The 121896-nt window shown below is 45.6% G+C and overlaps 4 protein-coding genes and 1 pseudogene across 9 annotated transcripts; 1 reads left to right on the forward strand and 4 right to left on the reverse strand.

The window, feature by feature from the left end:
- Positions 1-28484: 28484 nt before the first annotated feature.
- SHCBP1 (SHC binding and spindle associated 1) lies at positions 28485-51170 on the reverse strand. The gene is made up of 13 exons (XM_033127101.1): positions 51056-51170; positions 47781-47948; positions 47522-47637; positions 45924-46132; positions 41705-41797; positions 38481-38714; positions 38221-38389; positions 37803-37923; positions 35306-35437; positions 34536-34654; positions 31615-31701; positions 31113-31254; positions 28485-29655 (listed from the first exon to the last, which is right to left on the reverse strand). The coding sequence occupies exons 1-13, from the start codon at positions 51162-51164 to the stop codon at positions 29330-29332; spliced, it is 2025 nt and encodes a 674-aa protein (XP_032982992.1). The 5' UTR covers positions 51165-51170; the 3' UTR covers positions 28485-29329.
- Positions 51171-52137: 967 nt separating this feature from the next.
- On the reverse strand, positions 52138-76840 carry VPS35 (VPS35 retromer complex component). Its single transcript, XM_033128297.1, has 17 exons — positions 76695-76840; positions 71300-71398; positions 70005-70101; positions 69189-69312; positions 68502-68684; positions 66966-67179; positions 65601-65684; positions 65061-65170; positions 63614-63710; positions 63359-63507; positions 61756-61963; positions 61293-61448; positions 59365-59487; positions 57306-57485; positions 56596-56835; positions 53752-53895; positions 52138-53104 (listed from the first exon to the last, which is right to left on the reverse strand). Exons 1-17 carry the CDS (start codon positions 76695-76697, stop codon positions 52925-52927), a joined length of 2391 nt encoding a protein of 796 aa, XP_032984188.1. The 5' UTR covers positions 76698-76840; the 3' UTR covers positions 52138-52924.
- Positions 53927-56578, reverse strand: LOC117034876 (tigger transposable element-derived protein 1-like; annotated as a pseudogene).
- Positions 76841-77262: 422 nt separating the features above from the next.
- On the forward strand, positions 77263-81821 carry ORC6 (origin recognition complex subunit 6). Of its 2 annotated transcripts, none has more exons than XM_033128298.1 (7): positions 77263-77359; positions 78214-78343; positions 79524-79687; positions 79837-79974; positions 80342-80454; positions 80743-80811; positions 81320-81821. In XM_033128298.1, exons 1-7 carry the CDS (start codon positions 77295-77297, stop codon positions 81445-81447), a joined length of 807 nt encoding a protein of 268 aa, XP_032984189.1. In that variant the 5' UTR covers positions 77263-77294; the 3' UTR covers positions 81448-81821. The 2 variants fall into 2 exon arrangements, with proteins under 2 accessions (XP_032984189.1, XP_032984190.1); XM_033128299.1 differs by having other exon boundaries at positions 79885-79974.
- Positions 81822-84416: 2595 nt separating this feature from the next.
- On the reverse strand, positions 84417-120660 carry MYLK3 (myosin light chain kinase 3). Of its 5 annotated transcripts, none has more exons than XM_033128363.1 (14): positions 120213-120660; positions 111177-111691; positions 105513-105603; positions 104302-104701; positions 100528-100955; positions 98221-98326; positions 97816-97909; positions 97271-97380; positions 96459-96600; positions 92062-92132; positions 90779-90907; positions 89753-89905; positions 88704-88836; positions 84417-87767 (listed from the first exon to the last, which is right to left on the reverse strand). In XM_033128363.1, the coding sequence occupies exons 2-14, from the start codon at positions 111663-111665 to the stop codon at positions 87708-87710; spliced, it is 2406 nt and encodes an 801-aa protein (XP_032984254.1). In that variant the 5' UTR covers positions 111666-111691; positions 120213-120660; the 3' UTR covers positions 84417-87707. The 5 variants fall into 5 exon arrangements, with proteins under 5 accessions (XP_032984254.1, XP_032984253.1, XP_032984255.1 ...); XM_033128362.1 differs by having other exon boundaries at positions 120209-120660; XM_033128364.1 differs by lacking the exon at positions 120213-120660 and adding an exon at positions 116995-117324.
- Between the last annotated feature and the right edge of the window lie 1236 nt (positions 120661-121896).

Raw genomic sequence — 121896 nt, forward strand, 5'->3', positions numbered from 1 at the left:
CCAATGACTTCAGTTGAAAACACGGCCTGGAAGGAAAGAAATCACGGAGGGAAGGCTGAGCGACCTCGCGGGGCCTGGGCAGGTTCAGAGGCTGCCTTCAGGGTGGGGAGAAAAACAGGGACACGGAGAGGTCCGTGAGCATCACCCTCAGCCAGACGAGACCACGAAAAGCATCAATGCAACAAGGTGCTTGGAGAGGCCTGGCCCTGGCTCACCACGGGGGATACAAGAGAATACACAGTCACGCCTTCAGAGAACTCGGTCTCAGGAAAACCAGGACTCCTTCCTGCTTGCTCAGCCACCAGGGAGGGGTTCATTCAAGGTCATGTCGCCTTCAGGGCTAAATTGTGACATTCAAACAGCAAGAGCCTAAGGAGTGCAGAGGTCACTGTAGGCTGGAATGGTCGCGGAGGGCTCCCTGGAGGAGGTGGAATAGCACTGAGTCCCAGCCCTCACAGGCCCGGGGGATGAAAATGCGGCAGGGGCTGGTGTGTCAGAGAACACAACTGAAATCTTACTCATGGTGAGTTTTTTCCAACCTACGCACAAACTTTTTGTATTATTTTCCAAGATATTTTATAACTTCTATACATAGACAAGGTCTAAAACAAGAACTTACATTTCCCAATTAATAGGACTAAAATCATGTACTTTTGATAGTTCCGTCATTCTTCCATAAACACTCCTAGCGATGTGGAGCTGGGAGACACAGGACACCCCCACTGCCGTACTTTAACTGGCCCCAAAAGGTGGGTGTGGTTTGAAAACCAAAGAAGTAGGAGGAGAGAGGGGTTTTTCCAGAAGTAACTGAGTGAGCTCCCTACGGAACTCACAGGAACCTTAGAGAAAAGGTCTGGAAGCAGCAAATCTGATCAATGAAGAAACTGCTGGGGGGACGGTGGACCCCAGCAGTGCAGCTGTGTCACTTTGCAGCTCTTTCCCTGCTTCCTCTGCACGCTCAGAGATTCTCCAGAAGCGGGTCGCTCAGTGTGACCACAGCACAGGGCCCCTCAGACCTTTTCCATCATCAGGTCCTCACAACAGCCCACGAGGAGCACGGTACATTCGCCCGTCTCTACGCGGAGGAAAATGAGGCTGAGCTTACATGGGAGGGTCCGTCCCAGGTGACACAGCCGGGAAGGCACCGGACCCCTGACATTCTTATCCTGCAGCCATCTTGCCACCGTCCCTGGGGAGGCCTCCTTCCCACTTTAGTCACAATCGGGGTACACAGTGAATTCAAAGGCCTGGCTGGTACAACAATCCTTTTACGCAAGGTTTTCCCATGACCGCAGTGATATTACCTTGCCTTTTTTTTCATATTCCATTTTCCCCCAAAGCTGTACCATTAACTAAGGAGTATGTTCTGACTTATCCAATAAAATGTTTAACCTTCTTAATGTTTTATTGATTCTTAAAGCTTTGGTTTCGCCAGAAGGCCCGATTGCTACATTAACAAGCTCATTGATATTCTTTTAACAAACGCTCTACAACCTGAAATGCAGTGTGGGACACATGGGGCTCCCCGCAATCCATTAATCAGTGGGCCCATTGAGGCTCCACCCTACGCACATGGCAGGAACACGGGTGCATGAGAACTGAGGTATCCACACAGGTCCTCACTGGGCTGGAGAATCGAAGGCCAGACGGTGGGGCGGGGCTACCAGAGCATGGAGTAAGGGCCCCCTTTGGGGAAAGGCAAGGGCAGGAGGAAACCTTTCTCCGGGCTGCTCCCTCTAACCCCTTGCAACCTGCGTGATCCTTACAGAGTCAAACTGGACTCCAGAAGGGCAACCGGGCAGCAATGGACAGATGCAGGCAGAACTGAGCCCCAAGTCCTTTCTTCAGTGAGGCAGGCAGCCCACATCCCCGCCCCGCGGCCTCTGCTCGCTCCTCATCTTTCACGCTTGCCCATCTCTAAAACCGATGCCGCAGCCGTGCCCAGTCCTGAGAGAGCCCCGTTTGATTAGTTCGGGGTTTGGAACTCTGAAAGCTCCCCGGGTGAGTCTAACGTGTAGCTGAGATGGAGAAACACTGACTTAACGAGGCTCTCAGAATCAGGAGAGGCACAAAAACTGCAGATTGTAAGAGACGCGGCGCAGAGAATTAGAACTGCAACGTACCTAACATAGAAGTCCCAGAAGGAGAGACAAAAGTAAAGAGAAAGCAGGGAAAATACTTTTTAAAAATGATGAGAAATTCTATGAATAAAATAAATATTCGGGACCTCAGGTTGATGTATTGAAAGAGCTCAGAAGGGACAGGTTTGTAAAATTTCACACACACAAATATTATGTTGATACTTGGGAACAATGAGGACAAAGAGCAAACTTTAGGAGTTGGAATGTGAGCAGAGACCCACACATGGACAGAACTGAAGGACAGCCACCTCCCAGCAGCTCTCAAGCACAATATATTCACGCGTCCACAATGGGGAAGGAAAAACTCTGAACGCAGAATTTCATATTCAGGGCGAGATCACGTGCCTGCAGCCCCAGCAGGCCTCAGGGGCTACGCCCCACGAAGCCTCTCTGGAACACTCGGGGTCAGTCCAGGTTCATGGCTGAAGCACCGGAAGGCAGAGCTGGACGCACAGGGGATGTGTGACATGTGTGACGTGTGTGACAAGTGCCAGGGAGAGACAGGAGGAGCCAGCGGCACTGCCGACGGGCCCTTTGCTTCAGGCTCCATCCAATATGACAGCAGTGCTGTTACTGATTGTGACTTTCTGGAAATGTCCGCTATTTCGCTCATTGCAGGTTTTTTGCATTCATTTTGAGGATTTTAATATCGCATTAAATAGTCTTTGCAGAGTTTCCTGACACTCCTTTAAATTGTGCACCGTGGCGAATGCCTCACCCACCTCACCCTCGTCCCAGTCCAGCTGCATCAAAGCTACCAGACCTCCAAGGACAGGGAGATTTGCAAATCTGCCTCTGCTCATCAGTGCCTGCAGCCCAGGGACCACGCAGGGTCCTGCTGCTTCTCCGTGGGGAAATCGGAAACCCAGGCCAGCACCTGCTGGGCGGCCCCACCCCTGGTCGGCCCAGAATGTGGGCTCGCAGAGCAACCACGGGGACGATTGAAATTCTGCTCAGAACTCTGTGGTTGGAGTTGGCTCCTGCTGCGAGAGGGGACTACGGCAGATGGCATAAGATATTACAGTAATTTTACTGACAAAGCACTAAGAGTATCACAGAAGAAGTTCAAAATCAATTCATCTGCCTCCCAGCAGAAGAGTCTAATGGACAGTGAAGCACAATCTTGACAACAAACTTGCTCCAAAAGGAGGAGGAAATAACCAGGCTACCCTGAATGTGTCGCTGTGACACTCCTTTGTTTCTGTTCCCCTGATAAGGACTTAAAATCCCATTTGTATGGAAATAAATGAAGCTCTGAAGTTATCTTCCCGCGCTGGCGCTGGCGTGGCACCGCGGGAGGTCTGCACAGAGTCCTCTCTCCCTAAATGGGATATTAGGCGCAGCTCTTATTATTCAAGAAGAAAACACACTCTTGTTCCAACCACTACGATGGCGGCTCTTTCAGGGGCTGGATTCATTAAGGTTCTTTGATGGCAAACAGAGAAAACCGACTCTGAGCAATTCAATATCCTTCCAGTAAGTTCCTTTTCTATTTGAATTAACGAACCACGTGTAATAGGATGGGGTGGTGCGTTGGATGGACGGGGAGGGCTGGTGGAGGTGGCAGGTGACAGCTGACAACTTTGTCAGAATTCATTCATTCCAAGAGGGCCCTGGTTTACATTCTGGCATTACTGCAGTCCGGACTCAGAGTCCCCAGAATCCAAATGTCCACGTTTGGGTCACGTGCCCACACCGCACTGACAATCCAAGCCTGTCCTCAATGAACAAGGAAAGATTCGAAGGTGCTGCGGTCAAGAGAAGGGGGAGTGGGTGACGGGTGAGCGAGGACCACAGAGAAGCCTGGTCCTCGCAGACACCGAGGCCGCACTTTTAAGCCCACTGCACTAGTGACGTTTCCTGAGCACGTTCCAGCGCCGTGTAAACAGCCGGGACAATGCACTCGCCACAGTGCCTGACTCCCCTGAGCAGAGCATCATCTCCACCTTCATCACCGTCACCATTGTTACCTGCTAATGTTCATTATTTGGAATATCTGGCCAAACCCTCGTGAAAGTGCGCGTTCGCTGTGGGACAGGGAGGCCATCTTGCAATGGCTAATTTTTTTCTCAGCAGAAGAAATGAAGATGTGGATTACCTGGGTTATTGTCACCGGCATCCGGAGAGCCCGGCCTCCTGCTGGAGCCCCACCTGTCACGGTCTGCACCATCTCAGCCAGGGCCCAGGTACCCAGGAGGCACAGTGGGCAGAATGCCCAGGGCCCACAATCCTTTTAGGAGGACACAAGAATGTTTTTAAAACCAGAAGAAATGCACTTTTAAGTTTTAGAAAATGGACAATATTATGTACCAATGTAGTTGTAAAACATAATCACACGAATCCCTCCCCACCGTGGAATTTGCGTGCTCCGTGGAGGAGAACAGTAAAATTCTCTTTGCTTTCCTAGCAGGACCTTCCTCCATGCCACACGAGACCTCGCTAAATCATTCCTCAGACCTCGCCCAGGATGAGGGCCAAAAATGTTCACAAATCCTGCACTCTTTACTCAATACACATCGTTTAGTACATACTACACACGCTGCAAACTGCTGGGTCCCAGACTGTCATAGCCTTGCGCTCACGGGGATTAAAGTCTCATCGAAAGATGTGTAATCAATGTGCTTATCTTACTAGGCCATAATTAGCGAGTTCACAGGGGCACATGCATCCGTATCTAAGGTTTTTCGATGATGTCGGTCATAGCCCACACCCTGGACTTCACACTCACACACACGTACACACGTCCAGATGTGTTGTCTCCTCTGCCCTTCCCAAGTGTCCATCTTAATGCCCCCATTAAATCTTTCTGTAAAAATCCTCATTCAAACAGGCCTAGAATATGGCCTCTCATTGGGACTTCACAAGTACAGAGGAAAGGATGGGTAGATGGATGAATGAATGGATAAAACACTGAATATAGACAAAGAGTAGATGAATGGAGAGAACACATAATGTGGGATGAAAGAGATATGGATAAAGAGATGGATGAATGGATGGACGGATGGGGGAAGGAAGGAAGGAAGGAAGGAAGGAAGGAAGGAAGGAAGGAAGGAAGGACAGAAAAGGGAAAAGAATAGACGATAGATGGAACAATGCATAGAATGATAAGTGTATGGAAGTTTGACTACAGGGACGAATAACTAGATGGAGAGAAGGAGGAAGGATTGGACTGAGGGCACGGGGAATGGAGGAATATGTGCACAGATATGTTACTAAAAAATTATACAGAACTGCAGGAAAGAATGGATGTAGAGGGTTAATGGATGGATGGTATAGAATAGGTGGATGGATGGATGGGTGGGTGGGTGGATATAGTGATTAGTGACATGCTGATAAATAAATGGAGAGTTTGATGGGCCAGGCCTGGGCAAGTCCACGGAAGGCAAGAAAAAGTCACACGGCCACTGTGCTGCACTGAGTCCCACAGGCCCCAGCACGTAGCAGCTGCGCGACACTGGGCATATTCCTTCATCCCCACATCAGTCCCATGAAGTAAGTACTATTACCAGCCCCACTGTAAAGATGAGGAAGCTGAGACACAATGAAGTTAGAAAAGCACTTACTATATGCAGGCAGTGTTTTAAGTGCTCAGAAACATTATTCACTTACTATTTCCTGCTGTGGTAGATTGCAGACCTGGCCACAGTCCTTCACTCCTCCCTGCCTCGGTGCCTTGGCAATGTCACTTTGCAGCAACTCCCATCAGAAGGTGGACTTATTTCCCCACCTCCTGAAGCTGGGCTGACTTGTGATAGACAGGCCAACAGCATGTGGCAGACGGGTTGTTGAGACTGGTTCTGAGGCCTCCAGGGACAATGCGGGTTTCGTATCTGGGACCCTGATGCCGCCCTGAGAGCAAACCCAACGTAGCCTGCTAGAGGATGAGGGACCACGTGGCACAGCACTCGGGTCACCCTAGACAACAGCTCACCAGCTTCCAGACATGCGAGTGAAGCCATTAAGACCACCCAGTCCCCAGATGACCCTCACCTGAACAGATACCTGAGCAAGCCCAGCGGAGATCAGCCAGGCCTGGCCCTGACCCTCACAACGGCCCAGTTGACCCCTAGCCTCGTAAGCAGGTCTCCTGGTTGCTGTTTTAAGCCCCTGAGTTTGGGTTGGTTTGGCGGATATGACAGGGACTCATAAAGACCACACAAGTCTGAAAGAGACACATCTTCAGAGAGACCAAGATAAAGATATAGGGACACAAAGAAGGAAGGCTTTCTTCTCAACAGGGGGACCACTGGGGTCTCTGGAAGGAGTGGTGTTGGGGTCAGGCCTTGAGAAAAGTAGAGCAGAGTTCCTGCCAAGGAGGTGACATCTACAGGGCACCCACCCACCCCCAGTGACACAGGAGCTGAAGTGTAAGCCCCAAAAATCCACCCAAGAGACTCAGACGCATGGACAAGTCAGGCTGCCTCCAAGCCGAAGGCACCAAGCAAGACTCAGGAAGGCATCGAGCTGGTCGGGACAAGCAGCACCATAGCTCCACTTGGGGGGCCTTGGGGCCAGACTGCTGGATGCCAAGCCACACCCCAAAATGCCAGGCCAGGAGCCACCCTCGACCTCCCTGCCCCCTATGCGCCTTTATTATTCCTTCAGCATTCCCAAAAGCTCCTGTTAAGAGCCATGCATCTCCAGAGGCGGGGAAATGTTCAAAACCATGTTCAATATCAAAATGAGGCAGGAGAAGCCATGATTAATTCAACAAGGAAGCAACTGGCTTTGGAGATGAGATGCAGTCAGCAGCAGTTACTGCAGTGAGCAGCTCCAGTACAGCACGCGCCAGCCCGGGGGTTGCCACTCACAGAGAAGCAAGGCAAACCAACCGTCAGGCAGACAGCTGCAGCGGGGACCAGACACCATCTCCAAGATGGCTTGGATCAAAAAGGCACACATGTTCATACTTTAAGTGTCAAGCCACTTTACCACGTTTGCCACAAAAAAAGGCTGCCCTCTGCCTCTTAACCATATACCCCCAACTCCCAGAGGCAACTAATTTCAACTCTTTTTGCTGATTCGTTCAGTGTTACTTGCATAGCTCTGTAATATCAAGGAGCAATGGAAGTGTGGTTTTAGTTTAACACATTGTCTGTTTTCTTCCCTATGTGGTACAAAAAACAGCCCTCTTTTGCAGCTCCCCCCAGCCCCACCCTACCTCACTTTCCTTCCTGCCATCTTTCCATCATAAGTCTTCTTGGAGACATCTCTGACTTGCTCCAGACTGGAGCCCTCATAGCTGATACACAGTTGTCACCCTGAGAACAGCCTTCACAGCTCTCGAGTTAGACCCGTTTTCTATATCCTAGGTTTTTCCTCTCTCTTTTGACCTATACCCTAGTTTTGCTGGAGCCCATCTCCCAGTAACTTTGTGACCAAAAGCACATGAGACTCGAATGTCTAAAACACCTTATTCAGCCCTTACATTTACCTGATAGCTTAGCTGGATATAGAACTCTAGGTTGGGAATCGTGTTCCTCCCAATTTTCAAAGACATTGAATTACCGTCACTGGCTTCTGGTATTACTGTTGAAAGTTCAAAACCATTCTGTTTCCTGATCCTTTATAAATTACTTTTTTTTTTCTTTCAGGAAGCTTTCAGGATCTTCGTTTTGTCCTTAGCATAAGAAAATTGCATTTAAAAATAAATAAATAAATAAATAAATAAATAAATAAGGAAGCTATAAAAGAGTCAAAGAAAGTGTTCTTGAAAATTAAAAATCAGAGAACATGAACGAATATAGAAGTGTGGGATGACAAAAGTGAAAAAATCTACTGCACAATGGAACAGATAAGGAGGGGATGCATCTGGTTGTGCTGACCCTTTTCCTATTAGAAGCCTTCCTCAGAGGTCGCGGAGCCAGAGCTGTCGGCTCTATTTAAGGTCAGGGCACTAACGTGTGATTAGAAGCTCAGTCACATGTGGACTTACACCCCATGGGCTTCATCAGAAAGAAGGCCTCGGGAAGATTCCTGCAAACCTCGGCCCACAGAGTACAGGCCTGGGAGGAAGCTGAGTGGGAGGAACAAGCTGGTAGGCAAACGTCTAAAACACGCCCATTTTGAGCAGTGCCCCACTGCAGTCTGTAGTTCCTGCTGCGCCCCAGGCCAAGGAACTCTGCTTTCTCTTCTCTGAGAAGAAACCTTCTCCCTCCCACCTGCTGTGGGACAGCCAATCACCACCAACATGGACTGGAAGAGGATTTGAGGTTCCAGCTGCTTCTAAAATACATTTTCTGCTTTTTCAAGGCTCACCTTTACCTCCACCTCCAGAGGGACCCGAAAGTCACAATTCCTTGAGTCTTTTAGTGGCTCTTCAGTATAAATCAAGTGCTTCTCAGCAGCCCAGAGACAAATGACCCCTAATGCAGCAGTAGGAAAAACCAAATCAGTTACCACTTGCCCGTGCTTTTCAACTTCCAAAATTCATGTTTTTGTTTTATTTCCCTTTCTCTTTGTTTTTCTGAATTCTTACCTTTTTAAAAATCTTACTTTTTGTTTCCTCTCAAAACTTCACTAACATGCCAATGAGTGTATGTGTTCAATCAGCCCTCTTGACCTAGAACCAAAGCTGACTTTCAACCACCTAAGAAAGCTCAGCCCTAAAGTAAGAAGGAGAAGCAGAGAACACTCTACTCCCCTCTTAGTCCCCTGAGACCAAGCAAGTGTCCTGCCTGTGAGAATACGAAAGGAGAGGAAAGGTCACACAGCCTGTCAGTCTGTGCTATGGTGACCATGTTAGCTATTGCTTGGGCCTGTGCTGCCCCATCCCCTACCTGTGGGCGGGCATATGACCCGGGGCCTAACCAATCAGAGTATCTCATTACCCAGTGCAGTAATTGGCCCAGGAGTGAACTCTGATTCAACCAGGACCAATCAGAGTCCTTCCCTGGGACTAATAAATGGTGCTGGGAGACCAACTGCAGTAGAAAGGGAACTTCTCAGAGGGAAGGATATTAACTTGGAGCTGCCAGGGGCTTTTCCACCGTGCAGAAAATACCTGTCTAAAATGAGAAAAAATAAAACCAATTAAGGATGAGAGCAAAAGAGTCACCGACAATATGGATAGCATGCAAAGGGAGCAGGAAGAGGAAGAGAAGGGAATTTCTGGAATAAGATAGAAGGAATTTTGTGACACAAACATGCAGACTCATAACTGATGTTTGCAGGCGGGTAGCAGAAGTGCCAAGTGGGCTGAAGACAGTAGAGCCTCAGAGCTCCAAATAACTGGCTCACGAGGATGTCAGCAGCAAGGAGACATGAGAAGCCCAAGAAGGTGGAGTTTTCAGAGGAGCCACAGAACCAAAAAAGAACAAAGAACAGAAAAATCTGAGCACTGCTGGAGGTGTCTTTTATGCCAGCATCTTTCAATCACCTAGAAATCTCCATGACCAAAACTAATCCTCCCAAATCCATCATGTGTCCATTTTGAGCCTAATTCAATCTTTCTCAAGAAAGGATATGAGCAATGGTGAGTGTCACCTCCTGACTGTGCTGACACTGTAAATGAAGTGTCCCCTCGGTGCAGTACAACCCTTCACACACACACACACCCTCATGCATGCATGTGTGTGCACACACACAGAGAAACGAGCGTTCCTACCATGGAAGGATACACTAATATTCAATATCACCAACTTTGCCTGTTGCCAGGGTAACTGGCAGTATTAAATCCTGCTGCTAAAATTTCAAGAGCAGATGACATGAAGTATTTCGTATAAGGAGAAAGAGCTTTCTCTCACTAAAACATGACTGTGTCTCAGATGACATGGGTGTTTATATCACAGTGCGGTCAGGCACATGTAGCTATGTCACTCTGTCCCTCCTATTCTCCACCCCAGTGTGCGTGACTTGCAGAAGAAAGTGGGAAGCTGGATGGCAAAACAGGGATGGGCTCCACAAGAAGCCTCTGTCCTGATGTGGGCTCAAGCCACTTTATTCCCAAATGGAGTGGGGAGAGAGTTCATTTCTACTCGTACAAGCTCAGGCACGTGCTATTCCCTATGATAGGCTGTTTCCTGAGCCACATTAGTCATCGTAGCGTGTCTGCATGGAAGGGACCACACATGGTTCGGAACCCTTTGTTTTGCAGGTGCAGATTGAGAGGGGTCACAGTTGGATATTTCTGGAGGAGAGGGTTTGGCCAATGGAGGTGCCCCTCCCCCCAGAAAGGCCTGAGCTAGGTCAGGATTGGGCTACCTGATTCTTCCCCATCCAGGGGCTTTCTGCTGATATCCTGATGCTGTTTTCAGAGACCATCTTCCTTCCAGGGCCAGGGCTATGTGTTCCACACGTGAAAATGACCCAGCCCTCGAACACTGGGCATTGCTGTGACCACTACAGCGCAGGGCACCAGTTGCCCTCAAGGGTCTTAGCAAACGCAGAAAAGAAACCTGGTCATTTGGCATTCAATTGTCACATTCAGGACCAGAAGAACCTTATTCAGTAAGTCAAGTTTCACGATTATTGCTTTAATCACATCTATAATGAGCTTTCTAGGAAAGGCAGAGGTTTTTAAATGAGAATGTACTCATCCAAATAATTCCAAGCTCCTTAAGGGAAGTCGTGAATTTAAAGTGCATGGTAATGTTTTATTCAAGGGGCGGTCCCCATGCAGGCACAGAGCCCCCACAGAAGCTGCCCTCCTCCAGTGTTGTGGGACGGAGGAAAGAGGGACAGTGAAAATTTCATCCAGCAGTGGATGAAAATTCTCCACCAGTAAAATACACAATGAATGAATGAATGAATGGAAAATGAATTAATGAAGAGAGAATGAATGAATGAATGAAGAGAGAATGAATGAATGAAGAGAGAATGAATGAATGAAGAGAGACATTTAATCAACTGTAAAAGCTGCTGCCTGCTGCCTCCACGCCCAGGGATCTCTCCATTATCACTAAAATAATAATGAGAAACTGGGAGAGGCAGGAAAGGCATAGAGGACAGGCATATGTGAAGCCAAGTGTTGAAGATGACAGGAGGTGACAGCCAGCTGCCCTCAGACCCCAGAAGTGGGAGGTCGGCCTTGGGGGCTCCTCTCCCAGGAAAGCAAAGTCAGCTACCTGTGGTCATGGTCTACCAGGAAGGGGCGTGACCAAGGACAGTGACAAAGAAGGCAACCCCGAGCTGCATGAGCCTCAGGATTAGCTGGCCTCGTTCCCGCTTGGGAAAGAACAAAGGGAAGGCCCTGACTTCCAGGAAAGGCATGTCAGGTTTGACAGGACCAGTGACCGCCACCAGGGCGTCACTGGGACAGTGAGGGGAGCACCCTGTACAGCCTGCCTTAGCACACTCAGCATCGAGGCCCAGCCTCGGCGGCTGGCCACAACTCTCCTGATGTCTGGGTTGACGTTCTTTCTAGGAAGCACCCGAATTCCAGAAGCCTTCTTTCTCTATGTCATGAACTCACAGGTTCAGACAGAGCCTGGTTTATCATCCTGCACAAAATGATACCAGATAATAAAAAAGACAGGCCCAGCCACGTGCCTGACTTTTTCATGCATGCTTCTGTGATTGCACTCATTTTTCTCCGAGTTTCCACGCTCCCTAGAATTCCCCTCCCCACAAGTCTTCATCCACCTAGCTCCTGCTCACCCCTCGTTTCTTCAGAGAGACCACCTGACCGCCCGGTCCTCACTATATCAGATGCCCCACGTGTGCTGTTTCGCCTTCATTTATTCCTTCTTTCCTTTGTTCAAATTCCTTCTTTCCTTCGTTATTGATCAGACGCTGGGAAGAGCTGTAGAGCTGGGCATCGAGATTCAGCCATAATGAAGAAACAAAGCCTATGCCTTCTGGGAGCTTGCCGTCCAGAAGGGGAGTAGCACGGACAGCACGGAGGACCTATTTTATTACAGTATTTGATATATAAACGTTCTGAAGGAAAAGTTCGTTCGTTGAGCAGTGAGTTAACAATACACAGCGAACCTGAGGTGAGGCCACTGGAGTTGAAACACTACAAAAAAGGGCACACGTGTTTTTGTCCCAGCCCCACCCCCTCTGTCAAGGAGTGGGACCCTGTGCACCCCTCGCAGTGCAGGGTGCGGGCCCAGGGTGCAGGACTCAGGGGGTTGGTGGGGGGCCAGCAAGGGAGGGCCCTGCAGCCACCCGGCCTCCCAGGAGGGAGAAGGGACTCGGATCCCCAGCTCTCTTCCCCCCCACACGGTCCCACAATTCGTTTCTCATAATTAATCCATTTGACAAGTGAGAAAACTATTTTCAAAGTAAACAAAATCAATCAAGATGGCGCTACCTTCTCCCACTAACGTCCTCCATCCATCACGGATGAGCGCTTCGCACAGAAAGGCTGGGGGAGCCGACAGCACGCGGGCTTACACTCGACTGCTCTCCCAAGTCTGTAATAGCAGGGCGGTGGGATGGATTCGTCATTAGAAAGAGAGTTACGAGTACTTTATGTGCCTCAAAGGAGGGGAAAAAAATCAATGTAAAACTATATAATTGTGAGAAGGGTGAGAGAGTAGAAGGGGGTAAATTCCTCATGGATTCACACACACACAAAAAAAAAACGCGATAAAAAAGGGCCAAACACATTCATTTCAGGCCTCACTTAACGCTGTACTTGGTGGGGCCGGTGGCCGCATTAATCCGTCAGACGCCAGGTACGTGAGGGGGGCCTGCAAGTGCCTGCTCACCAGTCTCTAAGGGCAGGAGCTGAAGTGTTTGCTGCAATCCAAAACTCACAAGGGCAAGTGGGACATAGAGGGAACAGGCAACAGCAAGGGAAGCCCCCCAAGGAAACAAGACAAAGCAGCCAGAAACTTCCAAACAGCAGCCAGGCGCTTGCCTGCACGGTACCTCTGAGCAGTTTTCCTGAGCAAACTAAGAGCAGAGGTGGGCTCACTGGATTGACTATAATAAAAAACACACAGTGACAGGTATTGGCGAGGATGTGGAGAAGCCGAAACCCTCACACATCACTGGTGGGATGTAAAACAGTATAGCTCCTGTGGCAAACAGTAGGGTGGTTCCTCAAAAGGCCGGACAAAGGGATACACCTGACCCTCTATTTCCACTTCTAGGTATATTCCCAGGAGAACTGAAAATAAACGTGGGATATCATCCAGCCATAAAAGCACCGAAGTACTGCCACCCACTATCGCATGGGTGACCCTTGAAAACATGCTGGTGAAAGAAGCAGATGCACAGGACCACGTGTCATGTGATCCCATTGCCATGAAAGCCCACGAGAGGCAAATCCACACACACGAAGTAGATCGGCCATTGCCAGGCTGGGGACGCAGGCCTAGACAGTGACCTCTATGGCGCACAGGTTTCTCTTGGGGGTGGTGGACATTATGGGATTAAACAGTGCTGATGGTTGCACAACAGTGAGAATACACTAAAAACCATTGAATTGTATGCGTTAAAAGAGTGAATTTTATATGTGAATTAGATCACAATAAAAAGGAAAAAAAAGACAGAATGTATATTGTAGGGGCGGTTAACCTACTCGATGGACTCATTTTCTCATCATCTTAAATATAAACAATGCAGTAATCACCAATAAGATATCTATTTAGTAAAGCAAGTCCAATTTAGTAACACTTTGAAGCAGATCGTTTAAATGGACTTGAAAGTGACAAAGATGTATTACTTTTGGGACATCCTGTAATACTGTTTTATAAATTCCATCTGGCTTCCAATAACTGTCCGTGTTAGGAAGCTTGTGGGCAGAACTGCATCCCCCCAAATTCTCATGTTGGAGTACTAAGCCCCAGTACCTCAGAACGGACTGTATTTGGAGATCGGGCCTTTAATAAAGACGTGGTGAGGTAAACTGAGGTCATTCGGTGGGCCCTGACCCAATCTGACTGGTGTCCTTGTAAGAAGAGGCGACTAGGACACAGACACGCACCGAGGGACGACCACGTGGACACGAGAAGAGGTCTAGCCAAGGAGGAAAACCAACCCTGCCGACACCTCCACCACAGACTTCCAGCCTCCAGAGCTGTGAGAAAATAAACATCTGTGGTTTAAGCACCCAGTCTGTGGTCTTTTGTTACGGCAGCCCGAGCAAACTAATACAGGAAGTGTTAAAGTACGAAATTCAGTATCAGACTCTCTAAATTATAATCATATGCAGAAACGTATGACAGTGAACTAGCAAAGAGTGAACTAAGCACTACAGGGCTTTTTATTCTATTTCCCTAGAGTTCATACCACATTTATCTCCAAGGGTGCCCCCTGCACACACAAAGGTAAAGCAGTACAGCTGTGCTGGCCGCCCCCTCCCTCTCCTCACGGAGGCAGTGGTCTTGGTGGGGTTGGTTAGGACTAGCTGGATGGCGGGGGCAGGAGGGCAGACTATCTGTTTTAAAAGCAGCTTGCAAAGTCTACTGACGCATGGAAGGTAAACATTTGAAAGCGGGCTGCCCAGACAAACCCTGGAGCTGTGCACCCCCTTTGATGCAGCAGCTCTAGTTATTGGAATTTACTCTAAGGCAACCCCCGACCCCTGGAGAACATCTGGCAAATGTCTAAGGCACTTCTGGTTATCACAGCTGGGGAGACACTGCTGGCATCTATGAGAAGAGGTCAGGCTGCTGCTAAATACCCCCCACCCCCTGCCCAGGACAGCTGCCCACAGGAAGTCCCAAAGCCCAAGCGTCACCAGTGCCAAGGTCGAGAAGCCCTGTGTAAGGAACAGTCAGACGAGCACACAGGGATGCACAGGCAGTGTGTTCACCATTACGGTTTTATGTAAGAGTGAAAATCTGTACACAGCCTAACTGCCATCAAGAGTAGCTGAATAAACAAGGGTTCCTCCATGCACTGAAATACAGAACCACCAATAAAAACTATGGTGTCGACCATGGAGACACTGCTTTAGCGTAGGACACGTGAGCTTCCTAAGCGACGTTATCATAATTGCCGACCAGTCCAAATGACACTACATACCTGACCACTTAGGTCACCTGTCTGTAGTGGCAAAGCGGACCTGCTTTCGGTCCCAGGTTTAATCACGACCTGCAGCTCCCAGATCAGTGCCTGGCACGTAGTAGGTGCTCGGTAAGTCTTGGGTAGAAGACTATCCATGAGCAACCCTTAAAATTCAAGTTTTTAAGAGGGAGTTCTGTACAATGAAACTATTTCCGTTTCGAAAAACATTTTCCTTATGTCGCTCATATTTCAATACCGAAGACTGCTAACTGGACACATTAGGTGCTTTGGTTGAACTGCCGTAGTTGTCTGAAAGGTCTAAATCCACTTAGCTCTTTGACAAAGGACTTATCCAAAGGTATCCAAACCTACTCGGGAAATTCAGACACCCACAACCGCGGGTGTTGGGGGCCACTGCTGACTCAGGTATCAAGGCTCTGTTGACATGTGGGTACAACAGGCGATTTAGTATCTACCAGTAATTCTCCTGCTACTGACATTATGAGTGTGTGTCATTAGGGGGAAGAAACAGCCCCGTCTGTCTATGAGCAAAAGGTTAATGGCAGAACAATCCACTAGCCTGCTATTCCCAAACCACTGGAAAGCTGCTACTCTCCTACGGGCTCTTAAAAACAACACAATGACAAAAATCATTTTCTCTGACTCTCACCTTGGGAACAAAAGAGTAAACCCAGGAACGATTTTTCATTTGACACCAGAGTTCCCCGTACATTGCTTTAGCGTCTCTGCTTTCCTATCTTGGGAGTAATTAAACAACGAATTTCTCCCAGACTTGAGTCCGGACTGGCCCGCCGTACGGTCTGCCTGGAAGGACTCAGGTGAGCAGACCCTGTGACGTGTGGAGTCTCAGCCCAGCTCCTCTAGGGACTGGCACATCTCACACGTGCGACTTCACTCATCCCTGGCACGGCGGGAGTGGGGGCTGTGCCAGACGACGGGACCGGCTGCCTCTCAGCTCCCACAGGCCAGACACGGCCAGTGCCACACCTTCCAGGTTTCTAGAAGACAATGGATATTCTGATTTTTATGTGACCTCCTATGGTTTCTTCCCCTTTGTCACTAATTAGGTATTTTTAAAACACTGAAGGCCAAACACAGCACATCTGTGGGCCACCAGTTTGAGGGGCTCGCCTTGAGTCTGACGTTGACTTCAGTCTTTCTACTCCTGGAAGCCACCTGAACAGAGGGACACATCAGTATTCTAGGACCCTGTGGGCTTGAATTTGTTTTTCTTCTTTATCTTATGAGTTTCTAACACAATCTGGGGGGAAAGGCCCCCCTTAAGGCTAAGAGCTTGTCTTCTCCAGATCACATCTGCTTCCGGAAGTCACATGCATTACACCCCGAAATCAATTTTCTCCTCTAGTCAACTGGATAATAGAATGACAGGCCCAATTCAGGATCCCCTTCCCCAACATGACCCTGGGTTCCAACAAAGGCGGGGCAGCCACCTCGAATCGGCTAGCGTGGGAAACGCATGGCGTCCCCTCAGGGGCCCAAGAGCCTGGCACCGAGGAATGACACACTGGTCTGACGGCCACTGCAGATGCTGGCTGCTACCTCCTTCCCCATCCAAAGCTTCCTGTGTCACGCAGAGAACACCTCCTGTCCCCACCCAGGGGACACTCGGGCACTAGGGAGCAAACACAAACCTCCGTCTAAACTGGAGGGATCCGATGGGTGGTGACACACAGCGCATGGAGACGGTTCCATTCCCCGGAGCAAGGTGGAATGCAGACCCACCACATGTGTCGCCAAGAGGCTGTTTCTACTTTCTAACTTGAGGCATCTGACAATGAGGCAGAAAATGTTCTGCGAGGTGGTGAGCACCCCACCACCAGAGGCATTCAAGCATCAAATGTCAGTGCAGGTCTGACAGCATGCCTGAACGAGAGGCTGGGCCTCATGGCCACCCAGCCACGACTTTCCACTACAAAGCATAGTACTTGAGGGACATAAAGTCGTGTGCCTAGGCCATCTTTCTTTTAAACCTCCCAAAAACTCTGAGAAAAGTTTTATACCGTTTTTATAAAGGAAAAGAAAGGTTAATTTACCAGGGAGGACGGAAGCCTTCTTAGAGAAGGTGAACTTCCAGCTGAGACCAGAAGTCTGGACACCAGGAAGGAGCGTGAGGGACACAGCCTGGGGACAGTTAACTGACCCACACCCACCTTTGCCAAAGGGTTCCTGTGAGATCCCACCAAGTCCCAAAGCCCCGCTGCACGGATGTTATTCCAGAGAATCAACTCCTGACGGCCTGGAAAGACTTCAGAGCAGAATGAAAAGGGTGAGGGGCAAAGCTGGGCAGCGAGAGGGCAGAGGGCAGGCGCTGGCAGCCTGGAAACCGAGGACAGCCCATTAGCCCCCTCCCCACGAGTCCAGTTACTTCACACACATGCAGCACTGGCCCGGCCCCTACAGGCTTTCCAGTTTGCGTGGCTTTGCCTCAAAGTGTGGGGACTGGCTCGGAGAGGGAGGCGACAGGCGAGAGGTGAGGAAGGCCTAGACCAGTGGACAGAAGATGGGACCAGGACAGGTGGGGGGCCAGGACGGTAGGCGAGGCCCGCCGGGGAGGGGGACTCGGTTCTCGTTGCTAACACTGCGTCCCTGTTGCGTTTACACATCTAGTTTGCCCTCCGTGTGGCTGGCTGATCCACTGGCATCTCCATCAACAGTAGAGGTTTGGAGCTGGGGACTCGGCTCCGGTTTCTGTATCAAGATTCTAGGTGAAGTTGCGCACACAGATGTAACCAGCAAGAAAGAGGGTACCGAGGAGAGGGGGGCCACTGCGTGCAGGCAGCAGAAACAGCTTCTGCATCCTTGAAGTTCCTGCCACAGCTTCTTCCAGGCAAGTCCTTTCTGTTTGTTGACTGAGGCAAAGCTATCTGAGAGGACAGAGCCGAGCAGCCCTGAAGCCCCAGGAGCAGAAAGCTGCATGAATTAAGCACTGCCCTTGCAATGAGCCACCTCCCGTCATGTTTGCTCCTCACTCTGCTCGGGAACCAAGTTCTTGGGAGTTGGGCTGGGGAGTTGGGCTGGATAGCAACCCGCAGATGTATCTCTAGGAAGGCCTTCCCGAGATCACAGGAAAGGGGCCCACAGGAGTCCAGTTTTACAGAGGAACATTAGATGGTTGGGCCAGGCAACTGGGCAGGACCAGGAATGACAAAGGCCCCAGAAGCGAGTAGAGAAGCGATTCCTCCTTCCTGACCCTGGGCCTGGGGACGGGCCTGGGGACATCCCTGCCGAGCCCTCCACAGTGGAAGCACCCGTGACGTTTTTCTGCATGAGGCATCACGTGCCTTTGTACACAGTAAAAGCACTCATTATTTTACATCATTCATTTTACCTTGTTGCAATTTAATTTCTTTCTTCCTGATGTCGGTCCAGGTGTCTCCTTGAAGTCAAATACTTTAAATTAGGCCCTACACCACAATTTCATCTAAAGTAACATCCTTGACAGGATTTTGCAATGTAGCTTTATTTTTTAAAAATAATGTTTAAAAGACTGCAAAGAAAAAAAAAATCCACGTTGTTAACCTAAGTTTGCACCACGGGGCCAGAAAAGGAAAATAACAATGACCACCCCCCAGGTCCCCATCTGATGAGAAATTGTTCCTCGTAGCAAAATCAGGGTGCTTTAGCAGGTGCCCTTAAGCCCCCACCTGCAGACACGCACTCCGGATCGGGGGAGGGGGCTGTGTGGGCGCTCGTGGACTGCTCCTTCAAGAAAGTGTCAGCAGGTGAGGACGGAGCCCACACTGCCCTCCCCTCCTGTCTTCTTCCCAAATCCGTGCAGACAATGGGAAGAGCAATTATAGAGCAATTACTCCAGGGATGAGTTTGGGACCCTGCTCAAAGTTCAGTGCAATATTCAAGCAACTCATTAGTGATTGCCGAGTGAACACCAACCAACCAAACTGAAACTCAGAGACACTCTTGGAAAATTTAAAAATACATCTCTTGAGAATGAGGGATTTCAAAAACTCTTTGGAGTCGGGAAGCTGCCGGCACCCCACGCACCACAGCCATGGCCCACGACAAAAGGATGATGCCCACGGTGAAAGGATTACCACCACCTTGCATCTGGGCTGCCTGGCGGTGCATGGAGAGCGGCTTCCGGCTTCCGGTGGACCAGAGCCAGGAGGCTTAATGAGTTCATGTTTTCAAAAGCTTCTGAGTGCTTTGATGGGAGCAGCCTTTCATCTCCCCAAATAGTCTGTCCTCCTGCCCCCGCCATCCAGCTTGTCCTAACCAACCCCACCCAGACCACCGCCGCGAGGGGAGGGAGGGAGGGAGGCGGGCGGCCAGCACGGGACTGACCCACAGGCTCCCGGGTCTCTGATCCCTTCTTGCTTCGCCTCGCGCACCTTGGCTCACGTTGCCCAAACAGCAGCAGCAGCAGCACGCGGGCCCTGCTTCTGTGCTCTGTGCCATCTGAGGAAGCAGACAAACCCTTCTGCTGGAAAATGAATGCAAATAGATTCCAATCAACAGGAAGAGCTCAATTAGAGTCGAGTTCAGCAGCCCTCAAAGGTGTTGCTATTTTCTCCCTGGCTCACCCCACAGCCCTTTCAGGGGTCTCTGACCTTGAGCCCCTCCAGGCAGCTCCGTAACCAGAGCAGCAAACTTCCCTCCCGACTGCTCCTTCGGACGTCTTCTATCAGCCAGAAAAGAAGAGGCTCCTTGGTGCTGAGCATGGTTGAGTTCAGAGCCACATTTCTCTTTTATCCCCACAGAACTCCGTCAAGGGCAGGGTAGAACAGGGCACAGTGAAGACAGGTGCGTGGGTCTGGAGGGCTCTGGGTCAAAACAGCCCCCAGGTAATCACGACCCCCTGCAGAAAGGCAGCTGCTCTGCAAGCTGCAAGGGACAGCCCAAGTGGCTTCAGGTAATGAGGGGTCAGAGTCTGACAGTCGGAGAGGTGAGGCGGGGCAGGAAACATGGCCGGAAGCCAGGCAACGGTTTCTGGGTTCAGATCTTGGCATCCGCTACTCATCAGCTGTGCAATGTTGGGGACATTCCTTAACAATCCTGCACATAGGTACTGCTGTTACCTCCAGTTTGCAAAGGAGACAATGCTCGCGTTCTCCAAGCCTTAACGGGGAAAACAGGTACATGAGTAAGCACTAGATAGATGTTGGCCGGGGTATGACGCTTCCTGCGACTACGAGTGTCTCTGACGAGCTGGGAAAAGGGAACAGGATGCAGAAAGAGAGCTAGTGGCCGAATTCTAGGAAAAGGCGCATTCAGCCTCCCCTGGGAGTCTGACAAAGCACGTTTCTGTGGGACCTCTCAGAGTCTTTCAAATCTTAAAAGCATGTTTCACTTTGAGAAACACTGAGTTAAAGAAACTTACTTTTTTTTTTTTTTTGCTACAAAGAATACCTGTAAACATCAAGATAGAGGAATGCTGAGGATCAAATTTGCACAACTAGCTCATCATTCTGCTCTCCCCACAGAGAAAATACTCCCATACACACTCCCCCAGGCGCAGCCGGGCCACGCGAGCGGGCCCTGGACAGTGGTGGCTGGGGGTCTGCCCCACTCACTACTGGAAGTGGACTTCCTGTGCCTCCCCCGCTCCGTCCAGGTGGAATGTTCCAGGCTGGAGACCATTGTTCACTCGTCTCCTAGTTTGCTTTTGGACTCAGTCAATTTCAGGGTCTCGTTTTGTTTTTGTTTTTTAATACCTAGCCACATCTCTCCTCTTTTTAATAAAAAGAAAAAAAAAAGGGAACTTAGAAATTGGGCCGAGACAATAGGGTTGTTCATTCCATCAGCTTCACCTTTGCAATCTTTTCAAAAAAGATAAATTGGGGGGAAAAATTAAAATAAGATAAATTGGTTCAGTCTGTTGACTCTCCTAATATCTGCAGCCCCCACGGTGAGCCTTCCTTTTTATTTACAAAATCTAAATCAGGAAAGTGCCTCCCCAGGAAGGAACTGTTTAGTATAGGGGAGCAGGGCAGAGTCACCCCAATGCAAGGCCCTCACCAGCAGAGGTGAGCTCCAGGCCCCGGTTTCTTGTGCAAAGACAGGCCTTAGAGGCTGCCAGCTCCTCCCGCTCCCTCCTAAGTACCCCACCAAAGGTACCCAAGTACCCATTCTTCCATCAGATACACCTTGGTATGCCTAGGTTCTCCCACCCAACGTCACGGGAGAAATTCGCCCACGCCGTGGTCTGTAACAGCCGGTCTGTGAATGCACCTCGGTGACACATCTGTTCTTCTGCTGGCCGACACTTGGGTCCGCAGCCTGGGCCCAGGAGGGACAAGGCTGCTATGTCCACAGCTGGGCGGGGCTACGGTGAGATGGAGTAGAGAGGCAACTATTAGTGGGAGCACACCTCGAGTACCCCGCTCCACACACACTGCAATCACTGCCCGAACGTCTGCAGGGTGACCGCTCCGCCCAGGCTGGAAGGGCTTCTGGGGACAGGGACCTCGCAGGGCTACCACCGGGAAGGTTCTGGGCACACTGGTCACCGACCACCGTCTACAGCGCTCTCTCCCCTCCTCTGTACACCCGACTGATCACTCACCCAATGTGACACAGCAGAGAGGGGAAACTAGGAGTTGCCCCACCTGCAGAAGTTCTGCTGAAAGCAGGAACGAGGTCTTTCTTCCATGCCCTTCGTGCTCTCACAATGCCCAGCGGAATTCCCTGTACAGAGTGCCTTCTAGAGAAGACACTGGGGGGAGACTCAGACATTTGTGGAAAACACTTAGCTAAGACTCTCAGACAGCAGGAACCCTTCTGAAATGAGCCCCAAGCATGTCAGCAAAGCTGTGTATTTCCCCTTTCTCAAATGAGAAAACATTCCGGTGGGCTATCCACGTGCTCACTGTCACATGGGTAGCTGGTGGTGGAGGTCAGGAAAAAGGCATTTTCACACAACTCCACATAGTGGGAGTTGTGGACTTGTTGCAAACATGGCCACCAGGCAGTAGGAGAACAGCTGGGAAAGCAATCAAGGATTAGCAGAAGGGTTTCTGGGCTTGAGCATGAATCAGACCCCATCACTTCTCACAGAACACGAAGCAAGTCCAGGAAGTGATGCGGGCACAGCCCCCACCCGGACGCTCTGAGCGGAGTAAGTGTAAAAGGTACATTCCGACTGCCGACCTTCCCTTACAGCGGTGGGTAACGCGAGCTGCACATCGTAACCTCCTGGGGTCTTTCTAAAGGTTAACTTTGCCTGAACTGACTGCCTCAATCTCTTCCTTCAGAATCTTAGGGGTGGGGTGCTAAGCACAGGGTTGTTTTGTTTTAAGTGCACCTAGTAATTCTGATGTGCAGCCAAGGACAAAGAAACGCTAATGCTCTAGGCTTGTGTCACTGTATGCACCTGGCGTAGAAAGGAAACAAGGGGCAGAAATAATGTCCCGACATGTCTGGTCCCTAGCAATGGCTGGGGTGGGAGACTCAGACCCACATGCATTCACAACCGACCCCATGAGGACAGACCTGAAATAATTCCACCTCCACACGGTCCTTAGAATCTCTAGAAGCAACAGTGCCAGACAACAGGAGGTATTCACACATTTCCATGGTCTGCAAACTCCTCTCATCTGAGAGCTTCGCATACGCCTGCCATTTTCCAGGTCCTTGATGTCTTCAAATGTCAGCTGCAGAAAGACACCCACTTTCTTCCTAGCACATACACAAAAAGATACCTGCCAACCAACATTTCAATCTCGAGGGGAAAAAAAATTGAGCTTTTCTGCTGTCAATATTTGCTTTAACAGTCTCGAATCTTCCCATACGACATTATGCAGCTAACTCCATGACGTGAGCACTCGTCTAATGTCACCAGTCCGTTTCAGCCTCCCGTCCAGAAAAGCTTTCAGGGCCAGTGTTCTACAGAGCAGCCTTCCTCTCTCTCCCACCGCAGCAGCGTACCGATTAGTCATTCCATTGCGCTGAGCCAAGCAGAACCCTCCTCTGTCAATCGCTGAATTGTCAATTACAGTCTGGATTTCTGACTTTTACAGTGATTAAAATAAGAATTACAGCCGTTGGTTCTGCTTTCCAAATTAAGGGGCAACAGCGATGTAATATGGAATTACAGAGACGTGGCTTAACCAAATGGTTATTTAAAAGAACAGAAAATTGGATTTAGAGGAAAACTCTGAGAGCCAGACAATGTGACTCTTTAAAAACAAGTATGAAATCTGCCAGCCTTTCTAAGCCCCGGAAGATTGAAAGACCCCAGGGAACCATACACTCTAACCCACTATCAATACTCTTGAAAAGCCAAGTGTTCCTTTCCTCCAGCACTGGAGAGGATTTGTCTCACTAGCAAATTTTAGATATAAACACCAAGTCCAAAATAATTCTCCAATGACTCTGAGCATTTTACCAATGACAACAGATCTGAAATGCATTTTAGAAGCAATAACAGGGAATGAAAGAGATTTCGCGTGCCGTAAAGCTCAACGTTACTGAGATCGTGTTACACTGTCTGTTCATCTTCCTTGCAGCTCATCTGCTACCTCGCAAGCACTCAAGAAAAGTGCAGGAGAACTTTATTAACATACCGGAAGCAGCATCCAATCAAAGCCGGCGGGCCTACCACCTTCAGGAAGTTTCCAAGACAGCTAACATAACACGGTATGTGAGTTCCTAAAAACCTTCACGGAAAAGATCCCCAGCTCTCACCTAGAGAGCCATCTCTAGCTCAGGGGCCAGCTACAAATTGGACTTAACTTTGCAAGAACATTCACAACTAATGGCAATGTGTTATGCTTCCCATGAAAATAATGCACGGATCCTAATTAGTTTTTAATTGCTTGCTAAATTGGTCTGATTTTATTCAAAATGGGCTTCCAAGAGCTGCACACCAAGATTCCCATATTTCAGCAAGAAGCTGTCAGCCCACCTGGCCTGAACTCTGGAAACGTACATGCATGATGAGCTCGCACATGCGTCTTAGTAAAGTAGGATTTTGTTTGCCAACCAGCCTTGACCTCACTCCTCTTTATTTACACGTCCCCAAAATGTAAAGATTTCAACAGAAATGAGCAAGAGAAACATGGGAGTTTGGCCTGGTTAGCAATGAGCTGATAGAGCGCCCCACTTCCTTTGGAAATGGTTCCAACCTGGAGGATTCAAGACATCCATTGGTAGTCAAGATTGAGTCACAAGTATCAGGTTTACCTTCATACCTTAAGTAACTAGAAAACTGGACAAAGCATACAAGACACTGGGGCACCACAGGACTGTGCTACCTGAGAAGGGAAAGAGGAATGGGGAGACCTGTCTCCCGGCCTCAGGACACAGAAGAGGTGCTCGGTTTCGGTGACTCACCAAGGAAAGGAAACAGAAACCAGGGTTTGGATGCTAAGGCACCCAGCATTTGCAGGGCAGGGTACTGGAGGAGGGAGCTGCAGAGGGCTCCAAAAACCTGCCGTGGGACCCCTGGAGCACTGGTTGAGTACTCAGCTGCATACATGTGAGAAAAAAACTACCAGCATGAGTGAAAAGGCCTCATAATACATGGGCCACCAGGTAGACTCTAAAAAAGAAAAAGAAAAAAAAAGTTGAGGAGGGTGGGAAATTAGCCCTAAATGAAAGCTACTCTGGACCTGCCCCAACAAAGCTTAAGAGCAAACACTGAGAGGATCCGGCTGATTGCAAATAACTGCATTCCAGACAAAGAACGAATGCTACTTAAAGGGATAACAAAATCCACAACACGCAGCATCCAATCAGATATAAGCAGACAGCAAAGAAACATGTTACCCATGAGCAACAGAAAAATTAATCAATAGAAACAGAACCAAAAACACAGATGACAAAGCTAAAGATACGAGAACAGCTGTTATAAATATACTCTGTGTTCACAAAAGTAGGAGACAATAGGACCATGATAAAGAAAGGAAGATATTAGAGTCCCCCCCCCAAAAAAAAACCATCTTGGGATAAAAAATGCAATATCTGAAGTGAAAAATTCACTGCATGTGATTAACAGCAGTTTAAACAGTACAAAACCTAAGCAAACTTAAAGACATAGCAGTAGAAAGTATCCAAAATGAAACAAAATAGGACAAAATGAAACAAAATGGGACATCATCATCCATGTAGGAAGGAGAGATGAGAGGGAGGAGGAAAGCATCTGAAGAAATAAACTCACACAGCTGAAAAAAAACTCCATGCAGAATAAACATAAAGAAATCCACACAAAAATACAGGATAATGAAATTGCTGACAACCAGTGATAGAATCTTAAAAGTAACCTAGAGAAAAAGATACATGATAGCAGTCTACTTGTCAGAAACTATGGAAGCCAAATGACAATTTTCAAAAACCCTGAATTCAAAAGAAGACGGGAAAACAGAAAAAAAGAGTCCTCTGATAAGACATAAAATCACAAACCATAAAAGAAAACGCTGATAAAGTGGACTTACTCAAAATTTGAACTTCTGCTCCTCAAAAGTTACCATTAAGAAAATGAAAAGCCATGCCTCACACAGAAGGAAAATATTTGTATTTGATTAAAAACTTGTATCCAGAATTAAAAAACCAAAACTTACAGTAAGACAATGTGACGGGGGGAAAACGATTAAGGAGCAATAGATTTGAATAGACATTTCCGCAAAGACAGAAATGGCAGACAAGCGCGTGAAAAGATGCTGACCGTCATTCAGCAAGGGAAATGGAAATGAAACCACGAGCTATCACTGCACGCCTGTGACAATACTCAAAATTTAAAAGACTGACAATATCAAGTGCAGACAAAAATGCAGAGCAACTGGAACTCTCATGCACTGATGGGAGAAGAGCAACGGGACAGCGCCACTTTGGGAAACAGTCTGGAACTTTCTAATAAAGTAAAACGTGCACTTACTCATAGCTATTTACCCCCCACAGAAATGAAAACATGTTCACACAAAGGCTCTTACCCAAATATTCTTACCAACTCTATCCACGATAACCAAACACTATGAACAGCCCACGTGGACCATCAACTGATGAATGGACAGACCAACACTCCACACAACGGAAAACCACCCAGGGATAAAACGGAACAAACGACTGACACAGGAAACCACATAGGTGTGTTTCGGAGCATCATGCTAAGCTCCAGCTACATATGAGTCGTTCTTTTTATAGGTCTGGCTGCGAAACAATCCTTCTGGTCAGATCGGACTCGACAGCCAGTGATTTCGATCCCTGTAGCAGAAGACTTGTATTTAGCTGGAGAATACTAGCCAGGAGTAGTTTAAGGCAGAGCGTCAACATGCGGCAAACGTGGGGATTCAGTCTGATTCCAGAACGGATACCTCAATAAACAGTATGGAGAGAACGTGCTCAGCATTCAGAGAAAAGCAGTTCTGTATCACACCGCACACAAAACCAAATGACAGATGGATCAGAAATGTAAATTTAAACAAGATTAGAAAAGTACTAGAAGAAAATATAAACTATTTTTATAATCCTGTGATAGGCAAACCCTATGTAAACAAGTCACAAGACCTAGAAGAGCAGATCTGACCACAATTGAAACTTAAAACTTAAAACAAAATATCATAAACAAAGCTCAGACAGCCAGAGAATATTTTGTGTATGTGTATGTATGTACTTACCAGTGTATACACTTATAATGTACATATATACTTTTGTGTGTATACACTTTTAAGAGTAAAGGATAAAAGCCTCACCGTACAAAACCCCTCTAAATCAATAAAGCCAAACTACCCCATAGAACAACAGGTGAAAGATATGAACCAGGAATTTTCAGGAAAACAGATAAATGAAAATATAGTTAATGATGTAATATCAAATCAAATAGTAATCAAATAAACACAAATCAAAATGTTTTTTCATTCATCAGATAAGCATTTTTTTTTTTAATTAAAAATAGTTGTTCTCGGACTATGACGAACTGTCACCCCCACACCAATTAGGAGTAAACTTGTGCCTTTTCTCAGCCTGGCATCAGCTCCCAGAATTCAGATCTGTAGCCCTCAGCCGTCTTGATCCAATAATCTAATCATAGAAAACCTTCGAGAAATCAGCGTTGCACTTTGTAATGATGTGCAATTTGTACGTTATTGTATGTGTAGCAATTTGTAATAATGAAAAACTGGAAGGAAACCTGAGTTCCTGTGAATGCAGGGAACAGATTACGACTCGACCATCTCCACAGACATGGTTTCACCTCCACGACAAGCAGCTCTCCACCTCCTTCCAGTAAGAGCACGCTTCTCCTCTAGAGACCTCCTCAGCCTCCGCCACCCTTCTCCAGGACAATGGAACTGACTCCATGGGGACACAGGACGCCTTCCACAGGGGTGCAGTCACGGCTCCCAGGGAAGCCCAAACACAGGCCGGGCCAAGCAGATGCTAGAAAGTCTCTCTCCCTCCTTCTGGGTCCACAGAAACTGAAACTGCTGAGGACTACCTGCTGCCACATGGAGAAATACAAGCTGAGGACGAAGCCAACACCAGGAAAGGCAGAGCTAAAAGGATGGACCCACCCAACCGCCCCAAATCAGCTCTGGTCTTCAGGCTTCTGAGTTCCAGAGCAACCCTCAACAGCCCGAGTCAGGTTAACATTTACAAATGAGAGAATTCTGACAAATGGAGTTACACACACACACACACACACGTATATACCGGGGGTGCCAATAAAGTGTATACAAGTGGACACTTTGATCAACGTTGCTCAAGCAGCAGTTCGCCGTAAGCAGAAGTGCCTGGATGCTGATAGGAACCACTTTGAGCACCTCTTGTCATTGCAGAATCAAGCGTGACTTGCTTTCATCTTTTGTTATCTGTATACATTGAGTATTACAATTTTAATAGTTTTCCTTTCTTAAAATGTGTATACTTTTTTGGCACCATATATATATAAATTTATAAATCTTTTGAAGTCTTGTATGTTTAAGTGAGAGCTTTCTTTTCCCGGTTCCGTCTTTATTTGAGGCTGTTTAGAATTATCCCCGTCACTTTCTTATGTATTTTCATTCATTCACCTATGTGCTTATTCTCTTGACACTCAGCAAGTTGTAAGAGAATACACAAACTCCAAACTCCAAGATAAAGTGGAAATTCAATTGGAAAGCCAATTTCATTTTTTTAAGTTAAGTAATGGTTTTTAAGTTAATATTTAGCTCAAGTTGATGCAGAATTAATTAGCATTACTTTTGCAACAGGATTTAAAAGAGTACAAGAAAAATGCTGTTCAATTGTCAAACAAAAAAAAAAACTAGCATGGGCACCTTTAGTAGCATCTGAAAAGTAAAAATTATAATTCATTCAAATACAAAAAACAAACAACCACACTGAGGAAAAAATTTATAATACTCTTCCTGAAACACTAAAAAGTCATCAAAATATCACGTGTACTTCAAAGGACCACATATGCTACCTTGGCACAATGGTCCATAATGCATTTGGAAAAATATAACAAGATTCGATTTATTTTATCACCATAATTTTAATCAGTAGGCATATTAATGTCACATATACCTTCTTTTAATATAAATATCTTTAAAAGCTGTGTTTTATATATGACATCAAGAGTACAGAGCTGATACAGTTTGTATAGTTGTCATTTTGCCTGTAAGAAATTTGATCAGAATACTGTTATGGTAAAAAAGCACCTGCTTTTAATCACTCACATTCAGCAACAGTGAAAACGGCCAACATACACACCGGCTCATTTGTGTTTCAAACCTGCTGTGCCATCTATTACTGTTTTGCTGATTACATAACTCAACATAAAAAGGCATCCCACTCAGATTCTCGATAATAAGTCTGATTAGGTAGGTAATGTCCCAACCAGAAAAGCTTTTATTTTAAGACAAGGATTATGCAAACACAACGTGGATGCCAGACTGGCTGTAACTGGGTAAAAAGACAACCATGAAAACACTGCGTGTTTGACACCGACTGCATCAGTGCGTGCTCCTCTTGCATTCCCCGACTTTCTTCCTCCTCTCTGAAGTGCTAAAGTGTATTTACACTATAAGGTTACTAATAGGCTTCATAGGAGAGAACTATGTATTTAAAGAAGCAAGACGTTCTAGATAAGAAGTCTCCAAGCATTTTCTACTTCATGCGTTTCTATCACCGTTTGATAATGAGGGAGTGTGCTCTGTGTGCCTGCAGACAGAAAGAAATCCACATTCACTCAAACGCCCTGCAATCTACCAAATATCAAAGGAGACAGGAAGCGACTACGACAGCAGCGGTGATCGACGGGGCAGCACCTGCGAAACCCAGCATTTTGCCGTCTACTGACATCACAATGGTCAGAAAAGAAATGTGCCAAAACTCCCTTTCCCATTCCACTTGAACTGGTTCCCCACAATTGAAACAAACATCTCCTGGGACATTAAGTTGTCGTCGGCTTGCGTGATCCCCAGCTCACTCAACCTTTTCTTCCTGAGCTGGCCTTTCTGTGTGGAGGCAGTCAGTAGTTCATGTACAATCTCACAATTGCCTTCGACCTGTTCGCAAAGGTCAGACCTCGCGCACAGCCCCATTTTACCAGTTGCACATTGGATCAGCTCGTCTAAATCCACTCTGTCAGCAGCATCTGCCTCTCCACTTGTCTGAATTTTAAGTGCTTTATTTTCTGGAGAAACAAACAAAGGTAAAGATACAAACTAAGCCAACTAAAACATACATTTCTACAGTCTATTAGCGCTTGCAAGTTTTTCCTGCCCAGGACTCCAGCTGTCATCTCACTGGATTTGACACACTGTTGTTACTCTTCATACTGAGGTTTCCTGACCCTCATACACCTTTACCAATTTTGAATTCTTTTCTCTTTTTATCCAAGAATCTTACTCACTCAATCTGTCCTGGACATTTACCATCTGCTGAGAACAGTGTTAGGAGCTAGATGCAAAGATTAATAAGACAGTGCTACTTTTCCTAAGGAACTCCCAATCTAGCTACTTACAAGTGAGCACTTGTGATAGGCAGAATTCCAGAGGGTTCTCACAATGCCTGCTTCCTGGAGTTACTTCCATAATTGGTAAATAACAAAAGGATTTTACAGATGTCATTAAGGTTACTAATCAGTTGACCTCAGGAGATAACTCAGGTGTACGTAACCTAATCTTACGAGCCCTTTAAAAGCAGGGTTTTCTCTGGCTAGATAAAGAAAGGAAAGCATGAGAGACTGAAAGCATGAGACAGTTGAAGCATAAGCGAGATGTGCCTTGAGGGAGATTCTCTGGGTCATGGGGCAGGCAAGGAGCTGAGAGCGACCCCCATGCAACAGCCAGCATACAAACGGAGACTTCAGTCCTACAACCTCCAGAAAAAGGATCCTGCCAGCACCAGGAATGAGCTCAGAAGAAGATACTCCCGGCAGAACTTTCAGGTAAGAGCCCTGGTCAGCTGACACCTCAGCATCACCCCTGGAGGCCCTAAGCACACAGCCCAGCCCAGCCCCCCTGTGCTTCAGATCTACAGAACCGCGAGGAGAAAAGGCAGTGGCAGGGATACAACTGGGGCAGACCCTGAAACGTCTCCTCACCCATGTCAATGCCCTATGACCGAGATGTCACAGCGATCTGGTACAAGGCTTGAAATTCATGGGATTTCCCTTTCTCAGCTTTGCTACCAAGAAGGACAGCTGAGAGAGGCATGGACTTCTACCAACAGAAAGCAGAGGCAAACTCCGCAGTCGCTTCAGTAAATGCAGCCTTCCACCTGGCACACCCGTGGCTCTGCCTCCATCCTTAACAGATGCCAGCAGGAGGCAGCATGGCTATCACACAGCCACCCTCATCCTGCCAACTAACAGAAAGCCCAGCTCAATCAGACGGAAACTGCAGGATCACAGAAACCACACATCAAGGTTCTGAATGAGGAGCTGAGCCAGTTGCCCTTGACGGTTGCTTTCACCCCGAGATGCTCTAATGTCACAGCTTTACCAAGCTCCGTACTCCCACGCCCAGGCCTATGGCAGTTATCTTCTGCAAGGCGGGGAAGAAAGCTCTGATCCTTACTCAGCGTTTCATGCTGAAATAAAGTAAATTAGATCTGGTTTTTGGTAAAAAACTACTAAGTATAGCGTACCTTCAGTTCCATCTTGGGTGTTTTCTTGCAGATCAGAGAAAATTGTAGGTTTCACCAAGACGACTCCGTAGCCTTCGTTATTGTGTATGACATTGTTCACCATAGATATTTCTGGAATGTCATAGTGCTCATCTAAGAAATCCTGCGACATTGAAAACAAATGTTTTAAGGAACTGCCACATTCAACACTGCCTGCTTTGAAAATCTCACTTTGTTTCAGGCTATTCTAAAAATAAAGGAGAAAGCTATGCTTATGAATATGTGGTAGCAGTCTGAGCTGAGTGACACTGCATGCCGGTCATTTCTGCAGGTCTATAGACAGCAAAGCATCCTCACGAGAGACTTTCAATCACCCATTAGTCATATTAAAATTTACATACCATTTCTGCATTTCAAAAGCAGAAAACAACAGATCCCAACATGGGAATTTACTCAAACATAATTATTTCGTAGGTGACAGCCTTCCAGCCTGTGGAAAGGGGGAGTCAGAGCAGGTGCTCACCTTAATGAGGATACCCTCCTTGCAGTGATGGATCCCACTGTCACTCAGGGTGCACTTACTCCCAGGATATATTTCTACACCAGCACCCTGTAAGTTACAATTTAAGGTGATGAGAGTCGGTTTTAAAAAGGCAGGACTGTAAGAGAAGGTATATTACAACCACTTCTGAGACTTTAACACATTACAAACGTAAAGTGCAAATATAAGGTGTTTTATAGAAAGTTTTACCAGGTATTTCTAATAAACACTGCCATTCGCTCCATTTCCTACAAGTTGTCTATCATTTATCACTTTCAGAAAGTGTGCGTGTCAGCACGCACACGCGTGCACACACAACACTTGATTACTGTTCCTCTTTCATTCTGGATAAATAAGTTCTCTGATTCTTTCTATCTACCTACCTACGTACAAATGTGTGATCATATCAAATGATGCAGAAAAAACATCTGACAAAAGTCAACACACGTTCATTATAAAAATTCTCACAAAACAGAAGCAGAGGACAACTTCCTCAGCTTGATACAGAGGAAGCACAGGAGCCTACAGTTAGCCCTCTATTTGCCGGCACAGTACTGAACACACCCCCTCACATACAGGACGAGGCTGATGTCCGCCCTCACTACTCTTACTGAACATCGTGCTGGAAGTCAGTGCTGCGAGGCCAGGAAAGGAAACAAAAGGCATGCAGATACGAAAGGAAGAGATACAACAGTCCCTATTTGCAGATAACATGGCTGTCAACATAGAAAATCCCAAGGAATTTACAAAAACACTCCTAGAAGAAGAAGTTTCACCAAGGTCACAGTGTATAAGACAAACATACAGATATCATTTCTATCCCTATATACTAACAATAAATACACAGAAATCAGAAGTAAAAATACAGTATCACAATCACTCCAAAACATGAAATATTAAGGTACAAATCTATGAAAGCACATACAAGACTTATATGCCGAAAACTATACAGTGCTGATGAAAGAACTCAAAGATTGAAATAAATGGAGAGCTACACCATGTTCACATGCTTGGATGACCCCACATAAAAAAATGATGTCCATTCTCCCCAAATTGATATACAGTGGAATTCCTATCAAAATCTCAGCAAGATTTTTTGTAGACATAGACAAGATTTTTCTAAATTTATATTGAAAGGCAAAGGAACTAGAACAGCTGAAACAGTTCTGAAAAAAGATGAATAAAGTGGGAGGAATCAACTCTACCAGATTTCAAGACTCACTACACAGCTGCAGGCACTGGTGGAGGGACAGGTACACGGATCACAGGAACAGAACAGAGAAGCCAGAAACAGACCCACAAACAGACTTATATGACTTTCGACAAGGTGCAAAGCCAATTTATTGAAGGAAGAAAAGCCGTTTCAAGAAATAGTGCAGTCACAATTGGACATCCATAGGCAAACAAATGAACCTTAACTTAAAACTCACATTTTATGCCAAAATTAACTCAAAAAATGAAAATGACTCACTGACTTAAATGTAGCTGTAAAATTTTTAGGAAAAAAAAAAATCTTTGAGCTCTAGGGCCTGGCAACAAGTTCTTAACACCAAAAGTACAACCCATAAAAGGAAAAATTAATCAATTGGACTCCCATCAAAATTTAAACCTTTCCTCTGTAAAAGCCCAAGTGAAGATGAGAAGACCAACTACAAATTATCTGTAAACTACATACCCAGCAAAGAACTAGTATCTAGAATATATAAAGAACTCTCAAAACTCTACAGCCAAAAAGAACAAAAAAGAATCCAATTAGAAAATAGTCAAAAGTCATGAATAGACATTGCACTAAAGAGAAGATAAGGAGGGCAAATAAGCATATGAAAAAATGTTCAACATCATTAACCATTAGGGAAATGCAATTTAAAACCTCACACCTATCAGAAAGACTAAAATAAAAAAAATAAGTGAAAATACCAAATGCTGGTGAGAATACAGAGAAACTGGGTCACCCACGTACGGCTGGTAGGAATGTAAAATGGTACAACTACTCTGGAAAACAGTTTGGTAATTTCTTAAAAAAAAAGTAAACACGCAACTACCCTATGGCTCACTCTTGGACATTTACCCCGGACAAGTGAAACAGATGTCCACACCCAAAACTGTACACACCTGTTTATAGCAGCTTTATTTACAACAGCCCAAACCTGGAAACAATGCAGATGCCCTCACCGGGTGACTCGTTAAACTGGGGAACAGCCATACGCCAGAAGACTACTCAGCAAGAAAAGGGAACAACAACCAGTTGGTACATGTATGGCCTGGATGAAGCTCCAGAAAAGTGTGCTGAGCGAAAAGGCCAATCCCAAAAGGTTCTATACTGTCTGGTTCCACTTCTATAACATTCTTGAAATGATGAAATAATAGATTCGGGTTTGCCGGTGATGAAGGAGAAGGAGAGGCAGGTGGATGAAAGGGCAGCATGAGGGACCTTGTCGTGATGGAGATTCAACGGGACTGAACAGGGTTATCCTCGGTGACAGCCTGCTACAGTGTTGCAAGATGTTACAATTAGCGGGAAGGGGTAAAGGATACACATACAGGAGTCTCCTCATTAATTCTTACAACAGCACGTGAGCCTACTATTACCTCAGAATAAGAAGTCTAATTCAAAGGCAACTGAGCTTCAACTGCTACAAAATCATTCACCAAGTTACAGCTTTCAGGGTCTAAATGTCTCTTAAAGTTATCATGGAGAAACTGTAAGATTTGCTATGTTTCTTCCTAATCTGTTTTGAAAATGCTAAGTAAGAGCCCTGCACAATTAAGTCTGGCTGACCAGCCTGGGACTTTGAAGAAAAAGAGTAGGAGTGTGCATTTACGTCTTGGCGCCATACATTATTCGCTTGTTTAGAACTTAAACCTAACCCCCCTCCCTCCCCAAAAGGCTGAGATTTTCACACCTTGGCACCGTATAAATCCGAGGTCTTCATTAAGAATTCTGCTGACGTCCGCACCGTGACGCCGGTGGTCTCGCACTGGAGCACACAGTTTTCCAGCGTTGTCTTGCCGCGGTGAATGACTAAGGTGAAAACACAGTCACATGCTTTAAGAAGTAACACGTGCTCTCCAGTATGAGAAATGCCTAGAGGTGCCATTAGATGGTCTAAGCATCTCTCGATAGCTACGTGAACTTTGTTACTGCAATTGCAAATTCATAATATATAAAACAATGACTATTTCGAATTATTTTCTAAAATCTAAAAGCAGTGCTCTTAAAAAAGAATGACTTGACCTCAGAAATGCAAAATCAAGTTCAAAAGCACTTTTCACTACAAAAGATAAAGCAGCAGAAAGTCACTTTCCTGAGCATGTTGGTGGCAGGAAAGAAAGGAGGCCCAATTCAAGAAACGGGGCGTGACATAGGACAACACTTACGTCTAAGCTAAATCGCATACGAAGAACGCAGATCACGAAACTGCAATGCTTTAAAACAAAAAATCATCACACAGAAACCAATATTAAACTAACCAATTCTGAAGAACTGGCTGAACTATTTTTCACCTCAGAAGAAGCTTCCTGCTAAGTCGCTGTGCTATGTACATACATAACTAACTAATCAGCCTTCCACACACTCGAGAGTGGTATTTTATTAAACTGTATCTTCCAGGGAAAGTAAAGTTTTCCTTCGAAGCCTGGAACAAATAATAACACGAAATACCCAGAAACTTACTTAAGATTCCTTCTACAGCATCATGCTGCACAAATTTTATGCTGGAGATTTTAATATCCGCACCCGTGCAGTCCACGAACGTGTCCCCCCGGCCCCTCTTTTCTATCACAACATCGTCTGGCAGGCCGTATCCTGAGGAAGAGACGAGAGCATTTAGGACGAGTGGGGCAAACGTCGACACACAACAGGCTATGACAGATTTGTCTGTTTCAAATGACTCCAAAGGATATTTGAAACCACTTGGCATTTAAACAAAATCTAATTATCTCCCTACATATTTTGTTTCATTTAAACCAGGGTACACGACTTCTAATAATAACTCCTCCTCAATTTGCCCCCTACCAGGGATACTACCCGCTAACCATCTCAGACCAGCTCAGCACTAAATTCACTTACAAATCTGCTATAAAAAAATGAATAATCCTAGGTAATCACAGCTGGGTAAAGGGCTTTAAAGCATTTAACACTTGTAAGTTTTTTTTCCAACTCTTAAGATTCTGATATAAATTAGGTTTCCAAAAGCCAAAACAGTTTAAAATTACCTAATTTTAATATTCTCCTAAACAGACTGACTTAAAATCTGACAAACTGACTTAAAATAGGCCTACCTTGTTAACCAGTAAGAAACACTGGATCTCTACAAATCTCTATTAAAATAACAACACAGGCCGGAGCCCTGATTGTGCGTAGAGAAAACTGGTGTATCAGAAACTAGAGAAGTAGGCTGACTTTCACCATAAAACGGAAGCACACAGACAAAGCCGTAGGAAACGGCTCTCACTGTGGAAAGAGGACTGCAGAACCGGAAGCCTAACGACATCAACAGCAGAGCGCTGTTTTCCTCCTCTCGCAGAGTCCAGACTGGCCTCCGGGGGCACCAGAGAGCACAGGACGCCCCCCACCTGAGATCCACCAGCAGGGACTTTTGGGTGACTGGATCACCAGCAATTTTTTTTTTCTGATTCTTTTTGTGTCTGCCTATACTTTGCACATTTTTTATATTCAGCATTGTTTGTTATCATCAGAAAAATAAAAGACAGTATAAATTGCCAGATTGAGAAAAAATAGATTATTACATAAACAAGTTATGTATTCTTAATTTAAACTATAAAACCAGCACTCCGTGAATAGGTCTAAACCAGAAGGGAAAACCCTACTACATGTACTGCCAGCACCCTGCACATCGTAGGTGCTCAGTGCATATTCGCAGTTCTCGCCGATGCCCAGTAAGTGCTCGCTGCAGAGCGGATCGGCTGGGAGACAAGCTCTGACCTCACTCGTGAACGAGTAGTGCTCCATTATTCACACTAGAGATATACCCGATTCGCCAGTCTCAGAAACGCCGTTAGTAAATTTCATCGTTTTTATACTCAACTATCAGAATTCTGTATGGTTACTTATGACATTTTGGCAATTACATGATAATTTCCTCACCAATCTAGGAAGAACTCTTATCCACCATTCAATCTATATCAATGCTATTTTCACTATGCCGAAAAATAGCGTATCTATGCAGTGATTTATTCTGCACATGTTATTTACACACACATCTCTATTATAGATCAAACATTGGAGAGGAGAGAGAACAAAAATTACATACATAAAACAGAAAAGGGGGTGAGGTGATAAATTTGTGAACAGCAGGAGTTAAACTCCCAGCCTTGCTTCCATTAAGAAGTTCTGACAGGATAAAGAACACAGTTTAAGCAATTTGTGAACAGCTGCACAAGTCCCAAAATGATGTATGATTTTTTTTTGCATTACAAGCTTTATTGCTAACTTGAAGCTCTTTTGGTAAAGAGTTGAACAGGTGCATCTAAATTTGACACATTATAGAAATATATAGGACCAAGATGAACGATTGTAAAGTAACCTAAATTTGGGAATCACTCTAAATGCACAAGAAGATTTTAACTGCTAAAAGTTGTTTTTAATAGAATCTTTCAACATTACTGTTCTCAAAAGAATACTTTGGTCAAGATTCTAAGTGTAGAATTTGTGACACTCAGCAAGCTTTTAAAAAATTAAGATTTTTTGGTCCGATTTCAAGTTGGACCTATACCTCTCACAAAAATAAGCCAAATTTAAAACAAGAAAACCATGCACCAATATATATATCCACAACATTTATGAAATGAGTAAACAACAAATAAAAAGCACTAAACTTTAAAAATACATGGCTGGGGTAACTTTTTATTCTAGAAATGAGATTTCCTTTCCATAAGCCACCTACAAACTGGAAAGTATGCGTATGCTTCTTCCTAACGGTCCTTTTAGTCAATGTACTCATGTTCCCAACACATACAATGCCACAAAGACCCACAATCTCAAGTTGCTCAAATACTGAGTCAACCCCAGTAAGCTTTCAATACCCTTAATGTTTGAAATCAGATGAGTTGAAATCATATTCTTGGAGCTTCAGCAAAATCAGCAGTTTATGTCATCTCGAGTGTGTGGTGCGTGAGAGTAGTTTGGTTCTGTCATCTTCCCCACTCACCTTCCAACTCAATGGAGTCAGCAATGGAGAACGTGCCATGCACCACATAGTGGCCGGGACAAACAATTACAGTGTCGCCTTCATAGCAGGCATTTATAGCAGACAACGGGTCCCTGTGGAACTGGAAAACAACATGTTGCAAATACACACCCTCAAAAGCAACCCGAGCCCTCCAGGTGCCTTCACGTCTCCCTTTGAAAAGGGAGCCCAGGGCACATTTAAGCAGCTCCTGAGCTATTCATAGCCCTGAGCTCAGGGCAGGTGTGGTAAGTGACTGGGGCTGACAAAGGCAGAGCTCTCACTACTTCCCGTGTCACAGAAAGCCAGCTCTGGGAAGCTCCTAAAACTGTAGACTTCAGAAAAAACTGGGGTCAACCAAAAAGGAAAAGCCACCTGGAGCAAGAAACGCTCCTTTTACCTGAATTTCTACTTCCTCCTTACAAGGCTCCTGACAAAGCCTGTCCCTGAGCAGGGACTGCAGGAGACCGGGCATCATGGCGGAGGACACCACATGGCGAACCTTCTGACCATTCGGACGGACGCCCTTTGCTTGGATATTAGAATTCTTCTGATAACCAAACACGTATCTTGAAATAACCAAACAGACCCGTTAGTTCTCAGTGAGATAGCTCGTTAGAAAAGATGCCAACTGGCTAAGAGTAACAGAGACTCACATACCTCAACAAAGGGTTCTCAATGAGTTTCAGCTTCTGTTTCAGCTGCTCGATCTCTGAATACAATTTCAGCCCTTCCACCATAGAGATGTTTTCCTGCTCCGTATCCGAGTTACAATTAGACAAACTGCTTCTCAGGTTTAAAAACTTCCTGTAGCTCTCCTCACACTGAGACAACAGACTGCGGTAGTCAGTAACAAGTCCTGAAGGAACCCGGTCCTCGAGAATGTCATAGTGCCTGAAAGGTGGAGAGCACATTGAAACCCTGCCGCCCGGGCGCTGCCCCCTTTACGGCAGCCGCCTGAGTTCTCCAGGCTCTGTGACAAGTGTTTCGGAGCGTGTGACGGACGCAGGGGCTCCTGAGGGCTTTGAACGCACACTACTGGGAGTGGGAGCCACTGGAAGGTTAAAGCCCCACCTCGTTAGGTCACTAATTTTTCTTCTTCTGAGAAGTTGCTATCTTTTCCTTAGACCCAAGCATTTGTGCTATACAAAAACACTGAAAGCTCATGCTGCACAATTTGTAATGGTTACTTAAGATTATTTTCTCATGTTAGATTCAATCTGGGAGAGGAGCGGAAATGGGAGGGAGTACCCCAAACAGTTCATAACAGTGTATAAGATTACCATTACCTGTAGGCTCAAAAATGAAACGGGACTCAAATCACCGAGTCCTTCTTCACATGTGAAGAGCTATGGCACAAAGGTATGGAGAATATTCCCTCAGGAGGAGGAGAGTATTTCAAAAACATAAGCCTTGGATTCTTAGAAAAAATTAAAGCAGTGGTTACTCAACTAGAGCGTGAGTAAAACAAACGTGTTGGAGAACTTTATTGGCACTTAAAATTTATTTCAATTTATACATCTTCTCAAGTATATAGACAGAACAAAAGGTACTTCTAGATACAATAAAATAATTTATGTATGTATAATCACATTAATGAATGTATAATTAATGAATTTGAAAATAAAGTGCAATATTATTGCCATTACCTGTAGTTTTAAAGTAGTTGCTTTATTTCCCAGGTAATAGTATGTTTTCCTGTATGTGCCTTAGGCCAGAGCTTCTCATGGGGCTGCACAGGGCACTCACTGGGGAACTTCTAAAAATACTAATGCTCAGTTCCCTGTCCCCATCAATTAAGTGGGTCTCTAGAAGAGATCTCTGGGAGATTTTTGGTTTTTTAGGTTGCCCAGGGACTCTAATGACAGCCAAAGTTGAGAACTACTGCCTTAGATGTGTTTTAAACTTAATCATGTTCTAAATAAGTTTAGGGGAGAAAAAAACCGAGCCACATCCTAAACAAATTTACATCAAATTGCGGTGAACATTCAAACAGTATTTAAAACAAATTAAACAAGTTTTTCCCTGCTGCTCAAGTAAATGAATTAGGTGAAGCTTGAAAACCAAGGATTTTGTCTGCTTTGCTGAATCCACACTCATTTGAAGATATTCTTGGAATCTACTTTGCAACAAGAAGTCCAAGGAGTCCAAACCACTGACGGCTAGATCAGGTCTATCAACTTAGAAGATTAAGACTCCAATCTTAAAATAGTTGCTTAGCATCTGCAATACCCAGGCCAGTCGGCTGGTTTCTGCTCCTTGTTGATAGTTGCGCGTGTACTGCAGAACCTGGAAGGAGCGCACTGACGTGTGTGTCTGAGCCGTAGCCTTGAAGCCAAGTGTTTCGCTCGGAAAGGAAACATATTCGCCCAGAGTGTGAGACCACAACAATGTGGTCTGACTCCCTGTAAGTCTTGCCTGTTGACAGCTCTCCCCCTGCCTCAGCCCCGGGACCTCTGAAGAGTCTGCCAACCTTGGAGAACATTCCAGTTTCTCCACCAAGTACGGCGGTTTCCTCCCCGTAACTGAAAACTGCGCCTCCCTCCTACTTCCCCACCTGCCAGTGATGTACAAGGTGTGTGTGTAAAGCATTTCCCGCTGTTCGCACATGTAAGGCTATGAAATCGGAATCCCACTGTTTTCCAAGAAAGGATCAAATTTGCCAGATACAGTGGGTATTCACCTATCGTTACATTTCACATCAAAACTGGAAAATAGGCAAGCTTATTGAAGTTCTGGCATTCCACTGAATACAAGATGGGAAAAAACGAAAGGCTAAATAGAAACCACAGCCCATTTATGAAGAGAAGAAATCAGACACACATAATTCTAAGCCAGGTAGACCATTAACCACACTTCTCATCACATATTTTTTACTTATTATTTACTACCTAAAGTATTTACTACCTAAAGAGAAACTTACTAAATCAAAGTGGGTTCCACAAAAGTTTAAAGGGTTACTCCTTTAACCGAATCATCTTTCACACAGGGGAAAAATTATCTTCTAATTTTCCTTTTGAGGGAGTGCAAGTTTTCCTTTTATAGCAGCAGGACCTATTAAACTGCCACTCTTAAAAAAAATTACCTGGTGTCAGAGCGCCATCTAGTGGAAAGCTGAATGCCTCATTTAACATAGTACAGAACAACTACCATGTTTCCCGAAAATAAGACCAGGTCTTACATTAATTTTTGCTCCAAAAGACACATTAGGGCTTATGTTCAGGGGATGTCATCCTGAAAAATCATGCTAGGGCGTATTTTCCGGTTAGGTTTTATTTTCAGGGAAACACAGTATTTGGGTTGAATGATTAATTTGCAGTGTTTTCCTACCAAAATATGATAAATTAGAAGAATGATTTTAGGTATTTTGGAAACTTATATTTATCACCATTAACTATTTAGTATTTTCATCTATACATCAGATTGAAGGACACAAACTTGACAAAACAACCTGAAATAAGTCTATTAGTTTAGCCCAGTATGTTTTACTGTAGGAACTTAAAAGTAAAGCCACATATCTTTAAAAGTACTCTTTAAAAACACTGAAGCAAAAAAGGCTTCTATAACTAGTTAAATTCACTGTTTTTCAAATAATTGTCTTAGACTTTAACAAAGGGCTTTTTTTAAACATTAGCTCAAGTTTTATTCAGATTTACAAAACACTGAGCTCTTACATGTTCTTGAACTCTGCTTTTAGACTCAGTTTATAAACACTAAAAGTAGGTTTCTCCGTATGAGTTTCATTTAATAACTGTCAGTGAGTGATACTATTTGTACATCTGTTTCTGTCTGTGGGTCCCTGGAGTGTACACACCCCACACAGGTAATGTTAAACCTTGGATTGCTATTTTTCCAACATATCAAGGTCACTAATAAACACTTACAATCTCAATCGAGGTTCAACACATCTGACAAAATAATCGTATTCATCCTCTTCTTCTTCATCCCAACTCCTCCAAATGTTTTGGTAGAAAAACCTGAAACAGAAATTAGTATCATTCCAATTCAATCATTGGCTCGAAATGTGAGGGTTTTGGAGGGGTGCAAGCCAAGGGGTAAATCAAACCAATTCTATCAGCTCTGGTAGAAAACGTTGGGATTTGCTGTGCTTCACAGACATGAGTTGCACAGGCCTTTTTGGATCGGCTAAAGGAGTTTTTCTACAGTGTTGGTTCTGTTAGGATTTTCTTTTTATCAGAACCATTTATTGACTACCCATTCAACCCAAATACTATGTTTCCCTGGTATTTGTAAGTCAGTGGATGGTAAGGTCCTTTGTTGAGATAGAAAAGACTGGGAGAGAAACAGGTGTGGAGTTGAAAATAAAGAGCTCTGTTTTCACCTTGTTCGGGTTGAGATGGCTACCTGACCTCCAAGGGGATGGTGTCATGAGGGCAGATGAACATACAAGCTCAGAGCTCAAAGGAAGGGTCTGGGCCACAGGCAACCGTGTGGCATTAAAGCAATAGCTGTGATCCTCTTGGGACAGAGCAGAAAGCAGTTCTCAGCCCTGGCTGCACCTTAGACTCCCCTGCGACACTTTAAAAAATTGATCCCCAGCCCTAACCCAGACCAATAAATCAAGAGTGAGGGCTAGTGGGGGTGATGCAGGATCCAACTTTTTTAAAGCTCCCCACGTGATTTAACAATTTTTTTTTTCATTCTGGGAAATTTCCAGCATATACAAGAGCAAACAGTAGTGAGTACCATGCACCCATCATCCTGCTTCAACAATTGCCAACTCGGAGACAAATCATGTCATCTCTACCCCACCCACTCACTTCTCTGCTCTCTTCCACCCACCATCCTGACACGGGATTATTCAGAAGCAAATCTCAGCCACATCTTATCATTCAAAAATTTTCAGTACGTGCCCCTAAAACAAATACACCAAGACAACGTTTTAATTCCTTACTATCCAAATATCCGGTCAGTGTTCACTTTCCCCACCTGTCTCCTGGTGCAGGTGGTGGTGCTGTTTTACAGTTGGCGAGTCTGATCAGTATCGACACAAGGGTCAGCCGCTGCATTGATGTAAATCACCTTTATTCTGTACATTAGCCCTCCCTTTGTCTCCTTGCAATTTATCTAATAGTTTCCCACACTCTGAATTTCACTGATTGCGTCCCCAGGGGGTCATTCAACATGTTTTTCTGTTTCCTTTACTTCCAGCAAACTAATAGCAAGACCTAGAGACTCGACTGGCTTTAGAAAAGGGTTTTTTGGCAATACTTTAAGGGAGGTATAATGAACTTCCATCAGGAAGCATGTGCTACTTGGTCATGCCCTTTGACGATGAGGCTACGAATGACCAATGGGCACTGGGTGTTCGCCTGTGGTTATAGCAGCCATTGATCATCGCCTGGAACCTTCACTTCATCACTGGCTGCAAAATGCGTACTGATATTCTGATCTCATCATTCCTCATGTGTTAGCTGGAATACTCCTAGGAAGAAAATTCCCAGCTGATTCTAATGTGCTTTTAAGATTGACTGGAGACAGAGAGAGAAGATAGTGAAGCATTATCCCTGAGCAACCCAAAGTTTGAGCAGGAGAGGACGAGCTGGCCACGGTGACCAAGAAAGCAAGCTTGTGAAACAGCATCACAAAGGGGGTATCCCAAAGCCGGGAATGATCAAGTAACTAAAATGTGACCACGAGGTTAAACAAGATGTGGCCAGAGAAGTGCCGACTGGATACGAGACCTAGGGCCTCTGGGGACCTTAAACATAACTTCAGAACCAGGACGCCAGGAAGCAGAGCCTGTGACCAGAAGCTAGGCTGTGAAAAGGACGCAGCAGAGGAAAGGAAGCCATCTCTTAGGCCTTGCAGATTGGACTGCCAATCTCCACCCTCTGGAGTCCAGCTTGAAAACAACAAGAACAAACCTGAGCGCCTCTACTCAGTCAGAACCTCTGCTGGCTCCTTGCTGCTCTCTGAATCAAGTCTAAATTCCTGAGCTTGCTGATGTTCCGTGAATTCACAACCTGGCTCCAGAGCACCTCTCCTGCCCCAGAGCCCCTGCAGGCAAAGCCCCAATGTCACGAGCTCTTTCCAAAGCTCCACGTGACACTCTGGTCAGGCTGCCAGAAGAGCCGCCACCTTCCTCACCTGGTAAGTTTGGGTCTACGTTTCATAACTCAGCTCAACTCGCATCCTCACTCTGGGCACGCGCAGTCATTCACGTCTGCACCTCCCTGCCCCAGTGACTATTTTCCCGGGATAGGAACTGGCAGTGAACCTGCACTTCCCGGTATTCTCTCCACCACGGAGTCCCAGCCACTTTCTCAGGTGGCCTCAATCTGTCCTCTCCATGTCCCCTCTAGCCCACTCTCTCGCCTCTTCACTGGTCTCCCTGGTCCATCTCCCTTCATTCATTTTCCACACAGTGGCCAGAATGAACCTCCTAAACCCCGGAGCTGATCACATTCACACTGCATGAAAATCCCTCCATGGTTCCCCGTTCTCAAAGACAGAAAGGACTCACTGGCTGACAAAGCCCTGCGCCTCCGACCCTGACAACCTCTGCAGCTGGTTCCAAAGTCTCTCCCATTACTGCCTGTTCGGCCACACTGGCCTTTCCGTCCCTTAAACTCACTGAGCTCCTGAACCTGTTCCCTCCCCAACCCCACCACGTCCCCTTCACCTTGCCAACCCTTCAGACCCAAGTTCAAATGTCATTTTCTCAGGAAACCACCGAGAGCAGCAGCCTGACCTGGTCTTGGGTGACCACACGTCCCAATCACGCAGGTGTCTTTGTGATTATTTCATCAATGTCCATCTTTCCACTGACGGATCCTGCTCATGGTGATCATGTCTGTTTCGTGAACCAACCAAATGCCACCCTCAACTCAGGAACTGGCACGCGAACATTTACTTAACCAATGAACAAATGAAAACCGTTTCCGTGCCCCGACCAAACTCTGAACTCTCAAAATCAAGAGTAAATTTAGCCAGGCTCTTCTTCAAATAACACCATTACTAATTGCAGATACTTGTCTTTCTACCAACTTCTGGGTCCACAGAGAATAGCTCCCCGAGTCCCAGTTCCCTAAACGCATCCATTAACACCTACCTTCAAATGCTTCAGCTGATGCATTTCTAAAAGTGAAATGTCAGGGACTTCTTTTGCTTCTGGACAGAAGCCAGTTCTTAGATTTCTATTGCTAGGCATAATATTGAACATCTAGGGTTAAAATGTTCTTCAATACAATTAGAAATTTTCCATGAGACGTCGGAAGCAGGGCCCCAAGACACCCTGCTTCTTCGCAGAGTATGAAGCTCGGCAAAACCAGGTGAACCGACTAACGGTACAGAAACTGGAAGGTACTTTTGAAACCACACAACGCCAGCCCACACTGTTAACACGGCCATTGTATCATCCGTCTTCCAGCTCCTAGGAGAGTATCAGTCCACTTCTAAATGGCCAAGAGCAAACCTTCCTTAGTGAACACACGTACATAGAGAAGATCCAAAAGAACTATCTCTATCAGGAATTATGTTACAAAAGATTCATCTCAAAAACTGAAAAAGGCACACCTGTCAATCCAGGTATGGGCTTTCCTTCTCAGTGAAGGGACCAGCGGTACACTTGCGCAAGTGGATATCAACTATGCCAGAAAAGGCTGACACCCCGGGGGTGTGGGATCCTGCAAGAGGCCGGAGGAAACGCCTCCTGGGACCAGGCTCCCGGGTCACTCATCCATGCACAGGTCACATTCCACCTTCCTCACTTGCTTTCCATTCCGCTCAACCAGAGCCTTAGCAATCAGAACTTTGAAGTCACCTTCTACATACGTACAAAGCAAATTAAGAACACCCAATATTTGTTAACATTTGGGAACACAGGCTATACAGGAATTCTTTGTACTATTTTTCTCAACTTTTCTGTAAGTCTGAAATGATCTCAAAATAAAAATTCAAAACATTTCTTTACATTTTTTTTTTTTAATTTAAAAAACGATTCCCATTTGAGTAGTTTCAAATATTGTAGAACCAAGTTCACAGTTTGAGTGTCAAGTCGGGGTATAACGCAGACCAGAATTTCTGAATTTCACCCAAGTTCCTGGCCACGAGCTTATTTGGATCAGCCTCTCTTCCTACCTGACATGTTCGATTGCAAGCGCAGTCTGGTCAAATGCTCCAGAATCATCAAACACCACCCACAGCTCCTGCAGGGGCAGCCGATGTTCCTTCAGATTGAGCAGCTCCATCACACAGTCCAAAGTAAAAGTGCTCACTTCACATTCACAGAGGCACGGGTCGGCAAGCCTCACCACGGCCTTCAGCGCTGCGAGGTCCACGTCTGTGACCTGACATTTAAAATCATGTTACATACGAAAATCAAAATGAAGGGACACATAACACACGACTTACAGCCTGATTTGGTTTTTTAAGCATGAAATGGGAGTGGGGAGCCTCCTTCCACACTGTAAAGGAGGAACAAGACGGGCCGGGCTTTTACCATGTGGAGCTTACACTGTAATCAGGGAAACAAACCAACACGATGGTGACATGTGACAGAATAACTAGCCGGGATGGTGGTCTGTACTAGCACAGTCAGGGGAAGTCTCTTCAGAGCTGCAATGAAAAGGGTGGGAAGAAAAGAGCCAACTGAGAGGAGAAAGGTGAGAGGCTCCGGGCAGAGGGCAGCCGGAAGAGCAGAGGCCGTTTCCTGCTGGACCCAAAGGAAGGAAAGGGCGGTGGGGGGTAAAGGGGAGCAGCAGAAGAGGCCACGGGGGCAGAGACCAGGGCGTGCAGGACACCGAAAGGGCTTGGATTTGATGCATCGTTCACACCGTGAGAAGCCAGAGAGCCAACAGCAGGCCTTGCGTAAATGCATGGGAGGTTTGAAGCAGAGGAATGGCCGTTCCTCCTTTCAAACAATGTCTTTGACTGCCTTTAGAGAACTGACTCCAGGGTGGGGGGAGGGCGGGCACAGGGGTTACTATCATAACCTAGCTGATAGGCCTGAACTGCAACCAGGTTTAGCGTAATCCAGAATTTTAGAATTCAGAACAGCTGCACCCCCGGCCTGGACCATAGTCACCGCTGTAAGTGATGTCATTTTCTCAAGGAGCCGCAGTGACAACTTGCTTGCATTTACACTCCCTGGTTTAACATTTTAGTTTAACAGGGTTTTTTGTGGTCCAGTTAACAAACACTGAGAAAAATTCACAGCTGTAATTAGAGTGCAAATTTAATGTAAAAGGCCCAGTCAGCTGAAAAATAAGATTGTTTTTCTTTCTGCAACGGGTCACATTATCAAGAGATTAACCACATACCTACACATTTGTTAGGGAAAACACAGGCCAGTTTATAAACGCCTGTTTGGCTGAGCTATTTAATGGGCTACAAGTAAGGTAAAAAATTAATCGAAACTCCGTTGACTTTCCAATTAGGCCTCTTTATTTGTTAAATGGTCTCAGACACCTCCTCAGCTTCATGGGTTTATAATCCATCCCCCTTGTCAAAGGACAGCAAGACTTAACCCACCTCAACGCCCCCCGACCCCCATAAACCCCCTCATCGCCTTTAAACTTCGGGCACCACTTCACACACCATGGCAATTAGATGTGAAAAACATGCTATTTGCAATCAGCTCATAAACTTTAATTAAAAGTAAGCACGTTGGCTATAACAGTTTGAAGGAAAGTGCTTTCAGCTAGAGACAAATGCCTGAACAACAGAATTAAATTTACCTCCACCAGCACCTTGAACACATTCGTGCGCCAGACTGCCCGCCAACCAGATGGTTCCAGGACCTTCTCCAAGAACTCAGCTGTGAATTCTCTTACCTCGGAGGCTTTGCAGTCAGCTACAAATTAAGCACAACAAGAACTGAGCCTGCACACGGCGGAGAGAAATTAATAAACCCACGTGCTCAGAACCAGCACCGCGCAGCCCGAGGGACTGAGACAGACTAAAAAGCTAAAAGGAGCAAAACACGAACCCACTCACCCAAAATGTAATCTTGATAGGCTCGGAATCGCTCATAGAACAAAAGATGACTTGTTTGGAACATTTCTGGGAAATTCGTTTTGCCTGCTAGCACAAAACGGGGTAAACTGGTTCCTGGCTTATCTTGATCACTACAGTCGCTGTCAGAATCTTCGTCTTGAAACAAACCTAAAAGAACAACAAAAATAAGAAGGCCCAACCTGCGGCCTCTCCCAATGCTTACCCCCTGCTTCTACTCTCAGGCACTGGCTTAGAAATTCCACACAAAATACAAACAAGGATTAATTAGGGCATGATGCTTGGCTTACCTCTGTTGTCAGAAGAAACCAGTTTCACTAAACTTAAAAATACCTCCGAAGAGTAAGAACTTAAAATCATTCACGGTTAGGTTTGTGTTGTCCTGTGAGGTTGCTCAGGGAGGCAGAGGAAGAGCATAGTAATTTAATTCAATGGAAATCAACCAAGTTCTTCTTCAAAGGATACAGAGATGACTCCTCCTCCAGCTGGCAACTTATCATGGTCAAATATCTCAGTCTCCAAAACTCTACAAAGCTGCATTAAAGCAGGAGCGATTTCCTACAGTCCCCCTCAAAGGAGTTGAAGCCCCCTTTACTTTCCGCAGTATCAGTCTGTCAGTGGCCCCTCAATGAAGAGTGATGAGAGATTCTTAATAACGCGTATGGTTTACTTCACCAAAGCTACAAGGTTCCCCCTCTCATTTTCATGACTGAGTGTAAGGAAAAGATTAGAAAACGCTCATCACGTTAAGCTCAGGCTGTAGGGGGAATTATGTTTCATAATTTCATGTGATCTCCCCACTGGTATATCTAATTCTGTGTAATACAATGTTTTTAATGACAAAACCACCACCGCTAAATCAAGAAGGCTGAGAGTAGCATTTAGACTGGCAAAGAAGTTTCCAGGTGTTTTCTGGGCGGGTATCTGAGACTGTCATTAGCAGCAGTCTTTCTCTCCCTGAACCTATTATATTTTCTCCTTCCTTCAACTTCTTTGTCCCTGTTCAGGCCATCAGAATGACTTGACACCACAGATGACTGAAGCGTACCCCCCCCAAGGGTGTCCTGCTCACAAACACCAATGCACGTGGCCTCAGAGGAATCTCTCTGTGCCTGTTTCCTTGCCTCTAAAGGGAAGATGAAAATAGTAGGCCAACTTCAATTAAGAGAATTACATAAATTATTTGTTAATCACTTACAACAGTACCCATCACATAATATAAACGTTTGTTAAAAAAATCAGACCTTCAACTCATACCCCTTAGGAGGCCACTATCAAAAAAAAATAAGAAAAACTATCAAGAAAACAAGTGTTGGTGAGGATGTGGAGAAAAAGGAACCCTTGTGCATTGTTGGTGGGCATGTAATGTGGTGCAGCCACTATGGAAAACAGTATGGAGAGTCCTCAAAAACTTAAAAATAGAATTACCATATGATCCAGCAATTCTACTTCTGGTTATTACCCAAAAGAATGGAAAGCAGGGTCTCCAGGAGATATCTGTACACCCATGTTTACAGGATTTAAAACATGGAAGCAACCCAAGTGTCCAAAGATGGATGGATAAGCAAAATGTGGTTTATACACACAATGGACTACTACCCAGCTCTAAAAGGAAATTCTGCAACATGCTACAATGTGGACGAACACTGAGGACATGATGCTAAATGCAGCCAGTCACAGAAAGACGAATACTGTATGTATGATTCCACTGATGAGTTACTTAGTAACCACAAATCACAAAGGTAGAAGGTATAATGGTGGTGGCCAGGAGCTGGAAGGCAGGGAGACCGGCTTGGGGGTGGGGGTGGAGGTGGGGGTGGGGGTGGGGCTGGGGAGGATGTAATTGTTCAATAGGTTTACTGTAAACGTAAGAACAGTCTCAGCCTGCAGAGAATTTTATAAAAATTTGAGCCACACCGAGGATACGCCTGGAAGCTAGATCTCAACAGACTGAGAAAAATGCCTCTCAGAATGGCAGTCTGCAGCTTCTTTCATGCATTTGGAACTAAGGAGAAAACTTAAGAAGGTTACATGAAGGTGGGAGAAAGGAAGGCAGGGAGTGGATTACAGAATAATTCACAAGATTATGTGCTCTCTCAGGGTGGTTACTTTGAAAGAGAGGCATTTCAAAGGTGTCTTAATCCTAGAAGCACAGAAACAATGGAAGGGATTGCTTAAGGCAAAGATAAGCCTTTCAGGACAGAAGTTATAAGCCTGGGGTTTGCCTGCCCACCAGGACCGCCCCAGTTAGGGATTTCTGATCGGATCACCCTGTGAGGTTCCTTTCCATAGATCCCGTTTTTCATCCAATGTAGTTTCTGTTTACAAGATAAAAAGTTATGGGATGAATGGAGGTGATGGCTGCAGAACAACATGAATGTAATTAATACCACTGAACTGTACACTTCAAAACGGTTAACAGGGTCAATTTTACGTTGGGTATTTTAACATAGAAAAAAAAAAGAATCACAATTCTTTACAGCCACGTTGAAAGAATTCCTTTTCACACACACACGATTTCCCTTCCCCCTCACCACTCTGTAGGACCATTGGCTGTTTTCCAGATGGGAAAAGTGAAACCAAGAGGGTTCACTGGCAAGAGGGGTCAGTAGTGGAATTAAGTCACGCCTGTTTTCTCCCTTTGCAAGGGCTCTTCCCCCTACACAGTACAACTGAAAATGTCAACGAAAAAGCCCGAATCAGCTTAAAATATCAAGAAAAATAAATAATGGAACCTCCCTGAAGAGTTAGAAAGGCCCGAGAGTTAGACGTGCGTCCTATTTTTAGACTGTCCCAAATTGGCTCCCCTAACTTTGGGCTTGTCACGTGTGCTCAGTGCAGATACGCAGGTAAAAGGTTCATGTTTCCTCTCTTTACGGAAGGGCAGTGTGATCCACGATCTCCTCTAAGATGCAGCTGAAAAGATGAGTCCTCTCCCCGCAGACACACTCGCACAACGTCCCGGAAATCCATCCAAACACCCAGGGAGGGAATTCCTGGTCCGGTCCAACTCCCTCCGGTCTCGAGGAAGCCGAGGCCAGACTGGGCGGGGAGAAGGGGACTTGCCCAGGGTACCTCCCGACTTTGAGGTCCTGGCAGGGGCTCGGGGCCTCGCGCAGCCACCACCGCCGCCCTGGCCGGCCGCGTCCGGAAGGCCTCCGACGCCGGCGCCCTCGGAGGGTCCCGACGCCCCAGGCGCGGCGGATACGGTCTGCCGTTAGGAGGCGGTTCCTCGAGCTGCCATAGCGGGTACTCACCTTTCTCGAGGGGCGCCGGCTCCTCCGCGGCAGCCCAGCCAGTGCACTCCGGCTCCGGCCCCATCACCTCCGACGCCAGCCCGCCAGCTGCCAGCAACCCGTCAGCCATTTCAAATTTCCGCGGGCACCGCCCAGCCCAGTAACGTGATGACGCAGACGCTCCTGATTGGATGGTGGGCGGCCGCACTTGAGCCAATTAAAGAAAAGCTTACGTGGTCCCACTTCCGCACGAGCCCCACCCTTTTCAGCCTCCATCCACGCTGGTGACAGCGCCTGAGCGCCATCTACTGGCCAGGCGGACTGCTGTTCTCGTCCAAGCTCTAGGTATGAACTTGGACAAAGTTGAATTCTGTCATATTCTGGGATGACTTCCAAAAAACAAGCCATGCCTGGAAATGGGGTAATGCGGAAAAGGCACTGGATTGAGAGCTGAAAAACATAGTATTTAGACTTCTTTCTGCCGTTACTAGTGGTATTACCTTGGGCAAGTCACTTCACCTCACAGAAGCTATCTTCAATTGTAAGAGTATCTTGGCCCAGGTGGCGCCAAACCTTTCAACAACCAGCCCTTCTCTCTCCCTCTCTTTCATTCACTACCTACACACAGACACATGATATTTTCAAAGAATGTCAAATCAAATTTAGTAAAAATATGTTTTGCCCATATTTATTAAAGGCAACTATAACCTCCAATAACAGGTAACATTTATTGAGTCTGCAGGCTTTACCTGCATTACCTATTCAATCTTCCAAAACCATCCTATGAGACTGGAAATACTATTATTCCCATTTTACAGATGAGGAAATATAACACCCAATTTAAACTAGCACAGCCAGGATTAGAAACCAGCCAAACTCCAGAAGCCACCCTTTAATGTCTGGCCAGGCCATGACCAGTCAGCTGAGACAGGCCGGCAAAAGCAGAAGTTACCAGAACACCAGGTAGGGTCAAGTCCCACAGAAAGCCAAGCGCTTGGAAGTGACAAGCTATGCAGTCTTATCACAGGGAAAACATCTCCACTCTATAGGCATTCTACTAGCTCCTCTTATCAATCACGTATGAAACGAAAAAAAGTCCAAAATTGTTAATGGCAACTTTATTTTCACTGGTGAAAAAAAAAATCATAATTGTATGATGCATTTCCCCCTAAATGTACAATAATGGTTATACATAAATTATATAGATCACAAATTTTCTATTTTATACTATTTAGAACAAAATTATTTTGATAAATATGTCGAGGACAACACTGGTTCTTAGATGGATGGTCGAGTCCAAATATGCAAAATATAGCTTCTGGTTTTGACCATGGTACTTTAAAATTCTGAAACATGCATTAATATATTCTAGTTTTAGGGAAAATATTATACATGGCCTTATCTTGCATTTAGGGAAAAGCCCAAGCTGAATTTCACATACAGTATTCCTTTCCTCTAAATTCATCTCAAATTGGACTAGAGAACAAAGAGACAGACACGTTTGGGTTAGTACTCCCAAGTAATGAAGGAAATGACATAATCAACAATAAAACAAAACAGAAATAAAGGAAGGAGAGCTTCATTAGTAGCCGAGATAAGTGGTTTTTAAATATTTGTGTTCTTTTTTTTCTTTACAGATCACAGGAATATTAAATAGCAAATCAATCATGCTACTTGGGGTGATCAGACAGACCTGAACACTTACGAAGTGAATAGCTTTATTAAGGTCTTGAAGGTGAGTGTCGGAGGTGCTGGGTAAAACACATCACAAGTAAGAAACGGGAAAGCTACCTCAGCATTTCTGAAAGGCACAATCTATGGAAGGGAGACCTAGCATAGCAAAACCCTCACTGATGTGCGTGGACAGGAGTGTGGTGGGCCTGTTTCCGTTTAAAGGACGAGCCCTTCGTATATGGGCCCCTCGGATTCCGGCGATTCCCGCCTCAAGCGCAGATGTTCCAGCGTGTTATGAAAATGTTTGTTAATTTGCTCTGTTTCTTCACTGGCCTCGAGATTTGGAAGGTCTTCTCGAATCTTTTGGATAAGCTGGTTCAAAACCTGAATTGTGACCTATAAAAGAATATGTACAATTGCACGACCAAACATGTACCACAAAATATAAAAGGTAATTTAATAAAAATGTTTTGAGGAGCTTGTGTTACTCTCATCAATTACCAGAGTAATTATGGGGGGGGAAAGAGATGAGAACATGATTCCTAGTTTGGGAACAACTTCTGGCTATTCATCAAAAACAAAAGGAGTTAATTAAAAATACAGAGCACTGTGAACCAGTGAAAGAACAAAGACACAATTTTATCTAACCTACAAATCTTGACCAACACTGCTCTGCTAAAAGGCTAAGGCATTATTCTTTATTTAGGACTTATTCTGAACTTGTACATGATGACATATCAGACTCTTATTTAGCATTTGTAAATTACTTTGTGTTTCCTAAACACAGAGACTATTTTTATAAAATATTCCCAAGCAAAAGGGATGAGAATTTCCTTGAATACAAATAGTTCTTCCATTAGAGATGCATCTATATAGTCAGAGCATGTTTTTGGAGAATGGGAGACCAGTAGGTGGGTTCCCCAGACTCTGACGCTCGTAAACAAACCAACAAAAAGCACCAGAATGACAAACGTCTGTACGCATCAAATCTCAGAGCAAGAAGGGAAAACAGAGTTCGCTAACACCAGTATCAATTCACTTACCGCGTCATTCTCCTTTTCATAAAAATAGATGTATCTGTTCAGAATTTCTATAAAAAGTTGCACTTGTAGAGAGGGGTCCATGCACTGATTTGCTATTTTCAGAGCTTTCTTTAGGCATTCCATTACCCTCCTGCCGCCATGAAGCTGAAGTGAGAGGGGAGCGGGGAAGCAGTAAAGTGATTAACGATCACGAACAGCCTGTTGCACACAGAGAAGTGACAACACTACAGTGACTCGAGTTTTAAAGGGACAAAACCAATTTAAATCCTCTTCACTTTTAAGCACACAGCTATATTTTAAAGCAAATATATTATTTGTTTTATATATTTATATGATATATGTTTTATATTTACGTACAGGCATACCTCAGAGATATTGGGGGGCTCAGTTCCAGACCACCGCAATAAAGCGACTCACAATTTTTGGCTTTCCCAGTGCACATAAATGTTTACACTATGCTGGATTCTATTAAGTGTGCAAAAGAGTTATGTCTTTAAAAAGTGTACATATATAATTGGAAAATACCTTATCGCTAAAAAATGCTGACATCCTCTGAGCCCTCAGCGAGTCACAGTCTTTTCACTGGTGGAGGCTCTGCCCCCACGCTGATGGCTGCTGACTGATCAGGGTGGTGGCTGCTGAAGGTTGAGGTGTCTGTGGCAATTTCTTAAAATAAGACAACAGTCAAGTTTGCCTCATCAATGGACTCTTCCTTTCTCCAAAGATTTCTTTGTACTATGAGATACTGTTTGACAGCATTTTATCCACAGAACTTCTTTCAAAATTGGAGTCCTCTCAAACCCTGCCACTGTTTTATCAACTAAATTTGTATAATATTCTAAGTCCTTTGGTTGTCCTTTCAACAATCTTCACAGCATCTTCACTAAGCACAGATTCCATCTCAAGAAACCACTTTCTTTGCTCCTCCATAAGAAGCAACTCCTCATCCATTCAAGTTTTATCGAGATTGCATCAGTTCAGTCACACCTCCAAGCTCCACTTCTAATAACAGTTCTCTTTCTGTTTCCACCACATCGGCAGTTATTTCTTCCATTGAGTCTTGAACCCTCAAAGTCATCCACGAGGGTTGGAATCAACTTCTTCCAAACTCCTGTTAATGTGGACATTCTGACCTCTTCCCATGAATCAGGAATGTACTTAATGGCATCTAGGATGGTGAATCCTTTCCAGAAGGTTTTCAATGGACTTCGTCCAGATCCACCAGAGGAATCACCATCTATGGCAGCTTTGGCCGTACGAAATGTATTTCATAAATACTAAGACTTGAAAGTCAAAATTACTCCTTGATCCATGGGCTGCAGAATGGATGTTGTGCTCACAGGCATGAAAACATTAATCTCGTTCCTCTCCATCAGAGCTCTTGGGTGACCAGGTGAATTATCAATGAGCAGTCATATTTTGAAAGAAATCTTTATTCCTGAGTAATAGTTCTCAACAGTGGGCTTAAAATATTCAGTAAACCGTGTTGTAAACAGCTGTGCTGTCATCTTAGATTTAGCATAATTCCAAGGGCCCTAGGATTTTCCGAACGGTAAATGAGCACTGACTCCAACTTAAACTCACCAGCTGCATGAGCCCCTCACAAGAGAGTCAGCCTGTCCTCTGAAGCTTTGAAGCCAGGCGTCGACTTCTCCTCTCTGTGCAAGTCCTAGATGGCATCTTCTTCTAATAAAAGGCTGTTCGGCTACACTGAAAATCTGTCATTCAGCCTAGCCAGTTTCATTCATTATCTTAGCTAGACCTTCACCTGGCACTTTTATGTTATGGAGACGGCGTCTTTCCTTAAGCCTCATGAACCAACCTCTGCCAGCTTCACACTTTTCCTCTGCAGCTTCCTCACCCCCAGGCTTCACAGAATTGAAGAGAACCAGGGCCTTGCTCTGGATAAGGCTTTGGCTTAAGGGAATGCTGTGGCTGGTTTGACCTTCCATCCAGACCACTAAGACTTTCTCTGTATCAGCACTAAGGCTGTTTCACTTTCTTATCACTCCATGTTCACTGGACTCGTACTTTTAATTCCCTTCAAGAACGTTTCCTTTGCTTTCACAGCTGGGCTGTTTGGCACAAGAGGCCCAGCTTTCGGCCTGTCTTGGTTTTCAACATGCCTTGCTCAGTAAGCTTAATCATTTCTAGCTTTTGATTTAAAGGGAGGGCTGTGTGACTCTTCCTTTCACTTGAACACTGAGAGGCCATTGTAGGGTTATTAACTGGCCTCATTTAATATTGTAATTGTCTCAGGCAACAGGGAGGTCCACGGAGAGGGAGAGAGATGGGGAACGGCCGGTCAGTGGAGCAGTCAGAACACACAGCATTAATCCATTAAGCTCGCCATGTGATATGGGTGCGATATGGGTGCAGTTCGTGGCACCCCAAAATAATTACAGTGGTAACATCAAAGGTCACTGATCACAAATCACTGTAACAAATATAATAATAGTGAACGTTTGAAACATTGTATTACCACGAGGTGGGCAAATGCTGTTGGAAAAATGGCGCCAACAGACTTGCTCCAGGCAGGGCTGCCACAAACCTTCAATTTGTATCTGCTAAGTGGAATAAAACGAGGTATGCCTGTATTGTGTATATTTTTTAAAGGTGCTATGGTATAAATGCGCTATGTTACAATATACGCAAAGTGGAGGCCTCACTGCAGGATGTACTCTCTGCACACTACTTTCCTTTTAACAAAACAAAACAACTTTCTTTGTCAGGTCCCCAAACCCTCCAAAGGTTTGCATCCAGGTCACAAGCTGCACCTGCCATCCCTCGCTAACAGTCGCCTGTCCTGTAACCAGCTCAGGGATGACCTCCCGCCCGCCTTACCTCCTCCCCGTTTTTGTCTGTGTTTCTGCCAGACCAGAAGAGATGTGCACAGGTGCTCACAGCTCGGCCCTGATCGGGCTTCTTCAGAAGTTTTGATGCGGCCAGAGCGCACTGAGTCCTCAGGGGCTCGTGATTCTCTTCACTGAAGCACTTCATCCTCTCGAAGGTCCCGATGATCAAGGTGATGGCAGCCAGCTGTGCTTTGGAATCGCTGATTTCATCTTCATACAGAGAAAATGCCTGGTGGGCACAGGGAGAAGGACCTGTAGGTGCCAGCCATCTGCTGGAGCATTTTCAGAGGCAGTTCCCACCAAGCCCACCCTGGGAGTGTCTTGCAATCCCTTCAGGTCAGCACATGTGCCCTCTTGGAGAGGCACAAGGTACAGCTGATACAGTAAAGATGCCGACAAGTTGTAACAAGGAAACTGTCTTAACTTTGGTTTAACCCAGGGTTCCCACACTGAATTAATAAAGGAACTTTTTTTTACCATGATCCACCTGGAAATCTTAAATCTCACTAGCGCCCGGTAAAAGATAAATTATCCTGCTCCCAACTGGGCAATATGACTACAGCATTAAGAAGTCCCAAGATGGTGGAAAAGGGTAGTTACAAATTCAGTGAAGAGTAAACCCAGGTGCACTGCACCATGACACAAGTGACTGAGCACAGCCATATGCTTTCCACGACCCGGAGAGGAACACATCATCACCTGGGACATAAACTCATACGCTACGGTTTCATGATTCTCAAAACCAATTTCTCCAGCAGCTAGAGCCCCTTGAAGAAAAAGTCTTAAGGGTAATTCTGCCAGCTCTGCTTTGATCAAAGCACTGATAGTCTGGTGAGCAAATGAAAAAATCTTCTGGCATTTCTTTTCCCATTTGTCATCCTAAAACAAGAAAAAAAGTGTTCAATTACCTTAAGTCCAAGAGTAACTTGCTCAAGAATATTTATTTTATATACAACTTCTAGAAAACAGAGAAAGCAATAAAGGTGAGCTCACAATTTTCCTGTTCTCTTTCTTTTTTGTCTCATTTATGAAGCACACAAGTCAATCAAACAGAATGTCTTCTCAGAACATCCACTGGAGATTACTGGCTTTGCAATCGTTATATATTAGGAGTTTGTTTTTTTCTCATCAGAAAAGCAACACATTCCCAAATTGGACAAAATTAGGAAAATACACAAAGAATTTTAAAAAGTAAAATCATCCCCAAATCTACCACCCAGCAATAATCAATGATAACATTCTGGTGTTAATGTTTTCCTTTCTTTTTTTCTTTACAAATGTAATGCAACTGGGACATGTGTGCATGCTTCTGTTTTCTATTTTAAAGTACCTCACTTAAAAGAGTTAAATTGGGCTCATGCTGCATATAATTTGTATTCAACTTCTTTTATTTTATTTATTTTGTCAAAACAATTTTCCTCATGATGCTAAAGTTATCTGAAATCATTTTAATCACTAGAAAATATTCCACACACTGGACATAGCATAATTTACTTAGCTATTCCTTTCTGGAAACGATCTGTATTACCATCATGATCTATATACAAAAGCTTTATTGAATCCCTAATTACTTCCTTAGCACAAATTCTTAGAAGTGCAATTACTGGATCTTTTAAGGCTCTGGTTACATACTGCCCGAGTTTTCTAGAAAGACTGCAGTAATTCACATTCCCACCGTGACTAGATTGAGAATGAATTCCATCACACCACTGCCATCACTGAACCTTATTTTTCTTTTCTCTTCACCAGTTTGATTTTTAGGAAGGTTCATTGTTGTACTTAGTAGTGAGGTTCAATATTTTGCCTGGGTTTAACCATCCCAATTTCTTGTTAAAGCAATCAGTTCTTTTCATTTTTAAGAGAGAGTAGTAGTGACAGACTTGCTATGAGGACTAAATGCACTGATCCGAGTGCATGGTCTGGGCACAGTGAATGGCGCACGGTGAGTAAATGCTCGCTGCTACTTTTACTGTTACATTCACAAATACCTGTCCCTAAGATGCTGGAAAAGGGACTGAAAGAGAAACTGGCCTAATAAAAACTGGCCAAATGCTGCTATGCCTTGCTGGTTGGTCTGCTGAATAAATCTTATCTCCCCATTGTCTGAAAATGAAGTTTGTTGAGCTTTGTTCCTCAACATAAACCTGACTGCCCAGACTCAGGTGTTTTCTATAAAGGTACTCCACTGAAGACTTAAGCCATAATTCTGTTGGTAAAAGGAATAAGCTCATAAAAAATGTATATGGCTCAGAAATGATTCAAGTACAGGCTTTCAGAGAGACGGGTGATTATGCAGTGCTGGCGATTCCCTTAGGCAGAGCTGGCTGAGTGGGTCTGACCTGCTGTGTATCGCAGCCTCTGCTCACAGGGCGGTACCACTCTACAGCTGGTACTTCAAAGGCTCCAAGGAAACGAAACCGTTCTTTAAAGCACTGTCAGCCGATTATATAATAAACTGATGAATGTCTCACAAGCGATCTTTAAACACAGGAAAAACTTCTAGCATAAATGCAACCTGTTTGAATTTTTCATTTTATTTTAAGTGGTTTCATGTGATCCTGCAGCTAGACTGTAATCCACCAACATCACTGTTACAAACACCTAACATGGGATGAGTAATGAATTGAGATTTACTGAAACTGGGATTTTATTATCTATTTTTGTGTATGTTTGAAACTCTACATAATAATAAACTAAAATACACACACGGAGGGAGGAAAAAGGAAAAAAGTAGTGACATACTTAAAAGTAAACCCACCACTTTAGAATTCTCTTTATAGCGAAAAGCCAGCTGGTAAGCTGCAAATACCAATGGCGGCAGTGTGAAGCGAATCCGCTGATTTCCACCAGCTCCAAAATGTTTTCGTGCCGTGTTTAAAATCTGAACAAGAAAAAAACCAATTAATCTTTTCTGCACTATGATTCGTTGTTTTTAAAATTAAATGGGGACTCTCGTCATCATCGCTGCCACCGTCCTCATCCCCATTCTGGAACGCATACAGCCTGCAGGCTTTATGGTCAGCACTTTACATTTCTTATCTGGCAAAGTCATTGCAATCACCCTAGAGACAGACACCGACCTCGTTTCACAAACGGGGAGGCCTGAGGTTGAGAGAGGTTGTACAATCCGCCCCCGGTTACACAGCTAATCAGGGCAGACATTGAAATATGTTTTCCTAGACACATGTACAAAGTATACTGTGTTGGTAAAGGGCTTTCTAAGGAAAGACACTTCAAAGCAGATTCTAACACTTACTACTTGTGTGATCCTGGGCAAATTACTTCCCTTCTCTTACCTGTCAGTTTCATTTGAAAATGGGCTAGGATATTCTCCTAGGGTGGTTGGGAAGATCAAACAACACATGTGAAGTGTTCCCAGTACCTGACACAAGGCATGAGCTCAGAAATGTCGGCTGTTACTGTGATACAAAACAGCTCTATGCGTATTGCTGGTATATCCTACCTCCTAATTCAGAAAAAATACTATGACCATTTAGATCAAGGCAATACACTTTGAAAAGGCCATTGTGAAACGAATGTCTGGTTGTTTCAGAAAAACTATAAGAATCCATGAAATACTTTTTAAATATGTGTGACACAACGTGTGACATTCGGGTTTTGTGAATTTCTCTGAAATGGCAGATGGAAAAGAGGCTGCATCCCCCTGAGAAATCAGAGCGAACGACCCTCGCCTCCAAGGCGTCTGTACAAGAGCGTAACCGACTGGCCACAGGCAGAAGGCACACCTCCTAACTACTCCGTTTGGTGTGCAACAAAAAATGAAAACACATGTAGGCACGTGTGTGTGACACGGGAACATACGGTAACCGGTTAAAGCCGTGAACAAGCAGCCGCTCACTGTACAAATCATAGTGCACAGAGTGACACGCTGCGGGGCCCAGAGCATCTGTCACTGAGCCAAGGCACAGACTGTACACAGCAATACACTGGCTATGAAGGAGCACAAGTGTCAGCCGTGACAAAGGAAGTCACAGCACGAGAAAGTCAGGCCTCCCCCTCAAACAAAGCTGCCCATTAGAGCAGCCCCACTAGCCTCGCGCAGCCAACAATGGGTAAACTACTTGGCCCAGACCACAATCAGGCAGCCATCTGTGCCACCTTTCATGAAAATAAATTATCCAGCCTCAGTCACCAACACTTAGGGAATATGTTTTATTCATTTCACAAAGATTTATTTAGGACTAGTGACAAAGAAAGGGAGCACCTCATCTGACTGTTCTTTACTAGGAAAAAGGGGGTAAGAGAAAGGCAATCTGAATTTTAAAGTCGTTTCACACATTTTCAGTGTGGCAGACACACACAACTTGTATTTGTAAACCTTGGAAACATAAATACAATTGAATATAAGGATTGTTGCTTAGACTTTCAAAGCAACACACAGTTAAAAAATGAACATGGAACGACGACTGGACACCCAGCTAAAGGCAGACAGGCTCTTCTGCAATTCCTAAGACTTCGGTCTCCTAAAGAAACTAGAGCAGTCCACCTATTCCTCACGAGCTCCGGGATTTCTCAAACAATTACAGACTGATACATAAAGGGAGATCCACAGATGCCACCTAATCGCTTATTCAGCTACGATTCTTTCCAAACCTTCTAAGAGCACAAGCTACGTGAGACCCTTGATGACACAGGAAATGGGGGGCAGTGCGGGCTGGCGCCTACCAGGTACTGCTGGTCGGGGTCCTCCGAGCGCAGCAGGTGGATGACCCTGCCCACGAGGCCCTGCTCGTCGGCGAAGTCCTCGGGGTCGGGGTCTTCTGCGGGCTGGTCGGGCTGATCCTGAATCAACGTGGACACCAAGTTCATTATGGAATCCACCTGCAACGTGGGAGACACAACACTGGGTGAAACCACCAGCACCTACAGCCATTGTCAAGAGTGATTCTAGCCACATAAAGTTACAAAATAGTATCAACAATACAAGTCCTTTCTTCCCAAGGAAGGATATGCATGTGGACACACAGACAAAAGTCTGGCAAGAGGTGCACCAAATGTCAATCAACAGTGGTTATTCTTCCTGGTGAGATTCCAGCTGTTTACCATTCCACCTTAGACAGCTCCAATCCTGTAATTTACGTAATGAATAAGCTACTTGCAACAACACAGCACGTCGCTATTCTCTCACCTGGTCTTGAGAGACAATTTCCGTGTTATAATCTAGAACATTACTGAGCACGTAACAACTCATGCTCTTTCTGGACTCGTAGTCAAAGTACTCAAACAGTGGGTGGAAATGTTTTAGTTTCAAGACCGTTAAAACATTGTTGTACGTGTCCACAGGGATCTTCAACAGTCTGGTGAGCTCCTTCGAAACTGCGCTGCTGGTGGCAATACTACGGGAAGAAAAACAGCAGCCCTTGAATGGAAAGAATTAACTCTCCACACACAAACACGGCTTGTTTCAGAAAAATCGAACACTTTCATTTATACGTGACAGGAAATGGATCGAGTGAATCACACCACCCCAAAATACTCCAATGACCTCCTTCCAAGATGCTTATCTTAACGCATTTATTCATCTATTCACGTCCCACTGATACAAAACGGATGTAATAGTCTCCAAGTCATGACAGGTTGTACAGCTGGAGTTCAAGTGACTGTCTGGAATTTGCTGTCTCAGGGAAGCATTTTAAGTGGTAGGTAGGTTTCTAGGGTAGCCAGTAAGTACTGTATATGCCTTATGAAAATAAGTAGGAAAAAAAAATCCATGCAAAACTAGCAATTCGACAAAATAAAAAAAAAAAAAACATAAACGATTTCTTCTGCTCCGGATGTTGGTGATTAAGGAAGAGCAGGCTCAACGTCAGGTGGTGGCTTGTAGGAGCCATTCTGTGGAGACTGAGAAATGTCCCCGCATTTCTACCATTTCACAGACTGGGATTTTTAGCTCTTTGTCTAATTTTAGAACTTTAAAACTCATTTAGTAGGGGAGGTATAGATACAACATTGTTACCATTCAAGATCTGAAATGTTTTTTGGTTCACCAAAAAATGGGAGAGACCAAGGGGAAAAAGGAGTACTAAAAGGTAAAAGAGAATCTTCCAGATGCAGCTAAACCACTAGAAGAGAGACGGATAGGAGAAAGTTCATGTGAGGTGAAATGATGAATAATGCAGGGCAGGCAGGGCCTGGCTTGACTGTGTTCAGAAGCAACGGAGGGTGGGACAGGAAGGGGACCGCTGGAACAAAGATAAAGGGAGCAGAATTGCCCAGTGGCCACTAGAGGACACGGCAGGCCTGGGAGAGCACAGTGAAGAAGGCTCAGAGTGGGTAAGAGCACCATACTCTCCTCCATGGTATCAACATCAAGACTCGAAACAGGAAAATATTTTAAACCAACTTAGTCTCCACACCTTAAATACATACATGCCCCTAATTTTTCACAACTTACTCATCAGTAGAAAACCACTTCTTATGGAAATACTGCTCAACATAAAGCGTTTCTTTACCAGTTTAAAAACTCGTTCACATCTACAAAAGAGGCTGAACTGGAGACACTGGTCCCTTGAGACGGCTTATAGCCCATGAGCCCAACACCTGGCCAGTGTATACCACCCAGTAACCGGCTGCCACTTCCTGGCCTGACTAGCACCAAGCATGTTATGCTAACAAATGCTGAAAATGAGACAAATGCTAACATTTCAAAAAGGAATTGAGAAAGAAAAGCAAATCTGGGACCAAACAAAGAGCCTTATGAGGGTTTTTACAAAAGTGTAATGGTGACTTACTGTTCAAGGTTGAGCTTATTAAATATCTCCACTGTTGTTTCTAGAACTTTGTCAACATAGTCCACACGATCGGGGTAACACTTCATAGCGAGATTGATGAGAGAGACTTGTAAAGACACAACGTCCTCCGAAGGCATGTCTTGTCTAGACTAGAATGTTTAGAAAACCAGAGAATTTGTTTTACACAATTACAAAAGGATCTACCAGTTGAGAAGTTTCGCGGTTTCGGGAACTTAGGAGAAAAGCCATACACACCTGTATTACTGTAGCCACCTGCTGTGAAAATATATCAAAAAGCTTAATCTCTGCTGGGATTCCAGGTCCATCTTCACGATGAGCAAATAAAGCTAATCTGAAAAAAAAAATCCTTATTTAAAAATATATAGAGATCTGAGTAGTGGGGTCATAGATGACATTTTATTCTTCACGCTTTTCTACAAGTGTATTTCTCCTAAAACATTAGAAAAGGTTTTTACAAAGGACATGGAAGGTAGCTGATCATTCCTTCAATTCATTTTTAACTAGACAGTTTCACCAATGATGTTGTATTTCACTGCATTCTTACTTTATATCACACTTAAATAGATTTTTCAATAGGCCGGTTTTGCCAAATTCTTTGAAACTTAATTGAATAGATATGACTAGAAATGCATTAAAGTGACAAATGTATTTGACAGCCATGATTATAAAAATAATCTTTAAAAGCCAAAAGGTACACAGATTACTTTAAGACACTGCAGTTTTACTATTATTAAGTTGGTGCAAAAGTAATTACGGTTTAACAGGTTGAAAATAATTGCAAAAACCGCAATTACTTTTGCACTAACCTAATATAAAGTTTAGGACACAACTAACTGCAAAAGTAGTAAACGTCTCTTTTCCACATCTTAAACTATTCAAAATAAGGTCTGTTCCATTATCTTTTATCTGTTCGCCACGGCTACTGGCAGGAATGGCTAAGGAACATTATACCTGACACAGGAAAATCTAGTTCTTTGCTCCCATTAAGAATATGGCCAATTAACAGGATTTGGAGAATTCTGTTAAATTCTCAGACTTTAAAACTAGTAACACAGATATTTAAAATAAACCAAAAGGTAGTGTTTGTAGAAATAACCTGGGTGTGGGTGTCTGTTTTCACGTCAGTATGTCCACAAGCAGGACACATTACGAACTGGCACTCAGCATACCTGTCACGTGGGCACTTAGCAGAGTCACATCGAGGGCCACGTTTGAGACATTTAAACAAGACCAAGGGCTCTAGAAGTAGAGCTGAAGCCTGAAGGGGATTTACTAACATATTAATACACTGGAATTCTCTTTAAAATACGCAATGACAATGATTTCTGAACAGTCTCCATAATCTGTATCTTATGGCTACTTGATGAAGCAGACCCCCAAGCAAACTGGTGCCCACTGAAAGTCAGCTTTCAACTCAGTCCGTACAAAAATGTCTTTACATGATAATTAAATGCATAGATTAAAAATGTTATTTCCATGCCTCCTGCACAATTAAATCCTGAACCTCTTTCATGCCTAAGCTAGGCAAGCATTTACTAGATACTCATAGAACTAAATAGTGTAGTTACAATAAAATCATTAATATAATAAAAGTTTAACAGAAATAAATAACTCATGACAATGTCTTAAATCCATTATTCCGAAGTCAGAACATCTGCCTTCCAGCGTTGGAAGCTCTTACCTATCAATTAAAGCAATGATTATGTTTTTCACATTTACATTTTGGTGCAACTCAGCACAGGCCCGAAGAAAAGGATTCAAAGTTTGAAGGTGGAATTCATCAGGGAAAACCTGAAAATCAAATAATAACTGAGTGATACAAGTAAAAGCACTTCACATTATATTCTAGACTTACTTATGGTACTTAAAGTTCATATTTGTGGGAAAAAAATCATTTTAATCTTATACAACTAAATTAAAATACATTACTTTTAAGTCTCTATAAACGTTAAGCCCAGATAGAAATATTCCACTAAGGAAAGTCCACCTATAATTATACTAAAACTAATGAGACCTAGAAGTTGGGGAGGTCATGCTTTCCTACATTTAGGGGAGAAAAATATATCAGTACAATGACCAAGTTATTAGTGGGAGAAATGAATTCTTCATTCAGGAAAGCTAATTTTCTACTCTATCAAGACTTTTTTCCAAAACAATGAAAATTAATGAAATATAAAATGAATCATTTAAAAAAAAAAATAAAACAAATGTTCACAGCTACCTGAATAATACATTCCATGAGATATTCTTGAGCCAAAGCATCCCTGCAATTCACGACTTGTTCCAATATGCCAGTCAAAACAATCTAAGAGGAAAAAAAAGTAAGAGTTAAGATTACTTTCAAAATCTTCGGTCACTCCTCTAACAGCACGGTTGGACTATTAATTTGAAAATCATCTTTCAGATTTTTCTCACCCATACTTCCTTTCTAGATTAAACTTTAAAATTTTACAGAAGAATTTTTAAACAAAAAATTCTGGGTTCCTATTTAGTAAAAGTCACTTAGCATACAGTCCATTTTATTAATTTTTTACTTATTGTGGTTTGCGCTTTTTATGTCCTTGAGAAACCTCTGTCTAATTCAAGGTTATGAAGATTTCCTTTGTGTTTTTTCTTCTGAAAGTTTTATAGTTTTAGATTTTATATTTAGGTCTTTGATTCATTTTTTGAGTTTTTCTACATAGTATGAGGATGAGTCATAGTTCAAGGGTTTTGTTTGCATACAGATGTCTAATTATTCCAGAACCATTTGTTGAAAAGGTTGCTTTTACACCTTTATCAAAAATAATTGATTGTATACCATGTTTCCCCAAAAATAAGACCTACCCCAAAAATAAGCCCCAGTTAAGATCGTCAGCCAGACAGACGCATTTAGTACGTTATGATCCAGAAGGTGACATGACTGTACTTTAGTAAATGTAGATTGCTGTACATGAAAAAATAAGACATCCTCTGCAAATACGCCCTAATGGTCTTTTGGAGCAAAAATTAATATAAGACCCGGTCTTGTTTTTGGGGAAACACAGTATGTAGGTCTATTCTGGATTGTCTATTACAGGGGTCAGCAAATCTAGCTCAATGCCTGTTTTTGTAAACTGCTTCCATATTGTCCAACTGCTTTGGCACAACACCTGCATAGTTTAGTAGCTGCAGACCACAGGGCTTGCAAAACCAAAAAGTGTTTACTATTTGGTCCTCTACAAAAAAAAAAGTTTGTCGACCCCTGCTTTATTCTCCTCCACTGGAGAATAGGCAAGCACTTAGTAGATACTCATAGAGTTAAATAGTGTAGTTACAGTAAAACAGTGATTAACATGTTTATCCCTTTCACCAATACCACATTATCTTATGTAGCTTTAGAGTACATCTACAGCAAAATACAGTCAATCTCAATTTAAGGAGAACTAGTGACACCCAATCGTCCCATTCACAAACTCAAAATATATCTTTAAGTTTATTTAAGTATTCTCTGATTGTCAATGGCTTTCAATGCAATACCATTTAACAAAAATATTTTGATTTTAAAATCAGACTTCAATTTATAGCTCATGACACAAGCAAAGGTGACAAGTAAAAGAACAGAAACCTGTTTGTAACGTTCCACATTTACACCTTCCAGCTGACTGAGGCGCACCAAATTTGTCCCCACTAAAATTCTCAGCTCCTGCCTTTCTCGTTCTCTTTTTTCTCTATCTCGGCTGTGGCCCTGGTGTTGCATTCGCACCCAGAGCTTATTCATTTCTGCAAAGTTGAGTAGGACAAAATCCATGGAATCACTGATATCGCCAGTTGTTTCTTCACTGCAAAGACAGTTGGAAAAATCTTTATATACAGTATTTAAATTATACGGCCAATTTCCTACTGTCCCTCTCCTTTGAGCATTTCCTTCTAATCTCTCTAATACACTGATGCTTTATGAAAGACACTTTCAACTTCACTGGCTTAGTGTTCAATTTGAAGGGGAACAAACTTGAGAGAAAAAAAGACCAGGGAGAGGACACAGTACAAGTCTAAAGTGACAAAATACTTTCCCCCACTCTTTTCCCTAGGCCAACTAGACTCGTTATGATAATGCCATTAATTCAAAAAGCCTAAAGAAACTGGCATAATGTACTGGTAACTACATCATTTTATTGGTAAAGATTTTATGTTTTCAATTGGAATGTAAGCTTGGTGAAGGAGGGAAGAGACCATGTATTTCCTGGTTATTTTTACATCTCCTAAGATGAGGAAATTAGTAATTTTCAAAATTTTTTACTGATTGCCTAATTAAATGCTCAAAACTGAGAATCAAATCATAATAAATCAAATAAGCTGACATTCTTCTCTATAGTGTTAAATTTTCATCTTTTCTATACCATTTAAATTTTTTGTCATATGCATAGTAAAATTTTATATTTTTTCTTTTAAAAAGGAATTGATGCAGATATACTAAAAACCACTGAATTATACCCCTTAGAAGTAAATGAATGAATGACCTTGTAAAAAAGGAAATAAGGTCTTCAATCTAGGGAACCTGTCGCAGGGATAGTTCACCCATTTGGCTGACCATCTGCCATTTTGTGGCATAAAAGCACAATAGACTCAGGTGCTGGAATATCGGTCACAAGACACAGGGCTCTCTGAGTGGCTTTTGTCCTTTCTGTTTGTGAGTTAATATCTAATTGGTGTGCACAGACCATTAAAATCATTTATATTCTAGGGTAACTAGCAGTCCATAAATTATCAAAACTGATAAGACATTCAAGAAACAATATGAAAATTGGAGAGCTCATGGAGAAAGTTAAGCACACTTCATTATTTCATTGTAAATACAATTTTGAAAACGTAAGTCATTTAAAAAGTCCTATTTTCAAAGAATATTTAATGGAACGGAAAAATGCTCTCAGTTACATTACATGAGAAAAGCGGGTTCTAATAATCTACAGACATAATTGTTATGAGGGTACATTTTGCATCACACACATGTACTGAGGCGTTCTATGTAACAAAGGAAATAGAAACACGAAATGCTACCAGTGGCTGGCTGTGGGTGGAATTATTGATATTTATTTTCTCCTATGTACTTTTCTATACAACAAGAGAAAATATTACAACTAAATGAAGAAAGAAAAGCACTTACTCCGTTGGCTCGCCTTCATCAGGTAAGATGTTTCTAGTACACTGAAGAAGATAATTTCGAAGAAACAGGCCTCTCAAAGGATGCTGCACACCACGGCACATTTCTACCAAGTCTTTCAAAATGTCTTTCCTGGACTGAGGAAATGACTTGACATAGACAACTCCAACTGTAATCAACAGATAACTAGGAGAATTTGGAGGAAACATCTGATTAGAAATAAAATATTCAAGTCAAGAATTTGATTATGTCCAAACGTACTGAATACAAACATATTAAATAAACAAGACAGGGACCAAGTTTTCTCCTGCACAATTAAGAAAGTATCATCTGATTTAAAATACAGGCACTCAAGGATACCCTCCCAAATCTATACGCACACGTACAAATACACACACACACACACACACACACCCGGAGTGATCAACTATAAACACATTAGGAGAATTGTCATACTAATTTTTCTAGTAGTCGAGACATTAAACAAAATATGTCATTTCTTTCTACTTCCAAAATTCCTCAATAATCTATGTGAAAAGTAAATTATACTCTAAAACCTTTAACAAATCAGTATCTACCAAAATGTTAATCTCTCTTTGTCAAGAAATAAATAACCTTCAAAGTGGTTTTCTAGAAAGCCCTGATCTGAAAAGCCATCGCAGGCCCCAGCCTCGGCCTCCGGCTACTCACAGCCTCGGGATGATGTTCCCCGCGTACTGCACGAGCTCGTAGAGGTCCGCCACCTTCCTTCCTTTCGCAAACTCATCCGTCAGGTAGACCTCCAGGTAGTGCAGCTCATCAGAAATAGCCATGTCTTTTCATGACGATTAAGGATTCAAGCCAAACCAACCTGAGCAATACTCTGAACTTGTCAGTCATTACACTAGTGGGCAGATAGCTTAAATGCTGGTCCTTGAAGAGCACGTTTACATGCGACAGAATTCCAGCTGGGCTTCCCTTCCTTCACGATAAGCATTTTAAAGATGTTTGAAGCACAGCAATAACAACAAGGAGTGCCTGTCAGTCCACTAGCGGGGTTCTGAAATGGCAAGTCCTTTGGGAATTCCTTCCCATTTCAGAGTCCTGCGTGGCAGGATTGAAGGTTTAAAGAACCAACTGCCTCGGGTGGTGAACACACAATGGGATTTACAGATGATGTAATACAGAATTATACACCTGAAATCTATGTAATTTTACTAACAATTGTCACCCCAATAAATTAAAAAAAAAAAATCAAAGAACCAACTGCCTCAACAACCTGCGCAAATGGTCTGCAAATTGCAACACAACCACCACCCATGTCAAGAAGTTTAAGCACAGGAAAAGGGTTTCTGATACTGGATTTCTTTTTCTCACTTAGCACATTTGTGTGGAAAAGGAATGCTATTTGGTTAAAACAATGAAGGGAAACAGAACCCCAGAAAACTTAATAAGGAACAAACAGACCAGGGCCTTATCAAGAAAGAGGTACAGTCGGAATGTTCACTCACAACACTGAAAAGATACAAAGCTCATAGTAGCTCTTCGGGGACAGCATGGAAGTTCGCAGCTCCCCCAGCATGTTAGAAGCGTGTTTCAGAGCGTCCATAAGCTTGTTCTTGTCCTAGGAACAGCGACAGAATAGATGACAACGCTTACTTTAAATCATCACTTAACTTGGTTATGTAAAATATCAAGTTCGACTTCACCTGGCCATCTCTCTACTGAAAAGCGTTAAGACTCCTGCTTTCCCACCAGGGCTGCAGAGCTCAGCGAGTCTTACGTCTCTAGACCACAGGCTTCCTGGCATAGCTCTAACCTTCACAACCCGTAACGACTAGGAAACTAGTTGCATTGATTCCAATTTTACCTGCAATCAAGAAAGCTGGCATACTGATTCTTTTGAAGCAAGCTACTATCCTGACAATGGCTTTGTCATAGGTTACAAGTCTTCAGAGATGTCTGGAAGGACACCACCTTTACATACAGGAAACACTGTTCATACACAGAAAGAGACAGAAGCAAGCTAGCTCCAGGCCTGCACATTTTCTCCATCCTAAGACGTTTTTCCTTTTTGCAAATTTGTTTGCAAGGAAAGCGACACCACAGATACAGTTGGTTAAGAGCGTATTACTAAGCTTTAGAAACTGTAAGACACTTTACAAAGGTAAGATATAATTATCTTCATCATTACAGCAACTTTTAACTTGAAGTGCCAGTCTATTTGATTCCATTTCTTAAACTTTAATCCAGAGAATCTATAGTTTCTACACAGATTATCTCCTACCCTATCTTTTACAATACGAAAATATATAAATAGATGTAAGTATTATTTTTAAAGTAGTGTCTACAAAAAATATATATTCGGGACAGAAAAAAAGCGTTCAAGACAGGAACAAAGCTGAATAATTCAAATTGAAAGCATTTAAAACCAGTCTGTCAACAACTATTTATGAAGTCCCCATTACATGGTGAGGACGCCTGCCTCGGGTCTGAGGTACAGGACCCACGGGGCTGGTAATGCAGGTCGGATGCCGGTGTGGTGACACTAGCGATGGGTAACCTGAAGGCAGGGTCTCGCGTCCTCATGACGCTTACATTCGGGTGTGGAAGACAGGCCGTCCCAGACCACAAACATCAATGGAAGTACACGGGCTCCCTGCTGAAGTTGCCCCATGCAGTGCCTGAGGGAGGTGGGACTGCAGACAGACACTGGTGGACACCGACAGTTCACTGGCCAGAAGCAGTGCAAAGCTCCACGCCTTAGGAAGAGTTTCCACAGCACCCAGACCGCAGCAGAGCCCCCATGCCGCCATCCTTACCAGGCATCTCTTCATCTGGAAGGACTGGACCTTCACGGCCTGTATAGCTTCATCCAAGAGCTTTTCCTGCTCATCCTGAGGTGACTGCTGTGTGGTAGGCTGAAACGTAAAACCAGACTTCCGTGAATGTCTCCTCAGCACTGGCTTCCGGCAAATCGGATACTTCTACGGCGTTAGCCTCGCCTTTCCAAGGCTTTCCTGTAAGGCTCCGCGCAGTTCTACATCTCAAACCCATGTACCAGTTTTGACAACTACTGAACAGACAGCCAAGCCCAGCCACAGAAGTTAGCGTAAGGTTACTGAAGGGAACGGGAATGTTACGGAGAACTTAGTCTCTCTCAGAAACTGACGCAACATTCTCAGAACAGGTTGGTCCCAAAGGAGATGGTACGTGGTTTATGGCTACCTGTGTTCTGCTAATACGCTCTGGATCCAACCAGAACGCAGCCATCAACCAATCTAATTCCTGTGATAGGTACAGTCTGCCCAAATCCCTAAAAGCCTCTTTTTCTCTAGACTTCTTTTCATCTGCATTTTAGTCTATTCTTAGACCAAGGAACTAGTTTATGAGAAGACTGACCTCTTAGGCAATATACATATATATAATAAGAGACTAAACAGCTTAGAAATAAAACAGCTGAAATTACTGTTATTGACTTGTGGTAGACAGAACACCATAAAGAGTACTCTCCTCAAGTACCTAGCTTACCATTTCAAATACAGAGATCTACAGTTAAAATGGACAAAATACATCAGATACTCTTGTCTTTGCCATCAGCAAAACTGTGCTTGAGAAATGAATTAGATCCACCCATGGAGCAGTGAACCACTTCATTCTTTATGCTGTATAAAACTGCGTTTACACCTCCACTACAGTGTGTCACATTATAACCAAAAATTATGGTCATTTTTATATCCTTGGGACCCAACACATTGCCCGACACATAATGGACGCTTCATAAATGTTCAATGAATGATAAATGAGCTGCTGTTGGAATGAATGTTTACATCATGTATTTAATAAAAAATGACTTTAAAAATCAACAAATGAATGGGTATATACAAATTGTGGTACATACAAATAATGGAATTATCACTCAATCATAAAAAGAAGTACTGATACATGCTATGTGCATGAACCTAGAAAACATATGCTAAGTGAAAGAGGCCAAACAAAAAGATTACATATGGTGTGATTCCGTGTATACGAAATGTCCAGAATAGGCAAATCACCGGTAGAAGCAGGAAGTCGAGTGGTGGTTCCCAGGAGGGAGAGTGGAGGAGTAATTGCTTAATGAGTACTGCAGGGTTTCCTTTTGGGGTGACAAAAATGTTTTGGAACTAGACAGAGGTGGTGGCTGTACAACACTGTGAATGGACTAAATGCCACTCAATTGTTCACTTTAAAATGGTTTGTTATGCTAATTTCACTTTAATTAAAAAAAAAGTGAAGATAGAATGCCTCCTACACAATGAGCTGGAAAGGTGGAAGGCAAGGACTTATACATAGAAGTGAAAGTTAAATCTAGTCAGTCCTGTTATTGAAGACAATCAAAACAACACTTAATTTTGAGATTAACAAAAACTCCATAAAACCAACTTCTGAACTAGAATCGATTATAAAAACTGAAAATTTTCTTGGTCTAATTTTGGAAAGAGAAAAAAGTTAACTGAATAATAAGCAATGCCAAACATCTCTTTATTTTTTCTGTGGCTAACTCTAGTAAAATGAGCTCCCCTATGACCACACTTCTTCAGAAGCATAATCAATTTCAAGAAAAAGTTATTACCTTTTAAATTAAACTTGAAGAGAATATTCACCCTCTTCAAGTTTAATTTAAAAGGTAATAACTAATACGGCAGAACTATTAGTGTGAAATGTTGGCTTCAGAGGCAAGGAAGGACTACACAGCATTTCAGGATCCTGATTTTAACGCAATTCACATTCTTCACCGGCTCGTCCTTGGAGAACTTCAGAGAGACCAAGTATAGTTTGAGTGTTATTGGTCTTTATATCTGGATGCAACAGGTTTAACAATTATCAGAATCAATGGATTTCATTAAGTTCAGATGGTCAACCTAGAGTGAAGTAGTGATATATCATGGAATTTTTACATTAATAATTACTGTTTTATTGTGGTACATATATAAAAATTTGCCATTTTAACTATTTTAAGTGTACAGTTCTGTGGTATTAAGGACATTCACACTGTTTAGTCATCACCACCATCCACCTCCAGAACTTTTCATCTTTCCAAAAGGAAACTCTGCTCATTAAACACTCACTCTTCATTCCCCCACTCCCACCCCAGGCGACCACCATTTCGCTTTCTTTCTGTGAATTTGACTTCTCTAGGTGCCTCAGATAAGTAGAATCATACAATATCTGTCCTTTTGTGTCTGGTTTATTTCACTTAGCATAGTATCTTCAAGGTTTATCCATGTTATAGCATGTGTCATAATTTCCTCCCTTTTTAAGGCTGAATAATATTCCATTATATGTATGGACCACATTTTGTTTATCCATCTGTCAACGGACACTTGCGTGGCTGCTGTGTATAATGACTGTCTTTATATAGCAAATAAAACTATGGTTATAAAAAGACTACAAACAATTCCAAAAATATTTGTATCAGACTAGATTCAGTGATCTATAAACAAATAAATAAAATTTTAGCAAATTTTTTCTATTTTTGTATCAACTGGGTTTAAAAGGAAAAGAAACTTAAATACAAAATGTAGAAAATACAGACTTACTACAAAGTAGGCTACAAATGAAGAGATAAAGCTATAATAAAGAAATGTGTTTTTCCATGTTACTCATAAGACAATGTAGTTATTACACAAATGGCTATTCGAAAGGAGTGTCTTATGCCCTTCCTACAACAGGAACAGTTATAACATGAATGTGTTCTCATTAAACACAAGCCAGGTAACCAGTGTCTGTCTCCTCACTCGTGAAACTGGTTCTCCATTTACAAACCACTCTGTACTTAGGAGCTGCGTGGATCAGAGAAAAATGGAACCACCACAGAATCAAGATCAAGTGAACACTTATGATTAGGCTCATTTTAGCTTGAGACCCAAGCCAAACAGCCCTCCCAAGTCTACACAGTTACAAGGTACAGAGAAAGGCAAACATCATCATGAACATGTCACTTATGAAATTACTCTCCATTCAAACAACGTGCTTTCGTTTCCTCTTCTATCAAACAGGGATAATAGAGTCCTTACCTATATCACTGTTACAAAGCATACATGAAATAAATAGATAAAGCTCAAAACTTGCCTAGCACTTAGTAACAAGCACTTGGTAAGTGTTAACCATTATCATTATATCCTGCCTACATACAAGCAATTATCTCCACTCATCCTAGCAACTTCTTTGTTGGTCAGTATCTCCACTCAGGCTGCAGATGTAATCTAACAACACAATGCAAATCAACTGTAAAATGAAAATAACCCATCTCACAGTTAGAGAATTTCACCTTGGTGATGAGAGTGCTATTTAAAATACATTAAGGCACAAAGTAACAACTGAAGTAAAGAGAACTGAGGATGAGAAGGGATGGAAACTTCATGAGGGGAAAACAATCTGAAGTGTCTCCACCTTCATCCATTTCCCCGGGAATCATATGACGGCGGGCGGCGCCCACCAGGAGGGCTCACTTCTCCCAGCTTCACGTGTGTGCGTGCAGTACCCCTTCTCCTTCTTTCTGTTCACCCTCCTCGGAGTTAGTTCACATGTTACTTCCTGTAGTCTTTCTCAAGCTCCCAGGCAGAACTCTCCCTCCGTGACCCAACACTGCGTTGACAGTGCTCGTAAGGCAATGCTCAGACAACATTACATTACGTTCCACAAGCACGTCTTTCCCTCCAGATTCTTAAGCTCTGGCAGAGCAAGCACTGTGTTTGTTTCCAGTGCCCAGCACAATCCATGACGGAAGGGACACACGAGGCTTGATGAACTGAATTGGATCCTAGAATTTGAGGACTGGGAAGAGCCAAAGAGGCCAACCCCCTGCTTTCAAATGTACAAGTGAGACTCAAGTAAGACTGAGTGACTTGCCCACGTCAGAGACAGGGACTGTGAGTGACTGATCCTGGAGTTTTCTCTCCCAGTAAAATTCAGGAGGACGGGACTGTGTCTGGCTCAGTTCTCCAACCTGGTTCACCTGGCACAGGACTGGCTTGCATAGCAGACCTTCAATTAAGTACTTTCATTACCAATCACTGTAAATGTCAATCCCTAGATGGTGAGAAGCAGACAAATCCTAGTGAAACTTTTGCACTGTTCTTATAGCAATTACCAACTGTAAAAATTCTGAGAAATCAGCAGAATCACCTTGTATAGCGGTCTATCAGAGGAAAGTGGTACATGTCAAACGTTTAATCCTATTTTCTGGCATTAACACATTTAAAGTGAAGCCCGTTTGCAGAAGCCTGTGTACATACAGTGAATAGTGAGATACAGTACACCAACATACAAAAACATCATTTAAACAGTGCGGACAATGTCAAACGCTAATAAAATGCGAGTGACAACTAGACACAAGGATTCACATTTTGAGGAAGTTCCAGTTTACCAGCCAACAGCCACACGGCGATTTGCAGCCATCACAGAGAGGCGCTAAGGAGAATGCCTACTTCCAGCAAGTGAAACACTTGGATTTCATCAATGGGAGACCGGTAAGACAGCCTGGGTGCCCAGGGAACAAACGTTAGAGGGAACAGGGAACAAGCGGTCTCCTTTCCGTCTGTCAGAATTCATAGGTATCGGATAGCACGAGTCCTTCCAGGAAATTCACGTAAGCGAATCCCTAGAAATCGCTGTCAAGCACTGCAGTCAAGGGGGCTACGAGGCCGGGAAAGGCCAGGCCCCATTACGGCCCCTACGGGAGGCGCTTCTCGCACAAGGAAAGGCGTGGGGCCGGCTGAACACTGCCAGGCACAAAGGTGGGGACGCCAGCAAAGGAGCACTCCCTCGGGTGGGGCCCGACGCCACCTCCGCGCCTCCGGACCTCCGCACGCCCCCCACCCAGCCTGACGCTCCGACCGGGCACTCGGGCTCCGGACAGGGCGGGGCGGTGGCCGACTTCATTCAGAGGCGTCCGCAGGCCTTCCCGGACCCCAGAGCCTCCAGGCCGAGACACCCTCAGGGAGGCCGCCTGTCTCAAAGCAACGGCTGCCGCCAGGAGCCACCGCCCACCCCCGCCCGGATCGGCCCGCCTGCGGCCTTCCCCGGCCTGTCCCCCATTCCGCAGGCCAAGCCGGGCTGGTGTGAGCCGCGGTCGGGCTGCGGGGCCCCCACTCCGCCGGCAGCGCCCCAGGGCGGTGGGAGAGAGCAGGGGCTAGGACAAGGGTCCGCCTGGGGCCCGCCGCCCTCAGCACTCACCATGGCGACTCCCCTGAACCTGCAGCAATCAGCACCCACCGCGCGCGGAGCCTCCCGCGGTCAGGTGACGCTACGGCCCCTCCAGGCCCCGCCCTCTCTAGCCCCGCCTTAGGACCTGCAGGCGGCTCCTCGATTGGCCCGCTTCTAGGAATCCGAGTCTCGCATGTTTATTGGCCCTTGTCACTCATCGCTGGACTGACGGACCTAGGCGCCAGCCAGTCTCTCCACAGTGTGGGAGAAGGCGGGGCGGTGCAGAGTAGGGGGCACTCGCTCGGCGTCGGGAAGGAGACAGCAAGAAGGAAAGGCAGCGTTTGTCGACTTTGTCAATAACCGAGGACTGGAAGGAATGTAAACCGGTCGTCCATACTCGCCCTCTTCCCTGGCATGTGCACTCGCGGTGCGCACGCGCACAAGGGAGACCAGGATTGGTGTATGGGGCGGGCTCACGTTCTTTCCCAACCAACCCAGATAGGGCAGAGGGGTGGGGCCTGGCCCTCACTGGCGGCCGCGACGGCTGCGCGCGGGTTTCGTCGCTTCGCTTCTGTTCGCGCGTGTATTTCTACTTCGCTTCTGTTCGCGCGTGTATTTCTAGTGTGCGCCATGGAGTCTGGGCTGATCCCGCGTTTAGCGTCGCGCCTGGGCATCGCCGAGCCCAAAGTGCTGAGGTGAGTACGGCCGCGCACGCCTCAGCGGCGTTGTGCCCTCCCCGAGCGAGAGCCGCTTCTCTCCCGCGGGATTTAGGCCGCATCTCAAGAAAACCTTCCCGGCGGTGGTCTTATATGTAGACGTCCTGCGCAACAGCTGACTCCGTGGTGTGCGCGTGGATGGGAGAGGGAAACGGAGAACTTCGGTCTTTCCTCGGATACTGATTGAGAGCCTGTTTGCGGCGGTGAACCAGACAGACGGGGTACAGGGGTACAGACCCCATGGAGGTCTCTGGCTGTGATGGCAAGAACGACATACACCACCAAGCTGGGTGACGTGCGGGAACGACAGAGCGCGGCCTGGCGGCTGCCTTTAATAAAAAATGCAAATAAGGCCTCGGAGGGCTTCGGTATCCTGACACTTGTTAGAAATGCAAATTCTTGAGCTACACCCCTCGCCTACTGATCAGGAACTCGGGGGATGGGATGCCGCAATCTGTTTTCACAAACCCCACGGTCGTTGTCTCGTACATTAGAGAACCGCGGGTGTAGAAGTAGGGCCAAAAGAAATCCCAGTATAACCCGCCAGCCTCTGATGGTTCCTGCTTGTTACAGTCATGGAACGATGAAGGCAGGGCTGTTTTCTGGAGGAACTGAAGAACTTACTTTTGCCTAAAAGCACTTGAGCATCGTGGTGTCTGGAGTCAGAGCACCCCGTCCTCCTCAGAGGATGTGGCTTTCATTCCCAGCCCCACATACGTTTGCATAGGAGTTAGACTTACAGTGGACGCCACCAGGCTGTATTCGTTGTTTACCAAAGTGTTGGGCAAACTTCTGGTAAAGAGTTTTAGTGAACATGCTGTCCTTGTAAACAGGAAAGCAGAGGAGTACTTGCGACTGTCCCAGGTGAAGTGTGCTCGCCTCTCTGCACGTACCACACAGACCAGCAGTGCAGTCATGTGCCTGGACCTTGCAGCTTCCTGTATGAAGTGTCCCCGGGACAGGGTGAGTAGGTCCCTTTGAATGTCTGAATGATCCACTGCCACATCAAAGCTTAATCATACGTTTTAATTTCTAGTTGGACTAGACCCCATCCAAACTCTTGTGTTTTAGAATTTGCCTGGCTGTCATCATATGTTGTTATTCTAGATGAATTTGAAAACCATTTTGACGAGGTGGAGGGAAAAGAAATGTTTGCAACATCCTCTTTACTCTTTACCATCTAATTTCCCTGGCCCCGTCTTTCTTTACTCAGAACCATGCTCCACACTGCTGCTCACCTCCTCCTCCTAAAGCACGTAATTTAAAACCACGTGTCTTCTTCTCGTGGTACAGTGGTTGAGAACACAAGCTATGGACTCAGGAAGGGTCACATGCTGAGAACAGCTCTCAGCACCACCAGTTGCTAGCCCTGAGCCTTCAGTTTTCTCATCCCTAAAGTGGGAATAATATCCAGTCACTGGATTCTTGTCTCCTGTATGTAACACACTTGACTCCGCACCTGTCACTTAGTGATACACTCAGTAAATGAGGCATTGAAAACACCCTTGGCTCCCAGTGAGCTGGCTCCCCGTTACCATCAGACTCTCCAGCTTCTCTTCAATAGTAACCTCAAGCCACACCGTTCACTTAACAGACCATGTACTTGAGTGGCGTGTGGCTTTGTAAATGCACCAACTTTTTGTTTAACCTGGAACGCTCTTCTGGCAAGCTCCTGTTTGTCTTCCATGAGCCTGCACTGCTGTTCCATCCTTTATGAAGCTTGTCTGACTGTCCCAGGCAGAGTTGGTTTCTCTCTCCTATCCCTGTGCCTCCTCCACACACTACCCCTCCCCTCCCCACTCCCACTATTTCCCTCCTTCCTTTTCCCAGTGAATTGCATGCTGGCCCCTTTGTTAAAAAATGGGTGACTATATATGCAATTCCTATGCTTTTTTATTCCCAGCTTGGCTGTAGTTACACATCGTTGTTTTTTAAATTGTCTGTGCATATGCCTGCCTGCCTTTCTAAAGTACAAGCCCCTTGAGAGCAGAACTTCACTTGACATGATTATTTATCGTTGACTAAACAAAGCTAAACCTTTAGAGTGACTTGCCCCAGACTGAATGAATGAATTTGAAAATCTGAGGCACTGCTATATAGAACTTATGATTTTTATGATTTGTGTGTGTTTCTCCTTTCAAAGGCTTATTTAACTAAACTTTCTGGTTTGAACAAGAAGATATATCAGAGCTGTCTTAAGTCTTTGGAGTGTTTACTGGGCCTGAATTCTAATATCGGAATAAGAGACCTAGCTGTGCAGTTTAGCTGCACTGAAGCAGTGAGCATGGCTGCAAAGTTACTACAAAGGTACGAGGCATAAAGAACCTTCACTGAAAATTTATACTGATACATAAAGCAAAGTTATCCACTGTTGGGTTAAAAACTAAACTAATATGCTGAAGTGCCAGGCATATATCATGCATTTGAATAGCTTTAATTCTGATTTGCATTTTCAGCCTTGATATTTTTGAACCAGTAATTCTGCAAACATTGCTTTCCCTCAGCTACGAGTCCCATCTGCCACAAACACAACAAGTGGATCTTGACTTATCCAGGCCGCTTTTCACCACGGCTGCCCTGCTTTCCGCGTGCAAGTAAGTGTGCCTTTGAACACTCAGTAAAGCCCACAGTTCACAAGTGCATTGCTCATGCCCACATAGTACTTCTAGTTTAACTTCCTTCAACTCAGCCTAGTTTTCTGTATGAATGGCATTAGGGATAATGTCCATGGATCCAGCTTATCTTCGATACGGCTGACAATTTGGACTACAGCTGCCAGAAGTGTACTTGCCAAGTGGCAGCGTACATATAAGCTGAGTATTCTGATTTCAGGGTCTACCTTTAATAATTCATGAAGTCTGTCATTAAAACAGTGGCCACTGTGATTTTCCAGTCATTTAAAAAAATAAAAAAACAACTATACTGGTCTTAAGAGTAGTAATTTATCAAATTCTTTTGTAGGATTTTAAAGCTAAAGGTGGATAAAAATAAAATGGTAGCCATATCCGGTGTTAGAAAAGCCATATTTGATCGACTGTGTAAACAATTAGAGAAGATCGGACAGCAGATGAACGGTGGGTATTCATTCCATATTTCAGGAATGTTCGAAAATGTTGTAGATTCTCTGTTAACAGGCTTCACTGTTAAATGCCAGCCTCCATATGCAAAAGCTGCAGTAACAGTAATTCTCAAGTCTGATAGGAGAAGCCAAAGCCAAGAGAAGGGCAAGGTCATTTACTTCTCCTTATCCTAGTATTGGGTCAGTCAAGGTTTCTAGTTTTTATTTGTCATCTAAAACATGCCCAACGACTGAAATTGGGAACAGGAGGAAATTCACCTGGATGACACTTTTTTCCTTCAAGGAGAGCCTCAAGATTCAGCTTGTCCGCGCCAGAAGAAAAGGAAGACAGTGGCTGAACGTCCAGCAAAGGGTAAGGTGTCCTGACACTGGCCGACCACCATTAGTGCAGCAGGAGAGTGGACAGTGGGTTCTGAGCAGTGAGTAATCGTGTGCTGCTTCAGGGACAGGTTAGCAGACGTGTCGTCTGAGAGCACACCTGCAGCCAGACAGCCCAGGGGCACATCCCGCTTCACCGCCGCTGGCTCTGTAATTTCAGGGGCATCACGGACTTTCTGTGAGTCTCACTTTCCAAACCTATACAGCTGATTCACGTTGGCAGCCACTTCACGGAACTGTGAGGGCAGAATGCAAGTGCTCGGTTCAGTGCCTGTCAGGTCCAAGGTGAACGCCTGACAAATGTTCACTCGAATCAGGATGTCTTACAGTGTGTGGGGTGGCAGAACCAGAAGCTGACATGTTGGCTGCAGCGTCCCTGTGACTGTAATGATCAGACGCTTTCAACAAGTTTCCTTTTTTTTTCCTTACTTCATTTGTAAACACGAGAATTTTGAAACGCTATTGAAATTCTTCTCTCACAGAAGTAGAAAAGGCCGTCGAAGTCCCACAGAAGCCGCAAGAAGATGAAGATCTGATGCAGGACTATGAAGCGTGGAAAAGGGAAATTCTGGAAAATGCTGCCAAAGCACAAAAGGCTACCGCAGAGTGACTCCAGCTTCCAGACTGCTGTGTGCTACAGAGAGACAGTGTATCCACCACCTCGGCTTTGGAATTGTGTTTGGACTTTTAGAGCAGGACCCTAAGACTGCGGCCTCAGTAACAAGAAAGTGCACAAGGCCGAGTTCTGGGCAGCAGGCTGGCCCAGACTGGCTCAGCACGATGCCTGCGTGGCAAAACCTTGGCTCCCCACAGGTCTGCGCTCCTGCAGAATGGGATTGGAGCCATTTCACCCTTTCATTTGAAGCAAAAGACAGGGCTCGTATCCCATCCAGGCTGCCCTGTCCTATGGATTTCAGGCTGAATGGAGGCTCAGGTTTTACTTAAGCTTTTGTAGAAGTTTCTTGGTTTGGCTAAATCAATATATGGTACACTTAAGTTAATAAATGCTTTTATATGTATTCAAGTGCTTTTGTTGTCGGTTTGGGGTTCGGGTTGGGCAGCTGTCTGTTCTCGCAGAAAGCAAGCCAGGTGGCTGGACACTGAACCACTGCTCCCAGAGCACGGCTCTGGCATCACTGCCCGGGGAAACCCTGCTCAGCCACTTGACACCCACGAAGCCATTCACTCCCTGTGCCTCTCCCATAAGTAGGACTGAAAATGGTGTCTACTCATTTGGATGAGTTCTGAGCGAATCCAAGCAGACCATTTGGCACAGTATCTGCTATTAGTATTTTGTAAAATTAGACTATAGAGAGAAACTCACAGACAGGCTCACATAATTACACATTAGCACCGTATTAAACCAAGGGACCAACGTTTATTTTCTCTGATATCCACCTACTAAAAAATGTAACCTTATTAAATACTACTTACTCTAAAACAATGGCAAGGGCCTTTATGAAGACAAGTTGCCTCTGACGTATCATGCCAGACATGACTTTAAAATTAGGAATCCATGATCTAGTTAAATATTTCCGTGAAGAATGCAGTAAAGTGACTGCAACCAAGTTTTGAAAACCTATTCAGAATGGTTATCAATGACAGTGGTTGCCTTTGATCTGTTATAAGTGAGACATAATGCATGCTCCAGATACCTGGGGTGCTAAATGTGACACTGAGCAGGCAAAGGCTAAAGAAATGCCACACGAGTGATCCCAGCAGGCATAATATGCAGCCAGCCTGTGCTGGAGGGGACTGAACCACACACACAGTGGCATTTAAATTCTGGCTCTGCCACTTCCACTCTAAGGAAATTCCAAAGCCTTAAAGAGCCCCCGTTTCCTCATTTATAAAACGGAGATATTATCTATCTGGTGAGAATTAAAGGTAATATTTGCAAAGTGCATGCACCATTAGAAGGCAGTCACTAAATAGCAGCTCTTGTTAACTACTTTGACCTAGAACGGATAAGTGAGTCTTTTCCTCGTTTATTTTAAGCAGGTATAAGATTTGTTTTTTATTTGGCACCAAGATTGAAATTTCTAGCTTTCAGTCAGAAGCTATTGACTCTTCAGGTAAAGTTAAACACATTCACTTTTTTTTAATTGTAAAATACACGTAACATAAAATTTACCATCTTAACCATTTTTAAGTATACAATTCAGTAATGTGAAGGACAGTCACACTGTTACACAACCGATTTCCAGAACTCTCCATCTTGCAAAACTGACGATCCATTAAACACCCCCCTCCCCCAGCACCTGGCAACCACCATTCTACTTCTGTCTGAATTTGACCCCGCTTGGTACCTCCTATAGGTGGAATCATTCAGCATTTGTCATTTTGACTGGCGTATGTCACTTGGCATAATGTCCTCGAAATTCCTCCACGTCGTAGGTGTCAGAATGGCCTTCCTTTTTAAGGCTGAATAATAGTCCATTGTGTGGACAGACCACATTTTGTTGATCCACTCCTCTGTTGATGGACAGTTGGGTTGCTCCCACCTCTTGGCAATTGTGAACAACGCTGCTATGAATGTGGGGGTGCAAATATCAATCTGCAACCCTGTTCTCAATTCCTTTGGATGTAAACCAGAAGTGGGATTTCTGGATCATATGCTAATTCTATCTTTACATTTGTCAGGAACCGCCACGCTGTTCTCCATATCACATTTCCACAAACAGTACAGGGTTCCAGTTTCTCCACCTCCCACCCACACTTCTCTTTTTTGATAGCCCATCCTAATGGATGTGAGGTGCCATCTCACTGGTTTTGATTTGCGTTTCCCTGATGATGACTGAGCGCTTTTTCATGTGCTTTCAGCCATTTGTGTATTTCTATGGAAAAACATTCTATTAGAGTCTTTTGCCCATTTTTGAACGGAGTGGTGTGGGGTTTTTTGTTGTTGTTGAGTTGTAGGAGTTCTCTATAGAGTCTAGATAATTAACCTCTTACCAGATTTATGATCTGCAAATATTTCCTCCCATTTCTTAGGTTGCCTTTTCACTGTTGATTCCATAAATGATAATCAAAGTACAGTTTGTGACGTTTTTTTCCCCTCTATGCCGTAAAAGTAGGTAGTGATAATTATTTGGATTATCTGGAACTTGGTTATCTCTTAAATTAGTCGGGGGAAGAGGAACTTCTTAAAGCAATCTTGTCCAAATGTCCTGTGAGGGCAGGAATTCTTCCCACAGCAATTTTCCAGCATGTTCAGATACTCCCAGTGATGGAAGCTTACTGCTTCCTAAGTCCACGTGTTTCAATACTGTTGTAAAGGCTTGGGAAGCTCAGTTCTTAACAGCTCCTCATGGTTTAACTGACTTAAAAACTTTTTTATCATGAAAGTTTTCAAATATACACAACAGTAAAGAGGACAATATAATGAAACCACGTACTGATCACCCACACCCGACACGTGCTTAACTATACTCGTGTATAGTTTTCCTGAAGTCATTTAGTTTTCCTGAAGTCATTTAACCTACACAGTAACCAATCACATCACCGTCATCACATCTCACAAAATCAATAGAAATTCTATCACCACACATGCAATTTAGAATTATTTTTCCCTGGATGTCTCTAAAATATCTTTTTATTGTTTGTTTGCTCAAATCACAGTAAAACAAGGTCCACACATGACAACTGGGTTGCTAATTTTTAATTATAAAAGCGACACACGCTCATTATAAAAAAGAAAAACATTCAAATGATTCAGAAAGTTATAAAGCAAAAAGTGGAATTCTCTTTGCCCTATCACCCACTTTCCATACCTCACAGGGAAGTTTCTTGCATATCCTAGAAAATGTTAATGCACGTATAAGCATATGTCTCTCCACAATTAGGATGATGCCGTATATATGTCCTATAGTTTTTTTGTAATGAAAAGATGTTTGTTAGGAGCATTGCAGATCTTGTTCCCCGTCATCAGTTTGGCTAAAATAAACTCATAAAAATTCCACATAGGTTTAGATGTTCCTTACATCAACACAGGATTTTTAAGTGAGCTAAACCATGGATCACTGATTACTTAAACAGCTTGGATTTGATAGGAGGTTTTGTGGGGCTAGAAGCTTATATAACATGGGGACCCTCTTTAAGGAAACGAATTTTTAAATACCTTACTTTTTAAGAATTTGTGTAACATACGACTGTGTGAACACATGGCAAGGTGGCCTCCCCCGGCCTCAGAGGGTCTCTGAAGCTTCAACCTAATTAGCTTCTCTGTAACTCTGAGGAGCAAAATTATGAAATAGCTTAAATTTCAAATCACTGCCTTCAAACAAGCTCTCCCCAAATATCCTAGCTCTGTTTGAAACCAAAAAACAAAAGAAAGAAAAAAGAAAAGCTGCTGTCTGTGCATCTAGCTGTGTCTTTTAACAGCTGCAAGGTATTCCCCTATATGCATGTGGCAAAACTTAGTGAACTAAACCTGCTGGCTGTTTCCATTGGGTTGTTTGCAACACTGTTGGAATAAGTATCATTTTGCATAAATCTCTGTCCACTAGTCCAAGTATTGCTGAGGGATAAATTTTAGAAATGGAATTGTTGGGTGAAAGTGTGGGCATGGCTTTTATTTTGATACATATCCATCAAGAGTGGAAAATTTCCATTTCCCCATACTGTCACCAATCTGATAGGTGAAGAAAGTGGGTCCTAACTACCTTTTCCAGTTTCTCTGCCCAGCAGTGTCCAGTGACTGCTTATTTAAACGGAAAACTCCCATTAGAAATAGTTGATACTGGCCCAGCTATAGTCTAAAACCTTTTTGAGCTAAGTACACACCAGTAAAGTACTGAATTAAAAATATCCAGAAAATTAAAGCTTCATAAAAGCCACTCGAATTTCAGATAAGGGAGGCTAAAATCCACATTACCTCTCAGTTGTTTGAGCCTGACCTAAATAAACTCCTCAAGGGGGTTTTGGAGAGAATTTCTTTCCCTAGGTAAAGAACAGCATATGGAAGAAAACATAAAGTAGGATTTGATAAAGGATTCTTTCTATATCTGCCCCGTCGAGTACAGAAGCCACTAAACACATGTGTCTATTCAGCACTTAAAATGTCACTAATAACAACTACAGAACTGAATTTCTAATTTTATTTCATTTTAATTAAATGTAAAAATGGAAGTTTAATTCAACTATTAGAAAATGTTTCAGATGTTTTGAACAACTTGAGTATGTGAGTATATTTTCCACAGTAAATTTCATGAACTCTAAATATAAATTAAGTATATCTGATGAAAACCTAGCACTTTAATTGAAACACCCAATTTTGGAGACTTAATATGAAAAAAAGAATATAAAGTATCTCATTATAATTTTTATGTTGATTACATATTGAAATAATGTTTTTGAATTCTTGTGTTAAATAAATTATTAAAATTAATTTCACCAGGTTTTTTGTTTTTGAAGGAGCTATTCGAAATTTTCAAATTACGTATATGGCTCGTGTTTTATTTCTGTCAGACAGTGGTTTTCTAAATCATGGCACCTAAGTACAGTTTTCTGGGGAAGATGCAGACCATTCCCAGAGAACCGAACTAGACAGAACTAGACGCCATCCATCGTCTCTAGCGCCTTCTGCAGGCTGCCCTCAAAAGCCTTTTTCAGAGAGGTAACTGACGCTTCCAAACCAAGCCTCTGACTGGTTACTGTTCCTCTCTCGGGAAAGGGAGGCTTCCCGCGGCCAGCTCCGGTGTTCACCAGTTAGCGGGCGGCTTGGAGCAGGCCTGACATGCTGCACTGGAATCTCAGTCCCCCACGAGGGTAAGCGGTCCAGAGGGCAGTCAGCTTGAGACCTGTAGCTGTGGCATTAACCTCTCCACCTTCTGCCTCCCTCCCCACGTCCGTGTCCTCTGCCAAACAAAGTCTTTATTTGGACAAAAATCCTGAAAGGCTATGCGACTGTTGCACGGCTACTTAACAACTCCCCCTAAAACTGCTGACCTGAGAGGTCAGGGGAACAGCACAAACGTCAGGCAATTAAAAGGACGTGTACTTGTGAATCATAGAGTACTCCTCGTTAATCACTTTATAAGTCAGCTAAGTGACAACACTGAAAGTCGCTAGGAGAGCAGTGCCCCTGTCCTCTCCTGATGTATGGTTCTGTTTTCCTCAGAAAGCTGGACGTCACTGCATTCTTGCCTCTTTCCCATACTGCATATCAGGTGCCAGACTTACTAGGTCACAGATTCATACCTGAGGGAGGCGGACGAGGATGGCAGAATGAGGAGAGGGCCGAGGTGGGTACAGATTTTAAAAGTACACTCAAAATGATCATTGTTCTGATGGAGCCATGACAGCTGGTATCTTTTGAAATTACAAAGACTGTTAAAGGATGCACATTTTTTGATTCTCAAAAGGGAGCACAAGTGAGGAAAGGTTTGAGGCCCACTGCCCTAAGCCCACATACCTCTATACCACAGCAGGCAGTGCAATGAAACGCGAGTCACACTTGAGCAAATCCAGATCCTAGGCGTTCTGTGTACTGAAGGACGTAACTGAATAACACGCCCCATGTAACAATCTCTTGGGTTCTTTAATGTTTAGAATTTCAATGTGACATATGCCAAACAGAAGCTTCCCTACCTCCCCACAGCACACCTACACTTATCACCCAAAGTAGGGATATTTGGAAAGTAAACACAGCATTTCAAACTAAGTGACCTTACAAGGCAGAAAAACGTTCTTAAGTCACTTTCCTTACAGCCACTTTTCACCCACAAGGAAGGTAACACCCATAACCCTTTTTTTTACAAAATCACTGGAATCAATATTACTAAAAGGACAGATTACTTAAAATCTTGAGTCATCACTTCACCACTGGCTTCAATCATTTCTCGGCCTGTGGGAGCAGCAGAGCAAGGATTAGGGACCAGCTGGAAATTTCCTTAACCTGTTGGCAGCAGTCACCACATAGAAATGTTTCTTGAGATGAGGAGAGAAAAAAAGAGGGGGGAAAGCATTTTTAGACCAATTGTTTTAAGAGAAACAATAAAAAGATTTCAGCAAGTTAGGCACTTGGGTTTGTTTAAAACCAATAACCTAAAGGGGAAAAGAAGATTCTAGCAAAATTATAGAATGGTGATGTGACTTTTAGGGGCCCTCGTGGAGCAAGTATGAAGTGAGAAAACACGTTATCCTTTTCACATGAACGAGGGAGCACCCTAGAACAGTGTTTTCCAACTTGTGACTCACACACCACCAGTGGGTCATGAAATTAGTAGCTTACAACCAGAATTTTTTTGAATGAAACCAAGTATCACAGAATAGAAAATAACAAAGTGCATCACACTCTGTTAAGCAAATGGGATATTTGTGTTTCCTAAGTGTGTGCGTGCTTATGACACGTGGGTACTGGTTCTCTAGGTGAAGAATTTTGCTTTTTAACAAGGACCTGAGTTAATATCAAAATGCTGGAAAGTCCCTTCCCTGGAGGACAATGGTTTTTAAGATAGGTTTTACGTCCTTGGTACCAAAGAGTCCTGTTGTAAACAAAATTATAAAGCTTTTTAATAGGGCTTTCCCAGCCCCTATTTCTGAAACATGGCGGAATTGCACCTCAAACTACAAGCAGCTACTTCGCAGCGACCCATTACTACTGTCACTGAGAATGTGCTCTAACTTAATTCTGTCACTTCAAGCGTCAATGTAAGTACAAACTAACTGCCACTTTTATGCCAGTCATTTTTGGTCTGTGGCATTTTTTCACTCTGGCTAACAGGTTTTACCATAAGAGAGGGTTTTTCTTTTTCCCTTAATCTTTCTATTTAGAGTCAAAAATGTAAGTAAAAACTTAGTTACCATTCTTTCAAAGGATATATTAGGAAGACAAATGCTGCCTTTACGAAAAGGATAAGATACCTTCCATGTCCTCTGAGCCATGTATTTCTGCAGCAATAGCTGGGATTTGAGACGAACTTTGGATTTTGAAGCTTTGGCAGGCAAATTATTTAGCCACTCGTGTTTCAGACACTGTGTGGCACTCATCCTGCAGCTGTAAAATCAAACACAGATGAGACATTTAGTTGGTGCTGCCCTTCTGGTTGTGCAAACACTACTTCAGTGGGGTGGGATGCCTGAGTCAGTGGACCAGATTAATCATGTAGGCAGATTCCCAAAAAGGGAACTCCTCATGTCTAAAATTCCCCTCCTTAGAGGTTCGAGAAAGTCTTCAGCAAGATGTTCCCTGTGCTCTGTAGAGGGACTTATCCCAGTGATTAATTGCCGCCTCCCAGGGAGTGGGTGGGGGCGTCCAGACAGGGCTGCAGGAAGCCCAGCTGTACCTGGAGTTGCTCTTAAGAAGTAAACGACGATGAGCCTTGTAAAGAAGCTCATCTCTCCTTCCAGAAAAACGTTAACTGGTTCATCTGAATTAGAAATATTTTTCCTCCCATACTTTTCACAATCAGAAAGAAACCAAAGAGTGAAGGCCAGGGAACTATGCGTTCTCAGAGCCCAGAGCCTCGGGCCTCACTCCTGGATCATGTGCAGTTATTCCCAATGTCTGAGAATCAGACAACTGAGGGCTCTACCCAGGACTGTGACGGCTGCTGAAAACTAAGCAGGCCTTCCTCATCTAGAAGTGAGGTTTTCTGGCCTTTATTCGGGGAAATAGCACCTGCATATCTCAACTTTTTCCCCAACACTAGCCTATGACAAGAGATAACTTGGGCATAGGACTAATTTCTAAATATGGTCCATTCTAAAACTCCTCCTAGTGTTTGTTTTCTAATTGATTTCCTTCGTCACTTTCCCTGCTACCTTTTTTGCTCCAAAGAAGTAGCAGCCTAAGAAATCCTGGACAGAACCGATCCACAGAAGAAAGGACCTGCCCAGCATCCCGAAACTTCTCAGCCCCCAATCGGTGGGCACCATCAGAACGGTTGGTGAGTGACAAGCAATAAAGGTACCTTTTCTCTTTGACCAGCAACCGGGAAACGAAGTCTTTGGCCTCTTCCGACAGCCCTTCAAAGGTGTCGGCATCGAAATCCCAGCTACAGTTGACAATGAGATTCATGGTCTCAGCATCTGTCTCCCCCAGAAATGGGGACAAGCCACTGAGTCTACGGAGGAGAGAAAGGACTGTCAGTATGTATAAGCCACATCTGCCAACACGTGTCAACGGAGGGGAGAGGAATCTTACAAGATTCCAGCAGAACTAATCAAAACCAAGAGGGTTCAAAACAGTAATACCCCGCGTTACTTCTCACAGGAAGGGGAGCGGGAATCGGGCGGACGTGGAAGGACTGACAAATGGAAGCAAGAAAGAGCATTCACATAAACCCCATCACGTTCACCTCTCTTCCCCTTCCCCTGAAGTAAAGAGTACATTGGATCCCTACCCAGTTGACTGGGAGCGAGGCAAAGCGCCTCTGAGGAAAGAGGCGAGGGCAGTCCACACAGACAGGACAGTGTTTGGTCGTTGCACAATCCTCCTCTCAGTGCACCCTACCTGTGCATCCTCAGCCCACAGGAAACAGGGAACACAGGGGAGGGGCAGAGGAGGGGACAGGTGTCCTGCCCCGCGCACCCCTCCTCACGCGCCACCCCCTGGACTGCATTTCTCTGCCGGAGCGCTTTCTCTCCAGTGGATCGGAATGTTTCGGGGAGTTAGTGCCCCTGGGGTAGGCCCACGAGCAGTAACTGATCAGAGTGGGTGTACACTCGTACGTACCCCAGGTCCCTCACCCCTCGGACGCAGTAACTCTGCTGGAGTGGTCCCCGATGGACCCCAGAGCCCCCGACGATTAAACTCCAGTTGCCCACAGTGGTTACCAGCCGCCCTCCTTCCCCATCTCACCTCCCACTCTCTGTTGGGGCTTCCTGGGCACGCCGCCCCAATAAACGACTCTCACTCAAACTGTGGTGACGTCTAAGGCTAGTCAAACTATGACAGGTGGCCCCCAGCCGGCGGGAGCCAGGCCCTGGGCACTCACAGCATGTAGGTGATCACTCCCACACTCCACATGTCCGTGGGGAACGAGACAAACTCGTAGTTGACGACTTCCGGGGCCAGGAACTCAGGAGTCCCAAAGTTTACCTTCAGCTTCTCCCGCGGCTTGTACCTGGGGGGGGGAAGAGGACCACGGAGTGAGCCCTGGGAGAAGATGTGGAGGCTCTGACTCATTGCTGGTGGAAGCTAGACATTCCCGGACCCTTCCTGTCGGCCATGCTGTCCGGACCTCACATCCCACCACACACATGGTTTCCGGGGGAATCATCACACCCCCAGAGCCCCACTCCAGAAAACCAGCCCTCTCCTCCAGGCATTTACAATCTGGGGAGGAGAGGAGATCAGCACATCTTATTCGGCATGCAGCCACGTGAATGAGCACAAATTGGGTAGAAGCTGTGCGTGGCGGTCGGCTCTCTGGTGTGTGCAGTGGGGGTGGACTTGGGGTGACTATCATGTGTCAATGTAGCTTCCTCAATATTCACTGATGATGGGGGAGACTTTGCATGTGTGGGGGCAGGGGACCTGTGGGAAATCTCGTTTCTTCCTTGATTTCTCTGTGAAACTAAAACTGCTCTAAAAAAATTAAATATTTAAAAAAAGCAACATTAAACAGGCACTTCCTATTTGCCAGGCACCATGCTAAAAGCGTTATATATATAAACTTCTCATCCTCACAACAGCCCTATGAAGCAGGTACGATCACTGTCCCCATTTTACAGATAAGGCCACTGAGAAACAGGGAAGAACAATATGAATATACTGCCAGCATGCCCCAATTGCTTTACACCAGGGAAGTGAGTTTCCAAAAGGCAGTCTCCTCTCTTCCAAGTTTGCTGAGAGCCAGGCAAATGCAGACCCGGAGCCCACCCAGCCAACACCACCCAGTGCCGGAACAGCAAGTCTCACCCAGTCTCAGCCGTGCAGTGGGCGGGAAGAGAGCTCAAGCCCTCCTCTGACAGCGTGCTCCACCCCTGCCCTGGCAACTGGCCTGTGAGGGCCCGCGGCTAAAGCGAGGAAGGAATGGCGCCCTCTAGGGGAGGGAAGGCCCAGGCTCTCAGCCCCAGGAAGCTACTTTCCCAGGATGAAGCAGAGCTCACAGTACAAAGCCCCACTCGCCGTGCTAACAATGGGCTACCAGCCTCTCTTTGAGAGAGCTTTCTTGTGTCAGTCACAAAACTCAAAAATTGGCTGAGCCGTGGGTAACCGTGCCTGGGAAAGCCAGAAAGAGTCCCAAGGAGTTCTGTCAAAGTGCCAAAACCTTACCTTCTGGCCAGCCCAAAGTCAATGATCTTTATTTGGTGTCCTGTCTGATTGACACACAGTATGTTCTCTGGCTGGGAAAGAAAGAAAAGTCTGGTTAGGCTCAATCAGCAGCTAAGAAGGTCTGCAGCTCCCACACTCATTTGTCAAGAGGCCTCAGTTTCCCAGGCTCCAAGGGAAATGAATGGCTCAGGGCAGCCCTACAGGGATGGGTAAATAGGTGAATAGATAGATGATAGATACACAGACAGACGGACACACAGATAGATAGATGATAGATAGATAGGTAGACAGATAGACGGATGATAGACATTGAAAATAAATGAAATGGGCTGGTGTGTGACCGTACGTAGCATGAACTGGGGGGACCTGGAAGACCTGTGTAAAGGGGTAGCGACTGCAGCTCCAGCCACAGCCACACAGGAATGCAGCTCCTTAGTCCTCAAGAGAAGCCAGAAATCCAAGTTTTTATGTGAAAATTCCATGCTTTTAAATGTTGACAACTAAATCCTTTCTGAACTAATTTATTAGTCCTAATAGTTTGCTCCCACCCTCCTTGAGATTTTCTATGTACAAGAAAGATCGTGTCATCTGTGAGTAGAGACAGTTTTACTTCTGCCTTTCCAATCTGGATGCCTTTTATTTCTTTTTGCCTGTATGCCCTGGTTAGAACCTCAGGTACAAAGTTTAATAGAAGTGGCAAGAGCAAACATCCTTATCTATTCCGTATCTATATAAATGTTTTCAATTCTTTTATTTATGTTTATGAGTTAAAAGTGTAACTCTAGAAATCAATAACAATATCCATCTGCAAAATAATATCCTGGAATACAATAATTTGTTTTGTTGAACTTATGATGAACTTGCAATGACGAAGCGTTCTTGACCTTCTATGATGTGTAAATATCGTAAATTTGTTGCTGTACATAAAATTTCTTGTAACTTGTATCTGTTCTTGTGTTTTGTAATTATTTGTTACATAAAATTTCTTGTACCATAATATGTTAAAAAATAAAATGCTAAAATTCCCTTATAATACAAAAAACAAGTACCTAAATATAAACAAATAAAAATTTGAATTAAAAAATTAAAAAATTTTTTTCCCTGAAAGATTGGGCCAAAAATGTGGGTGTGCATTATACACGGGAGCGCATTATAGACAGCAAAATACGATACGTTGGCTGTGGTTTTTCATAGACAGCCTTTGTCAGATTAAGAACGTTCTCTGCTATACCTAGTTGGTTCAGTGATTTTATCATGAAAAGTTGTTTGATTTTGTCAAGCATCTGTTAAAATGATTATGTGATTTTGTCCTTTATTCTTTTAATATGGCATAGTACATTGATTGGTTTTTATGTTAAACAAGACTTGCATTCTTAGGATAATTCCTATTTTGTGATATGTATAATCCTTTCTATATGTTGCTGTATTCAGTTTGCTAATATTTTATTGAGAAATTTTGCATCTATAGTCATAGGGGATATTGTTCTGTTGTTTCCTTGTGGGGTCTTTGTCTGGTTTTGGTATTAGGATAAGACTGGTCTCATAAAATGAAAGGAAGTGTTCCTTTCTCTTCTATTTTTTGGAAGAGTTTGTAAGGTTTGTTATTCTTCTTGAAACATTTGGTAGATTTCACCAGTGAATTCACCATACTGGCCTCGGCTTTTCTTAGTGGTATTTTTTAATGTTAATTTGAGCACTTGTTATATTCAGAATTTTTATTTCTTCTTCAGTCAGTTTTCAGTAGGATGTGTCTTTTAGGAATTTGTCCATTTTATCTAAGTTATCTAATTTATTGGCATACAATTTTTCATAATATTCCCTTAGTATCCTTTTTATCATTTCTGTAAGGCTGGTAGCAATGTCCTGTCTTTTATTCCTGATTTTAGTAATATGAGTTTTCTCTCTTTTTCCCTTATTCAATATTGCTAAATATAAATAAGTTCTGGGGATGTAATATACAGCATAGTGACTATAGTTAATAATATTTTATTGAATATTTGAAAGTTGCTAAGAGAGAATATTTTAAAAATTCTCATCACAATAAAATTGTAATGATATATGGTGATGGATGTAACTAAACATTGCAGTAATCATTTTTCAGTATATACATATATCAATCATTCTGTTGTATACCTTAAACTAATACAATGTTATATGTCAATTGCATTTCAATAAAATCTGTAAAAAAATTTAAAAATAAACCAAACAGATAAATCTTTAGCTAGACTTAAAAAAGAGAGAGGACTCAAATAAAATTAGAAACAAAAGAAGAGATGTTACAACTGATAGCACACAAATATAAAAGATCAGAAGAGATTACTATGCATTACATGCTAACAAATTGGATAACCTAAAAGAAATGGATAAATTACTAGAAACATACAACCTGTCAGGACTGAGTCATGAAGAAATAGAAAATCTAATGAGACCAATTACTGGCAAGGAGATTGAATCAATAATGAAAAATCTTCCAACAAACAAAAGTCCAGAACCAGATGGCTTCACTGATGAATTCTACTAAACATTTAATGAAAAATTAATACCAATCCTTCTCAAACTTTTCCAAAAAATAGAAGAGGAGGGAACGCTTCCAAACTCATTTATGTGGCCAGCATTACCCTGATACCAGAACCAGACAAGGACACCACGAGTAAAGAAAATTGCAAACTAGTATCTCTGAAAAACACAGATGTAAAAATCCTCAACAAAATATTAGTAAACTAAATTCAACAATACTTTAAAGGATTATACACCATGATCAAATGGGAGTTATTCCAGGGACACACAGATGGTTCAACATACGCAAATCAACCAATGTGATACACCAAATTAACAAAATGCAGGATAAATGTCATATGATCTTCTCCATACATGCAGAAAAAGCACTTAACAACATCCATTTCATGATTAAAAACCCTCAATAAACTGAGTATAGAAGGAACGTACCTTAACATAATAAAGGCCCTATATAACATGACCACAGATAATATACTCAATGGTAAAAAGCTTCCAGCTTTTCATTTAAGATCAGGAACAAGACAAGGATACCCACTCTCACCACTTCTATTCAACATAGTATTGGAAGTCCTAGCCAGAGCAATTAGGTAATAAATATATAAATAAATAAATAAATAAATCCATCCAAATATAAAAAAGAAGAAGTAAAACTCGCTATTTGCCATAATGTTATATACAGAAAACTCTATAAAGACTCCACCAAAAAACTATTGGAACGTAAAAACAAATTCAGTACATTTTGATACAAAATATATACTGATGTATTAAGATACAAAAGCAATATACAAAAATCAGTTGTATTTCTATACACTAACAACAAACTATCAGAAAGAGAAATTAAGAAAACAAACCCATTTAGAATTGCATTAAAAAGCAAAAAGTACTTAGGATACATTTAACTAAGTTGGTGAAAGATCTGTGCACTGAAAATTTTAAAACATTGATGAAACAAATTGAAGAAGACACAAATGGTAAGATACTTCGTGCTCAAGGGTTGGAAGAGTTAATCTTGTTAAAATGTCTAATTACCTAAAGTAATCGACAGATTCAATGCGATCCCTACCAAAATTCCTATGGCATTTTTCACAGAAATAGAATAAACAATCCTAAAATTTGTATGGAATCACCAAAGACCCTGAATAGCCAAAGCAATCTTGAGAAAAAAGAAAGCTGGAGGCACCACATGTCCTGGTTTCAAACTATATTACAAAGCTATGGTAATCAAAACAGCATGGTACTGGCATAAAAACAGACACATCGATCAATGGAACGGAATAAAGAGCTCAGAAATAAACCCATATATAAAAAGAACGAAAAGAAAAGGCTGCCATGGATCAGTGCTTACTTTTCATCAAGTAGACAAAAGAAAGTGTACTGCATTCATTCAATGGAATATCACATGACACTTAAAGAGAATGAGAAAAGATGTCTACAGTGTACTGGGAACTAACAAGGGCAAGTTTACAAACGAGGTGCACAATCTGATTCCCTTTGTGTGTGTCTGTGTGTCATGTCAAATTGCTAATACAGAAAACCTCTCAACACAGAGACTGGGTGGGAAGAACCTGCACAGTTTATCTCATACATTTCTATACTGTCTATATTTGTTAACTATTTTAATTTTTCCAGAACTAATCTTAAAGAAACTTTTAAAGAAAAAAGTCATTATATCATTTAAACTTCAAATAACGCTTCAAGAGGTATGCTGTCCACATTTCACAGATGGAAGAGCCGAGGCTCAGGAAGGCAACATGACTTGTCTGCCCACACTCCAGAACTAGGAAATGGCAGAGAGCCAGGAAGGGAAGCCAGGATTGCCGGCGGACAGAGAGAACTCTCAGAGATGAGAGAGCAGCAGGGAAGCCGGGGGACCCACCCACCTTGAGGTCCAGGTGCAGGATGTAGTGCTGATGGAGGTAATGCACACCCTCGCAGATCTGCTTGGTGAACAGGACCACGTCCAGTTCAGTCAGGTGGTACTTCTCATCTGTGATCCGGTCAAAGAGTTCACCCCCATCCACACTGCCAAGGCAAAGGGAGAGTCAGGCGTTGGACTGAGCAAGGCTTTCAGAGAACCTGTCCACCCTTAACTTAGCTCCAGGAGCTAGAACAGGCCAACCCAGGTGAGCCCAAGGGTGCCACTGTCATCTGGGCTTTTCTGGGGACCTTTGTTCTGGCCCATTCCCAGTGCAGAGTGCAGGTGGTAAAAAGGAAATGATGGGCCAAAGGGAAGACGGGGATGCCTGGAGTCGTGATAACCCAGGCTCACTCTGGATGCCCTCGGCCAAGGTGGTAAACCTTTTACCTACAGGGCCTGGTTAGTACCTACACAGCAAGAACCCCAAATGGGCAAGTTAGACCCATTTCCAGGTCCAGCATCACTAGATCTTTTACATCTTCAAGAAAAGCCAGGTATCTAGGATTTCATGGGAAGTTTCCCTGTTTCTAACTGCTAACAACTAAGTCAAAGTTACTTAAAATTGTGTAGGCCAAACTGGCACACATCTGCAGGTCAAATCAGGCTCCCTCGCTACTGGTTTGTGACAAATGCTTTGTCCTCCATGCTCCTTACTGGAGGCCAAGCAGAGAAGGTGATGGCATTCCCTGGATGTCCCAGAGAGGGGGAGGGGAGGGCTCTGCCCAGAACCCCGCCCCCAGCCTGCCGGAGAAGCTGCCCCACCCCCACACTCACTACTCCATGACCAGTGTGAAGCTGTTCTTGCTCTCGAAGGCGTCGTAGAGCTGGATCAGGTTCACGTGGCTCAGCTGGTTCATGATGTTGATCTCGTTCTTCACATCCTCCTTACAGAGCCAGAGGGGACAGGAGTTTGAAGAAACGGATCAGGAAGAGTTGCCAGCTGTGCCTCCCAAGACACACGCTTGGACGCATCCACGTGCCGCCCCTCGCCCTTGTTTCCTGCTCTCACACCAGGTCTCTTCAACTCACCACCCAAACCGGGTTCTGACGACAGAAGGGACCCACCCATTTCACAGATAGGAAACTGGAGGCCCAAGCAGGAAACTGGGAAGGTCCAGGAGGACCCTGCTGCCCAGGATGTGAGGTGACCTGCTAATTGGGGTGTGGGAGTCATGGAAAAGAGGCGGGAAAGGTGGGCAGCATTCCTGCTCAGCACGGAGGGGCCTGAGGCAGTGTGGGGCCCAGGGTAGGGGGCCAAGAAGGAAGTGAAGGAGTCCTGAAATGCCCAGAGGCACCGTTGGCCCGGAGCCGTGTCTCACCCGATCCTTGGCGCTCTTCACTTTGATGATCTTGGCAGCCAGCGAGAGGCCTGTGGACTTCTCCGTGCACCTGTGGACCTCACCAAAGCGGCCCCTGCAGGCACGACGACACAGCAGGCTCAGCGCCCGAGGTCCGCCCCGACATGGTGGGCCATCCTGTCCCCGGGGCTTCCTGGTCCCACCTCTCCTCTATCCCGAGTAAGCACGTCATAGCCCCCACTCCACACAGGCTACCTAAAACCTAGAGAAGAGCTGGGCCCCCTGCTCTCCTCACCCCACTCTCCATGGACTGCCCACTCACATGTTCAGGGTAGCTCACTCCCGGCCCTGGCTCAATCGGCCAGTTCCTGGGAACCTGCCGGCCCTCCCGCTCCCGCCCCTCATCAAAGCTGAAAGCCCACCTACCCGCCCAAGACTTCATGCTGGCACACTGTGTAACCCGCTGAGCTCGACGTCTCCTTGACACTCACCACCCGGTGCTCAAAAGGGGCTGGCGGCGCCGGACTGTCGTCTGTTGAGGACACAATAGCCTGTGAGCGTCCTGCGTGCAGCCCGCACGTCTCAGTTACCCATCCCAGACCCACTGGGTCCAGGTGACAAGCCCTTTGCCCTTCTCAAGGATCATCTCATTCAAGTCACCCATGGCAGAGGAGAAAGCTGAGTCCCAGGGACGTGAGGTGACTGGCCCAAGGTCACAGTGACACAGTGACAGATGGGATTGCGACCTGGGTCTCCCGGCAGCTAGTGCTCATTGCAACATGGAGAGGTTATGTCCAGTCTAGTCACTGAAGTCGGGAAGGGGCCAGGGGTGGGTCAGTGTGGCCGCAAGAAATGGAAGGCACGTGGGGCAGAGCGAGGGAGCAGAGTCCAATGGCGGGAGCACAGTCAGCAGGGCCAGCGAGGGCAGCGTGCCAGGGAGGCAGCTGGAGAAACAAACTCCCAGCCTCCCTCTCCTTTTGCCCTTGGATGTCTGTCCGCACAGGGCATGGGCGCCAGTGACGCAGCCCCTAGCGGGTCAGTCCTTGGGGTGGGGTGGGGGTGGACAGTGGTCTGGAGGGGAAATGGAGGGTGCCAAGCCTTGGAAAGATAAAAACGGTTTAGATATCTTTTTAAATCTTGTCCTTCAGGGGTGGTAGGAACCTAGAAAGGGCACATGAAATCGAGTAGAGGAATAAAACTGAATCCAGAACACCCAGCAAACATAATGCCATGGGCTGTGCAGTAAGGGATGCAAGACGCCATGGCGGGAAGTCAGCAGCTTGGACTGACATGTTTGGACCCCGTCACGGACACTCAGCACTACCAGGAGTAATTCCACTACCATGTTTCCCCCAAAATAAGACTTAGCCAGACCATCAGCTCTAATGCATCTTTTGGAGCAAAAATTAATATAAGACCCAGTCTTATTTTAATATAAGATCCAGTCTTTACATAATATAGTATAGTATAGTATAATATAATATAATATTAATATAATACTGGGTCTTATATTAATTTTTGCTCCAAAAGACGCATTAGAGCTGATGGTCCAGGTAGGCCTTATTTTCAAGGAAACACGGTACCTCCAAAACTGAGAAAACACTGCTCAGTTTGTCTTAATACAAGCAGCTTTCTGCTCCCCAAAGTAGAAGCTTGAAGTTGCTTTGAGAGCATATTGTGCCTTCTTTTTTGTTCCCTGAGCCCTGGGCTCCAAGGGGTAACATTTGTGAAGTTTTGTTGTTTTCCTGGGCCCCTACAGAGGTCGGGAGAGCCTGGATTCCAGGTGGTGTAACAGATTTCATATCCACAACTCTAGTCTAAAGTTGGCTTTGCTGCCTGCTGTTGTAAGCTGAGGCGGAGTGAGGCGTTTTGCACGCAAGGTCCTGGGTCCTGGGGCCAGACGGCACAGTCAGGCCCTGGCTCCCGCAGCCCTGACTTTGGCCTGGAGCGTGTTTCTCACCCTCTCCTGTGTCTCCATGTATGCCCACTCCATGCGTGTGAGGGTGGAGGCTGGCACTAGGCTGCTAGGCACATTGAGTCCTTGGTTAACACTGGCTTTATCTCACCGTCCCAGGCCCACAAAAGCCTGCTCTCAGTTGTGCTTCAGGAATTAAGGGAGCTGTGTCCACATCTGGACCCAGCCACACTAGGGGGGAAGCAGCAGCTGGGGAAGCCAAGGTGACACGGCGACTGCAGAGCCCAGAGCGGCAAGGGGCACCAGGATGCCTGCTGGACACACACACACAGCACATCTCAGGGACCTGCAGAAATTCCTGGCCAGGGAATCAGCCAGGGCTGGCCTTGCTGCAGCCACGTTGGGATGAGGGCATGTGACCTAAGGGCTGGAGGAGTTGAGGGCTTTGGGGCACGGGAACAAAGGACGCCTCCCACACCACTGGGACAGAAAGCAGGTCAGCGCCGGACCACCCCTTCCCTATAACTGGGTGCAAATAGCTGACAGTAGGCTGGATATACCTGCCTGTCTCCATCCAGAATGACAGCAGGGTCAGGAGGCTCAGGCAGGCGGGTGCTTTGAGAAATCCCCCAGCAGAGCCCCACAGGCTCCCTCCCAGCTCTGCGCTGCCCCTTCAGCCGGGGGAGGTACCAGCTGGATGCTCGGATCTTGCACGCCCCAGATCGGCATTATCTCTCCCCAGAAGCTACAGGGAAGTCCCCCAAAAGTAGGCCCTCCAAACCCACTCACCCGGGGCACACGGCAGCGCCGTCACTTACCCAGAACCACGCTGCCAGCCTCGGCTCCCAGGGGCGTCCTCCTTCCGGCCTCAGCTCTGTCCGGGTCCCCGGTGCTGCAGTCCTTCCCAGACTTAGGGTTTCCTGTTTCTGGACCCTCATCTCCCACGTCCCTCCTGGCCCCACTTGGTCCCAGGGCGGCTTCGGCCGCAGGCTGCTGCTTCTCCTCAGCCTTTGCTTCTCCACCGCTGCTCAGCTCACGCAGTGGCGAAATCTCACTGGCTTCTTTTGGGATCTGTTTTCCCAACTCAGTTTCCAGGGCCTGGGAGCAGCACGTGGGCCCAGGTGGGTCCTGCTCGTCTGCCTCGGCAGCTGCGGGAGCCTCCACAGGGGGGGTGTGTCTGAGGCTGCCCCCTCGTGTCACGAGCAGCTCCCCAGGGGTATCCGTCTCCTGCACATGGATGGAGATCCTGGGCAGAGAGAAACATGACCCTGAGGTTAAAAGCAAAAACTCTGGAGTCAGAACACATCAGGGTTCAAACGCTTGCTACTGCCACTCACTGACCATGGCCGCTTGGCCTGTTTTCTCATCTGTAAAAAGGGCCCTGAGGATTGTTATTACAGCTTGAGGTTGGAACCAGTGGACTTCAGGGAGAACCAAGTCAAACCTCACACCAGAAGCCACACGTCAGACATTTTATTAAAATCAGGCAATTGTTCATAGTTGGGACTTTCTGCTTCTCTTGAGAGAACAGACCTGGCTGTGCTGGGCCTGCCTAGCTGAGTGGCAACTCTCCACCTCCCCACAGACCCTACTGCACTGGCAATGCTCCTGGGCCCACGCCGTCCATTTTCATGACCCAGTTCTGTGGCGGTCGTGTTTGGGACCCAGATGGAGGTCGGGAATGCCCCTGACCCTGGGAACCACGACCCCCAGTGGCTTAGACCCTCCCTCTCAGAGTTGCCCCTGCTCTGACTGCTCCTCCCAACCCCATTGCCAGAGTCTGTAAATGTTGGGGTGGGGGTGCGGTGAAGGTCCAGCATGGACTGAGTCTCAGGACGGAGCCAGGCAGGCCTCCATTCTGGTCTTAGCTCTGCCACTGGGTTGCTGCACAACTTTGGGTAAGTCCAGCCTCAGCTCCCTTCTCTGTCAAACGGACAGAAATACCTCACAGAATGCTGAGAGAGTCACTAAGAGAAGAAAGCACACGCACAGGAAGGTTCAAAGAGTGAGGCCTAAAACGGCGCGGCTGCTGGGGAAAACAGTATGGCGGGTCTGCAACACTTTAAAAATAGAACTACCATATAATCCAGCCATCTCACTTCTGGGAATATGTCCAAAAGAACTGAAGGCAGGGTCGCAGAGATATGTGGACAACCATGTTCATAGCAGCATGACTCACAAAGCCAAAAGGTGGAAGCAGCTCAAGTGTCCATCAACAGATGACTGGATAAACCAAATGTGGTCCATATGTACACGGACTATTGTTCAGCCTTAAAAAGAAAGGAAATCCTGACACCTGCTACAACATGGATGAACCTTGAGGATATCATGCTAAGTGAAATGAGCCAGTCATGAAAAGGACAAATACTGTATGATTCCACTTATATTAGATGGCGCAAAAGTAATTGCGGTCTTTGCAATTTTTAACCTTTTAAACCGCAATTACTTTTGCACCAACCCAATATAGGGTACATAGAGCATCAAATTCATAGAGACAGGAAGTAGAATGGCAGTTGCCAGGGGCTGGTGGGAGGAGGATATGGGGAGTTGTTTGATGGGTACAGAGTTTCAAACTTGCAAGATGAAAAAGTTCTGGAGATCTGTGTCCCAACAATGTAAATACATTTAACGCTACTTAACTGTCCACTTAAAGATGGTTAAGATGGTAAATTTTACGTTACGTGTTTTTTATCAGAAGAAAAAAAACAATCGAGACCTTTCCCCATCGGCCAAAGGCCCCCCCTATTTCCCCGCTCCAGAGATGCAGGTCTTCCAAGACGGTGCCTGCTCCTGATGGGTGTGTCTGAAAGACTCGGCAGCCTGTCCATTGCCGAGGCTCAGGCAGGAGGCAGCAGAATCCCCCCAGCATTGTGCACCCCAGGACTGAGTACGGGTTGGTGATGACGGGGGGATAGGGAGGGTAGCATCCAAGTCTAGCTCAGGCCTTGTCTCCACTAAGGAACATGGGGAACTGCAGGAAGCCAGTGGCTGGAAGAGAATCCAGGTGGCCAGGAGAGAAGGCTGACGGTCACTGCCGTCCCCTTTGGTCTTTGCACCTAGGGGTTCAGGGGATCGCCCAAAGGCACTGCCACGTGTCCCCTTGCCACTTGCCAGATGTCCAAGGCTTTCCCGCCTGCTGCCCAGGTCACTCAGGGCAGGCGCTGCTAATCGATGGCCCCGCTTCTTCCCACCAAGCCCGGGTGCGGCCTCAGGCCCCTCCACACACGGCACTCACTGCCAACTAGAGCTCAAGGTTCTGTTCCTCGAAACACACGGCGTGATGGCTGAGAAAGGGTAGGTGTCTAAAATCCAGCTCCGGCCGAAACTGACGCACAGCCTTGTGCCCCCTCACTCAGAATCTCCGAATCTTTTTGGGGTCCCTTACAAGTTCATAGAAAGGCCCCACCACCCCATCTCCAGATTCCACACCTGGAACATTGGCTGGGATACGGGGAAGGGGAGGAATGCCTGCCAGGAATCCTTCCCCCACCCCACCCTCCACTGATTAGGTCTCCTGGGGGCTCCCATTTCCTTCCTGCACAAAGGCTTCAGACAAACGATCCGGGCTTCTCTGCCAGCTGCCACAGCAGACACCAGGTCCCCTCTGGGAGCCAGGCCTGAGGGACGGCTCAGCCACAGGTCAGGTGCAAGAGGGCACCAGGCCCCTGAGAGAGAAGCCTGAGAAGCACGTGCCCTTCAGCAGGCCACTCTGGGGCCCGGATGCACTGCCCCTACCCCCACCCAGGACACTGGAAAATAGAGCTGGGGGGGAGGGGTGCGGGAGATTGCGAGTCAGCGGTGAGGGCTCTTCACTCTCCTGTACTATGTCTGATGAGGGCAGGTCTTCTAGGTGCCGTCCCTGTGGGGCAAGTCACAGCCCCACCTCCAGGATCCTCAGCAAAGTCCTCCTGATGGATCCTCCAGCTCTGCGTGCCCACCCTCCTCTCCTGCCACAGTATTGAGGACGTAATTAAATGCGGACCCGAGGAGCAGGATGGTGCTAGTGGTTAGGCGCAGATTCTGGAGTCCAGTAACCCGGGTTCAGATTCCAGCTGTGAATCCCTAGCTGCGTGGCCCTGGACACGCTGGGCCTGTTTCCTCATCAATGAAATGGGGATGCCAACCACACTTGCCTCCTGGAATTGCTGTGAGAATAAAATGAGAGGATGCCTGTGACATGCTCTGTCCATGCCTGGCACGTGGGAAGTGTTGGGTGAGGCCCCCCTTTCAGCTCCTGTTATGGCTCTAAGAGCTGGTGATTCTCTGCCCCACTGGGGTCACCTGGGGAGCTTGTAAACACAAAACCAAACCAAAAATCTAATGCTCAAGTCTCACTGCAGACTGAATAAATCAGAATCTCTGGGCATCAGTACTTTAAAACATTCCTTCTGGGTGATTCTTTTGGTGCCAGGTGAGAATGCGTGCTCTAAGCTCCGAGAGCAGGACCTAGGCCTTCTCCTGCCGTCCCCGCAGCACCTAGCCCAGCGCTGCACAGACCATGGAACTCAGCTGTGCAGCTGGTCCCTCGGCTGTGCCCCAGCTGAGGGGCTCGGTCAGGTTGCCCTGGCCCAGTCTGCGGGAGCACCACTTACCTGGGATGCATTTCTCCAGCACTGGGAGCTGCCGTGGCCTGGGCTGGCGGCCCTGCAGTCGGCTTCACGCCCTCCTCTAAGGGCCAAGGGTCAGGCCCCCCAGACAGTGTCCCTTCACCTGATGCAGCCTCCTGGCCGATGGGGGCCTCACTGACCCTGGTGGGCGCTGCAGGTAATTCCAGGCCAGGCCTGGGATTCTCGCCGGATGCCCCAGGAGCTTCGGCTTCTGCGTCTGCGGGCGGCAGCAGGTGGCCAGGGGGCACCTGGTCCGAGCCAGGAACTCCGTTTCCCTGCCCTGGTAAGGCCTCTGACTGGGTGAGGACATCAGCTCCCACTCCTGAAGCGCTGATGGGGGGCGGCCTCTCCACTGTCCCCTCGGGCAGGTCAGCCTTTGGGCTCTCTACAGCAAAACAGGCAGGACAAAAATACTCTCCCACTTGGAGGAGTGTATTCCAAAGATATGACAAAGAATATGCAGAGGGCCACTCAATGCAGCCTGTTTGTAACAGGCTGAGTAAAAACAACCCCAATGGCCACCAGTGGGGGGCTGGCTGATAAACCATGGCCCAGCTACATGGCCACGAAAAGCAGAAACGAAACCTCCATCTGTGGCCATAGTGTGACCTCAGGATGTACTGTAAGTGAGATTTTTCTCACTCTTCAAGAGGTGGAGAAAAGTGTGTGCTGTGCTTCTGTTTAAGGGGTGTGTGTGTGTGTGTGGGTGTGTGTGTGTGTGTGTCCGTACACACGGGCATGTGCGTAACCACTTATAATGAAGTCTAAAGACACGACCTCAGAGGAAAGGTGAGACAAAAACTTTGTAAAATGGTTACATATGGCAAGAGGAAACAGGAGACAAGAAGCCAGGACAGCTCAACATCTACCTTGTTTTCTCAATTTGATTTTTGAATCATGTAAATATCACACAAAATTATAAACTTTAAAACAGCAATTCATAAAAAGTGAAAGCAAAGTGAAAAAAATAAACGTGATATCTATCAAGCTGGTGGCACATGCTAGGCAAAGAACTATTCCAAGTGACTTTAAAACAGTAACTGTCACCTCTGGTGGGTGTGCATTAAGGAGAAAAAGGACTGGGGGTGGAGAGCTTCAGCAGCTTTTCAGTAATGATGTGACTGGTGGTGCTGGTGGAGTGTTTTTCTGAACAGGTCAGGTGTGCGACGCGGGGGAAGCAAAGAGGGCGCACTCACCTCCCCAAGGGCCCCCGATCTCGGCTTGCACAGCTCTGCTGCTCAGCGCACGCTTTGGTCTCACTCCTTTCTCTTCCACACTCTCTTTGTTCTGAAAGAAGCGTAAACACTGTCAGTCATTATCCACACCTTTGCTTAGGCCACAGACATTTGCTGCACATCTACCTCGTGCTTGAGGTAGAAAAGTACCTAGGTTATTTCCCGACCTCGCGCAGTAATACCAGAGGGTGGATACTGCTATTGTCACTGTAGAGATAAGGACCCCGAGGCTTTCCCCAGTCATCTTTCTAATGTGTCACTACATTACTAGCCCCTGACAGGGGGTCTAACCAGACTGGACTTCAAAGTACTTAGACCAAGGGTGGAAACTAAATTTTATCTTGGAATGTCAACTCAGATCAATCGGTCATGGCTACAGGAGTGTTGGTTGGGTCGGATTCCTAAGTCAAATGAATCCGTGCTTGCAGAGGGAAGCATGCTGTGATCCATCGATAAAGCCAGCCTGGGAGCTGGGTGGGTGAATCCCAGCCAGCCCTCTCCAGCACAGCAGAGTGGCCAGGGCACCTGCTCTTGGGACTCCTGAGCCAGACTTGCTTGGCTTAAATCTGACCTTCACCACTTGGCCAAGATCCTTAACTTCCGTGCACCTCACTTTCCTCATCTGTAGAGTGGGGAGAATAATATTCTCTACTCACAGAGTGGTGGGAGTCTTGGGGAAGCTGATCAGTGGAATGGACTGGAAGGGTGCCCCGCACATGGGGAGTGCTGAACAGCACTGGGGATTTTGTCCTGCCTGAGACAGAGCTGTCTGTGTTCAGTGGGCCCATCTTGAAAGGACGCTTGGAACCCAGCTCCTGGCAGCTCCTCCTTACCTCTGGACAGTCCATACCAGCCCCGTGCTTGCACGTGCTCTCACTCCTGAAATAGCCTGGAGCTCTCAGTATTTCTCAGTATGAATATCCTAGATGGACTAATCCCTGGTGCTTCTGGGCCTTTGACTGCTGAAGCCCCTAAGACTCCTCTGGCACTTGTCAGAGCAGCAGGTCCAGTCACAGCCCTGAGCCTGGGTTGAACCCCTGGGCCCAGGAACTTCACTGAAGGCCCTTTCTCCTGCCTCAGCCTCAGAGGCCCTGTTTGGGAGTCCAGCGGCCAAAAAGAGCTCAAGACAAGTTCTATTTGGCTTGCACAGCATTTAAAAATTTTTATTATCAACATTATAAATGTTGGAGATTTCTTACATTAAAATCCTAAGTTCCCTTTTGAGGTGATAGACTTGGTTTATATTTTGACTATGGTGGTATTTGAGTGTACACATTTGTGGAACTGTATACTTAAAAGGTGTGTATTGGGGGGGCAGTGTACTGTATGTCAATTACACCTTAATAAAACTGATTAGAAAAAATTCTAGGTCGGGGCCGGCCCGGTGGCTCAGGTTGGAGCTCCATGCTCCTAACTCCGAAGGCTGCCAGTTCGATTCCCACATGGGCCAGTGGGCTCTCAACCACAAGGTTGCCGGATCAATTCCTCGAGTCCCGCAAGGGATGGTGGGCTGTGCACCCTGCAACTAAGATTGAACACGGCACCTTGAGCTGAGCTGCCTCCCGGATGGCTCAGTTGGTTGGAGCGCGTCCTCTCAACCACAAGGTTGCTGGTTCAACTCCCGCGGGGGATGGTGGGCTGTGCCCCCTGCGGCTGGCAACGGCAACTGGACCTAGAGCTGGGCTGCGCCCGACACAACTAAGACTGAAAGGACAACAACTTGACTTGGAAAACAGGCCTGGAAGTACACACTGTTCCCCAATGAAAGTCCTGCTCCCCTTCCCCAATAAAATCTTTAAAAAAAAAAAAAAATTGAAGATATTTAAAAAAAAAAAAAAATTCTAGGTTCTCAGCTTCTCTTGAAAAAAAGTCTGAAGACCTGACAACTCCAGGCCCACATGGCAAATTGGCTGGAGGGGTTCCCTGTGAGTGGGCATTGGGGTACTCACCTCACAGCGAATAGCTCCCTGGCACTAAGATGAGGGTTGGTTCCACTGCTATTCCTACCCTGTGCCCCTTCTCTCAATTCTACTATCTTTGGGACACCAGGACACCAAGTTTTGCCCTCTTCATGGTGACAACACAATGTGTAAGAATATATAGTCCAGAGCCTGGCATGCGGTGGCACTTAATAAATGCTAGGTGCTACCATCATGATTATCACCAGTTTTGTCATCAATGTCACCTGGACCCCCGCTCAGCAGAGACCTCGCCCTTGGCCTCTTTCTGCAGACTGTCCTGCCACCGTGGAGCGGGGGGGGCTGGAGGCATTAGCACAGGCTGCCCTGTGCCACCCAAGCAGTAGAGAGGGACTCGGACAGGCTGCCCTCTGGCAGACCTTGTCGGGTTCACTTGTCTCTCCCTCCCTGTCTGGTGTAGGCAGGCGCGGGTGCACACGCACAGGTAGGTTTTGTCTGCAGGCCTCAGCTTTCTGGTCCCTGCCTTGCCCAGTGCACCCAGAGAAAAGGGGAAGACACCCCAACCACCATTCTAAAGGATGGGTGTCTTCTGAACAGCTGGGCCGTGATTCGGGCCCACCTCGGGCTGAGCCTGAACCTGTCCTCCCTGAAAGAGTGAGCACCTGTCCGCTAGTACTAATCTAATTCATTTTTACAACCAAAGGAAGTGCCACTGGACATCTCAGAAGACGTGAGGAACACCCTCACGAAGTCCTGGCACAATTTTAAAATTGACCAGCTAGTGCCAGGATTTAACTCAATTCCACAGATGAATACTCTACCCCTGCTCTCTCAGGGAACACAGAGGGTCTCCTGAAAACCTCCAAATGGCACAGTTTTCAGCCCCAACAAAGTGGTCAATAGCTGGGACCGTGTATCAGTTCGTTGCTCATTCTCTGACGCCCCTGAGACCAGCCCTGGCCGCCGTGCACACAGGGAAGTAAGGCCTCCTGGCTGGGCCAATAAGGAGGTGACAGCCTGGCTAGAAGATGAGACCCACACCTATAGAGAGTTACTGATACTGTGTTTCCCCGAAAATAAGACCTAGCTGGACTGTCAGCTCTAATGTGTCTTTTGGAGCAAAAATTAATATAAGACCCGGTCTTATTTTACTATAAGACTGGGTATAATATAATATAATATAATATAATATAATATAGGGTCTCATATTAATTTTTGCTCCAAAAGAGCTGATGATCCGGCTAGGTCGTATTTTCGGGGAAACACGGTATGTGTGTTAAACACATAGACGAGACAGATCAATCACGTGCCAGTGGAGAAAAACAGCCAAAAAACACTGCGAGAACTCAGAAAAGATAAACTTGTGTGACTTCCCCCTATCCAGAAATGCCTGTACCACGTATGAAGGATAATTTCACTAACATATGAAGAGCTCTCACAAATTAAGAAGGAAAAGGCAAAACACTGAAATAGAAAAGAGGGGAAGGACATGAGCAGGCAGATCACAGAAACATACAAAAGGGTTTAAATCTCTGAAGGATGCTCAGACGTCTAGTAAAAGGAATACAAATTAAAACTACAATGCGATATATAATTCTGTGTTGGGTTGTGTTTAAAATTTTCCATAATAAAAAGTTCTAAAAATTTTTATGAGTTAAAGAAAAGGAGTTAGTTTTAAGAAGCATAGAACCACATGCCTTATTTGGAGCTTGACTCAAATACACAAACTGTAAGGGAAAAAAAGGGTGTAAGACAGGAAAATTTCAACACGACTCTGGTAATATTAAGTTACTGTTTACTCTCAAGTATGATAATAGTTAAAAAAGCTCTTATCGTTTAGATACAAATGCTGAAATGTCTATGGACGAAATGATCCACAACCTCAGATGTGTTTCAAAATAATCTGGAGAGACGGAAATGAGTGGGGATGTTGGCCTCCAGTTATAGAGCTCACGGGTTCATTAGAATAATCTCTACTGTTATAAATGCTTGAAAAATTTTATACTAAAATGTTAAAAAACAACAACAACAAAAACCCACACGCACAGTAAGATTTCAGTTCTCGTTCACCAGACTGGCAAAGAATCAAAAAGTTGGATACTATGCTGTTTTAGCAAAAGTAGAAGAGGCAAGCATTCCCATATGTTATGGATAGGACACTAAATTAGAATAACTTCTTTGCAGGTTGCTTTGGCTTTATCTGTTATACAAATTTACCCTTTGGCTTAGCATTGCCTCTTGTAGGAGTGTATCCCGCAGGTAAAGTCACACTTCTATGGGTATTCACTGCATCATTTTTATAATAGCTAAAAATGAGAAACAATATAAACTAACAATGATACGGGCCTGGTTAATGAATTAAGGCACATTCCCCCCAAACAGGGCACTTGTGCAACTTGTATGAACAAGGAAGCTTTCTAGGTATAAATAGGAAACAATGCCCAAAATACATTAAGTGAAGGAAAAAAAACCCAGGCCAGAACAATGTGAATAACTGAGTTAAAACAAAAGGAAGAGGGTGGTGTGTATCCCAAGGTGCTTATAGATAAGCAGACTATTTCTGGAAGGTTTCACAGGAAACTGGCACCTGTGACCGTAGAGGAGAAGGGCTGTCCTGGGGACTGGGGGAAGGGAAGGATGGAGACTCTGACCTTTGTACCACAGGAGTGTTTTCACCATGTGCCGGTACTAGATGAATTCTGTTTTTTAAAGTTTATCAGTGGCAAGAGCAGCAGGTCACATCTCCCCTGCAGCCCAGACTCAGGGGAGACGCCAGAGCAGGAGCTGGCATGGAGGCTTCATGCTCTGGGAGACCCTGGGAGCGGAAGGGGGCCCAGCTGGGGTTGGGGACACAGGCAAACCCAGGCTTGCTCTTAAAAGGTTCTGTAGCTGACCCAGAGTCCAGCGCGAGCTGCTGTGGACCCCAGCTTATCTCTTGCCGGAGGCTGGTGGGTCACAGGGATCGGAGATGGTGGCTTTGGGACATCTGAGTGTTGCTAAGTGGCTGACCCTTAGCTGTTCCCAAACAGAGTGTTGCCTTTACACACCTCACACCCCCCCACCCCAGCCAAACTTCCATTAGCCAGCAGATTTGATTATGCAACCTTTGGGAACAGTGGCTCCCAGAAATGCCACACTCCACCCCCAGGCTCCAGCTCTGCCTGGCCTGTGTCCCCATGGGTCACTGTCAACACTCATCTCCACAGGCAGCTGCACACTCCGCCCACTCTGGGACAGGACAAGGTTGGGGACAGGAAGGGAGAGGGGTTGGGCTTCTAAATGGGGGTTTTGTCAGGGTACACGGACTGCTCCCCACCTGTCTCCCCGCCCAGGCGTGAAGGGAGAGAAAGCAGCAAAACGCAGTCACGGAGGGTCCGAGGAGTGTCGCGGCCCTCCTTTCCCTCACGGCCTGTTTGTCCCCCACTTCTAGATGCCCTGAGCTGCCCGAGGCCCCACAGCCCTCACTGGGGGAGACCCTCTTCTTTTCCCTGGAGAGAGTAGCTATCAGTGTCGTCTGGAAATCCACCCATGACCTTGAAAGTTCCATTTTTCCTTTTCCCCATCAACAGGTCACATAGGAGGCACAAGAAAGGGACAACAGCCCCCCCAGCTCTCCTACGACCAGTGCCTGGCAGGTCTCCCCACCCGGGCCTCTGGGTCACCCTTCCAGCCAGAAGGGCACGGGGGCAGGGAAGTGGGGACCCACCTCCGCGGGGCCCTCGGCGTCGGCCAGGCTTCCTTTCCTCCAGGGGACAGTCCCTTGCATGATGAAATCCACCACCTTCGAGTGCTGGAACACGGCCCCCACCAAAGCTATGGCCTTGTCCACGGCCACCACCATCCTGAAGAGGGCTTCGAGTCTGGCGCCGTGCTGGGCAGCATCCTGCCGCACAGCCCTCACCAGCTCCAGGACCTCCGGCCACCCGGCCTGCGTGCCACCTGGGGGCGCGGGGTCGACCGCAGCCGGGCCCAGGGCTCGCGAGGCCTCGAGGCGGTGCAGGTCCTGTTCCAGGTGACCCAGGCCTCGGCACACACCCTGCAGTCTCTCCGTGACATCTTCTTGGAAATGCAAGAGTTTGTCAACCTTCTCGGTCAGCACATTAAGCTTCTTGTCCATGGTGGTCAAACAGGCCTTGCCCGATAATGACACTGGCAGCCCCCGGGCGCCCCCACTCTCCTTGGAGGCTCCCGACATCCCGGCGCAGGTGTGATGAGGGCGGGCTGTGGGAAGAGCCGCACAGACCTGATTTTCACGCAGGCAGCGGGGTCTGCAAGTCCATTGTTCTCGCCCCGCGGTGCCCACCCCCAGGGATGGCCTGGGTCATGCAGGGAGCCCAAGGACCAGGCAGGCTCTCTCTGAGCCTTTGTCTCTGCTTATCTGCCACTCTGCCGCGAACCACAAGTGACAGGCTGGGCTTGGCCCAGGCCTTTCTCCTCGGGGCCCCTCTGACATCACGGCAGCACTGAACATTCCTCTCTGAGAGGGTGCTGATGGGCAGATATTTGAACAATCCATCCAGGGCCGCGGGAGATCGCGGAGCTGAAACTGAAGGTTAGGAGAAAGGGGTCCTTTAGCTACATTGCCTGAAAGCTGGACCCTACCAGGGGCTTCAGGAATCCCAGGGCAGGGTGAGCCCTTGGGAGGCCCAGAGCGCGAGGAGCAGATGGTGGGCCACCCGCCACACACACAGCTAATTCACAACAAAAAGCGAGACCAAAAATAAATGTGAGGCCGTTCTGCTTTTCGCCATGATGAAAAAATTGGTGCTTCTGCAAATTAAAACCAAGTTTTAGGTGCTCCTCCTTGCAGATACCCCAAACGTGTGTAGGCTGCCTGTGGGGTGAGTCTGCAGGTCCCTCCCCACACAGCCCCTCAGTCACTTGTCACTTGTACCTAAACATAGAAGTGAGGAACAATGGCTGAGGCCACTCGCCAAGTGTCATCCTGCCGGTCATGCTCCTCGCAGAACCCTCTGCTCCCCCAACAGTGACAATGCGGGCATCGGGCACCCAAACTCTAAACTGAAGCCGATGCAGTTAGTCCCCAGAGAGCAAGGGGGCTGGTGTTTCCTGCGGTTTCCAAATGTTTTAGCCTCAAAGCCCTCAGTTCGAGTGGACCTTTTACAGAAACACCGTTAAGTAAAGCAGACACAGGGGAGGCTCAAGCTGACACTGAGGTGGGGCGCAAGGGGGTTCCACAGAGTCCCGCAGCCACCAGGGAGCCCCTGACCGACCCCCATTCCTTCCAGGCCCTTACATGGAGAAAGCGAGGCCAGAGGGTATTTGCCCAAGGGTGCCCTGGGGCAATTCCACTGCGTGAATGCTGGCACCAGGGAGGGGACTTCAGTGTCCCCCTTCGGAATATAAGCAATTGTGCAAGTGAACTTTGACCTGAAAATCTGACATCTCAAAGCACCTTTAGATGAGTTTGCTATTTTAAGCTGGTGACCCCTAGACACAGTGGGCTGGCTATCCAGCGGGACCACCAGCCCCCGCTGCCCATCCCGCTACGGGACAGCTGCCCTGAGCAGCCCACGTAGAAATCCAGACCCACGTCTGCGGGCACAGTCCTGGGTGTCACTGGTGGAATGGAGCAGCGCATGCTCGAGAGCCCATTATCTTCTCTGTTACATATTCTGTTGTTCTGTGATTTATAACAAACACAGATAAACTCTTCTTGAAAAAGCAATCTGGGAACACCGTGCTCCAGCCCCTCTCGGGGATTCCCTGGGCACCTCAGCAGGACCTCACGGGCCACAGGCATCTGAACAGGAAATCACTCTCCTCTCCGCACTTCCTGGGTCATAGTTCCTTGTGGAAGTAAGGTTCCTTGGACCAAACTTGGGGGAGCGGCTGCCTAGAGAAATCTGTGGCTGTCTGCTACTCAACTCAATGTCTGTCCTACTGCAGGTGCCTATCACCTTTGTGGAACGAGTCCCCACCAGTCTAGACAGACCAGTCCTTGGGAGAGAGTTCCCACCAGTGTGCGCCACCAGCCACCTCATCATGACCGCTGCTGGAGAGGTCTTTGGGGCAACCTGCACCCAGGCAAGCCCTGGGTTCATAAAGCCTGGAAAATGATCTAGAACGATCAGATGAACCCAAAGGAAACAAACAAATGGCCCAGACACACATCTATATCAAAAGCTAATTATTTCAAGTACAAAAGGATTTGCCCCAGGTCTCCCTGGAGCAACAAGTGATTACAAGGCAGCTGGTTCACTAGACATGCGGCTGCTGCATGACCCACTGTTCCAGAAGCACCTGAGCCCAGAACAGTGCCTCTTAGGCTTGTCTTGACCCCGAGGCTCACCAACACACCGGGCATTAGTGGGTATTCATTACAACTGTATGAAGGAACGAAGTAAGGAGGCTGGCGCGGGCAGCAGGAGGCCAGACTGACCATCGGAAGACTTGCAGAAAGAGGCGGCAGCATCTGGGTTTCTCAGGATAATCGAATGAGTACAGGGCAGGAAACGGGACAATACCCAGAAGCGAGCTCGGGTCTCTCTGGGAGGAAGCTCAGAATATGCCAACAGGGGTCCTTGATGTTTCTTGGATGAGAAGGAGCCACCAGAAGGACCTGCTTTGACTCCCTTTCATTTCTGGGCCTACAGGAGAAATGAGTGTGTGAGCACATGGGTTCCCTGCGGGCTGATGTGTGGCTTGTCCCCAACTATCCCTGATGCACAGGGCACAGCGAGAGCCTGGGCCATTCTTGCTGAGCAAAGTCAAGAGAACACAGACCAGAAAAGAGGCAGCCAAGCTGATGGACAGAGGGTGGCAAATCCAGTGACCTTTCATCTTTCCTGGGTGAGGACAGGGCAGCTGACACACTCCCAGAAAAATGCACTGAACCCCAAAACTCTTACTGGCCTTTCTGGTGACAGCCAGCTTTCCCTGTAGAACCCCAGAGAGGGCTGTGGACCCTGAGACCCCAGGTGGAGTAAGAGGAAGCAGAAATGCAAGGCTGAGGAGTCCCTCCAAAGCAGTAGCTCTCTCCTCCCCACCTCGGCACAGAATGGCGTGGCGAGGACAGCCTCCACCTCCCCGGAGGTCAGAGGACTGTTTCTGGAGAAACTCTGCAGCCCACACTACAGTAGTTCTATGTACTGGCTGGGGGGGTCCCTGGAAGCACCCCATCTGATCATCCTCACCAAAGCCAAGCAGTCAATAAGCCTATTGAGCCTGACTTTTTGTGCCTTATTTTGAAATATGCACAGATAAAAAAGGATCGCCATGTATTCAAAGAAAACTTCCATTATAAAAAGGGGAGCCTCAAACAAACAAACAGAAATGTAACTGTGGAGGAAATAGAGAAAATAGAAACAGAAGAAAGTTTCACAAAGGCGCTCTCTTTAGTAGCTACAGAAAAGTGTGAAAGGCTATTCCATTCATTAAAGAAGAGGGTATTGTGGAAAGAGGACAAACAGAGAATAAAAGAGAGGTCTTGGACATTAAAAAATATGAATGTTAAAAAGTCCAATGTAGAAATTAGAAAATAAAGTTACTACCCCCGAAAATAGAACTAAAGGATAAAGATGCGTACATTAGGAGAGAAAACATAAGTTAGACAATAGGACCAGCTGGTCCCACATCTCATTACCTGGAATTTCAGGAGAAGTGAAAAGAAAGAGGGAAGGAATCTATCAAAGAAATACTACAGTCATGATGCAATTTTAGAACACAGGGATAAAAAGATTACAAAAGCTCACCAAAAGAGAAAAAAAATCATGTACTGAAGAACTGAAATCAAAATGACATCAGACCTCTCATTCTAAAATCAAGTGGATGCTGCAAGCCAGTTAGGTTGGAGATAAAATTTCAGATTAGAAAGCATTTCCCCCTTAGACTTTTGAAGATATTGCACCATTGTCAGTTTTAAGACTTGCCATGACGTAAAAAAATGTATGTACCCTTTCTAAGGAAGCTGTTCTGAGAATATACTCCAGCAAAATGAGGGATTAAACAAATAAAAAACTTAGCTCCAGGAAACAATACCTTTGACTCAGGCACAAAGTTGAAGCAGGAGAATGGGGAGTCTCCAAAAGGAAGGACTTCGGGAGGTGGGGGTCGGGGGGAAACAGTATATGGTATAATTAACGACATGTAGGAAAATGTTAAGAGCATGCGACCTGGCGTCACACTGTCTGGATTTAATTCCCCTCTCTGCCAGTTACTGGGGACAGAAGCGGGGGCCAGTTTACTTAGCCTCTGAGTCTGCACTTCCTGGGCTGTAACATGAGAACAACAATGCATTCGCTTCACGGGGCTGTCAGGGTTACGTGAGAAGGTTTACACGGCACATAGAACAGCACTTGGCACACAGTAAGTGCTCAAATTTAGCCACCAGTATGATGCCGGTGGATAGGACAAAAGGGGAACAAAAGAAATTAGACTCCAAGAAAATCAGAGTTCTTCCAGGAAAGAATGAAATTACAGAGTTGATTTCTCAGTGAATTACATGTACGTATTATTAACCATATATGCCATGATTAGGGAAACGCTTTGCTGAATTACAGCAGTGGTGTACGTATTGTGAGGGGGGAGGAGGAAAAGTGGGGAGAGGGAGAGTTCAATCCTCATCCCCCTAAACAGGAAGTCCTCAGGCGATGCATCAAGCTGACGAGGAGGAAGCGGGAGGCAGACACGGGAGGCGGACACGGGAGACGACGACAAGGCTTCCGTGTGCTGCCCTGGCGAGCAGGACGGGGAGCAGGTTTTGCCGAGGTCAAGGCCACCGCACCTGAGGAGAGGCCAGTGTAGACCCGAGGCAAGGAAGGCTGTTCTAGCAAAATCGAATGCCGTGCCAGTTTTCTGAGAGGGAGACCACGTGTCCTGGGGAAAGGTCCTTTTCCACCTCACTCACACAGTGTCGTGTGGACCAGCTGCAGCCCCGGAACTACTGAACCTCTCTGCACACAGCTGTGCTCACCTGTAAAGGGGGCTTCTAACCGCAGGGCTGTTTGAGTGTTCACCTAAGTACATAAGCACAGTGCCTAGGACATGAGGTACGTGAAAACAGCAGGGATTCAAACTCACCGCCCCCAGCCAACCCCACTCCACCCCAGTCAGCCAACAGGATGACAGGTGCTCAGTCACCTCAGTGTGGGTGGGGGCAGGAGGAAGAAGGGGCATCTCCCCAGTCCTTACCCGGCTCCCCAGGCACCTCCCCTGCAGACACTGTTAGCTCAGAACGTGCAAACATGCCCTCTGTTAAGGTGAGTTTAATCAGGAAAGGAAACCAGAGACGAAACAGAACCCCAGAGCAGCCTCGTGGGGTTCAAAACAACTTTTGGGTTAGCTGCCACTTGTCTGCCCACAACATCCTGCATTCGTGGGAAAGGCCCAAGCTGACCATCCCCGGGTTGTACCCATCAACCAAAGCTTCCTGCTGAGGTTCTTGGTCCAAGAGGACCCAGGATGGGGGAACAACTGTCACCAAGGCTCCCTGAGTCCTGTGACCCTAGCAATTGTTCCTCAGGCCCCTACTTCAAAGCAGACCGGCTTGGAACTGTCCTTACCTCAAATGTCTGGGTGTAATCTGAGGCGCGCGGCTGGCCTCTGGCGCTGGGGCTGCGAAGTGCTGGAGTGAGGCACCGAGTCCTCATCCTGCTGCTGTGCCAACCCCGTGTTTACTCCGCCTGGAGATGCCCAGCTGCCCGAGTGCCGGGAATGAGGTGGGCTGGCCGGCTGGGATGATTTCTCCAGAACTCAGGCAGCAGTGATAAGCCTGGCATTTCCGCTTATCTCTGACCCGGCCCCAGGCCCCAGAGGCATCCAGAGGCTTCACTTGGTTATCTGCTTTGCTGGGCTCTATCTGCTCCCCGGGGGCCTACTTCCTGCATCACTTAGCGGAGTGTCCAGTTGTGAAACAAACACCGTGTGGTCCAAGGAGAGGGGGAGGGAGAGGGGGAAGGAAGGAGTCCGAGGGCAGAGAGAAGTGAGTTCAAAGCCCAGAGGCCCGGTGCAGGGGCCCAGGCGATATACTGGGAGTCCTTGCTTCAGGCAGCCTGAATATACGCATATGGGGACCAGTGGCCCAATGGGGTGGTGGCCCTGCTTTCTTCACTGGGGCTGCCTGCACCTGGCTGGGAGCCTGGTTATCTCCCAGCTGGGAGGGCCCAGCTATTGCCTCTTCAAGTAAAACTAGTCAGGGAACAATGAAGACAAGCAGCGCCCCCAAAGACGGGACATGTTACAGTGAGGGACAGGAGGTGACCCATGGCTTCTGCTGAGATGCCAGCTCTAACTCCATGCTTGCTCTCAGGGAGGTTCCCTGGCCAGATCTCCCCAGCGACCTGAAGAGGCCAAGCCCTAAACTCTCTCTCTCTCTTCAGGACCCCAACTCACCTGTCCTGGCTGACAGGAATCAGAGAAGGGGCTGCAGGCTTTGGACATCAGCTGGCTTTTCTGAGCCTGACCGTGGGCAGACCCTGTGGTAAGCACTCAGCTGCAGGATCTTCTTTAAACCCCTTGGCAGTGCCGACTCTCGGGGGCTTAAAACTGTACCTGTCCCGTGGGAAACTCAGGACGTCTGGGCACGAGCAAGGTTAAAAACACACTGAACAAGGGAGAAGTGGGACAGTCACTAACTGCTAGGCACAAAGGACAGGGGTGGGATGGGGCTAAACGTATGATCTACCCGTGTTTGCAGCCCTCCCGTATCTGATGAAAGGAATTCCCTCTTCACCTGCTCAGTTCTCTCCTCTCAACGTATCCCTACACTCTGAGGAGAGCCTGGTCTCAGGATTTTTTGGTGTCAAACCTGAAGAGTGGGTGGTAAGATGGGACCCGAGGTCTGTGGGAGTGGATCTGACTGAGAGCAAGAGAGAGGGGAAGAAAAGGGGTAGAGATAAGATACAAGCAGGGATTGGGGCTGGAGAGTGGCAGACCTGGGGCAGCCCCAAGATGTGAGAGCGGGTGAGAAACAAAGGAGGGTTTAGAAAACTGCTGCAGGATATAAATGGTCATGGGGAGCCTGAAGTAGGAGCAGCATGGTGGCTGGGCTTCCATGGCCCCACATCTTTGCGTAAACCCAGTCACATGGTATCAACCAATTGAGGGTGTATAAGAGGGAGACAAAGAAATGGGACAAACTTTTGGTAAACAGGGAGGACTTCTTGGAGGAAACAGGCCTTGAGCTGAGCCTTGAAGAACGGGTCTGATTTGGGGAGGCCAAGGCAAGGGCAGTTCTAGTGAGGACAGAGTGAAGAAAGCTCCAGATGGACCCTCGCAGTGGGAGCAGTGCGGAGCAGTGCAGACTGGCCTCAGGCCAGGAGCTGGTTGGCGATGAGCCCACATGGTTCAGTAGGCAGGACCCTTAAGAGAGGAGACCAGGAAATTCAGGCAGAATTTAGACCCAAGGCAGCAGGACACAGGGACAATCCTACGGAATGTCTTCAGGTGGGAAATAAGATGAAACTAGTTTCACAATGGATGAAATCATTACCTAGGGGTCAAGGGCATTGACTCGAGGGTCAGAGCCACTTGTGGGAAGTCGGACACGTTTTATATTCTGGCTGGCGGCCACAATGCTGTGTGCATATGTATGTGCAGACAGGTCTGTATTCAATTCAATGGGTGGAAGATTTGCACTGTACTGTACGCAAGTTATGCCTCAATCAGGTTCTGTTTGCATTGAAAAAGGGGGGAGAAGGACGGATGGCCCAGACAGCAGGGAGCACAGGACCGGGCGGCACTGCACCGCCGCCCACACGGAAGCTAAAATCAGCAAGGGTTTACCAGTTCTGGGATGTATGCTGCTGCCAAAACATAGGCGTGCTACTACGTGGCATCTGAGAGGAGTCTGGGACACTTCTACCAAGCCTGTGGCCTTCATTCAACCTCCTCTCGCACCCGCAGCAGAAGCAGGACCCTCCCCACTGCGGGCCAGAGACCCTAAGGATCTATGGTGTTCTTTCCAGACACACAGGTGAAGACCTCACTCCACCAGCAGGTCACAAAATAGCAAGTACATACAAGAGAATCCCGTTTCTGTCGAAAATATACGTATATGCCAGAATAGCTAATTCTGCACAAGAGAATTGCAGATGATCTTTCTTTTCTATATTTCATTTATATAATTATTCTAATTTTTAGAAATGTGTATTATGTATTATTAAATAAGTTGGTTTTCCTATCACAGTCATCATTCACCCCGACCCACATGAGTTACTTAGACAGACAATATGCACTGAGAGAGGTTCAATTAACCAGAGCGTAGACTCCTTCAGGACCCCAGGTGACACAAAATGTCATTTAATAACCTTCTAGAGAGGTCCGAGGTCAACTGTACACAGCAGACTCAGGACTCCTCAGAAACTGCAAACTCCAGAGGGAAAGATTCCTCTTTGGGCTTTGTTTGCAAAATAGATATCTGCCCCCTTCCAACTTGGAAACAAATCTGCCGCTCATAAGCTATACGGTAGAACTTGCGAATGTTTTTGAGCAAATGTGGCAAACATTTGGGGACAATCTTCAACAATGGCATTCTCAAATGGTTTAAGCACTCATAAGCATTACAAATCACAGAAAGAAGTGTGAAAAATCCTCAAGTCTGAATTATACATGCCATTCCCCCAAACCTGCACAAAACCCAAGACAAATCCATGCACTTAGAAGTGTTAGTTTTTACTGCTGTTTTGCTCAGACTCTAAAAATGTTTTCCAGAGGGTCTACCTGCCCCACCACATCTGCTGCACACACACACAGAGCACATTTATCATCTGCACTTACATACCACCTTCCTTCCATGGATCCCAAGTGGTCCATCAGAAACGCTGTTTTCATAAATCCCGAGTGAGACATGTAAATATCGTTACTGCCATCTTATACCGATAAACTTAAACATAGAAGTAGTTCAGTGGCTGGTCAACTGGTCAACAGTTATAACCCAAGACAAAATCCATGCAAGCCGCCCTCTGCTCTCTCTTCCTACCTTTCTCTGCTGACCGTCCCTTTGAGCTTTCTTGTTGGCCCCCGTTTAAATCACGCACGCAGACCATTGTCTCCCTGGTGATGGAGGTGGCATTCTATTTCCTGCCCCAAATCTGGCCCGGGGCCCTGGCTACACCGCATTTAGCCACAAGTGCATCAGCCCTGCGTGAGTGGGGACAGCTTGGCTCCTTGGAAACGTAAGTGGTGTGTGTCAGCTGGTCCCAGCGCCAAGAGCTACTCCAGGCCAAGCTGCTAACTCCTCCATCACTAGCCCAGAGCAACCCACAAGGAAGGTGATGACGTCTCTCTCTGAGCTGGGTGAACAAACGGGAACAGCTCAAAGGCAAACCCTGGCCCCACTCCAGTTCAGCCGCAGAGAAAATGATCCTTACACATCTGCTTCCTCTTTTTTGTCCCCAACTCAGTTCTGCTTTTCCCAGGAAGTAACTGCTATTAATAATTGGGTGCATATCCTTGACTACTGCTAATAGATTTACTTATCTGTGTCTACCTGTCTGGGTATCAGCCTATTTATTTTTTAAATTTAGACAGGACCAAGTTTTATGTGTTGCTTTGTGAATTTTAATTTGGCCATACACCTTGGAAACTTTTCGTGGCAGAAGAGGTGGAGCTATCATTCTTTTCCCTACTGGTTGACATTTTAATTTGTAGGTTTTTTTCCCTAAAAAGGTGAAATTGACTACTTTCCTGTTTTAATGACCCTTAGCAAGCTTTCCACTCCACATGAGAAATCCCTGTCATATCTGAAAAGAAACCCAGTGGATTAAACTTAAAAACCTAATTGGATGAAATATAGCAAGTCAAGTTAGAAAGCCCAATTTCAGGCCGGCACGGAGGCTCAGGCGGTTAGAGCTTCATGCTCTTAACTCCGAAGGCTGCCGGTTCAATTCCCACATGGGCCAGTGGGCTCTCAACCACAAGGTTGCTGGTCCAACTCCTCGAGTCCCGAAAGGGATGGTGGGCTCCGCCCCCTGCAAGGGATGGTGGGCAGCGCACCCTGCAACTAAAAATTGAACACGGCAGCTTGAGCTGACTCCCTTGCAACTAGAAAACGGCAACTGGACCTGGAGCTGAGCTGCGCCCTCCACAACTAAGATTGAAAGGACAACAACTTGAGTTGGGGGAAAAAAAAAAAAAAAGGCCTGGAAGTACACACTGTTCCCCAATAAAGTCCTGTTCCCCTTCCCCAATAAAATCTTTAAAAGAAAAAAGTTTTTTAAAAAAAGAAAGCCCAATTTCCCTTTATAGTCCACGTGCTTTTGTATTTGCCTTTTTATAAGAAGGATGTTTTTATATATTACTTGTATACTTTTCAAGTGATAAAAAATAAATTATTTTAATGGAAATATTACATTACTTATGCTACACACATTACTTGTGGGATAACAAACAGTAAACGTGTGTTGTTTTTTAACCTTTGTTAATGAACCAGACATGCTCTCTGCCTCGACCCTTTGTATTACAGG

This window comes from Rhinolophus ferrumequinum, chromosome 15 (genome assembly GCF_004115265.2).
Source record: "Rhinolophus ferrumequinum isolate MPI-CBG mRhiFer1 chromosome 15, mRhiFer1_v1.p, whole genome shotgun sequence".
In the NCBI taxonomy this organism is placed as follows: domain Eukaryota; kingdom Metazoa; phylum Chordata; class Mammalia; order Chiroptera; family Rhinolophidae; genus Rhinolophus; species Rhinolophus ferrumequinum.

Coding starts and splice junctions, on each gene's coding strand:
- SHCBP1 (XM_033127101.1), bottom strand. CDS start 51,164: ATGGCTGACGGGTTGCTGGCAGCTGGCGGGCTGGCGTCGGAGGTGATG. Junction 37,924..38,220: donor AGGAGGAAGTAGAAATTCAG/GTAAAAGGAGCG, acceptor GTTGTTTTCCAG/TTCCACAGGGACCCGTTGTC. Junction 29,656..31,112: donor CACCCAAGATGGAACTGAAG/GTACGCTATACT, acceptor TTGTTTCTCCAG/AAAATAAAGCACTTAAAATT.
- VPS35 (XM_033128297.1), bottom strand. Junction 63,711..65,060: donor ATCATTGCTTTAATTGATAG/GTAAGAGCTTCC, acceptor TTTTTTTTTCAG/ATTAGCTTTATTTGCTCATC. Junction 53,896..56,595: donor CAGACAAAAACGGGGAGGAG/GTAAGGCGGGCG, acceptor CTCTCACTTCAG/CTTCATGGCGGCAGGAGGGT.
- ORC6 (XM_033128298.1), top strand. CDS start 77,295: ATGGAGTCTGGGCTGATCCCGCGTTTAGCGTCGCGCCTGGGCATCGCC. Junction 78,344..79,523: donor TGAAGTGTCCCCGGGACAGG/GTGAGTAGGTCC, acceptor CTCCTTTCAAAG/GCTTATTTAACTAAACTTTC. Junction 80,455..80,742: donor GATCGGACAGCAGATGAACG/GTGGGTATTCAT, acceptor TTTTCCTTCAAG/GAGAGCCTCAAGATTCAGCT.
- MYLK3 (XM_033128363.1), bottom strand. CDS start 111,665: ATGTCGGGAGCCTCCAAGGAGAGTGGGGGCGCCCGGGGGCTGCCAGTG. Junction 89,906..90,778: donor GGAGTGATCACCTACATGCT/GTGAGTGCCCAG, acceptor TCTCCTCCGTAG/ACTCAGTGGCTTGTCCCCAT. Junction 88,837..89,752: donor TTGCTGGTCAAAGAGAAAAG/GTACCTTTATTG, acceptor TTGATTTTACAG/CTGCAGGATGAGTGCCACAC.